This window comes from Bufo gargarizans, chromosome 6, assembly GCF_014858855.1.
Source record: "Bufo gargarizans isolate SCDJY-AF-19 chromosome 6, ASM1485885v1, whole genome shotgun sequence".
NCBI classification, from domain to species: Eukaryota; Metazoa; Chordata; class Amphibia; order Anura; family Bufonidae; genus Bufo; species Bufo gargarizans.
The window spans coordinates 152950166-153072061 of NC_058085.1; the positions used below are offsets into that span (position 1 = coordinate 152950166).

A 121896-nucleotide genomic window follows, 5' to 3' on the forward strand; every position below is an offset into this window, starting at 1 on the left:
TCTTCACTGCTGTAGGAGAACTTTAAAGGAAATCTGTCACTAGGATAATGGCTATTTTGTATTTATTTTTTTTTTGTCGTCATCTCTCCCAGGAGTGGACTAAGCATCAGGGCGGGTTGGTGGGATTTGGTAACATGCAGAGGAAAACTCAAGAAAAGCATAATAAAAGGGGAAAAATTAGTGTTAAATATTTGTATCTGTATGTATGAAATAAGAATTCAATAAAAGACTAAAAAGAAAAAGTAAAGCCATGGCTTAATAGCACTCAGTACCTTATTTCTCCCTGCAGCTCACACTCAGACAGCACAGTGCTGCTGTCTTAGAGTGAGCTGTTCAAAAGGACACGCCCCCGATCCGGTTAGGCCATGCCCCCTCCCACTCCTCAGCCAACAGAGATTGAAAAAATGAAGTTAAAAATCAACTTCTAGGTCACGCTAAGCCACACCCCGATCTGGTTAGGTCAAGCCCCCTCCACTCCTCAGCCGACAGGGATTGAAAAAATGAAGTTAAAAATCAACTTCTGTCAGCTGCAGGGGTGGGAGGGACGGTGACTTTCTTCCGGCAGCTCAAACTCAGACATTTATGTGCTGCTGTCTGAGAGTGAGCTGTTCAAAGGATATCCTTTGTCTGTCCAGGCCCTGCGGCAGACGGAGGACAGGGATTTTGAAAGCCGGACTGTCCGGCCTAAAACTGGACCTCTGGCCACCCTAGGGGCAGGCTGCTGTGGAGGTCACAGTTAAGGGGATGATCTTGCTATGGAGGTCAGTGTTAAGGGGCAGATTGCTGTAAAGGCCACTGTTAAGGGGGTAGGCCCCTGTGGAGGTAACTGTCAAGGGGGTGGTGTGCTGTGAAACTCACTGTGTCCGTCCAGGCTTCTGTAAGGGTCAAAGTTAAGGGGTTGACTGCTGTGGAGGTCCAATTTTAAGGTACGGGGCACTGTGGGGGGAGGGGGGTCAGTGTTAAGGGGTGGGGGCTGTGGCGGTCACTGTTAACCACTTCCCATCTGGGCCATTTGCCCCCTCCCAATTTTTTTTAAAAAAATGAAAAATTAGCAATTCTTCAAATTTTTAAGAAAATTGCCAAAACCCACTTTTTTCAAGTCAGTCACTTGGTGGGGCCTACATAGTGGATACCCCCATAAATGACCCCATTGTAGAAACTACACCCCTTACTTAAAACCTATTTTACTAACTTGGTTAACCCTTTAGGCGTTCCACAAGAATTAAAGGAAAATGGAGATCAAATTTTAAAATCCAATTTTTTCTTTAACACATCGATGGTTAATAGCCAAACAAAATTCAATGTTTATTACCCAGATTCTGCGGTTTACAGAAACACCCCACATGTGGTCATAAACTGCTGTATTGGCACACGGCAGGGCGCAGAAGAAAAGGAACTCCACATGGTTTTTAGATGCCATGTCCCATTTGAAGCCCCCCTGATGCACCCTTACAGTAGAAACTCCCAAGAAGTGACCCCATTTTGGAAACTAGGGGATAAAGTGCCAGTTTTATTGGTACTATTTTTGGGTACATATGATTTTTTTGATCATTCATTATAACACTATGGGGCAAGGTGACCAAAAAATTGGTTGTTTTAGCAGTTTTAATTTATTTATTTTTACAGCCTTCACCTGAGGGGCTCGGTCAAGTGACATTTTGAGCAGATCATTACGGATGTGGCGATACCCATAATGTATACTTTTTCTTATTTATTTAAGTTTTACACAATAATAGCATTTTAGAAACAAAAAAATTATGTTTTAATGTGTCCATGTTCTGAGAGCTATATTTTTTTTTATTTTTTGATAGATTTTCTTATGTAGGGGCTCATTTTTTGCAGGATGAGGTGACGGTTTTATTGGTACTATTTTGTGGGACATACGCCTTTTTGATCACTTGGTGTTGCACGTTTTGTGCTATAAGGTGAAAAATTTTTTTTTTACGGTGTTCATCCAAGGGGTTAGGTCATGTGATATTTTTATAGAGCTGGTTGTTACGGTTGCAGCAATACCTAATATGTATACGTTTTTAAATTTATTTCACTTTAACGCAATAATAGCATTTTTGAAAGTTTTAATGTGTCCATGTTCTGAGAGCTATAGTTTATTTTTTGAGAGATTTTCTTATGTAGGGGCTCATTTTTTGCAGGATGAGGTGACGGTTTTATTGGTGCCATTTTGTGGGACATACGCCTTTTTGATCACTTGGTGTTGCACTTTTTGTGATGTAAGCTGACAAAAATGGCTTTTTTTGACAGTTTTTTATTTTTATGGTGTTTATCGGACTGGGTCAATCATGTGATATATTTATAGAGCCGACTGTCACGGACGCAGCAATACCAAATATGTCAATTTTTTTAGATTTTTTAGATTTTTTCAATTTTTAACATTTTTTATTCCTTACTTTACTTTTTTTTACATGTGAAACCTTTTTTTTTTTTTAACACTTTATTTTAGAATTTTTTTATTTTACACCTTTCGTCCCCCATCATGTCATACAAGACCTCTGGGGGACAATCACTTTTTTTTTCACTGTTGATTTCTCCTGTAACTGGGGCTGACATAGTAGCCCCAGTTACAGGAGAAATACACCCCCACCCCCCCCCCCCCACCCCCCCACCCCAGAGATGCAGTACAGCGCAGTAATAATCAGCTAGTAATAATATAATAAACTTTAATAATTGCCCCCATTGCTTTCAGATAGAACTTTCTAATGGCAGTATTTTAGAACAGAATCTGTAAGCCAAAGCCAAGAGTGGGTTCTCAATATGGAGAGGAGCAAATTTTGGCACTATACCTTTTTTTCTGTAGGTAACTTCCAGCCCTGGTTTTGGTTTACAAATATAAATATAATCCACTGACCAAATACGGCTGTGTGTTTTTTAGTCTTTATACAGAAGAATTGCTCCATCTGGTGGCAAGAAGTATACTTGCAGATTGTTTCCTTTTTTTTAAGAAACTGTATGGCAGGGGTCAGGGAACCTCGGGAACTCCAGCTGTTTGAGCAACTACAACCCCTAGCATGCTCTATTTTCTTCTATGGATGTTTTGAGAACAGCCAGGCAAGTGTGCATGTTGGGAGTTATAATATTCTTTTTTTTCTGCTTGTCAAAGGCAAGACGCTGTTGCATGCAACTTGCACTGTGGTCTATGATGGTAAAGCCACATGCCACTTGTGACCTATGACTAAATACCTGGGCCTACATAGCGACACATTAAAGTGACATTGCATGTAAAGATGTCAATGGGGTCCCAAAGCAACATGCCGCAACTGCGACGTGACCGTTGCAGAAAATCCAACACTGTTGGATTTTTGGTCATGTCGTATTTGGCACGCAAGTTTGTGCTCACAGACCACAATGCAAGTTGTGAGCGACTGCAACTTACCTGCAACTTTTTTTTAGATTTGGTTATGCTTTTACAGCAAAATCACATGCTGGATTTTTTTTTGCGACTGTTGTATCAGTCACAGCATGTTGCATCTTGATCCCATTGACAGTCATTAGGTGTGATCTCATGATGCAAAATAATCCTGCAATTTACATGTAGCCCCAGTCTAAGGTAATAGGGGAGATTTATCAAAGCTGGTGTAAAGTAGAACTGGCTTAGTTGTCCAAAGCAACCAACCACTTTTTATTTTTCACAGCTCCTTTGGAAAATGAAAGGTGCAATCTGATTGGTTGCCATGAGCAACTAAGCCAGTTTTGATAAATCACTCCCTATATGCTCTCATTTGATATAGGTAGGGCAGGCACCATATCATATGTTGGCGGTCATATCCAAACATTGTTACATCAGTTTTTGGCATAAAAATAATCACAGCAACCCTCATTGACACTTAGTAAACATCAATGTGACAAAAAGTTGCGCAACACTTTTTATAATGGTGTCGCACTGCAGCATGCGACATGCTTCAAGTTGGATTTTTGTGCGATTGTCACGTCACAGTGCGACACCATTGATTGTCATTACAAAAAATGTTGCAGTGTAGTTGTTACCTTTTTGTCACGAGATACATGTCGCCCTAACGTTAAACCTAAAAAACAGGCATAAAAGAGGATTAAAAGTCAGGAGCTGCAGTAATTTTTACTCCAGGTTCACGGACTGCCGGGGGTGCGCCAAATTTATTTTAAGAACATTAGGCAAGTGCTCCAGACAAAAACTGCCGTAAAAAGTCAGTCTTTGTTAATCACCCCCCGTTATGGGAGTTCGAAAGTACTGTGGGTAGGGATGAGTGAACTTCTGTTTTTAAGTTTCGACGTACGAGGTTCGGGATATCTAAGAATTCCGTTATGGATTCCGCTACCACAGAACAAGTTATGCTCCTTGGTAGCGGAATCCATAACAGAATTCTTAGATAACCCATACCCGAACCTTGTACGCCGAACTTGAAAACAGAAGTTCGCTCATCCCTAGCTGTGGGTTTATCACTGGCAAGCAAAGTGAGGAGAAGGGGGAGCAAACAAATTGTATAATGTGTCCTTGAAGCGTCCAGCTTATGCTGCTTAAAACTAAAGGATTTAGTAGGCATGCTGAAATGTCTCTTTAAGTGTGTCACGGTGCTCCTACCTGAATACCGCTGGGCCCCAGCCTTTGGCTCCGAAGCAATAAATAGGGGGAATAATTAAGGGATTTGAAAGAACAACTTGAGTCCAGACCTTGAGATGAAGTTCAATGGCAGCACCTCCTTCTGGTAGCAAGCATGACTCGTCCACTTCTGCCCAAAAGGGGGGAGAATGGAATGTGAGTTCCATTCTGTCTAAGATAGCTCTGCCATATTTGCTGCCACCTGCTGGTGAACCAGGCATATTACATGTATAACAGTTACATAACAAGATTATCAATGCACAATATGTAGAGGACCTGGAACATAATACATAAGATGACATACAGGTTAGACCATTAGAGATAGTAAGCAGGGTGCAGGAGTGGTAACACCACTCTGGGGTGTTACACAATCACATGTGACTTTTGTTACACTTTTTTGCAGCAATATTGTCACATCTGTGACAGGTCTCAGAAGGTCTGAAAGATTATCTATGCATTAATGATCTGACAGCCTCTTTCGGTTTCACTTTGTCTGTGTGTTGCTGGTATGTCCACACCTCCTGTTCAGGTGTGGATCATGTGACCTTTACCTCGCCCTATTTAGTCTGACTTTTTCCATCACTCCTTGCTTGGGATAGCTTCATTTGGTCTGGAGTGTGGTTCGTGTTGAAGTCCTGTTAATCCATCATCCTCTGAAGTTAAGTGTTCCGCTTGTTGTCTTTTGTATCCCCCCCCCTTCCCCGGTTGTTTACTAGGCCTTAGTGAGACGCTAGTTCCTTCACCAGGGAAAGAAAGGGAGGTCTCTGCCCTGTCATTATCTTTAGGGCATCTGAGGGTCACCAGGGTTTTCTAGGTTCTTATGTATGGGTACCTCTACCATCGAGAGGTGCCCATACGGATAGGAGTTAGGAGCAGGGTTTTATAGGTGGTGACCCTTTTTCTTCCCTAGCGGTGAGGCCTAGTGTCTTTTGGTGTTCTCCCTTACTACATCCGTGACAGATATTTGCCTAAAGCATCAGTTTTTGAATGTTTGCTTTTTCAGAACTTGGTGGAAAATTTGTTCTAACATCAAGCACATACACTGGGGAGATTTATCGAAAAGTGGTGTAAAAGAAAACTGGCTGAGATGCCCATAGGAACCAATCAGATTCCACCTTTCATTTTTCAGAGCTTCTTTGCAACATGAAAGGTGGCACCTAGTGTTGAGCGAGCACCAGAGTGTCCGTGTGCTCGAGCACCCAAGCACAATGGAAGTCAATGGGAGAACCCTGGCACCCCCTGCTCTGAAGAGGGGAGGGTGTTGGGACTCTAATTCAGCTTAGGAGTCCCGCCAGAAACTTTTCTGAAATACAGGCTAAATTAGATTTAAATACACTGGGGTGTCCCCAAGCACTGACTCCATATATGGACATAGCTATATATGGAGTCAGAGCAAGGACTCCTAAGCCACAGACTCACACTGAGGGACTCCCTCACTGTACAGTGATCTTCTGCATAGAAATAGAGGCTTTTTTTTAATACACTGACTCGGACACACGTGGTGTTCGGCTGAACTCTGTGATGTGCCGAGCATAGCGATGCTCGAGCCGAACTGGTGTTCGGCCCAGCATGCTCGCTCAACACTAGTGGCATCTGATTGGTTGCTATGAACAGCTAAGGCAGCATTCACATTTTCGTTAGAGATGATACGGCAGTATACCTCCAAACTTTTTGGACATTCAAAGAAGAACATTTATCCAAAGATCCATGTTTCCTTCATATCGATACACTTCAATAGTTTTCTCTTATGAAATGTATAAATGCTAACTGCATCAAATTATGAAATAAAATACAAGATGGGCCATTTAATACAGAGAGAAACCAGAGAAACTTTCTGGGTCAATATTATTAATGTAATTCTGCAAATCCTATTTGGTTCCTCCTTTTAATGGCAGGATTGGGTTTTGTAGGGCTGGAATGTGTCAGTGGGAAATTGAGAGGAGGAGATCCGGTGGTGAAAATAAATAGAAAGGAAGTCGAGTGGATATATAGACTTGGTACCTTGCAACCGGATGGATTGAATGTAAAGTTTGACATTATTTGTCATTCTTCAGGTTTTTTTTTGCAGTGTAATTACAAGTATGGCATCCCTATTCACTTCTATGGGATGGCTCCTGTCTGTTGAAGTGAATAGCTACAATTGCTGCAGCGAAAAGGTAAATAGAGCTGATCGGCACAGGGTGCCGGGTGTGAGGATGAGTAATCAACCCCTTTAAGACAGAGTGAATGCTGTTATGTTTCCACCAATGTATAGGGGCATTCTGTTGGACAGAGGTGTATCTTTAGGGGTAGGTAGACTGAGGGAAATTGTACCTCATAAGAAGATAAAACTATTAAAGGGGTTGACTGATTTGCAATATAATTGGTCAAAATAGCACAGTCATGTATGCTCTATGCAAGCACACATAGCTGTATACTGCCCCCTAGCTGTTCTTGTGGAGGCAGCAGAATCCCCTCTATCTGTGCAGTAGCTGCTTCCCCTGCTTCCACTATAGGTACGCTCCTGCCTTTCACAATATTACAGCTATACACACGATACAATGCCAATAAAAGGTCTGTTAACATAATTACAAGAAAAATGCAAAAAAAAGTACTCAAAACAAATATAATTAGGGAGAGTTTACATTTCAGTTTCATTTTCCGTTCTTCTGATGTGTCAGAAGAACGGAAAAAAAACAAAAACTGGATGTATCGTGTAAATAAAAAAAAGATCCTGTAAACAAATGGATCCTGTTGCATCCGTTATGCACATTTGGCATCCGTTTGAGCCATTTCTGAGATCTGTTCTATCAGACGGAAAAAAGTACTGCGTACAGGAGTTTTCTATCTGTCTAAAAAACGGATTTCAGGTAGAAATGGCTCAAACGGATGCCAAATGTGCATAACGGATGCAACAGGATCCATTTGTTTACAGGATCCTTTTTTCTGTTCTTCTGACGGATCAGAAGAACCGAAAATGAAATGGAGATGTGAACTCTTGCTTACTTGAATACACAGAATAAAATAGCATAACCAATTTCAAGCAAGTACAGGAATAGCATCCACTGGGCAGTGCATTTCCCCTAGGCCTCCTCAGTATGGGGCTGACTGTATAAATACACACAGACATTCAGTATATAGTCTTAGGCCTGTTTCTCATTTCACATATGCATTTTATGCATTGAAATTTCCACCAAATGCCTCCACTGGTGAGATAACTAAGTTCTGTTACATATATATATATATATACACAGTATAATAGATAGGAGATAGATAAATAGACACACACACACCTTTCACATACATACACTTGCCTTTTATGCAGGCTAGATGGATTTGTCAGGCTGTGGAGGATCCAGAAGAGTGTCTAACCCCCCGAGCACATGGCTAGGTGTCTCCTCCTCCCCCCCACTCTGTCCCGACACTGACAGCAGAGCAAAGAGCACTACTGCCCTGCCCTAATATGACAGTAAGTGAAGAGGAGCAAAACTGGGGAGGGAGGGGGGGGGGTTCTTAAGGAAGCTCCAGGGATATTTTTTTAAGGTAGCAGCATAAGCTGCTGCTGACAAGAGCTGCTGTTATCGTCAGTGCGGCCCTCCACTATACACTGCCCGCTGCCTGTGAGGCCAGAAGTTTACATCATAGTACATGCAACCCTGCCCTGCTGACACCCCTGCTACTGCTCCCGGGCCCCTTCTAAGCTTGGGGCCCCGAAGCAGCTGCTTCCCCTGCTTCCCTGATAGTTACGCCCCTGGTACCACCCTACCCACCCACGATTCGTAGTCTGAATGCCAGCATTTCTAAATTACTTTCCTTTGAAATGCTGTCATTCCGTCTGGTGGAGACAGATAGTTTTAAAGGCCTTATGGCGGTGGCTGTCCCACAGTACGTCGTGCCCAGCCGCCACAACTTTTCAAGGCGAGCCATCCCTTCCCTTCACAACCAAGTAGGGGACAAAATCAGGTGTGCACTGCGCAACGCCATCTGTGGCAAGGTGCACCTGACTACGGATACGTGGACCAGTAAGCACGGTCAGGGCCGTTATATCTCCATAACAGCACACTGGGTAAATGCAGTGGCGGCTGGGCCTGAGGCGGATAGCAGTTTGGGGCATGTCCTTGCACCACCGAGGATTGCAGGGCGTTTCAGTTTGCCTCCTGTTGCTTCCTCCTCCTACTCTGCTTCCTCATCCTCTACCGCCTCCTCATCCGATCAGCGTAACACCTTCACCACTAACTTCAGCACAGCCAGGGGTAAACATCAGGAAGTTTTAAAACTTATCTGTTTGGGGGACAAACCCCACACCGCGCAGGAGCTGTGGACGGGCATGGAACAACAGACCAGACCGATGAGTGGTTGGTGCCAGTGAGCCTCAAGCCCGGCCTGGTGGTGTGCGATAATGGGCGACATCTCGTAGCAGCTCTGGGACTAGCCGGTTTGACGCACATCCCTTGGCTGGCATATGTGCTGAATTTGGTGGTGCAGAGATTCCTTAAAAATTACCCTGATATGTCAGAGCTGCTGCATAAAGTGCGGGCCGTCTGTGCGCGTGCTTTCGGCATTCTCACCCTGCTGCTGCTCGCCTGTTAGCGCTGCAGCGTAACTTCGGCCTTCCCGCTCACCGCCTTATATGCGACGTGCCCACAAGGTGGAACTCCACCTTGCACAACAGGCGATAGTGGAGTTTCAGCTGCAGCACGCACGGGTGAGTCGCTCGGCAGAACAGCACCACTTCACCACCAATGACTGGGCGTCCATGCGAGACCTGTGTTCCTTGTTACGCTGTTTCGAGTACTCCACCAACATGGCCAGTGCCGATAACGCCGTTCTCAGCGTTACTATGCCACTTCTATGCCTCCTTGAAAAAACGCTCCTGGCGATGAAGGAAGAGGATGTGGCACAGGAGGAGGCGGAGGAAGAGGGATCATTTTGTAGGGTTTCCGGCCAGTCATTCACAAGTGGCTCTGAGGGTGGGTTCCTGCACCCACAAACCCAAGGTACACAATTGTCCAGCCAGGGCACAGTTCTGGAGGATGAGGAGGAGGAGATGGAGGAGGAGGAACCATGTTCACAGCAGGGTGGCACCCAGACCAGCTCATGACCATCATTGGTGCGTTGATGGGGGATACAGAGGACACAGATTATACACCTCCCACAGAGGACAGCTTTTCGTTGCCTCTGGGCAGCCTGGCACACATGAGCGATTACATGCTGCAGTGTCTCCGCAACGACCGCCAAGTTGCCCACATTCTAACTTGTGTTGATTACTGGGTGGCCACACTGCTGGATCCCTGTTACAAGGACAACGTACCGTCCTTAATTCCGTCACTGGAGCGTGATCGTAAGATGCGCGAGTACAAGCGCACCCTGGTAAACGCGCTGCTAGTGGCATTCCCACGTGACAGCGGGGACACAGTGGAAGCACAAGGCGAAGGCAGAGGACGAGGAAGAGGTCGCCAACTTAGCTGGGGCACCGTCAGCACCTCAGAAGGCAGGGTTAGCATGGCCGAAATGTGGAAAAGCTTTGTCAGCACGCCACAACAACCAGCACCACCAGCTGATATGGAAAGTCTTAGCAGGAGGCAGCATTTCACCAACATGGTGGAGCAGTATGTGTGCACATGCCTACACGTACTGAATGACGGGTCTGCCCACTTCAACTTCTGGGTCTCCAAATTGGGCCTGAGCTTGCCCATTACGCCTTGGGCGTGCTGGCCTGCCCTGCAGCCAGTGTATTATTTGAACGTGTGTTTAGCACGGCATGGGGGCGTCATCACAGACAAGCGCAGCCGCCTGTCCACAGCCAATGTGGACAAGCTCACGTTCATTAAAATGAACCAGGCATGGATCCCTCAGGACTTGTCCGTACCTTGTGCAGAATAGACATGTTTACCGGCCTTACCCAGCCATTGTTATACTGCAGCGCATTTGCTCACGTTTGTATTTTGGAGTGTACCTTAATTTTACAAAATTAAATTAAAAACAAAAACCTGTGTTGGCTATCTCGTCCTCCTCCACCGCCGCTTCCACCTACTCTGCTACGTCCACCGCCTCCTCAAACTCCTACTCCATATGGAACTCCACCTCATAAAGCCATATTTTTTTGTATGTGTTTTATTTTATATCATTTCACTACTTTGTCATTAACATTTTCTGGTGAAATTCACCAATTTTGGGGTGTATAGTACCACTGCTATACCTAGTAGACCGGCAAAAAAAAATAAAAAAAATTGTCAGTTATATATTCTGGTGAAATTCACAATTGTGTGGGTGTGATGTACCAATCCTATACCTAGTAGACTGAAATAATATAAAAAAAATTGTCAGTTACATTTTTGGGTGAAATTCACCAATTTTTGGGTGTAACATACCCCTCCTCTACCTAGTTGACAGCCTAATAAATTTCAATAATTTTTCTGTTACATTCTTGGGTTCACATTATACAGTTTTAGACGTGAATAAACACCTGCTAATGCATAGGTGACAGGGAATAACATTTTATAAATTATTCAGTAATTAATGAGCACTACATCCTTACATTCAATGCTTAAACTTTGAAAAGTTGTCACACTTTTATGCTTTAATAATTTCTCCCATATTTCAACTCTAATTTTAAATTTGAAAAAATGACTCCTCCCTCGGATGTGGTCTCTCTTTCTCACACTCCCTCTCCGGCCTGGAACCCTGATTCCCCGCCACCCGTGATCACCATGGTAGGCGCATAAAAGAACATCGAAAGTTGATAGAGCAGATATCAAATTGGATCGTGAACATCACGGGGACGTGCGACATGGTGGGGCAGTATGTGTGCACACGCCTACACGAACTGACTGACAGGGGTCAGCCCCTGCAAATTCTGGGTCTCCAAATTGGGCACATGGCCTGAGCTTGTCCTTTACCCCTTGGAGGTGCTGGCCTCCCCTGCAGCCAGTGTATTGTCTGAACATGTGTTTAGCATGACTGCAGGGGGTTATCACAGGTTATATTTCCCAATGTTTTGGGGTGTAGCCAAATTTTTTCAATAAAATTTAAAACCAAAAACCAGTGTAGGCTACCTCCTCCTTCACCGCTTCCACCTACACCGGCACATCCACCGCCTCCTCAACCTCCTACTCCATATGGACCTGGTCCTCCTAGAACAAGATTATTATTTTATTATGTTATTTAAAGTCATTTCCCTATCCACTAGCCCTTTCCATTACATTTTTACAGCCATTTTAGTGTTTAAAAGTTCGGTCGAACCTGTCTAACCCAAACATCCAGGTGTCCGCTCAACTCTAATGGTAACTTGAGTTGTGACAACCTGCCCAAACTTGCTGTTTTAGGGCTTATGCACACAACTGTGTGCTGCCCGTTTCGTGCATTGGGGACTGCAAATTTCACCATCCGTGTGGCTGGCACAGATGGATGCAGACCCATTCAGCTTGAATGGGTCCATAATCCGTCTGCACCGCAAAAAATAGAACATGTTCTATTTTTTTTGCAGTGCGGAGGCAAGGACCGAAATGCCATGGAAGCACTCAGTAGTGCTTACGTGGCCTTCCGCTCCATGCCTCCGCACTGTATCATCTGGATTGTGGACCAATTTAAGTGATATGTGCACCGGCTGACAACGGTCGTGTGCATGAGCCTTTAGGCTTTATTCACACATCAGTGTTTTAGTCAGTCATTTACATCAGTGACTGTGAGCTAATCCAGAGATAAGGTGTAAGGGTCCATTCACACGTCCGCAATTACGTTCCGCATTTTGCGGAACAGAATTGCCGACCCATTCATTCCTATGGGGCAGCACGATGTGCTGAGGGACACGGAATTGCGGACCAGCACTTCCGGGTCCGCAATTCCGTTCCCCAAAAAATAGAACATGTCCTAATTTTGTCCACAATTGCGGACAAGAATAGGCATATTCTATAATCCCGGCAATGTGCGGTCCGCAAAATGCGGAACGCACATTTCCGCTGTCCGTGTTTTGCAGATCCGAGGCTCCGTAGATCCGCAAAACACGTTGCAGACGTGTGAATGGAGCCTAATGGAGAGAGCTGCACCTGTTCTGTGTTTAGACCAGCACCTGTTTTTTGCCCCTAATCACTGATGGAAATCACTGACCGATCACTGACTGTGTGAATAAGGCGTAATGTGGGGGGTACACCGTGCTCTTGGCCACAACACCCATCTCATGACCAAAGATCACTCTGTACCAGTGCAATCATTGATCTGAATGAGGTTGCAGTGCAACTCACAAGTTGCAGTGACTGACCCCAGAATCATTGATGGATTTTTTGCAATTCAAGGACAACATGGTTATAAGTCATACTTTGCCCTTATTCAGTTCAATGGCTTATTGCTACACAGCAATCTTTGCTTATGTCACGGACAGTAGGTGTAGAACGACTATGCCAACCAACCAGTTTTACTTAGGGCTAGTCCTAAGGGCTTAATCCTGGCACTCCCATGGTTTTCACCCTTAACACCTATGGAGAGATCCGGACTCCAATGCTGGGAAGTCACTAGGCTGCTGCCACTTAAAATAGTCCCAGTGTGGTTGCCCACGAGGGTCAGAAACTCTGGTGCAAATCACTGAGGGGTCAGGCTGTACTCTAGTCTGAAACAAACAGAGGTCAGGGCAGACATAGTACAGTATGTGCGAAACCATGAAACTAGTTTCAGGTCAGGGCAGGTAGCAGAGGGTCAATGCAATAAACAGGCAAAGGTCAGGTCCAGCAGCAGAGGGTCAGAATGGGTAAACAGTCAGAGATCAGTACATGGCAGACAGAACAGCACACCTTTGCAGGGAACTAACAAGCTAGACAACCAAAAGTACAGGCACTCTCCCCTGGGGAAAGGTGCCTAAAATATTCTGAGGTGACCAGCCATTGGCTAGAGAAGACTATGGTACATACTCTGGCCCAGAGAGATATCCGAGGGGGACCTAACAGAAAAATGCAGGCTGTGGCCTGCAGCAGAGAGAGCTGCTATATGTGGGACACTGGCGGTCGAGTCTGCTGCTGGTGGGAAAGTGGATCCGGTCTGCCTGAACAAAAGAAGAAGCTGATGAGTGATGCAAGACCACCATTTAGACCCAGCCTTATATGCCACTAATAATATTTTTTTCTCTTCATATGTAACTGTATAACATGATCATTGCATACAGTATATTGGATAATAGTGCATTTATTAAGATATGACTGATCTGTTAGGTCATGAGTTGTTGTAATTATTGTCTAGTTGGGCTCAATTCACAACTTTTCAGGAAGGTCAGACTTATATGCCAGGAGCAGTAATGGCCAGTTCGCATTGTTCGCCCGTGAACACATGCGGGCTGCCATCTTTTCTCACAAGTCCGGCGAGGCACAGGTAAGCCCTTACCTGTGCCTGTGTTGCAAGCCGGTCTGAAACAAATGCGGTCAGTGGGAGCAGGCAGTTCCGAGAACTGCCGCCGGGGGCCTTTATGAGGCTGTTCTCGGAACTGCCTGCTCCCGCTGACCGCATTTGTTTTAGACCGGCTCGCGACACAGGCACAGGTAAGGGCTTACCTGTGCCTCGCTGGACTTGTGAGAAAAGATGGCAGCCCGCATGTGTTCGCGGGCGAACAATGCGAAATGGCCATCATTGACCAGGAGTATTCCTTGATGTATGCCACTACAAAAGGTATGTTAATGCATACTAGCCCATCATATGCCAAGAGGCAATAATGTGTACCAGCCCATCATATGCCAAGAGGCAAGGAAGCAAACAGATCGTAACTCCCCAGAAAAATGTATTCATTTTTTTAAGCTTAAGAAATTTTTAATTACAGTATATAGCGGGTGTAAATACATTAATAAATCTCTTGCTTTCCTTTACACCATTAGGGAGAGCTCAGCGCATATGAATTTATACAGTTACCATTGATATCAATGAAAGCTGTCTTGTAACCAGGCTAGGATCACGTGCACAATGTACGGCATGTGATCCCAGAAGTGTCAGGAGCATATAATTGGCCCGGTAAGCAACTTTTAATAAGTGCCAATGAAAAAGTTGTTACTCTAATCAAGAAGGGGGAACATGGAGAAAAAAAAAAACTTGGATAACCCCTTTTATTCGGGAGAAAAGGGGAAGGAAAGGAGCCTGATAAGTTAAGAAAGAAACATTTTCCTCAGATATATATGCAGTACTATTCTTACATTTTTCTTTATTATTGGTTTATGCAAACTTAGTTTAAAGTGCAGTGACTAAGCCTTTTCAGACATCCTCTCTTCCTGAGAATCACTGGTAGTTACATATTCAGTAATAATGCTAGACACTATGGGGGTCATTCATGGCCAGATACATGCAACTTTTGTGACTTTTGACTTATTCCTCGCTCACGCCAGGTTTAAAAAAAGAGGGTGTGACATGGGCGGGGAAGGGGACGGCGCGGCAGGCCCATCTTATTCATCATTTTCTATGCCTGGTTTAGGTGTAGAAATTGGTCTAAATGTAAGACAGCAAGGAAGCTGATGTACTTTTGGAATTGGCGGTGGATACACCAAAGTGATGTAGAGGCTGGCACCTCTACATAACTTCGTCGATCCACCACCAGCCATATGGCTTATTAAGACCAGCGGTTATGAGTAAGAAACAAAGACACATTTCAATACGCGTCAACCAGCTCTTCATGCTAAACTGCTGAATTGCTCCCACTGGACTATGCTGCATTTAGATTTTATGCACGTCTTCAAATAAAAAGGATGTTTTTAAAAGGTGACATGGTGCTGAGATCTTCGCTTTTGGAGTAAATCATCCACTAACAGAGATTCAATGATTATATATATCCAGAAAAACGAGTGGCACTCCAATGGATAAAAATAAGTGAACCTTTATTCACCCAGGTGGTGCAACGTTTCGGCTCTACACTTGAGCCTTTTTCAAGCAAAGATACAACTCAAATCACAGCATTATATACAGGTGAATCAATTTGCATATCCAACATGTGATCACACTCCACCCAGTGGGTGTGTTACAGATCGTGACAATCATGTGTTGTAAACATATACTATTAACATGTAATAAAAGTGCAGATCAAACAAGAAGACACATGTACCATACATGTCATATATAATGTGACTATAATAAGTACCAAAGGTGTCGGTCAGAACCGCTGAACTGATCGATCAGTGTGCTTTAATCTAATATACCTTGCAGGGGGAAGGAGCAGAGAGGAGGGGTGATCATGCAGACATACCTAAGAAGCAAGGTGATTCATATCATGCCGCTACTTGGCATTGTTTACTATTCATTGCGCAGGCGTAGCGCAGCACCAGTCAGGGATGTGGATGAAGGAGGCGTCCGGTGTCGTCAGACCAGGCCGGCGCTCAGACGTAGCTTCAGTGTCATCTTACTCAGCCTAGACGTCTCTCTCCATGTACCATGTCACTCAGTGTAGCGCATCCAACCCACGCTAAATCGGCTATGTGCAGCTCAGAAAGGCAAGGGCTCCCTTGGAAACAGGGTGTCCATATGCACTATCCAAGTGAAGTCCTGTCATAACCACGGAAAACCGCGGTCCATGCAGAGACATCACTAGGGTTACTGAGCCGCTATCTCACCCGAGAGGGATCTCCTCTTGTGGGCACCCAGGTGCCACAGAGTGTAGGTAGCATGTTAAAAAACTGTATCACCCAGGCTTTGTAACGTAATCGACCAATCCCACGGTGCTCGCCAGACCAGACCAAATGCAGTATATACAGAAATATAGTAAAAAAATCAAAAATAGAGGACAGAGCATCTAAAACAACCCTCTCCTGTATGGTATGCTGCGATCACTCCAACCAGACTTGCCATTCCTCCAGAAGTAAAGTGTGCGTGATCTGTGTAAAAAACAGAAAAAACAGATAAAAATATTATATTGTTGAAGCAAGAAAAATGAAAAATGGAGTTGTATAACTCTCTTAGTGTATACACGTAACACCGAATTGCATCCATCCTAACACAGGAGGCAAACCATCCTTACAGAACATCCCCGAAATTATATTCTACATTTAACCCATAATGTTTCAAGCTGCCCAACCTGTGAATCCAGTTAAGCTCTCTACGTTTTAGTACCCTCGACCTATCACCACCTCGCCTGGGTTGAGGAATGTGGTCCACTATCCAACATCTCAGATCGCATTCCCTGTGTTTGACTTCCGTAAAATGCTTGGATACCGGTAAATCCAACCATTTTTTCCGGATACTCAAGCAATGATTATTGAGGCGAGTCTTAAAGGGACTCTGTCACCAGTTTCTAACCCCCACTTTTAAAAATATTGTTCTGTCCATGGAGCCCTTGTGATTACTATGGTGTTGTTATAAGCTAAATCTGCTGGCTCGTTTTGTTAAAAAAATGTTTTATCTAACCTGTCAGTCATATTCTTAAGGTGCCCAGGGCGTTGCTCATGGCCTGAAGATGCCGCCCGCCGCCGCCGCCGTTGGTGCCCAGCTCCTCCTCTGCTCTCGTCAGCGCCGCCAGAAAATACTCAGATACGCCTCCGGCTCTCCCTCACTCCCCCCTCCTTCTTTTCTAAGATCCCGCGCGTGCGCACAGGCCTGTGCCTGATGCGCCCGTGCAGACTTTTCGGTTCAGCCTCATTGAGCGAAGTGCGCATGCGCGCGCACTTCGCTCAACCTCCTGATAAGACGAACACTGCCGCACGCGCGGGATCTTAGAAAAGAAGGAGGGGAGAGTGAGGGAGAGCCGGAGGCGTATCTGAGTATTTTCAGGCGGCGCTGATGAGAGCAGAGGAGGAGCTGGGCACCAACGGCGGCGGGCGGCATCTTCAGGCCATGAGCAACACCCTGGGCACCTTAAGAATATGACTGACAGGTTAGATAAAACGTTTTTTTTAACAAAACGAGCCAGCAGATTTAGCTTATAACAACACCATAGTAATCACAAGGGCTCCATGGACAGAACAATATTTTTAAAAGTGGGGGTTAGAAACTGGTGACAGAGTCCCTTTAAGCTCAGTAGTCGTCTCGCCTACATACAATAGATTACATGGGCAGGATAGTACATAGACGACATAACTGGAGTCACAGGTTAGGTGAAATGAAATTCGGAAAGATTCACCAGTACCAGGGTGTAAAAAAAAATCCCTCCCCTTACGAATGTATTTGCAGTTAACGCAATTCAGGCAGGGATAACAACCCAAACCCGATTGCGTTAACGTGGTCTGTCTCAGAGGCCCTTTCGAGCCAATGTCGGCTTTTACTAACTGATCCTTCAAATTTCTGGATCGATGGTAGGAGAGAAGAGGTGGACGTTGAAATTCTGGGATTTCCCTGAAGCATGAGCCTAATAGACCCCAATGTTTTCTCAGGATCCTGTTTACTGAGGAGCTGTGCTCACTGTATACGGAAATAAACTGAATTCTGTCCGCCTTGCGGACAGCTTTCTGTTTTGTCAATAAATCCGCCCTTTCCAGGCTATGCACTCTGTTAATATGTTCTTTTAACAGCCGTTTGGGATAACCCCTATCCTGGAATTTAAGGGCCATAGAATCCAGGGTCTCGTCTAGTTTAGTCTCCTCCGACACTACACATTTCACCCTAAGGAACTGGGAAAAGGGCAATGATTGAATCATTTTCCTTGGGTGAGAGCTATTAAAGCAAAGAAGAGTGTTAGTATCGGTGGGTTTCGTATATAATTCGGTATGTAGCACTCCTTCTTTGAACACTACTTTAGTGTCCAAAAACTGGATCTCAGTCGTGGAATGAATGAGGGTGAACTGCAGATCCGGATCATGGCTATTAAGAAAGCCATGGAAATCAACCAATTCGGCCTCAGAACCTGTCCATATGAGGAAGATGTCGTTGATGTATCTCCACCACCTCAGTACATGTCTGAAGTGGTGGGATAAATAGACGACATCCTCCTCATAACAACGCATAAAAATATTTGCGTAGGTGGGGGCCATGTGAGACCCCATTGCCACACCATGTTGTTGCAGATAAAATTTATCTGTGAACAGGAAATAGTTGTATTGAAGCACAATTTTGAGCAAATCAATGATGAATCCGGAAGCCTGTGAAGTATATGAGGACATCATTATCATTTTTTCCACTGCCTGGATACCCCTCTCGTGCACTATCGAGGTATATAATGACGTGACATCGAATGATGCAAGTAACACTGAAGGCACCTGTGATAAATCAATACCCTGAAGCTTGACAAGAAAATCTGATGTGTCTTGTATGTAAGAAGACCCACCTGTTGAAAAACCTCGCAGGACTTTGTCAAGGAAAATAGCTATACCGCTAAAGATTGAATCGGTGCCCGAGACGATCGGGCGTCCCGGGGGAACGATGAGAGTCTTGTGAATCTTGGGCAGCACATATATCACTGGAGTGACCGGATGTGCTACCTCAAGAAAGTCACACAGACCCCCATCGATAATACCAGCTGCCAAGGCTTCCCTCAGACATCTGCGTATAATATCGATAATCATAAATTTGGGATCCGAGTCAAGGGCCCTATACACCTGTGGGTCCCCCAGTTGTCGCATGATCTCACGTACATACTTCTCAGTATCCATTAACACGACCGCACCCCCCTTGTCTGCCGGTTTCAAAGTGAGGGTGGGGTCGGATCTAAGGGATTTTAGAGCCTCAATCTTAGTGGTAGTCAGATTGGGGTGTCTGAAGTCCAGGTCACCAGTGGAAGATGACCGGAGCTCAGAGATCCCTCGTCGGACAGCACTGATGTAGGCTTCCACTGCCGGTTCATTGATAACTGGTACAAAATTGCTCTTTTGGAATAAGTTGAGAGAACCCATAGTGAACTCACTCATCTGGGGTTTCGCAACTCCATCCTTTTTATGAAACCATATTGTTAATTTAATACGGCGGAAAAAAGAGAATAGATTAGATTCCAACTCAAACCAATCTATACGTGAACTGGGACAGAATGAGAATCCCTTTGAAAGGACACTCACTTGAGCAGGGGTTAATTCTTTGGAGGATAGGTTGACCACAGTCATTTTCTCCTCCCTGCATTCGTCTTGATTGCCATGGGTCGATTCTTGTTGCTCCGTAGTCTGCCTGGCCCTCCTGTGTCTACGACCACCTCTCCTGATACGTCGCCGCTTCTCTCCGGCATTTGTGGAGCATTTGTTTTATCCATTGGAGTGCCGCTCGTTTTTCTGGATTTATACATTGGGGTAAGAAGCCTATTTCCCCTTGGGACGTGCACCCTAACTTCGTTTTTGTTTGCACCAGTGCCGCCATTTTCCTTGAAATATATATATATATATATATATATATACAGTACAGACCAAAAGTTTGGACACACCTTCTCATTCAAAGAGTTTTCTTTATTTTCATGACTATGAAAATTGTAGATTCACACTGAAGGCATCAAAACTATGAATTAACACATGTGGAATTATATACATAACAAAAACGTGTGAAACAACTGAAAATATGTCATATTCTAGGTTCTTCAAAGTAGCCACCTTTTGCTTTGATTACTGCTTTTCACACTCTTGGCATTCTCTTGATGAGCATCAAGAGGTAGTCACCTGAAATGGTCTTCCAACAGTCTTGAAGGAGTTCACAGAGATGCTTAGCACTTGTTGGCCCTTTTGCCTTCACTCTGCGGTCCAGCTCACCCCAAACCATCTCGATTGGGTTCAGGTCCGGTGACTGTGGAGGCCAGGTCATCTGGCGCAGCACCCCATCGCTCTCCTTCATGGTCAAATAGCTCTTACACAGCCTGGAGGTGTGTTTGGGGTCATTGTCCTGTTGAAAAATAAATGATGGTCCAACTAAACGCAAACCGGATGGAATAGCATGCCGCTGCAAGATGCTGTGGTAGCCATGCTGGTTCAGTATGCCTTCAATTTTGAATAAATCCCCAACAGTGTCACCAGCAAAGCACCCCCACACCATCACACCTCCTCCTCCATGCTTCACAATGGGAACCAGGCATGTAGAGTCCATCCGTTCACCTTTTCTGCGTCGCACAAAGACACGGTGGTTGGAACCAAAGATCTCAAATTTGGACTCATCAGACCAAAGCACAGATTTCCACTGGTCTAATGTCCATTCCTTGTGTTCTTTAGCCCAAACAAGTCTCTTCTGCTTGTTGTCTGTCCTTAGCAGTGGTTTCCTAGCAGATATTCTACCATGAATGCCTGATTCACACAGTCTCCTCTTAACAGTTGTTCTAGAGATGTGTCTGCTGCTAGAACTCTGTGTGGCATTGACCTGGTCTCTAATCTGAGCTGCTGTTAACCTGCGATTTCTGAGGCTGGTGACTCGGATGAACTTATCCTCCGCAGCAGAGGTGACTCTTGGTCTTCCTTTCCTGGGGCGGTCCAGTTTCTTTGTAGCACTTGATGGTTTTTGTGACTGCACTTGGGGACACTTTCAAAGTTTTCCCAATTTTTCGGACTGACTGACCTTCATTTCTTAAAATAATGATGGCCACTCGTTTTTCTTTACTTAGCTGTTTTTTTCTTGCCATAATACAAATTCTAACAGTCTATTCAGTAGGACTATCAGCTGTGTATCCACCTGACTTCTCCACAATGCAACTGATGGTCCCAACCACATTTATAAGGCAAGAAATCCCACTTATTAAACCTGACAGAGCACACCTATGAAGAGAATGCCAAGAGTGTGCAAAGCAGTAATCAAAGCAAAAGGTGGCTACTTTGAAGAACCTAGAATATGACATATTTTCAGTTGTTTCACACTTTTTGGTTATGTATATAATTCCACATGTGGAATGTTGCGACTGCGATGCAACAGTCGCAGAAAATCCATTCAAGATGGATTTTTCTGCGACTGTTGCATCGCAGTCGCAGCATGTCGCATGTTGCAGTGCGACACCATAGACTGCCATTATAAAAATTGACGTGCGACATTGGTGCAACAAAATGTTGCGCGACAAATGTCGTCGTGTAGACCTAGCCTAACAGTTCACCAGTTCAACTCAAAAAGGTGTGACCACTGCAGATAAGGGTCAAACGGTAACCCATTGCAACAGGTTTACCTGTAATGGATACATAGAGGGAGATTTATCAACCCTTTCAGCCCCAGATTTTTTTTTTTTTTTTTTTTGCCTTTTCGTTTAGTGCTCCCTGCCTTCCCAGAGCCATAACTTTTTTATTTGTCTGTTCACATAGCCATTTTAGTGCTTGTATTTTGCGGGACAAGTTGTACTTTCCAACACCACCATTTAATATTGCATATGATGTAGTGGGAATTGGAGAAAAATTTCCAAATGGGGTGAAATTGCTAAAATAAAGCTATTCCACCACAGTTTTACAGGTTTTTTTATTTACGACATTCGATGTGTGATAAAACTGACCAGTTACTTTTGTTCTACAGGTCAGTATGAATCGGGCGATACCTTATATGTATCGTTTTTCTTGCGTTTTGATATTGATAAAAAAAAAATAAAAAGTGGGAAAAAAATCTGTTTTATTTTTTTGTCGCCATATTTGGACCCCTATAACTTTTCTTAACCAAATCTCTTTTTATTGAGATAGCAAATAGTTAGAAAATGCAACAGTACGACATGCGCCATACGCAGATGGCATCAGATTAGTGCAATCAGATACAATAGTATTCATCAAAACATTTGAGGGGAAATAAACACATATAGACAGACGAGACTCACGGACAGGGATAAAAAGAATCACACACAAGAAGAAGAGGAGAGGGGAGAGGGGGGGGTAGGTACATTAATGGAGGTGTCACTCAGTATGTGATAGGATTGCTCAGATCGCCGGGTGGCGATAGGCCTTCCAGGGGCCCCAAATGTCCAGGAAACGCGAGCGGGTGTGAGATTCCCAGTGAGACAGCTCTTCAAAACGACATATCTGGTTCACTTTCTCTTGCCACATCAGTAGGGTAGGCGCAGAGTTGTTCTTCCACAGCACAGGGATCAGCAGGCGGGCAGCAGTTAGAAGTAACGTTGGTAGGTTGTTCTTAGAAGGGGTAAGGGACATATTGGGGCACCAAATCAAGACCAATTGTGCACTTAGTCTTATAGGGGAGCCGCAAATTTGGCCAATCAGGCTCTCAATCTGTGTCCAGAAGGGACGGATTAGACTGCAAGACCACCATATGTGAGATAGGGACCCCTTCTCTGTTCCACACCGCCAGCACTGATCGGGTATCTCATGATTAAGATTGTGGAGGAATTCAGGCGTTCTGTACCAACGTGTAAGTAGCTTAAAGGAATTTTCCTGGATTTTGATACAGCGACTAAATCCATGAGAGTTGGAGAGGATAAATGCTTTTTCAGGCTCTGAGAGGCGGTACGAAAGTTCCTTCTCCCAGGCGGGTAGAAAGGATAGTACTGGAGGTGTGGAAGAGAGCAACTCCTTGTAGAGAGTGGACAGGGGCTTCTTCGGGGGGATCGGCATATCTAGTTTCTTTTCCAGCCAGGTGGGTTCTACAGTGCAGATGGGAGGGAGTTTCAAAATCGCAATATCTTTGCGAAAGGCAGCTAGGGCTAGGAAGGATTGCTTTTGAACCACAGGTAAAACCTGAATTGTGTCCCATGCCAAGTCTCCAGCCGTGGACATAATCTCTTGTAGGGTGTGATCAGACAACCTATACCAAACACCTGAAGGGGCAGTGGTCTCAGGATGTACTAAGTTTTGTAAGAGGTGTAAAGGAAGGTGGGGGCTTGGGAATCTAAGATCTTTAGATTTGTAGAGTTTAGCCCATTCAACGAGCATGCCTTTCCAGATGGGAGAGACAAAGGAGTGTGAGGGTGTGCAGTTACGAACCCCCCACAAGACGAGATTGTCCCTATACGTAACCAGGTCACGCTCTAGAGCTGTGCATAAGTTCGGGGGGCTTCGGGAAAGGAGAGAAAAGCACCTATTCAGGTGCGTAGCAGTGTAATACAGGTGGACATCAGGAAGGCCAAAGCCACCGAACCTCTTTTCCCTCGTCAATGTGGAATAAGCTATCCTAGATGGCTTGTTCGTCCAGAGGAAAAGGGAGAATCTCCGCCGCAGCTCCGTAAAGTATGAGCGTGGAAGCCATATGGGTAGCGTCTGCAGCAGGTATAAGAGTTTGGGGACAATGAAGGTCTTGAGATAGTTCTTCCTGCCTATCCAAGAAATGAAGGGAAGTTTGACCGACTGTAAATGGGATTTAATGGAGTTAAGCATAGGGGTGTAGTTGAGGCTGTAAAGATCATTCAGGTTCGCAGAGATATGAATCCCCAGAAATGTGATATCCCGGGTGGCCAAGCGAAGGGGGTGGAGCGTTTAAGCGACGCAACAAGAGTGGGTTTACAGGTAACATTCAAGGCAAGGGATTTGCTATAATTGCTCTTAAAATTGGAGATCCAACCAAATTATTCAAATATAGAGTGTAGTCGGGGGAAGGATTTCTCGGGGTTGGTGGTCATAATAAGGAGGTCGTCCGCAAACGCAGCCGTGAGGTGAGTATGAGATGCTTTCTTAAGACCTTCAATATCGGGATCCTGCCTAATTTTGCACAGGAGAGTTTCCATGACTATCACGAATAGTGAGGGGGAGAGGGGGCAACCTTGCCTAGTGCCATTAGTAATGGCAAAGGCGGGTGAAAGAGTGCCATTGACTTTGACCCTGGCAGAGGGGGCCGAGTACAGAGAGAGAATAGCCGAGATAAGTCGGTCAGGAAAGCCAAATTTCGACAAAGCCAGTGACATATACTGCCAGCTCACTCTGTCAAAAGCTTTCTCTGCATCGGTGCTCAGCAGAGCTGACGGAGTTGAAGTAGACCGTGCCCAGTTCATAAGATGAAGGAGGCGAACGGTATTCTCATTGCCCTGTCTGCCAGAGACAAAGCCAATCTGTTCTTTGGGGATGACGTCCGGGAGAACTTTTTGAATCCGTTGAGCCAAGATCTTATCCCACCATTTAATGTCCGTATTTAGTAGGGAGATAGGGCGGTAACTGCCGCATTGCAACGGGTCTTTGTTCTCTTTATGAATAATGGTGATGTGGGCTGTAAGTGACTGGGGAGGGAGGTGGCCACCGTCCAGGAGATAATTACACAGGGAACTAAATTGAGGAGCGAGGACAGATTTAAAAGTTTTATAATAAGAGATGGTGAAACCGTCAGGGCCAGGGCTACGACCGGAGGGGATGGTGGCTAAGACTCTCAGGGACTCTCAGGACTTCCGGGCCGGTGATGGGCGCTAATAGTTGGGAGGACTGGTCTGGGGATATAGAGGGAAGCTGAAGGGAGCAGAGGAACTTATCCGAGGCCTCCGCGATGGAACAGGGAGAAGAGCCAGGAGGGGCTGGGAGGTTGTAAAGATCTTCGTAAAAGGCACAAAATGCTCTGGCTATGTCAGGGGTGGATTTAAGATGATTGCCCGCGGCGTCCTTGATTGCCGGTATGAAGGAATCGGAAAACTGTTGTTTAGTTAACGCCGCCATAAGTTTGTTCCCCCTGTCCCAGTGGGCGTAGGATTTAAAGCGAGCACGCAGGAGTAGTTTAGCTGAGGTAATGTTTAACATGTTTTTTAGTTGGGATCGCGCGACCGAAAGCTCCTCCGCAAGGCTTATCGCTTGGGATTGCTTATGGCTGAGCTCAAGAGTGGCGATACGGGATAAAAGGGTGGACATGGCCTGCGCTCTTTGTTTTTTAATATGGGAGCCAAGAGTGATCCCACGGATCACGGCCTTGTGGGTTTCCCAGATTACAGCAGGGGAGGGAGGGGAGGGACCCGCGGTGTTATTACTGAAGAACTCCTGGAGGGAGGAGGCTATCTTCTCAGATGACACCTGGTCTTGAATGATAGTTTCATTGAGACGCCAGTTCCATTCTCTGTTAGGGAGAGTGGACAGCGAAACCGTCAGAAAGACAGGGGCGTGGTCCGACAACGTAATATTGCCTATACGGGTGTTTACAATTTGTTTGACATGTTCAGAGGAGAGGAAGACCTAATCTAATCTATGGTGTGAGGACTTGGCATGGGAGTAGAATGAGTAGTCACGACCTGTAGGGTTCAGGGCACGCCAGGTGTCAATAACACCTAGTTTACGCAGAGCCACTCTCAGGCGTCTAAGACGGACATGAGTGATAGCCGATCTCCCCGAGGAGGAGTCCAGGAGTGGGTCCAAGGTCACATTAAAATCACCCCCTAGTATTACCATACCATGTTTGAACGCAGCAAGCGCAGAGAGGGTCTGAACCAGCCATGCAACCTGTCCCCTATTTGGCGCGTAAATATTGGCCAGTGTAACCAGTGTGCCTGCTATAGAGCCCTTCACAAATAAGTACCGGCCATCAGGATCCGAGGAGGAGGCTGTAACCGCAAAGGGCACCTGCTTGTGAATGGCAATACTGACACCCCGGCTAGCGGAGGACTGCGCACTATGGAACCACTGAGTAAACTTTTTGGAAGGAAGATTTGGAATCTTACCTGCCTGAAAATGTGTCTCCTAGAAAAAGGCGACTGAGACTTTATCTTTTTGTAGCAGGGAAATCACCTGGGATCTCTTGCACGGCTCGTTCAGGCCCCGGACATTAAGGGAGGAAACTACAAGAGAAGCCATTTTAAGTCAGTAGGAAAGCATATAGCAATCAGAATCTGAGCGAACCAAATAAGAACATGAGGGTGGGATAAAAGGACACAAGGAGGGAAACACATGAGGGCAAAAGAAGGGAGAAAAAACAGCAAACAATCAGTCAAAATCACATAATGCAGAACTATAAGCTCCACGGAGCGCCTGGAAACCATAGGATCCTTTCTCATCACGGACTGGTGCCGGGATCCAACAGGCAGGGGGTCTCGTAGAGCTGGTAGAGGCCAAGAAAAGGCCATCAGGTAACAAGGGAGTCAATGGGGGAAACATCGGCAAGCAAATCCCCCGTGCAGAGGAGGATGGTAGGGGAGAGATAGGTAACATTCAGGAAGGTAAAGTCCTTAGAGAGGCAAACAAAGGTCTGAAAACATCCAGAAAGGTCTTGTCATAGACTAGATGGCCCTGATGCATGTCCTGAACAGCAAAAAAGGAGAAATCTGTAACCGTCGGAGGTCCACTGCAGGAGAGCACCGGAACTGTGACCAACAAAAAGTGGTGATCATCCCAGCAGGAAGGCGTCAGCGATGAGGAGAGCGACCCGCAGCAGCGGGGGTCTGAGAACTCTGACTGGGTCGGGATTTCTTCCCGGCAGGCACAAGGGACCAGGTGTCTGCAGTCGGCGGCGAGGGTATAGGATCTCCCTGGTTCGCCGGCATCCAGGACGGGATTTCAATCGGAGTTATGCCCAGTGGGATCCAGGCCCCGGATAAGTCCTGAGGCGTGCGTATGGTGATCTGCCTTCCGTTTTTGGAGACTGCCAAGCCAAAGGGGTACAGCCAGCGAAACTGGGTCCCAGAGGATTTAAGAACTTCAAGAAGCGGACGCAAAATACGTCTCTTTGCCAGCGTGGAAGGTGCTAAGTCCTGAAAGAACTGCAGCTGTGAGCCTTCATATTCCAGGCGGTCCGCCTCTCTACTGGCTTTCAATAGAGCCGCAGTGTCCACAAAACTGAGGATACCGCAGACAACATCTCTCGGAGGGTCCAATGCCTTTGGCTTGGGACGAAGAGCGCGGTGTATGCGTTCAATAACAATATTTGCTGCTCTTTCTGGATTTAAAAGATTCTCGAATATTTCTTTCGAGATTTTTTCGAGAACTTCCGATGCGAATATTTCGGGGAGACCGCGGATGCGAATATTACGTCTGCGACTGCGATTTTCCTGATCTTCGATTCGCAGGAGGGCATCAATGATGAGATCTTTATCCAGCGCCGCGACTCTTTGACCAATGGATCGAAGATCGGTCTTTATTTCGGTCAGGTCTTGCTTCAGGGGAGCCAGAGCAGAGTCCAAAATTTCGCGAAGGATCGATTTTGAAAGATTCGATCCCCGCTTGCGATTTTTATATTCGGAAACATCCGAAAAACTGCCCGCTTCCGAAAATTAATCTGCGTCGGAATGGAGAGAAGGAGCCGGCGCCATCTTAGGTGTCCCCGCAGCGGAGCCCTTGGAGGCTTTTCTCAGGAATTGCTCCATGTCAGGTTGTTTGGAGCGGTTCACAGGTGGGTCGGCAGTTTCCCTGGGGCGATCTCTCCCCACTTTGCCCATTTTGAGCGACTGAAAGGTGCTATAAAAGGGGGTTTGTGCCGGTTAGGATGAGGAGCTCAGTCACCAGCAGCCATGCAGCTCAGCGGCCAAACTCCGCCCCCCCCCCCATAACTTTTCTGTAATTATGTGTACGGAGCTGTATGGTGGCTCATTTTTTGCGGGGCAATCTGAACTTTTCATTGATACCGTTCCGGGGTGTGTGACTTTTTGATCACTTTTTATTTAATTTTTTTGTAGAAAATAAAGCGACCAAAAACGGTGATTTTGCTGTTTGCCGTATGGGGAATATCTTTTTATATTTTTATACTCTGTGTGTTTTCCTACATTGACATTTTATTTTTTTAGTTATTTAGTTTTATTTTGGGAAAAGGGGGTGATTAAAATGTTGGGGTTTTTTTTGTTTAGTTTTTTACAATAGGGAACTATGACAATCAATCATCTGATTGCTATTATCATAGACTCCAATGCACTTGCATTGGAATCTATGATGATTTCACTACTTTCCTATGGAGCCCTATTACAGGCAAGGGCTCTATAAGAAATACTATGCAGCAGCCTCCTGTCATTCACAAAGATAAGGACTGCTGCATACATGCTCCGGCTTCTCCGATCGCCACACGGGGGAGCCGGAGCACAACCAAAAGTGGCATTTGAGGGGTTAAATGTCCGCGATCGGCATTACTGCCGGTTGTGGACATTAGCTGCGGGTGTCTGCTATAGGAAGCAGGCAGCCACCCGCGGCTATGGTGCCCGCAGCGGACATACATGTACATCATCGGGCGTGAAGGGGTTAAAATTGGTGTAAATTTAAATTGACTTAGTTGCCCGTGGCAACCAATCAAATTCCACCTTTCATTTTTTAAAAGAACTCTGAAAAATGAAAGGTGGAATCTGATTAGTTTCTATCGGCAACTAAGACAGTTTTTCGTTACACTAGTTAGTTTTGATAATTCTCCCCCCTAGTTTCTTGTAAGAGGGATGCAATTTTTTTCTGCCCACTTGCATGTGTAAATATGCAAATAACCAATGGAGTTAACAAAATTTCTTATTCCTTGGTTCTATCATCAAGGATTACTTAATCAGCAGTACTTATACATAGATAGCTTTTATTGTTGAACAGACATTACGTTTCAAGATTGTACTGATCTCTTTGGGTAGAGTCAACATAGACCAGTACAATCTTAAAACACATCACCTATTTAACAATAAAAGTTACTGTATCTAATTATCTAGGTATAAGTACTGCTGATTAATATCTCGGTGATAGTACCGAGGAATGAGATTCAACTTTTGCTCAACTGATTATTTTGCTGAATTCTTAGTCCAAGTACCTTGTATCAATATGGATCTCTAGCTACAATTGTTCAAGTAGTCTACCACCGATATATTAATATATAATGCTATTACTCATTTTGGTTCAGTAGTTAATTCAAAAAACGGACTTTTATCATATGTAAATTACCTGTCTACTAGCAAGTAGGGCAGCTACTTGTTGGTAGCAGCCGCATCCTCCTTTCATAAAGACACCTCCTCCACATGTTAATTAACAGGGCCAGCGAACACGCTCGTCTTCTGGCTGGCCCTGTCTGCGTTCAAAATCTGGCACCTGCGCCGTACCTGTCTTCAGTCGGCGCAGGCGCACTGAGAGGAGGACGCTCGCTCGGCTGCTCCATCCTCAGTGCGCCTGCGCCGGGTTTAGATGTGACGTCATTTAGTGGCCCTGCCAGTGCCGGTAATTTTTTATTTACCTACAAAGCCTGCTACCAATGACGGGTTCCATTACGGAGCTCTAATTAGTACAGCCTTTACACACTTCTGGTAATAAAAAAAAAAAAAAAAAGCACTCGGCTCCTCCATTTGCTCGCGCTGCTGACTGGAGGACAGGACCCGTGAGACGTCCTCACACTGTGAGCGTTCACAGCGACGTGAGCAAATCGAGGAGGTGAGTGTTTTTTTTTGTTTTTTTTTTTGGCTGAAGCAGAGAAGGGGGCATTAGCACTAATGGTGGGCATTATACTTTGCGGGGGGCACTAATGGGGGCATTATTATTCCTGGGGGGCACTTAGAGGGGCATTAGTTTTACTGGGGTGCAATAATAGGGGCATTATTCTTATTGTGGGCACTAATGGGGGCATTATTATTCCTGGGGGAACAAATGGGGGCATTATTGTTCCTGGGGGGCACTAATGGGGGCATTATTCTTCCTGGGGGGCACTAATGTGGGCATTATTCTTCCTGGGGGGCACTATTTGGGCATTATTTTTACTGGGGCTCACTAATTGGGGCATTATTCCTCCTGGGGGCACAAATGGGGGCATTATTTTTAATGTGGTGCACTAATGGGTGCATTATTTTTCCTGGGGCACACTAATGGGGACATTGTTCCTCCTTGGGGCACAAATGGGTGAATTATTAATGCTGGGGGCATTAATGCTGTCATTATTAATTCTGGGTGGCACTAATGGGGGCATTAATATTATTGAGAGCCACAGTATGACAGCGACTTTACACCCCGTGTTAAGCCACACTAATTTGGCTGGTATTTTTTGTTGGGAAAGGTGGCAACCCTTCTTAGCACACACAGACATCTCTCCGTTGAGCAAAACTCACCAAACTAGGCTCCACAGAGGATTCAGTGCAACCTCTTCAGAATGGAGGGATCTTCCTCTTTTTATCCTCCTCCTCTGTTAGAATCTCTGTCCCTGGATGTCTGCCCTCCATACTGAGGGATGGGCTTTCTTAGATGGGGCAATGGAGCTGGTGCTCAGGGAAATGCTGGAGAGCCTTATTGAGGAGGGCGGGACTCCACTGAGCAAGGAGTATAAGCTGCTGCCCAGCTTCTGCTGTTGTCCTACCCTGTCATTCCTTTATGCAGCCGTATAATAAAAATAGTTTATTATGTCGAGGCATAAATTACTGGGATGGCAGAAGCACTGCAGGGCAGTTAGAGTGCCTGTAGTGGGTATATAGTGATGAGTGGGAAGAGGAACAGAGGGAGCCAGAGGTCAGTTCAACCCTGATTTCCGCCCCCTGCATTAGTAGAAAAGCGCTGGCAGGGGCCACCACCTCACTTTGCCTTATGATCGGTGTACCCCTGAGTAGTAGTAGTAGTGGTGGATGTGTAGCGTTAATAGTGGTCGCAATGGTGACAGCAGCAACCATATGGTACACGTTGGCAGGCAGACAGCGGCAGTGGCATAATGGCAGCAACAGCTGTATGGAAAATGATGGTAGGTAGACAGCATAATTGACAGGCAGACAGGAGCAGTGGTATAATGTGGCACCATCAGCAAAGCTAGATCTCTTCATCAGCCTAATCCCGAGGAGTGTGAAAATCCTCCTGATCCATGCCTCATTCATTTTGACAAAAGTGGTGTTTTGGACACTGGCGGGGGACAACTTGGTCTGTTTGGGTGTCACTACACCCCCTCTGGTGCTGAAAACCGTGCTCTCTATTTCCCATGACTGCCACTGTTGCTACCGCTGTCCCCACAACCAGTACAATGGCTACGTGTGGCACTATTACTACCACCAGAATTGTTTTTTCCTTTCAGCACTCCTAGCCATGGCTTTGATCTGTGAGCCCTAGTCTTGCTGCGGAACCTTAAATAGGACCTAGACACCAAAATGATTGCTCCATCCTTGTTTCAAGAATTTAGCTTTTGTGTTAATAAATAATGCATAAAACACAATTGAAAAGATAATGACAGTTAGATAGAAAGCCATCAGTTTTTGCTAGATTTTAAGCAAACATGGATTTGACATGCAGAAAGCTTAGCACAAAGATGTGTTTGGAGGATTTGGATATACAGGGTCCCTGATCCACCTGCTCCATCCTTAAATGTATATAAGATACTTTTAAGAACCTTTTACAAGTATCCCTGTTTAGTTAAGGCTACTTTCCCACTGGCGTTTGGTGCAAATTCGTCATGGATCTGCACAGACGGATCCGTTCAGATAATTCAACTGTCGGCATCCATTCAGAACGGATCCGTTTGTATTATCTTTAACATAGCCACGACGGATCCTTCTTGAACACCAATGAAAGTCAATAGAAGACAGATCCGTTTTCTATTGTGCCAGATTGTGTCATAGAAAACAGATCCTTCCCTATTGACTTACATTGTGTGTCAGAATGGATCCGTTTGGCTCAGTTTCGTCAGACGGACATCAAAACGCTGCAAGCAGGAAGCGGAATGGAGACAGAACGGAGGCAAACTGATGCATTCTGAGCAGATCCTTTTCTATTCAGAATGCATTAGGGCAAAACTGATCCGTTTTGGACCGCTTGTGAAAGCCCTGAACGGATCTCGCAAACGGAAAGCCAGTGTGAAAGTAGCCTAACTTGTTGTCAGCACTGAATGATGGCAGCCTCCCTCTCCTCTATCTTCAAGGCTTGTCCCAGTGACTAGTTATTTTGTGATCACCAGGAAGATAGAGGAGAGCAGTGCTGCCAGTGATTAGCTCTAATATTATTTGTACGGTAACACAGACAGAAGGCTTTAGCTTTTTAAAGTCTTCTACCTCTGTCCCCGCGTATAAGGCCTCATGCACACGATAGGAAAAAACGGACGCGTACGACAATCTTGTGTGCCTCCGTGTTTTTTCACGGACCCATTGACTTGAATGGGTCCGCGAACCGTTGTCCGTGAAAAAAATAGGACAGGTCCTATTTTTTTCACGGACTGGAAACGCGGATCACGGACGCGGATGACAAACGGTGCATTAGCCGAGTTTTCCACGGAACCATTGAAAGTCAATAGGTCCGCAGAAAATCACGGAAAACTGAACAACGGACACGGGACACAACAACGGTCGTGTGCATGAGGCCTAACATGTATTGTCAGTGCTGATTCCTGACAGTCCCGCTCCCATCTATCTTCCTGGTGCTCACTAATCACCAACAGTGAAGAGATGTGCTGGGAAGATAGAGGAGAGTGGGGCTGCCAGTGATTAGGCAGCAAGTCAAGTAGTCAAGTACACCTATAGGTTCATAGTAAAATATCTTACAGTGCATTTGGAAAGTCTTCAGACTAGAGATGAGCAAATCAATTCTAACCTAATCAAATTTGTTACAAAATTCATCAGCCAAAAGAATTGGAAACTTTTATGATTTGTTTCGAAAGAATTGCATAAAAAATGGTGCCCAGCTACATTTTATTGTTCACATTGGTGGGGAAACCACAAGGGAGAAAGAAGACAGAGGATCACATAACAATGGGAGGAAGTGAGGGGGTCACGGCCATGATTGTGTCACGGATAATGGGGTGGTGATAACACCAGATAACACACAGACGGAATAGACCGGAGTCTAGGCCTCAAAGCTAAGGCCCCTTTCACACGGGCAAGTTTTCCGCGTAGGTGCAATGCGTGAGGTGAACGCATTCCACCCGCACTGAATCCGGACCCATTCATTTCTATGGGGCTGTGCACATGAGCGGTGATTTTCACGCATCACTTGTGCGTTGCGTGAAAATCGCAGCATGCTCTATATTGTGTGTTTTTCACGCAACGCAGGCCCCATAGAAGTGAATGGGTCTGCGTGAAAATCGCAAGCATCCGCAAGCAAGTGCAGATGCGATGTGATTTTCACGCATGGTTTCTAAGTGACGATCGGGATGGGGACTCGATCATTATTATTTTCCCTTATAACATGGCTATAAGGGAAAATAATATCATTCTTAATACAGAATGTTAAGTAAATTAGGGATGGAGGGGTTAAAAAACAAAAAAATTAAAAAATTAAACTCACCTCATCCACTTGTTCGCGCTGCCTGGCTCGTCTTCTTTCTTCTTCTTTGATGACCTGGGAGGAAAAGGAACTTTGGTGACGCCACTGCGCTCATCACATGGTCTATCACGGGCAGCGCGAACAAGTGGATGAGGTGAGTTTAATTATTATTATTTATTTTTTTAACCCCTCCATGCCTAATTTACTTAGCATTCTGTATTAAGAATGCTATTATTTTCCCTTATAACCATAGACTATTCTGCCTTTACAGCTCAGGGAGGGCATGTTTTGCACGGTAAGAGTGGCTGAAGTGCATGCAGTTTCCTGGCCATTTTCCAGAAGCCTTGCAGTTGGGTGGGACACTTCAGGAACTGGTTACAGCCAAATTAAAGACATGCACCATGCAAGGTGCATGGGTCAGCCCTCCTTGATGCAGCGCCGACAGAATGTTCTTCCCGTTATCGGTGACCCCGGTTCCAATCTTCAGTTGGTGAGGAGACAGCCAGGATTCAATTTCTTGGTTGATGACGCAGAGCAGTTCCTCCTTGGTGTGACTCTGTTTGCCCAGGCTGCTCAGGTGCAGAACAGCGTGACACCGCCGTGCTCTGCATAAATAGTATGCTGGAGGACCACTCCGAACTGTGCCTAGACTGGAGGCTGAGGACAAGGTGGAAGATGAGGAGGCAGAGGAGGACATTGGTGCTGGAATCACAGCATGAGAACGTGGAGGCGGCACTGCCATCACCGAGCCAAGTTTCTGGTGTGCCTGGACAGGGACCACATTTACCAAGTGGGCCGTAAAGGACATATATTTTCCTTAACCATAGCTATAGCTCAGTACGTCAGCGCTGCCATGAACTGTTCCAGACACCGACAGGCTTAAGGACCGGCCCACCTTTTGCTGTACGTACATATGCAGAGCTGGTACAGCTTTTTTAGAGAAGTAGTGATGGCTTGGGACTCTCCACCTTGGCTCAGCACAAGCCATCAGTTCTACAGAGTCAACCACAAGTAAAGGGATGGACTGCAGCACCAGCAACTTGCGCAGGAGCACATTCACCTTCTGTGCTGTTGTATTAGTGCAAGCATCCTGTTGTCTTTGCAATCACCTCGGTGATCAATTGATGGCAAAACCCATGACATTGAGTAGGAGGAGCATCAGGACCAGTAGACTATGAGAAGGAAACACAGCTCCCTTCTGCTGAGGTGATGGAGCCCTGACTGCTGGAGAAGGGGTGTGGGCCACTGGGAGAGGGGTCAGAATGTAACACTACATTAGCTCCATAGTTTTCTCAGGCCACTTTATGGTGATGGTCCATGTGCTGACACAGGGATGTGGTGCCAACATTGGCACCCTGGAAACGCTTCACCTTCTCCCCACTGATCCTACATATGGCCATGCTGACGTCCTCTGGTGACTTGATGAAAAATTCTCACACTGGCGAGTATGGCATTTTACCTCCACCACTGCGTGATGACTGCCTGCCACTGCCTCTATGAAGCCATGCACCGCTAGTTGTTTCCAGACAGGTAGGCTCCTGAGTAGCAGATGGTCTACCCTGTGCATGTTTGGTTCCAGATCTCACACTGCTGCCACCCTGCTGGCTCACGGCGATGCTAGCACCCTGCTGGCTTAACCACACGCTGCCAACCTGCCGCTGTCTCATGGGCAAGCTGCCACCCTCACCCCTGATGATGATGAAGCCCCCTCTTCACCCGACTCCCACATGCGATTGGCTACATCCAGGGCAAGTTCCGGGGCCCACTGCTCCTGGGGGGCCCACTGCTTTGGGCTCTGAGGGCAGAAGGGGCAGAAGGGGCCCGGGAGCAGTAACAGGGCCGCAGCATTAGAATGGAGCATGCAGAAGCCGGCTGCTGCTGTCCCCCTACAAGCTCCTGTGCTGCGGAGCTTCCGACACGCCCCCTCTTCACTCTGTTCATCAGAGCAGGACATTTTGCTTTACAAGCTTTAGACACGCCCCCTCTGCACAGGAGGAGGAAAGAGACTGCAGGGGTGGAGCAGCAGTGTGTGAGTGAGTCTGTATTGTGACTGTCTCTTCTCTGTGGCTGTCTCTTCTCCGTGGGACAGGAGGAGGGGGGGTCAGGGAACTCTTCAAGCTGCTGCTGGATGCAGTAGACCAGCAGCTTCATGCTATTTAGTTGTTTTAACATTAAGCAGTTTGCCTCCATGACACCTGCCCCTGCCCCCCATATCCTGTCCTTTCTCATCCTCATTATACTATGGGGGGCGGCCACTAGGGGGTCATTATACTGTGTGGGGGACCACTAGGGGTTATTATACTATGTGTGGGGGCATTGGGGGGGGGGTCATTATACTGTATTGGGGCTACTGGGGGTCTTTATACAGTGTCTGAGCCACAGGGGTACATGTAAATGTAAAAAAATGCCACAAGAGGGTCCACTGCGATTTATCGCCCAAGGGCCCACATGAATCTGAAGCCGGTCCTGGCTACATCATCTACTACTATGTGCTTATCACTTATTTCACTCTCAGCAGTCTCATGGCTGCATCCCTGACCGCTCGCAACACCTGTAACCACGTGGCTGTCATCGTCGCTACTTGCCCGCCTACAGGAGGAAGCAGCAGACCTCTCTTCAAATCTGGGCTGAGCAGTAGCTGCTGACTGTCCTCAATATCTTCTTCGCTGAAAAGCAGAGCAGAGCCAGCAGCATACATCATTTGCCTGGCATAAGGAGCAGCAAAGGACAGAGGCAGGTTCAGGACTAGAGATGGCCTCGTGGTTTACCCGGCGGTCGTTTCGCAGCGAACTTTGATCATTCGCGATTCACCGAACATGTGAACATATGGAGATATTCGCACGCGCCATATTTTTTTGCATAGTGCCGAACTTTGACCTATAACACATCCATCAGGTGGGACAGGACAGCCAATTGAGACGTTTCAGCACATGGACACACCCTCTACCCTATAAATAAAGCCGATCTGGCCGCCATTTTACATTCAGTCTTTTGCCAGTGTAGGGAGAGTTTGCTGTGTGTAGCAGGGACAGACTGTTATGGACAACGAACGCTAGCTAATAGGGCCGCAAAAGTCCTTTTAAGGACTGGTATAGGTGTGCTATTGATAGGTGTGACATACTGAGGGGTGTGATATACTCAGAATATACTTTCTAACCCTTAGATTGTGAGCCCCATTGGGGACAGTTGGATGCTAATGTCTGTAAAGCACTGCGGAATTAGTAGTGCTATATAAGTGTGTATAATAATAATAATAGAAAGTATACCTATAATATAATTTCTATATAGTACATTTGTAATTTGCAGGAGTTGTGTGTGGTTCTGCTGCGATACCCCAGCTTTCCAGAGGGACAAACGCTATTGGAACAAATAATTTCAGCTGGTGTGAAATACCAGTTGCCCCACCCCCCCCAAAAAAAAACTGATTAAGGGGTTTGATATACCTGCTTCCAGTAAATTATCATTAAGCCGTTCTATATTCCTGCTTCCACAAATACTGCTCTTCTATAGGGACTTTGTCACAGGGTCATTTTAAAAATTACAGACAGGAAGAGGCCGGCCATTCTGCAGGGGAGGTAGGGGTCGGGAAGGTGCACCAGGCCAGAGCCTAAGTGTGAAGTTGGAGAAGGTGCGTGCGATTACATCAAAGGATGCACCAGAGTTGGTTGAGTGGCTCACTCAGCCTTCCGCTTCTGCACCCTCCTCATCCTCTGTATCTGCACCCCCAAAGACACCACAACCACTATAGCCCCTCCACTCGAGTCACAGGAATTATATTTCCATCCATTCCCAGACCTTACCGATGCGCAGACATTCTTGGCATCGGATGAGGAAGAGGTGGTAGGAACGGCTTCCAGCCAGCGGTCTGATGACAGTATCCAGATCAGCCCAAGGAGGGTGGTCCCCACTGTTGCTGCCTACTCCAAGATCTCTAATGTCAGTGGTGGTGAAGGTGTCGATGGACGTCATGTGGGTGCCCACAAGAGAGGAAGAGGAGAGAAGTTCAGAGGGAGAGAAGGAGCAGCAGATAGGGAGGAGAAGCAGGCAGAACTCGCAGTGCAAAGGAGGCAAAAAGCAGACTGTAAATGTATCTGGAGCGAGCCATCCACCATGCACGGTCACATCTTGTGCTTCCAGGACGCCGGCACATGGCTCCGCAGTGTGGGATTTTTTTTAACTTGTCAGCTGCTGATAATAGTGTTTCCATCTGCAGCCTGTGCTGTCAACGCATAAGTCGCGGTAAGCCCAACACTCACCTAGGGACGACCGCCTTAAGAAGGCACCTGGACTCCCATCACCGAGCCCAGTGGGAGCAATGCCGTCAGAACCCACAAAGCCACACTCCTGGTACTCCACGTCCTGCCTCTTATCCTTCTCCTCTCTCCTCCCATTTGTCCTCCACTCCACCTTCCACCGTGCCGTCGTCACGTTCATCTGGCACAAGGCAGGCTTCCGTGCAGGGGCGTAGCTGAAAGGTCATGGGCCCTGGTGCAAGAGTTCATCCTGGGCCCCCCCTTCCCTCAGTGCTTTGTGGCCAGGGGCAGGGAAGCACATATCGTTCCTGCTGCCTGAGGCAAAAATTGAAACGGCAACCCTCCCCATACCAAATTCTTGACCTAACCCATTTCTTCCAGCCAGAGGTGTAACTTGACCAGCATGTGCTTTCTATAATACCGGTGTCTTCTTATGTGGCACAAGGGTCTTTGGGGCCCCCTCAGGCTCCTGGGCCCGGTAGCGACTGCTACCTCTGCACCCCCTATAGCTACGCCCCTGCTTCCGTGGCCCAAATGTTCAAGCGTAAAAAAATTATGACGCCAGATAATCCTCTTGCCCAACGGATGACCGCTGGCTTGTCGGAACTGCTAGCCAACCAACTACTGCCATATAAATTGGTGGACTCGGAGGCCTTTAGAAAATTTGTGGCCATTGGTACACCGCAATGGAAGGTCCCTGGAAGGAAATATTTCTCCCAGAAGGGCATCCCAGAGCTATATGGCCACGTTCAGCGGCAAGTGAATGTATCTCTGGCACACAGTGTCGGTGCCAAGATACATCTGACCACAGACACGTGGTCTAGCAAACACCGGCAGGGAAGGTACATAACTTTTACTGCCCACAGTGTGAACCTTCTGACGGCCGTCAAGCATGTAACCCGTGGCACCCGTGTGAATTTGGTTTTACTGCCATGGATTGCATGCAGACCTGCCTCTTCTTCTACTACTCCATCCTCCATCTCCTACTCGGCTAACTCCTCCTTTTCCACTGCTACCGCCTACTGCCTTCCGCTGCACTTCCCCAGCTCCCCAGCACCTATTCGACGTGCTGTGATATACCAGTTGCCCCCCCCCCCCTAAAAACTGATTGAAGCAGGGGTGTTATATACCAATTATATACTTTCTATATAGTGCATTTGGGTAGTGCAGCATTGGTTTGCGGTTTTGCTGCATTACCTCAGCTACAGATAGTGACAAACGCCATTGGAACAAATAATTTCTACTGGTGTGATATACCAGTTGCCCCACAAAAAAACTGATTAAAGCAGGGGTGTTATATACCATTTATATACTTTATATGTAGTGCAGTTGGATAGTGCAGCATTTGTTTGCGGTTTAGCTGCGTTAGCTCAGCTACAGATAGTGACAAACGACATTGGAAAAATAATTTCTACTGGTGTGATATACCAGTTGCCCCCCGAAAAAACTTATTGAAGCAAGGGTGTTATATACAAATTATATACTTTCTATATAGTGCAGTTAGGTAGTGCAGTATTTGTTTGCGATTTTGCTGCGTTGCTTCAGCTACAGATAGTGACAAACGACATTGGAACAAATAATTTCTACTGGTGTGATATACCAGTTGCCCCCCCAAAAAGTGAAAAAAAAAAAAAAAAAACTGTAAAATTGTTATTTAGTGAACACATAATGTACCTTGAGCCACATAATCACAATTTCTTGTCAGGTGAATGCCTAATTTTTAAGGCCCGTAAAATTTCTAGGCTCCAACAGGGCACATTTCAGAGAATTTCCCTTTAAGACGCATAAAGATGTCCCCTGATTAAGATACATATTTTTTGTTGGAATTTTTGTCATTGATCCCCCTCTAGTATGTCACTGTCCATGTTGTGGGACTATTTGTACACTTCTACTAAGTATTTGGTGGCTGCAAATATAAGCTGATGGTTTTTCAGGTTCGCCTGCCATTAAAGTGAAAGGGGCCTGCCGCGAACATTTGATCGCGTTCGTGCGATCGCGTTCTCGAACTGTTTCGGCCGATGTTCGTCCATCTCTGCGGATAAGCGCACTAGCCTAGCTCACGACAGTGTGGACTACCTCACAGTTCTAAAAATAAATGAGGCATGGATCTCGGAGGAATTCAACACCTGTGACGACCACGTTTAATTGAATTTCCCTATGACAGCCCACAAATATCCGCCACCACCCAGAACAAATAATGGTCCCTGTCTTAGGTAAATACAGCGGCATAAAAGGCCTTTTCTGTCCGGTGAATGCCTAATGTATGGGACCTCGGAGGAACTCAACACCTGTGATGACCAGGTGTTATCGAATTTCAACTATTATCATTTGTTTGGGGGGATTTCGTTAGCCATGTTTTTAATCCAATTTTATATTTTTAGTTTTTATAAACATATGTATTTGACATCTATTTGTACTGGCCTGCAGTAAAATTGATATCCAATGGCCGTCTAATAGACCTCCAGCGACATAATCACTTGTTATTTTCTGTACGGTGAATGCCTAATGTTTGGGGCCTGTACTCCACTGGCCTGCAGTAAAACTGATATCTAATGACCGTCTAATATACCTCCAGCCACATAATTACTTGATCATTTATGTACGGTGAATGCATAATTTTTGGGGCCTGTAATCTAACCGGCAAGCAGTAAAATTGTTATCACGGTGACCGCCTAATGTACCTCCAGCCACATTATCAATTGTTCTTTTCTGTCTGGTAAATGCCTAATGTTTGAGGCCTGTACTACACTGGCCTGCAGTAAACTTTATATTAAATGACCTTCTAATATAACTCCAGCAACATAATTACTTGTTCTTTTCTGTCCAGTAAATTCCCAATGTTTGGGACCTCTGAGGAATTCAACACCTGTTGACGATTACCACGTGTTATCAAATTTCAACTATTATCATTTGTTTTTTTTTCAAGAGGGGGGGATTTCGTTAGCCATGTTTTTAATCCAATTTAATATTTTTTGTTCTTTTAAACATATGTATTTGACATCTATTTGTACTATATAACAATAGCAAAGACAGGTGCACTCTTATTAAACGGTCTTATTAAACCCTCAAACTGATTTTAAAATTTAGGTGCGGTCTTATTAAACCCTCAAACAGATTTTAAAATTTAGAGATTAGCCAACATGTCCTACGGTGTAGGACATGTCTGAGCCCTAGCACCGCATCTGGTGAGTTGTTTGTGTGTCGGACCTCATGCTCCTGTAATTTGCCCACTGGCCCATGGTATTGCCCATACGGCACAGGTAGATGAGTGTTAGGTCCCGAGCTACTTGAGAAACCTTGGCGCAGTGCTTGGGCTCAGACATGTCCTACACCATAGGGCATGTTGGCTAAATTCTCAATTTTAAAATCAGTTTGAGGGTTTAGTAAGACCGCAGAGTGCACCTGTCTTTGCTATTGTTATATTGTTATATTGATTATCACATCCACATCATTTCTATCTTGTGTAGGATGTCTATTGTGGTACTTGTGGTTCGCTGCAGGCATCCTCCACTGTATGCATTTTTGCTGGGTATTGCCATTAGCAAAGAGCCACAGGTGTAGATTTGCTCCCCTGTATATATATGCACAACTGCATGTGGGTTTGAGCACTTCCTGCCTGTTTAATACCACGCCATTATTTTTAGTTTGTATCTATTTGTACTGGCCTGCAGTAAAATCACTTGATGTTTTCTGTGAGGTGAATGCCTAATTTTTGGGGCCTGTACTCCCGTGGCCTAAAATAAAAAATTTCTAGGCTTAAGCAGTCCAAATTTTTGACAGTTTCCCTTTAAGACGCATAAAAATGGACCTGATTAAAATACATATTTTTTGTGGGAATTTTTGCCATTGATCCCCCTCTCGTTTGTCACTGTCCATGTTGTGGGACAATTAGTGCACTTCTTGTAAGTATTTGGTGGCTGCAATAATGACCTGAAGGTTTTTCAGGTTCGCCTGCCATTAAAGTGAATGGGGCCCGTTGTGAACTTGCGGTTCCCGAACATTAGATCGCGTTCGCGAATCGTCACGGCCGATGTTCGTCCATCACTATTCAGGACATCTGAAGGCACAGAGCTTGTTCCTGGGCCATGCCAACTGAGTGTGTCAAAGGAACCCGTCGACTGCTGGCTGTGGGTGTCTGCTGTCAGTTGAGATGACATTGAAGACTGAGTCAACCATTCCAGCACAGCAGGATTGGTCGTCAAAACATGATCGCTAGATGACAGTGGCAGCTCTGGCCTGTTGCTGCAACAATTTTGCCACTGCCCAATCCTTTGGAGAGCCCTGGCACCTCTTTGTTGGACATACTGTACAATAAGGCTGGGTTCCCATCACGTTTTTCCTGTCCGTTTAGCATATACAAAAACGTATACGTTAAACAAATGCCTCAGACTGATGCCATACAGTGGTATCCTTTCCATAGTTCCATTGTAAAAAAACGTTATAATTTATTTTTATTCGCAAAGACTGTGCAGGATACAAGAACGTGGTGTGCTGTGTTTTTGTATCCTTTTATTTCTAACGTGTATAGTAAACGGAGGCTTAAAACGTGATGTAAACCCACCCTAACAGTAAATGTATATGTAAAATAAGTTATTCAATGTCAATGTGGACACACCAATAACAGTATTATTAGACAGCTTATTCACCCAGTTTGAGAATCAAGGCCTAATGGAATTGCTTATCTATGAAACAAGGTGGGCACCTCATTAGCAATAATATTAGACAGCTTATTCACCCCAATTTGGGAATTAAGGCCTAATAGAATTGCTTATCTATTTAACAAGGTCGGCGCCCCAATAACAGTAGTATTAGACAGGTTAGTCATCCCAATTTGAGAATCAAGGTGTAATATAATTGCTTATCTATATAACAAGGTGGACACCCCAATAGCAATAATATTAGACAGCTTATCCACCCCAATTTGAGCATGAAGGCCTAATGGAATTGCTTATCTATTTGACAAGGTGGAGACCCCAATAACCCCAAAAACAGTAGCATTAGACAGCTTATTTACCCCAATTTGAGGATCAAGGTGTGATATAAATGCTTATCTATATAACATGGTGGACACACCAATAACAGTATTATTAGACAGCTTATTCAGCCAGTTTAAGAATCAAGGCCTAATGGAATTTCTTATCTATTTAACAAGGTGGACAACCCAATAACAGTTTAGTGAGATTTATTCACCCCAATTTGAGATTCAAGGCCTAATTTAATTGCTTATCTATGAAGCAAGGTGGGCTCCCCAATAGCAGTAATAATAGACAGCTTATTCGTCCCAATTTGAGAGTCAAGGCCTAATAGAATTGCTTATCTACTAAACAAGGTAGACACCCTAATAACAGTTAATTAGACAGGTTATTCATCCCAATTAGATAGTCAAGGCCTAATGGAATTGCTTATCTATGAAACAAGGTGGGCACCTCAATAGCAATAAAATTAGACAGCTTATTCGCCCCAATTTAAGAATCAAGGCCTAATGGAATTGCTTATCTATTTAACAAGGTGGACACCCTAATAACAGTTAAATGAGAAAGCTTATTCACCCAAATTTGAAAATCAAGGCCTAATTGAATTGCTTATCTATGAAACAAGGTGGGCACCCCAATAGCAGTAATAATAGACAGCTTATTCACCCCAATTTGAAAATCAAGGCCTAATTGAATTGCTTATCTATGAAACAAGGTGGGCACCCCAATAGCAGTAATAATAGACAGCTAATTCACCCCAATTTGAAAATCAAGGCCTAACTGAATTGCTTATCTACTAAACAAGGTAGACACCCCAATAACAGTTAAATTAGACAGGTTATTTATCCCAATTTGAGAATCAAGGCCTAATGGAATTGCTTTTCTATTAAACAAGGTGGACACTGTTCAGTTAGATAGCTCTGTGCCCTACACAGTGATTGCTGCAGTGTGGAATGTCTCCTATGGATCCCTTTAGCTTCAGATTACAGAGCTTGCCCTGTCCCTGCAGTCTCCCTATGCTCACCCTACAGTGTGTAAAAACTCTCCCCATGATATTCCACAATTAAAGGATTCTTTAACACTTTCCCTAGCGCTTGTCACGTCTCTCCCTATGCTCAGATCACAGTGAAATGGCTTACACCGCATGGGATGAGGCTTATATAGGGCTGTGACATCACAGGGGCTGGCTAGCTGCTGCTTGGCGGTCTGCATGGCATTATGGGTGATCTTGCATTCCCAGGCTTCTTACTTTCACTTTGTAACACGTGTAGCTGCCATTTTAGGAAAAAAAGCATCTCGTTACCACGAAGCGCAAGGAAATCCGGATTCGTTGTGAATCAAATTTTGCCTAAACTTCGGATCGAACTTATTCTTTGGCACATACATAATAAGAATTAACAACCAGGTAATACAATAATTGCTTAACTATAACATATATCTTATTAGGTACAATAGAAAGTAATACAAGGATAAGTACATCTCATGCAGTTTGTCTACTGGTGGACATGGCTTATGATCCAGACCATAAACACACAGGCAAGCTGATCTGAAAACCTCTGATTCTTAGGATTAAACTTCTTATTGAAGTTTACATTTATAAGTACTAGATGAGTGTTAGTAAGTCCAGATGAATGTAATTCCAGGCACTGTACATATAGGATCCCTTTTACTTGAACTCCCTCCTCCCTTTTAGCTGCTGTCTTCTGTCCTCTGTCTTGGTGTTTGTTTTATTGGAGCCTGGGGTGTTCTTTTGATCAACTCAATCTCTCTCTGGCACTTGAGTTCTGATTGGCTAAAGGGTTTAGAGGGAAAATCTTTAATTAAGTAGATAATCTCTTCTTAGTAGGTTTGCAGCTCCATTTCTCTACCCCCTTGGTTCTCACTTGGGATCCCTTACCGGTCCTGACTTAAACTTGCAGAAGAACAGTCTTTGCTTATAGTGTCTCAGGGTTTTCCAGTGTTGGATTATGTTGTGTATTGGTTCCCTGTTGATCATCTTCCTCCTACTTCAAGTCCATTTTGGGAATTCTTGGTAAGTAGCAATGAGTGTCCACTAACAGTTTTTATCTCTTGTATGAGGATAGGATTCATTAACACTATTACACCCATACTGGCTTCATACTCAGATTAGAAAATAAAGAAGTTAATAAAAGTATTTCATAATTTAGGTTAAAGGACCAGTAATAGTTGATGCGACTAAACTTTCTAAATATTTTGGAATAGATAGACAGACAAATAGATAGCTATATATTTCTTTGAAGCTTGGTGCTTTCTTATGTATAACTCCCCATTCTTATCTTTAAAGTGCAAATCTGCAAATCCAGGATACATTCCTTACATCTCTTTTGCTTCTAGACACATGCTGGGTTCCTAGCATGTGATGTAAGGTCATGAAATGCAGACATCAGATTTTGCTTTAACTAGACTATCCTTTCAGTGATGATTGATTTTTCGCCAGTATTCTATGAGGATCTTATGTGAAGGACAGCCATGATTCTGCAACTTATGTTTAAAACAACCAGTTTTTAAAGTGTTACTTTTATGCATAATTACTTTATCTTTGGAACTGTTATTCAGTTGCAAGAATAATGTGTGTTCTTGAGTTTAACTAAAAGACAAAAATGCCCTTTAGTAAACAATAATAATAATAATGATATATGTATAGTGATACATGAAAATTATCTATTATAATATTGTATGTAAAAAATATAATGCAATAAAATCCTTTACTGATTTATGGCATATTACACCCAGAAAAGATTAGCATAGCTAGATAGGACAGACTGATATTTAATATTAGTTTATTACAATGTTAGTTTCCTCTTGTAATTCTTTTATTATCTTTTATGTTCATAAATTTAGCAGATTTGTATACTGACAAGTATGTTTACAAATTATGAGGAAAAATATTTTAATTGCATAAAAAAAATATTTGAAACAATCCTAAGATGGTTCTGAATAGAAAATAATTTCAAACAAAATCTTGAAACATGTGGTACATCAGTAAGCACGAAGAGGACATAAACCAGAGTAACCATTCATTCTTAAGCTGGGCACATCCTTAAGCGTTTTAAATCATGAGGAAGCTTACACCGATATACAAATTCAAGACATTTTTCAAATGAAATGTTGTATCATATGAAATATAGCGATTTGTATTGTTCACACATAGGTTTCTCTGAATATAGTTAACTAATAATAAGTGGTTTGACCACTGCAGATTTGCATTTGTTGGAACCATTCATTTTTTGCACCAAAGACATAACAATCATCAGAGATTATAAAATGGATTGAATTGTTCAATATACTTGTTTCATCTATGACAGCTTTAGCCACAGAATTTACTTAGGTCTTCCTGAGCATTGCAGCAGGTCTGCCTATCCTTCATAGTCTGAATATAATTATTAATATTGTACATTCTTCAATATTTTTATTTATCACAATTAAAATCAGTACACTTATTATAAATCATTAATATCAAACTCTTACAACCTAATTAAAATCTGACAATGTAGCAGAGCTAGTATTACTGCACTAAATAACAGGCTTTATTTTATGATTTTTTTTTATTTAAATACACGTTAGACTATCTCCTTAGGCACACTGTTGTACAGTTTTTCATTAATGTACAGTTTTCTATTTATTAAAAACCACAAAAGTTTGTCATAATTTTTAATCTGCACTGACTAATAAATAGGATGTAGTTGCAGATATATGTGAATAATCACTCATGCATAAATCCGTGGTTTTACACTAAAGGTTATCTACAAATCTTCTTGTTAAAAGTGATCACATTTTTTATTGGATTCACATTTTGAAGTTTGTCAGCCAGTAGGCTATGATGACTGTGTATTAGATAAAAGGATAGCTACTTGTTCCAGTACCATAGTTGTCATTGACACAAGTCCATATACTTGCTGCTGTTTCCTGAGAGAAGCCTGACCTTTCATTATGTTCATCCTTACAGCAGATATATTCTATCTGAGCCTGGAGACAACCAATAATTAATTAGCCAGGGTGATTCCTTTATCTGTGTGCACAAATGATCATCTTTCTTGTGTATAGGAATTAACATGATATGACCCAGTAATAATAGTAGCCACCCCACACCAAGGTCCTTTAACTTGGAATTCCCACAAAGTAAATCATTACTATTAGGATGGAATGTCTTGGAAATTTATGGAATCTGAGATTCTAATTTGAAGTCACTTTGGTAATTACTAATTGTCCTAAATGATCAGGATTCCACCTCAGGTCTTGGAAGATAGCACATAATAACCAGTAAATAATGGTCTTTACATTCTTAACTCATTCAGTTATGCATAGGCAATGGCATTCCTTTTAAATGCATAAGAATCATTCTTCCATGTTTGTCTGTTTTTTTGTGTTTGTTTTTTGTGCCATCAGGACGTTTGTAAGGAAAAAAAAGTTTGGGTTGTCCAGGATTTAAAAAATATAGCTACAGTATTGTTACCCTTCGCAGCTCATCCTAAATCACTTGAATGAGGATGAGCTGCAATATTAAAGATAACCAATGAACAAATGTTGGGTTGCTTCTGGAAAAAAAAAAATGACATTTCTAATCTTGGAAATTCCTTTTATTAAGGGCTATTTAGTACCTTAAATATATATTATAACGTAAAAATTATTTTTCAGCTGTGACTGATCAATGTTTTAATAAACCAGTTAACATCAAACGGAATACAGAACAATCATTTTTGAGGGTAGTAAAGTGTAATTTAATTATGCATATACTGTATTTCTATTCCAAAAAATGTAATAAACTTAATGTAAATTTATATTCATGGAACAAAGGTGATTGTAATACAATTTTAACAGCTTCTAATGTAAAACTCATATTGATTGCTATAAAAGGCCCATTTTCTTGTGTTTAGGGGGCAGACAATTATAAGGAATGCACTGTTAGTTCCTGATAATTGCCTGCTCATTAGAGGATGTGAGAGTACATATACAGTACAGACCAAAAGTTTGGACACGCCTTCTCATTCAAAGAGTTATCTTTATTTTCATGACTATGAAAATTGTAGATTCACACTGAAGGCATCAAAACTATGAATTAACATATGTGAAATTATATACATAACAAAAAAGTGTGAAACAACTGAAAATATGTCATATTCTAGGTTCTTCAAAGTATCCACCTTTTGTTTTGATTACTGCTTTGCACACTCTTGACACTCTCTTGATGAGCTTCAAGAGGTAGTCACCTGAATTGGTCTTCCAACAGTCTTGAAGGAGTTCCCAGAGATGCTTAGCACTTGTTGGCCCTTTTGCCTTCACTCTGCGGTCCAGCTCACCCCAAACCATCTCGATTGGGTTCAGGTCCGATGACTGTGGAGGCCAGGTCATCTGGCGCAGCACCTCATCACTCTCCTTCATGGTCAAATAGCCCTTACACAGCCTAGAGGTGTGTTTGGGATCATTGTCCTGTTGAAAAATAAATGATGGTCCAACTAAACGCAAACCGGATGGAATAGCATGCCGCTGCAAGATGCTGTGGTAGCCATGCTGGTTCAGTATGCCTTCAATTTTGAATAAATCCCCAACAGTGTCACCAGCAAAGCACCCCCACACCTCCTCCTCCATGCTTCACAGTGGGAACCAGGCATGTAGAGTCCATCCGTTCACCTTTTCTGCATCGCACAAAGACACGGTGGTTGGAACCAAAGATCTCCAATTTGGACTCATCAGACCAAAGCACAGATTTCCACTGGTCTAATGTCCATTCCTTGTGTTCTTTAGCCCAAACAAGTCTCTTCTGCTTGTTGCCTGTCCTTAGTGGTTTCCTAGCAGATATTCTATCATGAAGGCCTGATTCACACAGTCTCCTCTTAACAGTTGTTCTATAGATGTGTCTGCTGCTAGAACTCTGTGTGGCATTGACCTGGTCTCTAATCTGAGCTGCTGTTAACATGTGATTTCTGAGGCTGGTGACTCGGATGAACTTATCCTCCACAGCAGAGGTGACTCTTGGTCTTCCTTTCCTGGGGCGGTCCACATGTGAGCCAGTTTCTTTGTAGCGCTTGATGGTTTTTGTGACTGCACTTGGGGACACTTTCAACGTTTTCCCAATTTTTCGAACTGACTGACCTTCATTTCTTAAAGTAATGATGGCCACTCGTTTTTCTTTACTTAGCTGCTTTTTTCTTGCCATAATACAAATTCTAACAGTCTATTCAGTAGGACTATCAGCTGTGTATCCACCTGACTTCTCCACAAAGCAACTGATTTTCCCAACCCCATTTATAAGGCAAGAAATCCCACTTATTAAACCCGACAGGGCACACCTGTGAAGTGAAAACCATTTCAGGTGACTACCTCTTGAAGCTCATCAAGAGAATGCCAAGAGTGTGCAAAGCAGTAATCAAAGCAAAAGGTGGCTACTTTGAAGAGCCTAGAATATGACATATTTTCAGTTGTTTCACACTTTTTTTGTTATGTATATAATTCCACATGTGTTAATTCATAGTTTTGATGCCTTCAGTGTGAATCTACAATTTTCATAGTCATGAAAATAAAGAAAACTCTTTGAATGAGAAGGTGTGTCCAAACCTTTGGTCTGTACTGTACATACAGAAATCACCTCCGCCGTATTGGGAGGAGTGATTGCTCATCCTTATACAGATTCATTGTTTCTGGGCAGCAGATCCCTGTTTACACAGAATGTTTCAGCATCAAGTGGGTGGTCAGCAGCACCATTACATGGGTCAATTATCGGTAACTAGCATTTGTATGAACATTCGTTTCTGATAATCGTCCCATGTGAAAGGGACCTTTTGGAGCCTATTAGACTTTCAGATATTTAGACAGAACAATTTACGATCATCCATAACCTTATATTAGATTGCCAGATATTTGGGCAGGACAAGCGACAATAGACACATTAATCGGTGCTTGTTTGTATCAGTGTATTAGGGGAGGAACAAATGCTACTGCAATTATTCCTCCCTCATTCAGTTCTAATAATTATTGGCAGCACATTCCTGATTTTGTGCTTCCGGTAATCGTGCATATTTCATTCTGATAATATATGCAAATCATCAGACAATATGCATTTGCTCCTGTATTGGCGGATCAGTAGCACAATCATACAGGCCAATTATTAATAAAGAATGTTCCTATGAACGCTTGTTCCTATTAATTGGCCCAAAAATTGCTTAGTATAATGTTGAAATTACACTATTATTGAGCCGAGTAACTGGAATTAATGTTTGTACGAATGCTCATTTCCGATAATCAAACCACATAGAGGAACAGCCGATCCCCCCACGATGACCAGTCATCAGGTAAATCCATTGTTTATGCAGCACATTAAATCATTATTTATGGGTAGATGATCATGTATGTAAAGTGACAACTGCTGCCCAGAAACAATGAATTGGTATGAAGACGAGCGATGGCTGCGGCCCATACAGTGCAGGTGATTTCTGAATATAAATGAAGCTTTTCACCTCCACTTACAAGCAGGAGGTTATTGGGAAGGAACCATAATTGCCTGCTCAGTTGATTCTAAATGCGTCTTAGGGCTCTTTCACACCTGCGTTATTGTCTTCCGGCATAGAGTTCCGTTGTCGGGGCTCTATGCCGGAAGAATACTGATCAGGATTATCCTAATGCATTCTGAATGGACAGTCCGTCCTTCAGGATGCATCAGGATGTCTTCTGTTCCGGAACGGAACGTTTTTTGGCCGCAGCAAATAGCGCAGCATGCTGCGCTTTTTGCTCCGGCCAAAAATCCGGAACACTTGCCGCAAGGCCGGATCCGGAATGAATGCCCATTGAAAGGCATTGATCCGGATCCGGCCTTAAGCTAAACGTCGTTTCGGCGCATTGCCGGATGCGACGTTTAGCTTTTTCTCAATGGTTACCATGGCTGCCGGGACGCTAAAGTCCTGGCAGCCATGGTAAAGTGTAGTGGGGAGCGGGGAGCAGCATACTTACCATCCGTGCGGCTCCCGGGGCGCTCCAGAGTGACGTCAGGGCGCCCCAAGCGCATGGATGACGTGATCGCATGGATCACATGATCCATGCGCATGGGGCGCTCTGACGTCACTCTGGAGCGCCCCGGGAGCCGCACGGACTGTAAGTATACTGCTCCCCACTACTACTATGGCAACCAGGACTTTAATAGCGTCCTGGGTGCCATAGTAACACTGAAAGCATTTTGAAGACGGATCCGTCTTCAAATGCTTTCAGTACACTTGCGTTTTTCCGGATCCGGCGTGTAATTCCGGCAAGTGGAGTACACGCCGGATCCGGACAACGCAAGTGTGAAAGAGGCCTAAGTAGGGTTTTTATTCCCCTTTCAGCAAAGAATTTCTAGGATGAAAGTGAAGATGTGCACTAGGATGTTTGTTTAGATATAAGTGAATCTGCTTACAGGCATACTAATTACACTAAGCCTTCCACTGATAAAAGATAAGACTTTCTTAACTTTACGACTGTCATAAAAAGAAGGCAATCCTCTGGAAAACCAGATATGTGCCTCCTATGCTGTGAAAACTAAAGATCACAATCAGATGTTTCCAGTGATATATTGTTAAGTGGTTTAAGCCAAATGTTTGTGACCTTTTTCTTTTTGTTGTCCTAGAATCATCAGAACACATCTTGATCAAATCTAAATATATAGGGGGTCATTTATTAAGACCTGCGTTTTAGACACCGGCCTTAATATCCCCTATAGCTGGCGGTGGATCCGTCTGAGTTATGTAGAGGCGCCAGCCACTACATAAATTCGGCTAATCCACTGCCGCTTCTAAATGTAAGACAGCTTCTAAACGTAGAAAATTATAAATGAGATGAGCCTGCCCGTCCGTCCCCTTCCCACCCACTTTTTTAGACCTGGTGTGAGTGGGAAAACTCACAGATTGCAGCGCAAAGGACCGTTGCTCTACAATCTGCACCAGAAATACGCCTAATATAGGGTGACTATTGGGCTATGTATTGATAATACTGTTTGTTATAATGATTAAAAAGAAGATTTGTTGCAAAGTATTCAACTGAAGTCAAGAATATTCTTTTATATGTGTGGTTAAGGACCGGGAGTGATAGCTCTTTGAAGAGGCCACAGCACTGCGGTGAGCGATGCAGCCTCTTACTAGGCCTGTGACATCACCTTCATCAGTCCCATGGCCTATTCGGAGCTCAGTCCCATTCAAGTGAATGGGGCTTAGTTGCAATACCAAACACAGCCGGTATCCAATGGACGGCGCTGTGCTTGGTAAGCTGCAACAAAGCCTCAAACAGCTGATTGTGGGGGGTGACGGAAGTCAGCCTCCCACTGATCACATATTGATGGCCTATCCTGAGGATAGGCCATCAATATGAAAATCTTGGAAAACCTCTTTAATAAAGAAAACAAATACTAAAATGATTTATGCCAAAAATACCTGCATTTCAGTACTAAATGCCTCCAAAGGTGTCCATGGTCTTTAAATGAGTTGTCTAGCCTAGCAGCCAACAACCCCAATAGTGGTAACATGTGGCCAAGTAAAAATAAACAACTCACCTGTCTGCAGTCACGCCATTCCCATTCCAGCCAGGAATGGGGCAGCAGCACAAAAACGGTGGGTCTGCAGCTAGAAAAGTAGTTTTTTTTTTTTTTACCCCACCATTGGGGTTGTTAAATAAGGCTGGACAGCCTCTTTAAGTTTATTTTCAAAAATTATGTTTACAGTAGATATAAAAAGAAAAAAACTTAATGAGGAAAAAATGTAACTGTATAACAATGCTAGAAAATGTCACTAATCCCAGGAAAATAAAATTGGAAAGAGGCCTTTAGTCCTATTCTTTATTATTTTTTTTTACTGTTTTAACATACACCAAAATATGTAAGATCCTGTAAACCAAAATACCATAAACACTTACATATTCTTACATGTGCATAAAAGTGCACATGTAATTATTATTACCTCCATAATATTATTTATTAAATGTTAAATGTAATGTTCTGCACTGTTTGATATTCTGGTTTAATGACACTTTTGCAAAAGCTACTTAAAGAGGTACCCCAACAATAATCTGATCACAGGTTGTTCTGCTGCTGGAACTACCAGCAATCAGATGTAATCTGCTTGGAAACAAGAAATAAAAAATTGCATAGTTATCATTGAAATAAAGTGCTGTCTATGTAATGGATATAGTCCTAAACAGAGAGAGACTCTGCTGTACAAACTTGAAAACAGGATATAAGAAAATGTAAGATGTCGTTTTTTATTTTATTTTGTATGTGTGTATGTATAATTTTTAACGGAACATTTTAGAAGACAATGAAACATGATTATGTATGGTGTCCTTCCTAGGATTTAAAAAATATTCCAATATTATTACTGCAATATTGATAATCGACCTACCATAATAATATACTTATGCTCATTTGGCTTCAAAATAGCATTTATCATAGGCCTATGTACATAGCATGTGGATAGAGCATGCACATTGGCAAATGGAATTTGCTTCTAGGGAAGAATATCAATGTAAAACGGAATGCGTTGGAACATGCCTTGATTTTTTTTTTATCATAGGTTCTCATGGAGAATTCTTGCATGCTTCCATATAAAGTCTAAGAACCATAGAGGTACAGTATGGGCCCATAGTAGGAGCCTTATATGGGTATGTCCAGCTCAATTGTTCCACTAAAAGGGCAGATATCCATTGCATGGTAACCATTTTATCTGTGGTAAAAGACAAAAAGCTAAACATCTGACTTTTATTTATGTCTATATTCAGATCTGGTCTGAAATAAAGATATTAATTGCAATTTGGATTAATTGTATGATAGGGAGGGTTGCTAGATTACTTATACTGGCAGTTTTTTTGCATTTTATAACTATTTTTCTTGGAGAAAGTTGGTGGTGTCAGCTTAACACAGTCCACATTGAGAAATTAACAATTTAGATAAGGCAGCTGCTGATTTTCAAAAAGGCATGAGTGATCACAGACTGTGCTAATGTGTTTGCCCAGACCTGGAAATTTTTATAGTAATTGTGTTAATTGGACATGAGAATGAACATAAAGAGAGACAGAGATAGAGAGTGGAATTTATTTATGAGCAGGAAATTTAGAGGTCCTGTGTGCTACACAGTCATGTCTAGACAAGTGTGCTTTCACAGTATTCTCTCATTGCATTCTAAAACGTATCTCCATTCATCTACAGGCAGAAAATATATATTTTTTTTAAACTACTAACACAAATGTGTCTAAATAGAATATAAAGCTGTGTATAGGCATGCTTTACACAAACCTTTCTGTAGATAATTAGTAGATTAGAAGTCCAACAGTCAATGAATGTTTGTGTATGTGAAGTCTATAACAAGGACATTTGGTCTCTTCAAAGCTATCCATTCACTTTAACATAGTCCAATTGCAGATTAGAGAACACTGGTATTACCACTACTGTTTCTTCACCCTTAGATCCACTTCATACCAGGTGTGACTGGGTTTAGAGTTAATAGGATTATGATAATGTTGACTGGTCACCAGCATCAATGTTTTTCCACATGTTCTTTATCCCTTTTTGTCCTGTGGTATCAGAGGTTACCTCTTCAAATTAATCCCCCTGGTATCCTGTTTGGTCCTAAATGCTTTAAAGAAATACAGCCCTTGGCATTTCCAAACCTAAATACATTTGATTTGAAGAGGTAAAATGAAGTGCTTGGCATAGTCTCTGAATGGAAACTCACACTAGAATTATGCAGTTCTGCAATGGCTGTTCCCCCTTCTTTCAATATCCTGTTTTAGAAAAAGCTCCATAGAAATGGTTACCAAGTAACTTCGAAAATACGTGGTGTGCGAGTTTTAATTTTAAGCCTCTTCATAATTAAATGTTATTTAGAACTGGCTGAAAGACAAGAGTTTGACACAACTGAAAGTGTTGAAGCCCAACCAGAAAGTGGAAGCCTTTGCATCATCTACAGACAGTTTGTATAATTCTGAGCTTTGTGGCCTAAGCTTGAGCATTCTTTCATTGAAATGCTATGTGTAAATCCAGAGGCATCTGTTAGGAGATATTTTTAAAACCACTGAAATAATATCTTTCAAAGCCGAATACTGTGAGAATTTTAGTTACTTATGCTTATAGAAAATTCTTGTACTATTAACTTTTATGTATTGATATAAGTATTTGTTGTGTCTTCAGAGAATCTCGTTTTATGATGTAATATCTTGAAGGTTAATACCTTTTATGAATAAAATTGATTACTACCATTTTACAATGGAAAATGTTTACTACCATTTTCTTTAATGGAAAAGATGGAAGGGTGACTACGTCAAATGGTACATTAAAGGGGTTACCAGCAATACCCACTGATAATTTATCCTCGGGGTCAGATGTCAATGTACCATAGGTAGTGGCTTGACCCCTGATATATCCAATGATATGTAAAACTAAAGGCCTTCAATGTGATTTAGGCACAGCCACAATCAGACAATCCTGTGATCCCCAAGGATGGGTCATCAATGAATATTACTAGAAAACCATTTCAACTGCTTCTCTACCCTATCTAAATTAACAATATTTCAATGGAAAAGAGACACATATTCATGTTTGATCTAGGAATTTCTTCCAATGGCCTGCAAGAATAAACTGTCTGAAATATAACAACATTTATAATTTAGAGAGGAACCTGATTACAGTGATGTTATAGGGAAGTTCAGGAGAAGTTGTGCAGGGTGAAGCAGAGTTAAGGTCCATTTACACTAGCCATTTCACTTACCACTGTATATTCCTGGAAAACCTGGAAAGCCATTTTAGAGATACTGTAGTATGTAGCAATAGATGGCTCTTGCGTTCCTACAACTCTACTTCAACATTGCTGTGGTAGCGCAGCAGTACTGCTCCTACTGCAACTAAAATGCCAACAACAAAAAATCTAAATAATTGGTACCACACTAGCTGTCTAGATCAATATCACCCTAGTGACCCTACTCTTCCTTGTTATCCTGCACCTGTTTGGAACAGTAATAGCCTCAAACTACTCTTAGTTTGCAAACACTCATATGCATATGTATTGCTGCTACCTATACGATAACTGTACGGTTCTTGTCATCTTCAGCTCATAGTGTTAAGATAAAGAAAAGATGATAGGTACTTTTCCATTACAGTCCACCATGCATCTTCAGTCTACACACAGTGAGATGTAATCTGCTCGGAGCGTGCCACAGCCGGTGGATTGCACTCGTATCCATGTTTAAACTGAACACTAAGTGATGTCACTTGTTTGGGTTACGGATACCTTCCAGGACCAAAAAAGGTATCCGTAATTGAAACAAGTGACATCACTGAGTGCTTGGTTTGAGTGAGGCCAGGGCATGCTCCGAGAAGATTATGTCCCACTGTGTGTAGACTGAAGTGGCATGGTGGACTGTAATGGACAAGTATCTATCATCTCTCCTGTATATCTTAACACTATCAGCCGAATAGGAAGAAAACAAGGGTCATCTCTTTACGAATAAACGTAGGAGAAACGCATATGCATACGATTGTTTGCATTAGGGGTATTAATCTACTATACATAGGAGTAGTTTGAGGCTGTTACTGTTCCGAACAGGTGCAGGATAACGAGGAAGAGGATGATTGTATTGATCTAGACAGCTCGCGCAGCAGAAATTATTTACATTTTAGTAATACCTTTTATCGATCAACTGGAAAGGTAGCCTCGGTCACAGATTCCAGCAGAAATAAATGACAAAATATCACTGCATGCAGCTGTATTTTGCCTGGCAAAATGCTGGCACTCATGACAGAACACAGTGGGACCCATTATATTGACGGGCGCTAGCGTCGTCCAGCATATACCAGATCCTGCGATATTAGTATTCTGTTCCTATGCGAGAACAGAATACCGGAATCTAGGCGCATGTGTGTCCTTAGCCTAAGGTGGTAAGGTGGCCATGCTGACAGGTATTTCTTTGACAGCCCCATTGGCCAATGGTGCATATTTATTTTCATAGGGAGAAAGGAATAAGCCACTGCCAAATACCCCTGGCTTATCTCCTATGGGAAGAAAAGATTGGGCATGTTGAAGTCTGGATAGTCAGGTAACATCCATACACATAAGATCATTGGCCGATCCTGATGAAATAGCCCAGGTTGTCCCCCGAATTTCACCTAATGTGTATAGACAGCTTTAATGTTTTAGTAGTTCAAGGCTGATCTGTCACAGCTTGAATTCCATTGTTTTGCTGTTATGACAGAAAGAAAAAAGGGATTCCGAATTTAGATGTGAAATATTCTTCACATAATAAAACCACCTTCTTATTCATATTTTCTTGTGAAATTTTATTGAAATCTTCAGCTATTAAATACTGTGAAAACACACAATTATACATAAGTCTATCCACCTATTCAATGTAATATAAGGGAATGAAAAATTCCTGGAATGGTGTGAATGATGAAGCTGGGGTTTGTTTCTTTCAATTAATGGTTTGCTCTGACTCTTGCAGGTCAGTGAACAATTTTCTGATGACCGGCCCCAAGGTAAGAGACATTCCTTTGATCTACATGTAGACTTTGTAAAATAATTTCTAGTCTGTGCAAGATCTCATTTGTAATCAGCAGCAGGGTTGAAGCTTTGTCTTGTGTTGTAACTACTATCGTACAGTATACAGAGTACTGTAGAATATGAATTTACCTTCATTTCTGCAATTAACAAAAAAGTTATTATTTTTATTTGAGGACCTAAAGAGCAATTCACCAGTTATATATTTATACTCGTCTCTATTGGCATGTGTTTGGAAACTTCTCTTGCTCAGTGTCACTGTGGTTAAAGTGGTTTTACCATCACAGAAATTGATGGAATATTTCTAGAGTCTGCCCTCACTTTCTAATCAGTAGGGGTCTGTCTACACCGATCCTGTGAAAGATGGGGCTCCAGAGCTAGTTTAATGTTTTTTCCCTGCACAGAGTGCAGTGTCCTGGAAGCCCACTGCAAAGTGTTAATGCACTGTATTTTATGCACTGTGAATGCCCCAAAAGACTGTATATGGAGTGGGAGGTTCTTAGCTACTGTTACTAGACAGAGCTGGAACCACCTCTTCCTCTCCAGGAGAAAGTGAGCTAGTCTATTGATAGCTGCAGGCGAGCAAACACTTAAAAATAGTGTGGAGCACAGGTAACAGGGAGTCTTCAGGTCCAACGCATTACAACGCCATAAGCGTGCCAGCCCTTGAGGGAAGAGAATTACTGGATGCATCAGAAAGTTCAGAGACCTTATAAGGAGGATTGTAGAGCATTTGTCAGAGAAAGGTAATGGACCTACATTGAGGCTACAGAAATCTCTGCATACTGGTGGGAGTAAATAACCTTCAGGCCTTCTACTATATCAAAAGACAGAAAGGATCCAGTGTTCAGAGACTGTATTTGACTAAAGATACTACAGAGCTATCATATAACCAGAGTGACAGAGGTCAGTTGCACCCCTTGGTTTATTTTAACAAGATTGTGATGAACATAAGAGAATCATCCCCCTATCTCCCATATACAACCCTGGAAAAAAAAAATCTATGGAAAAAGGTAATTTTTTAACTTTTTTTTTAATTTTATTTAATAAAACTTTTTTATTTTTTTTTAACCATCTAGTCCCAAAAGGGGGCTATAACAGGTGATCTTTTGATCTCTTCTATAATTCATTTTACAACTTATGTTGTACAGTGCATTATACTGTCAGTGCTATACTGACAGTCACCTTCAGGGTGCACCAGAGAAGCGCAGGGAAACACTGCAGGCAGGCCTGGAGCCTTCATTGGGCCCCAGGCTGCCTAGCACAGACATCGCCCCTAACTTTCCCATTCCGATCTCATTCGTGGGGTGCCGATGGGAGACATGAGGAGTCCGTTCCTTGCTGATTAGTGCTGATTGTGCAGTACTTATACTAAACCACTGTAAAAAGGTGGAAGCCCACCCTAAGGCTCCTTAGTGACCTCTGTAAAAAAGACATATTGGTGGTCACTAAGGGGTTAAAGTGTTTTTCAAGAATTAGAAAAAAAAATCTGCCTTTTTTTTCCAGAAATAGCTCAACTCTGGATTTAGTCTGGTACTGCCGATCAGCCCTATTCAGTTTAAGGCCCCTTTCTCACGAGCGATACGGACAGATTGTTTCAGAATCTGTTCAGGAAAAAAATTATGGTTTGCACGCAAGTTCAATCAGTTTTGTCTGGTATTGCAGTCAGTGCATTTTTTCTGCCCAGATTGTATCCGGATAGCATGCATTTTTAAGATGAAAAAAACCCCTGAAGAATAACAATCTACATTTCCTAGCAACCATCAGTGAAAAATACATTGCATCCGGATGCCTTCAGTTCTTCATGCAACCCCATTGACTTCTATGTAGTCAGGGTTTTGCGAAAAATGCACAATATAGACCATTATGCAATATTTCCTGAGACACAGACCCATTAAAATGAATGGGTCAGTATTATGTCGGGATGCTATGTGTTCACCACACACATCACATCCGGACGGAAAACTTGCTGGTGTGAAAGAGGCCTAAGAGAGATAAACTGCAATACCAGACACAGCCAATAAACACGAGTGTCACTTTTTCAGGAACAAGGCAGTCAGGTAAAAAAAGAAAAGAAATGCAAGTTGGGAAATGTTGGCAGATAAGAGTCAGAAGACAGTTGGACAGAATCAACAGGCCAGGGGACTAGCCATTATTAAGATTCAAGGAATGGAGGAGACATCAGGAAGAGTAAAGATAGGTGTAAAGCTAGAGACAGGAAAGACTAAACTTCGGCTGTATAAAATTTTGGAAAAAAGGCTCCGTATGGAGCTGGATGAGCACTTTAAAGAAAAAATAGTCTGAGGTTTATGGATTACTTACCCTATCAGTGGTGATATCATTAGTCTTTGAGGGTTGCCAGAGCAATGTGACTAAGAGGGAAGCTCCTGCTCCGTACAGTATTAGAACAAAGCTTTATGCGAATCGACTTCGGTTTCATCCAAAGTCAATACGCTCATCCCTAATTATCAGAACAGTGGGGGTCCAACTCCCTGCACTTGAGCCAATCAGCTGTTTTAAGAGGGCGGTGTCTCCCTTGAAGTGGCGGTGCAATGCAACTACAACTGCTCATCCCATACAACGGAATGAAAAATAGGAATACAAGAAGGAATACTCCTACACCACTTAGGGGCTTTTGTACTGAATTAGGGCTAATAGACATCTGGAGGAATAAGTATCCCAAAGTTAAGGCTTATTCGTGTTTTAACAGTACATATCAAACTTTATCTAGAATTGATCTGGCCCTGTGTAATGAGGTCCTCTTTAGTAAAATAGGTAGAATAAAATACGAACTTAAGGGGGTTTAAAACCATTGCCCCATAACTGTGGTTTTAAGATTGGGGTTAAGCCAGGGTTTCTCAACTCCGGTCCTCGGGACCCACCTACCGATCAGGATTTGAGAATATCCCACAGAATGAATACCTGTGTTAAGTCCTGATGTATGGACACTAATTATATCACCTGCTCAAAACTGAGGAAATCCTGAAAACATGACTGGTAGGTGGGTCCTGAGGACCGGAGTTGAGAAACCCTGGGTTAAGGAATGCCACCTTGAAGTGCTTTAGGAGAATAAAACTCTCACTCGATGGTAATCTTAAAGGAAGAAGGCAGAATTCAAAATTATATCAGGGAATATTTTGAATCTAATGTCTTTTCTGTTTCGTATCAGGTGTTTTGGGTTTGCTTTAAGGCTTACCTAAGGTGGATACTTATTTATTTATTGGTGAAATATCCCAGCTTAGTAAAAAAAAAACATGGTTTGATGGAGTAAGGGCTCTTTCACACCTGCATTCTTTTCTTCTGGCATAGAGTTCCGTCGTCGGGGCCAAAAAACTGAAGACATCCTGATGCATCCTGAACGGATTTCTCTCCATTCAGAATGCATTAGGATAAAACTGATCAGGATTCCTCCGGAGGAATCCTGATCAGTTTTATCCTAATGCATTCTGAATGGAGAGAAATCCGTTCAGGATGCATCAGGATGTCTTCAGTTTTTTGGCCGGAGAAAATACCGCAGCATGCTGCGCTTTTTGCTCCGGCCAAAAATCCTGAAGACTTGCCGCAAGGCCGGATCCGGAATTAATGCCCATTGAAAGGCATTAATCCGGATCCGGCCTTAAGCTAAACGTCGTTTCGGCACATTGCCGGATCCAACGTTTAGCTTTTTCTGAATGGTTACCATGGCTGCCGGGACGCTAAAGTCCTGGCAGCCATGGTAAAGTGTAGTGGGGAGCGGGGGAGCAGTATACTTACCATCCGTGCGGCTCCCGGGTCGCTCCAGAGTGACGTCAGGGCGTCCCACGAGCATGGATGACGTGATCACATGGCACGTCATCCATGCGCATGGGGCGCTCTGACGTCATTCTGGAGCGCCCCGGGAGCCGCACGGACTGTAAGTATACCGCTCCTCCGCTCCCCACTACTACTATGGCAACCAGGACTTTAATAGCGTCCTGGCTGCCATAGTAACACTGAACGCATTTTGAAGACGTCTTCAAATGCTTTCAGTTCACTTGCGTTTTTCCGGATCCGGCGTGTAATTCCATCAAGTGGAGTACATGCCAGAGCCGGACAACGCAAGTGTGAAAGAGGCCTTAGAATAAAAAAAAGAGTCTCAGGAAAAGGAATGTCTATACATTAGTAACCCCTATAAGGAAAAGTATGAGGAATGGTTCAGGTAGAGGTGAGCACATTTTTCTAAAATTCGATTCGGCCGGTTCGCCAATTTAATTATTATTTTTTTATTCAATCCGAATTTATTTGCGGCGAATCGCATAAAAAAAAGACTATTTCGTGGCTGCAGAGAGCCTTTATACTGGTGTAGAACACTGTGCCTTTCAGTAACACACATAGGGAGTCTGCTCTAGTAGTGAAATAATACTGTGAGTCAGTATGACATGCAGATGATAGGCATCATTCTTAGAATCACTGTATACTTCACTTATTTGGGCAGTCACAGGGCCAAAACTGACCAAATAACTCAAGTATGAACACAGCCTTACAGGTCAATGTTAGTGCCAAGAAGAAGCGCACTCCTTTTACAGCTGATTCCACATAGATGTCTACAGAACCTGTTCTATTAAATGCGTATACAAGTAGAGCCCCCAAAAGAGTGGAGAGGGTGTCAGCAGTAAGTTTGTGTTGACGACACTGATTATTTTGCCCTTCCACTGATCCCTCAAAGCAAAAAAACAAAAAAAAACAAAAACAAACGTCACTTACTCGGTCAGCATTTGGTCAGTAATCCATCAGTATTGCTAATGCAAAAAAAAACCCAGAAGTGGATCCAAAACAGAGATGGCACGTGAATGGAATATTGGCATGTCTTCAGGATCCGTTGTGCATCTCATTTTTCCTTTTTTCTGACAGATCAGAAGGGTCAAACAAAAGATGATGTCAGCAAGGCTGAAAGGCAATATAGTGGCCGTCATGAAGTGGGGAGGGTGGGAACAGCATGAGAAGTCCATAGAGTGGCCCTATGACATAGTTGTGAGGTGGAAACAGCATGAGGAGACCACAGAGTAGCCCAATGTCAGAATCTGGAGGTGGCGGCAGCATCAGGAGGAGGCCATAAAGTGGCAAGGTGATATAGTGTGGAGGTGGCAGCATCATCAGGTGACCACAGAGTGGCAAGGTGACATAGTGTGGAGGTGTTAGCAGCATGAGGAGATCACTGAGTGACCCGGTGACAGAGTGGGGAGGTAGGTGGCAAAACCAGTACCAGCTGAAGATTGTGGGTGAAAGAAGGAGCAGTTGGCATGAGATGTGTGGCATCAGGCGGGTGGCAGCATCAGAATAGTAGCTGAGGCAGGTAGCCAGAAGAAACCGGTCTCTTTTGTCAAAGTGTTGGTGTGGCACCATGGATTATCTAGTATGATGCATCAGGCATTGGTGGGTGGAGATCCTGGCTGATCCATGCCTGATTCATCTTAAAAAAGGTCAGTCTCTCCATATTGAGTGGACAGGCGAGTTCTTATTGGGGTAACTATGGCCCCCGCCGCACTAAACACCCGCTCTGATGCTACACTACTGGCCATGCAGGACAGCTTTTCCATGGCAAACTCTGCCAGTTGCGGCCACAAAACTAGTTTGGCTGCCCAGTAGTCCAGCGGATCTTCAATGTGGGGTGGCCAGGTGCTGTCCACCTCCTGCTGGTTCAGGTTCTGCTCCAGGTCTAGATGCTACTGCTGGTGAGTAGTTTCTTCACTAGGTGGGTGAAGAAAGCTGCTCATCAGCAACTCTAGACTCAGGTTGCTGCTGATGGAGCTGGTACTACTCCTGCCTCCCCACCCCTCCCCAGCAGCCATGGCAGTGGAACGTGAACGCAGAGGGCCCCCCCTGGTCAGACCTGCGAGAGGATGAACGATGGTGCAGATAGGAAGCGACCAACTGACTACATAGGATGTCTCTATAGTTCAGTTTGTCCTCCCTCTTAGCGGGTGTAAAAAAGGCCCCCATTTTGGATCGGTAGCGAGGGTCCAACAAGGTGGAGAGCTAGAAGTCATCCCTCTGCCGAATGGTGACAATTCGGCTGTCACTACACAAGCAAGTGAGCATGCATCGGGCCATTTGTGCAAGTGACTCGGAGAGACTCCCTGCCTCCATCTCCACTACATACTGCCACGGTGTGTCTGGGTCCTCTGCCTCTTCTTCCTCATCGCCCTGTAGCTCCTCTGGATGCTCCTTCTCCTCCTCTCCTGTCACCTGTGTAGAAGTACCACCCATTTAGCTACACATTGCTTCTGCTCCAATGTCTTCAGTCTCCTCCTTCTCCTTCAGTTCAGCACCCACAGGTCTCATGTGGCCGTGAAATCTAGGCACCACGTCTTCAGTCCCCTGACCAGGCAGATTTACCAGCATCTGTTTCAGGCCTTGAAGCAGTGGAATGACGCTGTTCATCCCATAGTCCTGGCGACTGACAAATAGCATGGCGTCCTCAAAAGGCCTGAGCAAACGGTAGGTGTCACGCATGAGCTGCCACTGGCTGACATCGAAGTTACACAGAGGAGTACTCCTGTCTGCTTGGATCATCAAGAAATCGATTATGGCCTTTCTCTGTTTGTATAATCGGCCCAACATATAAAGGGTGGAATTCCAACGGGTGGAAATGTCAGCCTATGTTGGGGGATGCCGTTTTGCCGCTGCAGCTCAAGGAGGGTGTGCTTTGCTGTGTACGAGTGTCTGAAGTGCATGCAAAGTTTTCTGGCCATTTTTAGGATGTCTTGCAGATGGGTAGAAGATTTCAGGAACCGCTTGACAACCAGATTGAACACGTGTGCCGACACCATGTTCCTTCCGTTGTTGGTCACCATGGTTCCGATTTTGAGCTGTCGCGGAGAAAGCCAGGATTAGATTTTTTTATGAAGGACACCGAGCAGTTCCTCCCCTGTGTGAACTCGAACAGCATGATACCGCCGTGTCCTGCACATGTGGTATGCTGGAAGGGCACTGTGAATTGTCCCTGCAGTGGAGTCTGAGGACACGCTGGAGGATGGGAGGCAGAGGCGAACATTGTCGCAGGACCAATGGCGTGACAACGTGGAGGCGGAAGCGGCATCACCTGGCCAAGTTGCTGTTGTGGCTGTGCAGGAACCACATTCACCCAGTGGGCCGTACTGTCCCTGACCGTAGTTACAGCTCCACACGACGGCGCTGCCGTGTACTTTGGCAGACACCAACAGGCTCAAGGACTGGCCCACCTTCTGTTCTACATGTGTGTGCAGAGCTGGTACTGCCTTTTTGTGAAAGAAATGACGGCTTGGGACTCTCCACCTTGGCTGAGCACAAGCCATTAGTTCTCTGAAAGGTGCGGAGTCCAATACTTGGAAAGGGAGGAACTGCAGCATCAGCAATTTGGACAGGAGCACATTCAGCTTCTGCGCTGTTGGATGAGTGCACGCATACTGTTTTTTCTTGGCAATCTCTTTGGTGATCGATTTCTGATGGAATGACTGACGAGGAGGAGGAGCAGGAGCATCAGGACCAGCAGATGATGGGAAGGACAGACAGCTCCCTTCGGCTGAGGTGTTGGAGCCTTGACTGCCTGAAACCGGGTGCCTACCACTGGGATGCAGCGGTTGCTGCGGCAGGCTAGACTACCACATCAGAGCCACAGTCACCTTTATGGTGACGCTGCATATGTTCCTCCTCTGGCGGCTTAACAAAAAACTGCCACATCGCCAAGTAGGTGATTTTACTCCCAACACTACTCACTGACAGACTGCTGCCGCTGCTGCTTCCGTGAGCCCGTGCACCACTACTTTCCGGGCAGGTAAGCTCCTGTGAAGCGGGTGGTCTACCCCGGGCAGGTTTAGCTACTGACCTCCCACTGCTGCCACCCTGCTAACTCCCAGCCACGCTAGTGACTTGCTGGCTCCACTGCTGCCTTATGGGCAAGCTGCCACCCTCTTCTCCCGATGATGATGAAGCCCCTAAATCACCCGGCTCCCAGATGCGATCAGCTACATCATCATTTTCATCGAGTACTGTCCAGCACAACGGTCTCTGGGTCAGGAGCCTCACCGCTCGCAACACCAGCTCCCACACCACTCTCCTCATCGCTACTAGCCCGCCTAGCAGAGGAAGCAACGGATGTCTCCTCCACATCTTGGCTGGCCAGTAGCTGCTGACTGTCTTCTAGTAGCTCGTCCTTGCTGTATAGTGGAGCTGAGCCCACAGCATATAATACTTGTCTGGCTGAGGGTACAGAAAAAAAAAGAGGCAGATTGAGGAGAGGTCAGGGCACAGGGCCTGCTCCCAGCCCATGCCAACTAAGGGTTGTGTCTGACGAACCCACCGACTCTTGGCTAGGGGTGTCTGATGTCACTTGGGACGAAGCGGATGACCAAGTCAACCATTCAAGAACTGCTGGGTTGCTGATCAAGACACGACCGCTAGATGACACCGGGAGCTCAGGCCTTTCGCTGCGACTCCAGCTGCCACGCCCTCTTACTCTGCTGCGACCTGTGGCAGAAACATTTAGGCCTCTGCCACTCCCCTGTGCAGGGCCTGGCACTTCTCTGTCTGACATACTGTTAGATCAAATAAATAAACAAAAAGGAAATTAAAACCCCCCCAAAAGTCTGTAATTTTATCACTTCACCACACAACTGCTAATAATCCCTTTTGTTTTCCTCTAATACACGCCAAAAAGGGCTGTAATTTTCTTACTTCACCACACAACGGCAAATACTTTTTTGTGCCACACAAAAAATGGCTTTAGAACATATAACTGCACCACTGAACGGCAAATAGGCCCTTATTTTTTTCACTTATACATGACACAAAATACTTTAGAATATTTAACTGAACGGCAAATATATTTTTATTTTGCCACTATTACATGACAAAAAGTGCTGTAATGTTAGCACTTCACCACACATTGGCTAATAAGCCCTGTTTTTCCCCACTAATACAAGACAGATTGCTTTAGAATATATAAATGCCCTTGTAATAAACCCTGTTAATGGCTGTAACACCCCAATAATAAGAACGGTTTGCTGGAATTGCAGAGCTTTATCGTGTTGATCGAGCATGATCAGCTGAACACCGCGTATGCTGGAGTGTGATGCTCGAGTCAGTGTAATTAAATGTAATTTAGCATCTTTTTCTGAAAAGTTTCTGCTGGAATTTGAACTCAGAACCACTTGTACATTAGGGGCAAGGACCTTATCCACTCAGCTATAAAGCTAAATGCTAAACTGTGTCAGAAAAGCCTCATAGAAGTTTCTGAGGTAGTGAGTATTCCTATTCAGCAGAAGACTTATTTTATATTTCTGTGCAGGTTAACATGTAGCTCTATAGTGTAGTGGTTAATGTCCTTGCTTCTAATGTTGGGAGTTCGAATCCTGGCAGAAGCATTTATATATATATATATATATATATATAAAACATTTTTTATATATATAAGTTTTTAGCCATATTATATTTAGAATATATAATATATTATAATATATGTAAATATATTATGGCTAAAAATATCAGTAGTAGTTTCCTACATATTATGCATACATATATATCAGAAGTATGATTATATACATATATATATATATATATTTAGTAATTACATATTTATTTTGTGCTATACATTTTTTACAATTACAATTTTTTTTTTTTATAGATTTAATCTCTATTTCTGAAATGTTTCTGCCAGGATTCAAACTCCCAACCTTGTACATTAGAGGCAAGGATGTTAACCACTACACTATTGAGCTACGTGTTAACCTGCACAGAAATATAAAATAAGTCTTCTGCTGAATAGGAATACTCACTACATCAGAAACTACTATGAGGTTTTTCAGACACAGTTTAGCATTCAGCTTTATAGCTGAGTGGATAATTTCCTTGACACTAATGTAGAAGGTTAGGCGTTTGAATCCTGGCAGAAATATTTCAGAAATAGAAATTAAGTTTATATATCGAGACACCAGCACTTTGGTGCTCGATCAACACTAGAGCTTTATATTGGCAAAAAAAATGTGATTCGTTAATACGAATGCCGTGGAAATTCGAATTTGGTGCGAATCGAATAAAACCTGAAATTCGGATCAAATTTAATTTGCTCATCTCTAGTTTCAGGTCCAAAATAAATACAGAGACTTCTTGATTTAAAAGGCTCAACATAAGATTTTTTTTTCGGGCCAGAACTATTTTATAGAAGGGGCTAAACCAGGAAGATTGTTAAGTTTCTCTACTAAAGGTCAAAACCACCAATGGTCATACCGTCTATTAAAGCAAGGGATGGGAAAATGTGTTACAAGATAAAAGGCTTTTAATAAAGGTATTAAGGCTGAGTTTTATGCTTTTTATGCAAGCTCATACAGAGCATTGTTGGATAATACAGTATAGGAAATGAACCTGTTTTTATCTGAGATCTCGGAGGGTCAAAGGAGTATGCTTAACGAATCAGTTTTAGTTATGGAGATTAATGAAGCTCTCGGAAGTATTATCGGGAACTCCTCACCGGGTTCTGATGGTTTTCCTTATGAAATTTATGGGGATATTATAATTCCAAGGTTGGAGGATGTGTTCAACGATGCTCTAAGGACTGGGTACTAGTGTTGATTGAGCACCAAAGTGCTCGGGTGTTCGGATCGAACACCTCGGGATGCTCAGGTGCTCTACCGAGCACCCAAGCACAATAGAAGTCAATGGGAGAACCCGAGCATTAAACCAGGCACACCCTGCTCTGAAGAGGGGAGGGTGTCTGGTTCATAAGAAAAGGTCATACATTGATGGAAACACCACCATAATGGTTTGGGAACAGCATGTGGAGGATGCTTGGATGCATTTTGGACTCCCAGGTTGCTGCTGGGAACGATGTTGTCCGAGTAGTACGTCACTTTTACAGACTGACAATAATACGCACAAAACCGAAGATAAAATCGATTTTAGAGGAAAAATTGTTAGGAAACATTCTTTCCTGTATATTTACTTGTATATAAAGTGAAAGTCCTGCCAAGAATAACAAGAAAGAGGCACTCTGATACAACCTGTATATCACATAAAGGAGGGCCTCATTCACATTGTGGTACAATTGTTCATGTAGTGGGACTCCTACACTCATAAAGCCTATGCACTAAGTGAAAGGGCTTCCAAAAATTACAAGGAACCGACACTCCAAAACACCCTTTATTACACATAAAGGAGGGTATCATACACAGCCTTGAAAAATTATGATTGATGGCCTGCTGGTGACCCTCAAAAACATTTGGAGTAAGGGCCTGCTGATGACCCTCTAAAACATTACGGGTGATGATCTGAGCATCGAAAAAATTATGGGTGAGTGTCTGCTGCTGAGCTGACCATTGAAAAAATTATGAGCGAGTGCCTGCTGCTTAGCTAACCATTGAAAACATTATGGGTGAGGGCCTGTTGGTGAGCTGACCCTGTAAAACATTATGGTTGAGGGCCTGCTGGTGAGCTGACCCTTTAAAACATTACATGTGAGAGCCTGCAGGTGAGCTGGCCCTCTAAAACATTATATGCAAGGGCCAGCAGGTGAGCTGACCCTCTAAAAGATATGTGAGGGCCTGCAGGTAAACTGACTTTCTAAAACATTGTAGGTGAGGGCCTGCTGGTGAGCTGACCCTCTAAAAGATTGTAGGTGAGGGCCTGCAGGTGAGCTAACCCTCTAAAACATTATATGCGAGGGCCTGCTGGTGAGCTGACCCTCTAAAACGTTATATGCGAGGGCCTGCAGGTGAGCTAGCCCACCAAAAGATTGCTGGTGAGAGCCTGCTGGTGAGCTGACCCTCTAAAACATTATATGCGAGGGCCTACAGGTGAGCTGATCCTCTAAAAGATTGTAGGTGAGGGCCTGCTGGTGAGCTGACCCTCTAAAAGATTGTAGGTGAGGGCCTGCAGGTGAGCTGACCCTCTAAAATATTGTAGGTGAGGGCCTGCTTGTCAGCTGACCCTTTAACACATTATGGTAGAGGGCCTGCTGATGAGCTGACCCTCTAAAACATTACAGGCGAGGGCCTGCAGGTGAGCTGGCCCTCTAAACGATTGTAGGCGAGGGCCTCCTGGTGAGCTGACCCTCTAAAACATTATATGCGAGGGCCTGCAGGTGAGCTAACCCTCTAAAAGATTGTAGGTGATGGCCTCCTGGCGAGCTGACCCTCTAAAAGATTATATGCAAGGGCCTGCAGGTGAGCTGATCCTCTAAAAGATTTTAGGTGAGGGTCTGCTGGTGAGCTGACCCTGTAAAACATTATGGTTGAGAGCCTGCTGTGAGCTGACCCTCTAAAACATTACATGCGAGGGCCTGCAAGTGAGCTGGTACTCTAAAAGTTTGTAGGTGAGGGCCTGCTGGTGAGCTGACCCTCTAAAACATTATATGCGAGGGCCTGCAGGTGAGCTGACCCTCTAAAAGGTTGTGGGTGAGGGCCTGCTGGTGAGCTGACCCTGTAAAACATTATGGCTTAGGGCCTGCTGGTGAGTTGACCCTCAAAAACATTATATGAGAGGGCCTGCAGGTGAGCTGACCCTCTACAACATTAGGAGCTAGGGCAGAGTAATAAGCATGTTGATATGATGGAAGAGGAGGAGGAGGATGAGAAAAGGAATATTGAACCATATACCCTTTTTTATGCTGGAAGGGATGCATAAGAATACAGTGTATTCAGTGCATTATAAAAAAAAACAAATTTAAAATGGCTTTATGTTCTGCTGCTTTCCTTTGGTGGAGTAGAGAAGTCAGGGGCAATCCAGGCCTTGTTCATTTTGATAGGAGTCAACCTGTCAGCATTTTCAGTTGACAGGCGGGTGCGCTTATCAGTTATTATACCCCCAGCAGCATTAAATACCCTCTCTGACAAACGCTGGCGGCAGGGCAGGCCAACACCTCCAAGGCATAGAGCGCCAGTTCATGCCACGTGTCCAGCTTGGACACCTAGTAGTTTTAAGGCACAGAGGGATCATTGAGTACGCTGAAACGGTCTGCTATGTACTACTCCATCTTCCAAAATTATTCCCTCCTTTTGACACTAGGCCGCACATCAGGGTGATAGTGCTGGCGGGGTGTCATAAAACTGTCCCAGACTTTGGAGTGTGTTGCCCTGCCTCTGTTAGAACTGCTGTGTGTCTTCCTTGTCTCCCCTCCTCGGTTGCCCAAGGAACTACGTACTCTGCCACCAGCATTGTCAGCTTAAAATTTTTGGAGCAATTTTTCAACAAGGACCTTCTGGTATTGCACCATTTTGCTCATCCTCTCCACCACAGGAATTAGAGATGAGAAGTTCTCTTTTTAGCGCGGGTCGAGAAGGGTGAACAAACAGTAATCGGTGTTGTCCAAAATGCATAAATCGCATGGGTCACGGGAAAGGCAGCCTAACATAAAGTCAGCCATCAGTCCCAACAGGCAAAACTTCACTGTTGTCATCAGGAGGATGACTCTCAATCTCCTCATCCTCTTCCTCCTCTTCTGCCCATCCCCACTGAACAGATGGAATTAAACTTCCATGGGTACTACCCTCTGTCGCGGAGGCAACCGTCTCCTGATCCTCCTCCTCCTTCTTTTCATGATCATCCAATTTGCTCTGAGAAGACAAACTGAGGGTGGTTTGGCTATCACCCTGTGTAATGTGTTCCCCCATTTCCACCTCTTCTACATGCAAAGCAATGTCCTTAATTGTGAGCAGCGAGCGTTTGAGTAGACACAGAAGTGGGATGGTGACGCTGATAATAGCATTATCACCGCTCACCATCTGTGTTGATTCCTCAAAGTTTCTTAAAACCTCACAGAGGTCAGAAATTCATGCCCACTCCTCGCTTGTGAAAAGCGGAAGCTGACTGGAAAGGCGAAGACCATGTTGCAGCTGGTATTCCACTACTGCCCTCTGTTGCTCACAAAGCCTGGCCAACATGTGGAACATGGAGTTCCAGCAAGTGCTCACGTTGCACAACAGTTGGTGAGCTGTCAATTGTAAGCGTTGCTGCAGCGTTTACAGACTGGTGGAAGCTGTCGATGAATTGCGGAAATAGGCACACACGCGGAGCACCTTCACCAGTAGCCCAGGCAAATTGGGGTAGGTTTTTTTACAAACCACTGAACCACTAAGTTGAAGACGTGAGCTAGACATGGGATGTGTGTGAGCTTGCCGAGCTCCAAAGCCGCCACCAAGTTACGGTCATTATCAGACACAACCATTCTTGGTTCTAGGTTGAGTGGCGAGAGCCACAGCTCAATCTGGTCTCTTATCGCCTGCCACAGCTTTGCGGCGGTGTGCTGTTTGTCACCTAAGCAGATCAGCTTAAGCACGGCCTGTTGATGCTTCCCCACTGCAGTGCTACACTGCTTACAGCTCCTGAATGATGGCTGACTGGTGCTGCAAGAGGATAATTTTGAAGTGGAGGAGGAGGTGGAGGAAGAGAAGTGAGGGTTGGAGGCACTAACATAGGTGGTGGCGGAAACCCTGATGGAAGTAGGACCCGCAATCCTTGGTGTTGGTAGCACCCATGGCATCCCAGGGTACGACTCGCTCCTGGCCTCCACAACGTTCACCCAGTGTGCCGTCAAGGAAATGTAGCGTCCCTGGCCAAATGCACTTGTCCATGTGTCAGTGGTTAAGTGGACTATCCCAGTAGCTGCGTTGGTCAGGGCACGTGTGATGTTCTGGGACACATGCTGGTGTAAGGCGGGCACGGCACACCTTGAAAAATAGTGGCGGCTGGGGACTGCGTAATGAGGGGCGGCTGCCGATATCAGGCTGTGGAAGGCCTCAGTGTCCACAAGCCTAAATGGCAACATTTCCAGGGCCAGTAATTTGGAAAGTTGCGCATTTAGTGCTATGGCCTGTGGGTGGGTGGCTGGGTATTTGCGCTTGCATTCAAATGCCTGGGGTAAGGACATTTGTACGCTGCACTGGGACACGGAAGTGGATGTGGTCGCTGATGGTGCTTGCGAAGGTCCAGGTGCAGGGCAGAAGGCATCCGGGCCTGAGCCTTCGACAGGGTAATGGCCAGCACGTAACACAGGGGAAGAGGAGGCAGTGGTGTGACCCACAGTCACAGATTGTGGACCCAGGCGTTCAGCCAACCTATTACAGTGCTTTGATGCCATGTGGCGGATCATGCTGGTGGTGGTGAGGTTGCTAGTGTTCACGCCCCTGCTCATTTTTGTATGGCACTTTTGTCGTCCGCACTTTCCTCAAAAAAGCGCCAGACTGCGGAACACCTACCCCTTGGCAAGGGAGATTTCTGCAAAGGTGTGCACTGGGGAACAGTTGCGGTCCTGTTTAGTGTGGCCCGCCTTCTCCCTTTTGCCACCCCACTGCCTCTACCAGCCTGTTGCGGTGCTGCGGATCCCTCTCCCTCTCCCTCTGTACTGCTGTCCTAGCTCCTTGCCACCTTCCCAGGTTGGGTAAGTGACTTCATCGTCCACCACCTCCTCTTCCACTTCCTCACTCTGCTCATCCTTCTGACTTGTTGACCTACCAACAACCTCAGTTATTGACAACTGTGTCCTCATTATCAACCTCTTGAGACACTAATTGCCATTGAATTATTGACAACTGTGTCTCATAATCATCATCATCCACCTCGCGAAACTGCCGTTCCCCACCGTCATCTTCTTGTGACTGTGGATGCTCAAGAGTTTGGAAAATCAGGGTACAAGATCTCATGTCCCTCTTCAAGCGGGCTTGTCGAGAGGCACAAATGAAGGAATGGCACTGAAAATAGCTCCTCGGAATATCCAAGTGTGGGATCACTTATTTGGCCAGACTCCATAGTGGGAGAAAGGAGGATCAGGGTGAGGATTGTGTTGACCAGACTTGGCTACTGAGACTGGACTTGGTGGAAGACAGGGTGGTGCTTAACCGACTAGAATCATTATCTGCTGCAATCCAACCGACCACCTGGTTGCACTGGTCTGACTTTGAGAGCGTTGTCCTGCGCCGCCCGGCAAACTGGGACATGAAACTAGGTATCGTGGATGATTGTTTTTCTTGTGCTCTGGCAGCAGGCTCAGTTTCAACACATCCAGGGCCACGGCCTCTGCGTGGACCATCAGCATCACGGCTACTTCCCTGTCCCTTACTAGTGATGGACGAACATCTGCCGGGACAATTTATGACCACGCGTTCGCGGCGGGCCATATTCACTTAAATGGCAGACGAACCTGAAAAACCTTCAGGTCATATTTGCAGCCAGCAAACACTTACTAGAAGTACACAAATAGTCCCACAACATGGACAGTGATATACCGGGGGGGGGGGGGGGATCATTGGAAAAAATTTCCACAAATAAATATGTATTTTAATCAGGGGCCATTTTTTTGCGTCTTCTTAGGCCTCATGCACACGGTCGTTGTTTTGGTCCTCTCCGAGCTGCAGTTTTGGCGGCTCGGATGCAGACCCATTCACTTCAATGGGGCCGCAAAAGATGCAGACAGCACTCCGTGTGCTGTCCGCATCCGTTGCTCCGTTCCATGTCCTATTCTTGTCCACGCTTTGCGGACAAGAATAGTCAGTTATATTAAAGGCTGTCCGTGCGTTCCGCAAATTGCGGAAGGCACACGGATGCTATCCGTGTTTTCATACAACGGTCATGTGCATGAGGCCTTAAAGGGAAACTTTCAAAAATAATAATACAATTAGGTGGTCATTTATTATATAGAAATACCTCGATGTTAGGCGTATTTCTAAAACAGATTGTGGCGCAAAGGTCCTTAGCACCACAATCTGCATTTTTCCTCTGCTCATGTCAGGTCTAAAAAAGGATGGAGTGGACAGTGAAATGGATACAGTTATGGCCATCCAGTTATTGGATACCACCTTCATACATTGACTGGATAACACCTCTGTACAGTGACCGGATAACACCGTCATACCGTGACTGGAACAGAGTATAAGGGGGCACAGTACGGGGTGGGGGCACAGTCACATGACCCTGTGACATTCAAAGGTCTTTATGGTGAATGCGGTTTATACGCAATAGGAATTCATCTGACAGCAAAGAACTTTGTATTTTGTGGCTGGAGGTACAGTACATTAGGACATTAGGCGATCACATGATAAATATATAACTGTCAGCCAGTACAGACCCCAAAACTTAGCCAACAGGCATTCACCTGACAGCAAAGAACTTTGGATTCTGTGGCTGGAGGTACATTAGGCGGTCTCAGGATAAATATGTAACTGTCGGACAGTACAGGCCCCAAAAATTTGCCAATAGGCATTCACCTGACAGTAAACAACTTTGGATTCTGTGGCTGGAGGTGCATTAGGCGGTCACAGGATAAATATGTAACTGTCAGCCCCAAAAATTAGCTAATAGGTATTCATTCACCTGACAGCAAATAACTTTGGATTCTGTGGCTCGAGGTACCTTAGGCGGTCACAGGATAAAAATGTACCTGTCGGTCGTACAGGTGCTGTGTCCCACTCGTGTACGTGGGTACTGCAAAGTTGTTATATTATATGATTATATCATGCTGTATTCCACCCTTATGTAAAATCCCTGTTAACAGGCTGATAGGTGTAATTCACACATTCCACCACTACATGGGGATAGCACCATAGTATATATAGTTCAGATCAGGCCTAGTTAGGCCTCATGCACACAACCGTTGTTTCATTCCGTGTCCGTTGTTCCGTTTTTCGTGATTTTCTGCGGACCCATTGACTTTCAATGGGTCTGTTGAAAACTCTGCTAATGCACCATTTGTCATCCGCGTCCGTGATCCATGGTTCCAGTCCGTCCAAAAAATATAACCTGTCCTATTTTTTTCACGGAAAACGGTTCGCGGACCCATTCAAGTCAATGGGACCGTGAAAAAACGCAGAGGCACACAAGAATGTCATCCGCGCGTCCGCGTCCTTTTTTGCATGGCAAACTTGACTTAGACTTTTACTTTCCTTCATGTCTGGTGATCCTCCAAAAATAAAGGAAGACACACGGAAACAAAAACGGAAACGGATCACGGAACAACGGAACCCCACTTTGCGGAACACAACAACAGTCGTGTGCATGAGGCCTTAGAGAGAGAGAAAGTTGGGAGTGAGGAGCAGGGGGAGAGAGGGTTCCCTCTCCTCTCAGCTCTCTCTTGGGCTCCACAGTCCAGAGAGGAGCCAAGACCCATCTCAGTTATCAAGCCAAGAATAAGCAGAGGTGAGACCTAATTCTACAGTACATCCTTCCGGGGTGACCAGTGAAAGAATATTAATATTTTGGAAGCAAAGTCACAAAGGAGGACATTAGCCATTTTCCTAGGCTTTCAGGCACCTTTGTATACAGGTGAAGGATGTATAGCTTCCGGCAGCCTCACCGTTATTTACTACAGGTACAGAGAGTTCATCTGTTTGTTACACTGAAGTAGAACAGTAGGGTCAGAAGCCACCGTTTACTGAGATCCGGATCAGGCAAGGAGCTGCATATCGGAAAAGCACATATCTCTCTACACAGCCTGAAGTTCTAGCCACCCATACAGCCCGTTACCTGGATTTACAGCATACCACCTTCAACCTGCAAATAAGACTGTTTATTGTTGGATGTCAATTGCTGTAAAAAAAAAACCTGCGTACAGTAAAGTTCCTGGTTGGAGTTCACTCTTGTCTTCTTCCTCATTTCCACACCAACTACCCTCATCATTTTGCACCATCAAGCTGCTGGTGTCACAATTTTACTCACTTCAGGGCCCCAGCCGCACAAGCACGCTGAAATCCAGTCACCATATCAAGGGCACCTCAATCACCACCTGGCCAGTGTCCCCTGTAGAAGAGTGTGCCCTCTGAGAATTGGGTCCTGTTCTCCCCTTTACTGCAGCCCGGCCCAGGGAGCGTCAAAACTGTTAGTAAGGAACTAGCTGCCACTATTCCTCGGTCCACCGTCACCTCACAAGTTTTACCCCTGTGGCCTGTGTGTCGCACAGGCCCCAAAAATTAGGCAATAGGCATTCACCTGACAGCAAAGAACTTTGGATTCTGTGGCTGGAGGTACATTAGACGGTCACAGGATAAAAATGTAACTGTCAGCCAGTACAGTCCCCAAAAATTAGGCAATAGGAATTCATCTGACAGCAAAGAACTTGGGATTCTGTGGCTGAAGGTACATTAGGTGGTCACAGGATAAATATGTAACTGTCAGCCAGTACAGGCCCCAAAACTTAGACAATAGGCATTCACCTGACAGCAAAGAACTTTGGATTCTGTGGCTGGAGTTACATTAGGCGGTCACAGGATAAATATTTAATTGTCGGCCAGTACAGGCCCCAAAAATAACGCAATAGGCACTCACCTAACAGAAAAGAACCTTGGATTCTGTGGCTGGAGTTACTTTAGGGTTAGGCGGTCTCAGGATAAATATATAACTGTCGGCCAGTTACAGGCCCCAAAAATTAGCCAATAGGCATTCACCTGACAGCAAAGAACTTTGGATTCTGTGGCTGGAGGTACATTAGGTGGTCACAGGATAAAAATGTAACTGTCGGTCAGTACAGGCCCCAAAAATTTGCCAATAGACATTCGCCTGACAGCACATAACTTTGGCCCCAAAAATTTGTCATTCACCTGACATAAAAGGCCTTTTATGCCGCTTTATATACATAAGGCAAGGACCATTCTTTGTTCTGGGTGGTGTCGGATATGTGTGGGCTGGCATGAGGAAATTCAATCATTACGCTGGTTTCAGACCTGAGCGTACTGAACGTACGCTCTGTATGCACGATTGTACGGGCGTTTGCAATCGAGCATACAGAGACAAGCGAACGCCCATTGTCGCGCGTTCCCGCTGAAGTCTATGTACGGGAACACGCGACAAGACGCCCCAAAGAAGCTCCTGTACTTCTTGGGGCGTCGGGCGTTTTACAGCGCGATCGTACGCTCAGGTCTGAGCCCAGCCTTAGTAAGGCTGGAGTCAGAAATTGAATATCTGGGGATCCGTGTCACTAGAAAACATTCTGACTTTATTTCGCTTAACATTTGATTTATTTTTATGCACATATATAGTGCTACTATATTCCGCAGCGCTTTACAGACATTAGCATCCAACTGTCCCCAATGGAGCTCACAATCTAAGTTCCCTATCAGTATGTCTTTGGAGTGTAGGAGGAAACCAGAGTACCCAGAGGAAAGCCGCACAAACATGGGGAGAACATATAAACTTCATGCAGATGTTGTCCTTGGTCAGATTCAAACCTAGGACCCCAGAGTTGCAAGGCACCAGTGCTAACTGGTGAGCCACCATGCTACCCATAATGCCATTTATTTATAAAAGTAGGGAGGAAAAAAGAATTTATGACTCAAGCTCCCCATAGCCAAAGTTCAGAGAATAGCTCTAGTTGATATGGTGATCCTACCTAAATGTTTATACTACTTTAGTGCCTGCCCAGTTTGGATTCAAGGTAAAATCTTCAAGACAATAGAGGCTTTAATGAATGAGTTAATTTGGGCAGAATAGAGTAAGACTGAAATTAACTTATCTTAATATACCAAAAGTTAAGGGGGGCTGTCTATTCCCAAGCCCTACATGAAATACTATTTTGTGGCCTCTCAGCTGCAATTTTTTGTTAAATGGAATGACACCTCATTTATACATTATTGGGTGTCCGTTAGTAATGATCGAGCATGCTCGGCCGAGTACCGCATGTGCTCAAGCGCCATGCACAAGTCTTTTCCCTGCACGTTTCTTGGCTGCTACGCAGCCAATAAACATGCAGGTAAGTACTGCCCTCACTGTAATGCCAGTAGCCATGTTGGTTACTGGCATTACAGTTATTGTCTGTGCAGTGTCCCAGGGGGTCAGTAGTGTATGCTGGGCTTTGTAGTGCAGATTGACCACTAACCTGGGATCCACTGTCGTCTTCAATTGGGGCAAATACAGGAACAGGCAGATGTTAAAAGTTCGTGACGCCAGTGTCAATTAAACGGTGACACGCCGTGTAAAGTATGGTGGAAGAATGAAGCAAGCACAGGATAGCCAACAAAAACTGGAACTTTTACTGAATATCAGTCAGGATAATACATGGACACAGGTACAGCACAGTTCCATGAAAGACGGTTGGTTTCTTGTAGCAATACAGGTGGTTCTTGGGAATTACAGAATGGCCGGTCTTAGCAATGTATAATACAGAGTGTTGCTTGCAGGAGATGCAGTACAGGCGGCTTGCACACTATTCCTGACTGGTCCCGCTACACGTGACTTTCCCTCCAAGGTCTAATGCCCTTTATCTGGCGTACCCTTGAAGCTGTCCTTATCTAGTACCTCCTCTGTTGTCTTGAGTACCTCTTGCTTATCTGATCGGCCTCTGTGGTAATCTGTGTCTTGGCTGGTGTCTGGCTTATGCTGCTTCAGCTAAACGGATGATGACTCAGGAGGGGAACCTTTTCCTTGGATCCGGAACCCGGTTACAGGGCCTTTACTACCCTCTCCTAGCCGGCAGGCTTGGGGCCTGCTTTGCTCTCACAGGCCCATAGCCTGGCTTCCACTCAGACACAGGATCATCTCTGACCTCTGCTCCCACTGTCTGTCTCTCCTGCTACTACTTCCTGACTGGGCCTTATATAACCTAGGGTTCCCTAGCTCCCTCTAGTGACTCAGAGCTGGAACTACACCCTAGCCGGCCTGCAAATGCACGTTTCACAGTAACAGGAAAATACATAGCATGACATTATAAGATATTCTATACCAACCTCCCCTTAAATACAGGGGGAACGACAATACCCAAGTGACCCTTCAGTAGTGACGGGGTATTACTCTCCCGTACACTACATACCCCGCTGCTTTAAGCTGAGTACGACCTCGTACTCCATCAGGGCCCGCCCAACTGGAATCATGACCTGAAATAGAGGAAGACACATGCATACATACATATATGTCAATTACACTCTTATCAGACCCAATTGGAAATGGTGAAGTCTGGTGACAAGGGGCGTCGTTCTCTTTTTCACAGGATAGTGAGTGGAACGGGGGCGCTGACCTGGCACAGCGGATGTTGAAAGAACCAGGATAGTCCATGACAATAAATAAGTCCATAATAAATTAACCTCTCAGAGGCTTGCACATAGGAAGTCCATCTCTGGGCACATATACTTGAATAGAAAAACCGGTTATTAAATACTGTCAGCAGCACATATATAAAATGACAATACAGGACTCTGACAATACCAGGGCCTTGTTATCCTGGCAAGTCCTGCTTACCCTTTAAAATAGTGCTGACATAAAAATGTCTTTTCAACCTGAAATGGGGGTAAAAGGGGTAAAATTTGTGCAAAAACTTCAAGGCACAACCGGGAATTCAGCAGCAAACCGGATGTCCCAAACAAAACAAAGGCAGCTGGAAGCATTGATACACAGTGGCACATCATTCAACTAGGAGGCCACCGGCCGTGGGTAACTGGCAGCGAGCTTCACCAGCTCTGCCAACTGGAGGGACAAAAACGGCCATTAAGGAGATGGACAAGAGGGCAGAAGTACTCACAGACGAGTATCATGTTCTTCCTCAGATGACGAGTCGACATAGGGAACCTGCAGCAGCTGTTCTGGCAAGGCCGGCCACATTTGGAACCCGTCTCCCCTGACAATTTTTAGAGGGGGAGGTTTGTCTTTCACGGCCTCCATTTCAGCCTCCGTCCTCGGGAATGGAAACCACTGCACGCCTCCAGCGCAGCCGAGGTCCGCCACCCAATACACCCTCTTTCGTAGGGTCTCTAGTTCTGCTTTGCTACAGGTGGTCGGATCTACCGGAGGTCCAGGGGGTCCGGCCGCTGGGGGAACAATGGCAGCTGTTGCTTGGCGCCGGGCCTCAGCACTTTCCTCGGCTCTCCGGCAGCTGTCCTGCCGCTCCTTCTCCTCCTCTCGTCTCACTGCATCCGGAGGGGGATACCGCTCCTCCAGCCCCTGCAGCACGATAGGCTCCCAGAAGACGTCTGGACTGAGGTAGGCCTGACTTTGAAGATGGGTGGTTTGGCCCTTTTCCACGTGCGCTCTAGCTGTTTCAACCGGTTCTGACCTCTCTTTTCCAGAGTCCCAGTTCTCAGCCGGCGCCTTCGGGTGAGTCACTGCGGTGGCGTAGGGGCCCCTTAGACTTTCGGCTGGGGTGTACTCTATGATCTCCCCCATAGTCAGATTGTGGAGATGCTCCGGGAGGTAGTTTTTTTTTTTACCGATCGCCGGTTGACATAGAAGTCCCGGCCAGTCCCCAACTCCTGGATAAACCCATAGCCTTTTTCCTTATCAAAGGACACCACGATCCCGCGGCGCCTTTCTAGCTGGGGCTTACCCGGAAAGGAGTCTCCCTGTATGGACTTAGCCATCTCCTCGAACCGCTTCTTCCGGCTGGTGTTCTTTTTCGCCACCGCGGCTCTCAACTCCTCCATAATAGCCAGCCATTCTGCATGCCGGCGACGGATCGGTGGGGACTCAGGTCGGGTGATGCTTAGGTCCATGGCCTGGGCCCAGGGGGTGGCCGTCCAGGCTAGAGGATCCCACGGCCCCAACTCCGGAAAGTCCGGTGGAGTGGCGCCCCACTCGCACGGGGTCTCATCCTCGCTCTCTGCAGCGCACGCCATCTCTTCTCTTCCTGGTTGCTGCATCGACTCTGACTCCTCCCACGCACTGGGCCAGTCTATCTCCATCTGAGCCCCGCCTCCCAGGCGTAACTCTTCAAGGTAGTCAGTCGCGTCGTCACTCCTCAAGGTGGGTGGCGCTCCAGGGCAATCGTCTCCTCCTTCTTCTTGGAAGGTTTCGGCGCCAAATATTCGCGCCTCTGCACATCCTGATGGCGCAGTAAAAAGCCTCATGGCGTCGGCGGCCATTTTAAGTGTCCGGATGCCGCAATTCAATGACAGCAAGCAGGATAATGAAAAGTCCAATAAATCACAGTCCACAAATACGATTCTCTCTCTGGGGGTAGCGCAACACAGTACAGCGTCTCTGATTCCTCCCAGGCACAATTGTAATCCACAAGTTAGGAATAAAGGTTACAGTCTTCGCAATACGGTGGTGGAATAGTTAAAGCACACAGTTCACACTTCTCTGCACTGTAGAAGTATGCGGATCCTGTTCGTGACGCCAAAAAGAGCGATGCAGTGTCCCAGGGGGTCAGTAGTGTATGCTGGGCTTTGTAGTGCAGATTGACCACTAACCTGGGATCCACTGTCGTCTTCAATTGGGGCAAATACAGGAACAGGCAGATGTTAAAAGTTCGTGACGCCAGTGTCAATTAAACGGTGACACGCCGTGTAAAGTATGGTGGAAGAATGAAGCAAGCACAGGATAGCCAACAAAAACTGGAACTTTTACTGAATATCAGTCAGGATAATACATGGACACAGGTACAGCACAGTTCCATGAAAGACGGTTGGTTTCTTGTAGCAATACAGGTGGTTCTTGGGAATTACAGAATGGCCGGTCTTAGCAATGTATAATACAGAGTGTTGCTTGCAGGAGATGCAGTACAGGCGGCTTGCACACTATTCCTGACTGGTCCCGCTACACGTGACTTTCCCTCCAAGGTCTAATGCCCTTTATCTGGCGTACCCTTGAAGCTGTCCTTATCTAGTACCTCCTCTGTTGTCTTGAGTACCTCTTGCTTATCTGATCGGCCTCTGTGGTAATCTGTGTCTTGGCTGGTGTCTGGCTTATGCTGCTTCAGCTAAACGGATGATGACTCAGGAGGGGAACCTTTTCCTTGGATCCGGAACCCGGTTACAGGGCCTTTACTACCCTCTCCTAGCCGGCAGGCTTGGGGCCTGCTTTGCTCTCACAGGCCCATAGCCTGGCTTCCACTCAGACACAGGATCATCTCTGACCTCTGCTCCCACTGTCTGTCTCTCCTGCTACTACTTCCTGACTGGGCCTTATATAACCTAGGGTTCCCTAGCTCCCTCTAGTGACTCAGAGCTGGAACTACACCCTAGCCGGCCTGCAAATGCACGTTTCACAGTAACAGGAAAATACATAGCATGACATTATAAGATATTCTATACCAACCTCCCCTTAAATACAGGGGGAACGACAATACCCAAGTGACCCTTCAGTAGTGACGGGGTATTACTCTCCCGTACACTACATCTGGCCGCAACACGTCATTGGGTGCTATATATCACCTGATGCCGCATGTTCGGCTCATTCGTAGTCAGGGTGAGCTGAGCATAGGAAGGGACAGAGAGAGTAGGGAGTGTACTTGAATATTTTTTGTACAAAAACGTTTCAGAGACCCAAAAGTCCTTGTAAGGAATATTGTGTGTGAAAGCAGCAATATATGTTTGTAGCGCAACCTGCGCTAAATTGGCCAGTATTAGGAAATGCTGTGCATAGGAAGGGACAGACAGTGTAGGGAGTATTAACTTATCCGCGCCACATCTTCTGTTTAAAGTGTGCACATCCCTAAAATATCAGTGACATCCAGTGTACTTTTCCGTAGACGGTGTTCGCTGCGGACAGTTAAATTATCTGCGCCACATCTCCTGTTTAAAGTGTGCGCATCCCTAAAATATCAGTGACATCCAGTGCCCCTTTTCCGTAGATGGTGTCTGCTGCGGACAGTATAATTATCCGAGCAACATCTCCTGTTTAAAGTGTGCGCATCCCTAAATTATCAGCGACATCCAGTGTACCTTTTTCCATAGACACTTCGAACAGTGACATTATCTGTGGTACCTGTCCTGTATAACGTTTCCTAATCACAAATACCTTTGTAAATTTTTTTGCGCGTACACTTCCAAATCCTATGCTACTGTACGTGTAACATACTTTCAAGCATATATCACATTAAAAATTAAGAAGGCGAGCAGTAAGGGACGGCGAAGTGGCCGTAATGCTGATGGTGCACACAGAGGCCATGGCCCTGGGCGCGGAGAAACTGTGCCTGCTGCCAGAGCACAATAAAATCAATCATTCACGATACCTAGCTTCATGTCCCAGTTTGCAGGGCAGCGCAGGACACTACTCTTAAAGTCAGAACAGTGCGACCAGGTGGTTGGTTGGATTGCAGCAGATAATGCTTTCAGTCAGTTAAGCACCACCCTGTCTTCCACCAAGTCCAGTCTCAGTAGCCAGGAGTCTGGTCAACACAATCCTCACCCTGATCCTTCCACCATGTACAGTCTGGCCAAACAAGTGGTCCCACACTAGGATATTCCAAGGACTTCTTTTCATCGCCATTACTTGATTTGGCCCTCTCGCCAAGAACTCTTGAAGAGGGACATGAGATCTTGTGCCCTGATTCCCAACCTCTTAATGAGGTGGATGATGATGAGACACAGTTGCCAATGAGCTAACCGCAATTACTGTCTCAAGAGGTTGATGAAGAGGATGAGACACAGTTGTCACTGAGGTTGTGGTTAGGTCAACAAATCAGGAGGATGATTAGAGTGAGGAAGTGGAAGAGGAGGTGGTGGACGATGAGGTCACTGACCCAACCTGTGAAGGTCGAAAGCCGAGCAAGGACAGCAGTACAGAGGGGGAGGGATCTTCAGCACCCCAACAGGCTGGAAGAGGCAGTGGGGTGCCAAAAGGGAGAAGACAGGCCACAACAAACAGGCCCGCAACTGTTCCACAGAGCACCCCCTTGCGGAAATCTCCCTTGCCAAGGGGTAGATGTTCCGCATTATGGCGCTTTTTTTAGGAAAGTGCGGACGACAGAACAATAGTAGTTTGCAACCTGTGCCGTACGAAACTGAGCCGGGGCGTGAACACTAGCAACCTTACCACCACCTAACCCCACTTCTCCCTCCGATTTATCCGTTTGAAGCACCAGTCAGTCATCAGTCGGTAGCTGGAAGCAGTGTAGCACTGCAGTGGGGAAGCGGCAATGCTTAGGGGACAAACAGCACACCGCCGAAGAGCTGTGGCAGGGGATAAATGTCATGGAATGTGTACAGGAAACAAGACAACACAAAATGAATATACGACTCACTGGATCCAAAACTAAGGAACAAAAAGGGAGACCCCTGCATAAGACCTGGCTCTCTCCCTTACTGCTCAGCCTATGCGAAAATCCCAATGGTAGATGATCGCATATCCTTGTACCGCGACTGTTTAACACCTGAACACCCTACAATAGTGAGGGGACACGACCACTGGCTCCCTACACTGGATACGGAGGGAGTCAGGGTCACCTGGGATCCAGCAAACAGAAAAACACAAATGAATGCACAACACTTATCTTGTAGAAGACTGGGAAGTAGCATGCACACACACTCCAGGAAGTAATATAAACCGCACACTGATGCACTATGGGGAGGAATTTAAAGGGATGCAATCAGTACAACTACATGACAGCTGAGCGAGGCTAACGAGATGAGGAACTGAAAGCAAAACAAAGGAAGCTCAAGGAGGAGGTTCTGGAAGGCATCTGTCAGAGCTTCTCAGATGTCTGGTGGTGACAGTACCCCTCCTTCTACGAGTGGACTCCGGACACTCAGAGCCCACCTTCTCAGGATGGTACCTATAGAAAGCCCTGATGAGACGAGTGGCCTTAATGTCCGTCACTGGGACCCACATCCTCTCCTCAGAACCATAACCCTCCCAATGAACGAGGTACTGGAGAGAACCGCGGACAACACGAGAATCCACAATCCTAGAGACCTGAAATTCAAGATTACCATCAACCATAATCGGAGGAGGAGGCAAAGACGAGGGTACAATGGGTTGGACATAAGGTTTTAATAAGGACTTATGAAAAACATTATGGATCTTCCAAGTCTGAGGAAGATCAAGACGATAGGCAACAGGATTGATGACAGACAAGATTTTGTAAGGCCCAATAAACTTAGGACCCAACTTCCAGGAGGAAACCTTCAATTTGATATTCTTAGTAGACAACCACAGCAGATCACCAACATTCAGGTCCGGACCAGGCACACGTCTCTTATCTGCCACACGCTTATATCTCTCACTCATGCTCTTTAGATTATCCTGAATCTTTTGACAAATAGATGACAAAGACGAGGAGAATCTGTCCTCATCAGGTAAACCAGAAGACCCCTCTCCAGAGAATGTCCCAAACTGCGGATAAAACCCATATGCACCAAAAAATGGTGACTTATCAGAGGACTCCTGACGACGGTTATTTAAAGCAAACTCAGCAAGGGACAAAAAAGAACACCAATCCTCCTGATTCTCCGCCACAAAACAGTGCAGATATGTCTCCAGATTCTGATTGACGCGCTCTGTCTGACCATTCGACTGCGGGTGGAAAGCAGAAGAGAATGACAACCAAACCCCCAAGCGAGAACAGAAAGCCTTCCAGAATCTGGAAACAAACTGCGTGCCCCTATCAGAGACTATGTCCGAAGGAATACCATGCAATTTTACAATGTGATCAATAAATGCCTGCGCCAGCGTCTTAGCATTGGGCAAGCCAGGAAAAGGGATGAAATGCACCATTTTGCTAAAACGGTCCACCGCCACCAGAATCACAGTCTTCCCCGAGGAACGAGGCAGGTCCGTTATGAAGTCCATGGACAGATGTGTCCAAGGACGGGAAGGAATAGGTAAGGGAAGGAGAGGACCTGATGGCCGTGAATGAGGGACTTTGGCACGAGCGCAGGTCTCGCAGGCTGCCACAAACCCCTCAACCGACTTAGGAAGCGCCGGCCACCAGAATCTCAGAGCGATGAGATCCACTGTGGCTCTTGCCCCCGGGTGCCCAGCAAGGACCGTATCGTGGTGTTCCTTAAAAATTGTGTCTTAAAGCGAGAGGCACAAACAACCTCCCAGGAGGACAAAGATCAGGAGCCTCTGACTGGGCTACCTGCACCTCTGCCTCCAATTCAGGAAAAAGAGCAGAGACCACCACACCTTCAGCCAAAATGGGACCCGGGTCTTCAAAATTCCCACCTCCCGGAAAACAATGTGACAGGGCATCTGCCTTCACATTCTTAACCCCAGGGCGGAACGTGACAACAAAATGAAACCTTGAAAAGAACAAAGACCATCTGGCCTGTCTTGGGTTCAGACGCTTGGCTGACTCCAAGTAGGCCAGATTTTTATGGTCAGTAAACACAGTAAAAGGGTGTCTGGCTCCCTCTAGTCAATGGCGCCATTCCTCAAAAGCCAACTTGATGGCCAACAACTCCCTATCTCTCACATCGTAATTTCTCTCTGCGGAGGAGAGTTTCTTCGAGAAAAAGGCACACGGTAGCCATTTGGCAGGAGAGGAACCCTGAGACAAGACCGCACCCACACCCACCTCAGAAGCATCAACCTCAACTATGAAGGGTAGAGAAATATCAGGTTGTACCAAGATGAAAGCAGAAGCAAAACTCTCCTTGATATTAGAAAAGGCCTTACGCGCCTCTACCGACCAGGAAGAAAAATCTACCCCCTTTCTGGTCATATCAGTGAGTGGTTTAACAACAGAGGAATAATTCAAAATAAACTTCCTGTAATAATTGGCAAAGCCCAAAAAACGCATCAGCGCTTTCTGATTCTCAGGAAACTCCCACTCAAGCACAGCGCGGACCTTCTCGGGGTCCATGCGAAAAACAGAAGTGGAGAGAAGAAACCCCAGAAATTGAATTTCTGGAACCGCAAACACACATTTTTCCAGTTTTGCGTATAATTTATTCTCCCGCAGGATGAGCAAGACCTGACGTAAGTGTTCCTTATGAGTTTTGAAATCAGGAGAAAAAAATCAAAATGTCATCCAAATACACTAATACAAATTTCCCCATTAAATGATAAAAAATGCTGTTCACGAAATGCTGAAAAACGGCTGGAGCATTCATCAAACCAAAAGGCATAACCAAATTCTCAAAATGGCCCTCAGGGGTATTGAAGGCCGTCTTCCATTCGTCTCCTTCTCTGACCCTGACCAGGTTATATGCCCCTCTTAGATCTAATTTGGAAAAAACTTTAGCCCCAACAATCTGGTTAAACAGGTCTGGGATCAGAGGAAGCGGATAAGGGTCACGAATTGTGATACTGTTCAGCTCCCTGAAATCCAGACAAGGTCTTAAAGAACCATCTTTTTTCTTAACAAAGAAAAAAACAGCGGCAACAGGTGACTTCGAGGGTCATATGTGTCCTTTTCTCAGACTCTCAGAGATATAAGCACGCATAGCGACCCTTTCAGGTTGGGAGAGATTGTATAAACGAGATTTAGGCAGCTTGGCGCCTGGGATGAGATTAATAGGGCAATCGTACTCCCTGTGCGGGGGCAAATCCTGAACTCCACTCTCAGAGAAGACATCCGAAAATTCAGAGAGAAAAGATGGTACAGTCTAAGTAGAAACCTCAGAAACAGATGTCGTGAGGCAATTCTCTCTGCAAAAGTCACTCCAACCATTTATTTGCCTCGCTTGCCAATCAATGGTGGGGTTATGTTTAGTGAGCCAGGGTAGCCCCAACACTAGAGGAGTAGGCAATCCGCTAAGGACGAAACATGACACATCCTCAACATGAGCATCACTCACAATTAAACGGATATTGTGAACTATGCCCTTTAATGATTTCTGAGAAAGTGGAGCGGAATCAATAGCAAAAACAGGAATATCCTTTCCCAAAGTGCATACCTGGAAACCATGAGTTATCGCAAATTGATTATCAATGAGATTGACAGCTGCTCCACTATCTACAAAAATCTCACAAAAAAATGTTCTTGCTCTCTAGCGCCACCCTGGCAGGCAGGACAAAATGGGAACTACAAGCAAACGGAAAACCTCCAATTTCCGCCTCAACCCTGCCAATGTTAACAGATGGAACATTTTTAAAGGATTTTTTCCTTTTTGTTTCTTTATTATTCTCAAAAGACTGTCTGAATCTCCTAGAGGGACAAACATTTGCCAAATGATTTATACCTCCACAACAAAAACAAACCTTCCCATGCAGGCTGAATCTTCTATTGTCAGAGGCAATCAACCCCAGCTGCATGGGCTCCTGCTCAGAAGGGGTTGACAGCGACTGAGACCCCTGCGCACTGAATGAGACCACTGCACTGTCCTGGGATTGAGTATGACAGGAAGGAGTGATCTCTCCTCTCTCTCTAAGACGCCTGTCAATACGAACGGCCCGAAACATGGCAGAGTCCTAAGAGGTAGGCCTCTCATGAAAGGCAAATGCATCTTTCAATCCCTCTGAAAGACCATGGCAAAATTGACTTCGGAGTGCAGCATCATTCCAACCAGTATCAGCTGCCCATCTCCGAAACTCTGAGCAGTATATTTCTGCGGATTGTTTACCCTGGCATAACAGACGTAGTCATCATATATCTGACCCAGGGCTAAAAAGAATTCATCCACTGAAAGGAGGGGCCGTGCCCCCACCGGCAGCGAAAAGGCCCACGACTGAGCGTTACCCCTGGGCAGCGATATAATGATCCCCACCCTATGTTCCTCATCACCAGAGGAATGGGGAAGAAGGCGAAAATGGAGTTTGCAAGCCTTTCTAAAACGCACAAAATTCTCACTACCCCCGGAGAACGTATCCGGGAGCGAGATCTTAGGCTCAGGACAAACTCCATAAACGCAAGCTGAACCAGTCACTTGAAACTGAGAAAAAGTCTTACGGAGATCTGCTACCTCCAATGAAACAGGATCATGACTAAGAACCTAACAGTTCGAAACGCGTAGATCCGGGGCTCCTGGGATCACTAGTGTTTGTCATTTATTGCTGTACTCACCTGGATTTCATGGTGTCAATAAAGACCGGGATTTTCATACCATACATTGCGGTGCTGGAGCAATCTTTTCAACTTTCTTCTACTGACCAGGGACCGGCTTGAGTCCGCCCCGTGCACTGCTGCAGGACGATGAGGTGAGCTGGCTACAACCCCCCCTTTTTTTTCAAACTCCAATGAAACACCCTGGAAGCGTTCAGTCAAAAGTGAAACCGGATCCATGCTTGAGACGGTTTTGGCGGTTTATAATGTCACGGAATGTGTACAGGAAACAAGACAACACAAAATGAATATACGACTCACTGGATCCAAAACTAAGGAACAAAAAGGGAGACCCCTGCATAAGACCTGGCTCTCTCCCTTACTGCTCAGCCTATGCGAAAATCCCAAAGGTAGATGATCGCATATCCTCGTAACTCGACTGTATAACACCTGAACACCCTACAATAGTGAGGGGACACGACCACCGGCTCCCTACACTGGATACAGAGGGAGTCAGGGTCACCTGGGATCCAGCAAACAGAAAAACACAAATGAATGCACAACACTTATCTTGTAGAAGACTGGGAAGTAGGATCAGCATGCACACACACTCCAGGAAGTAATATAAACCGCACACTGATGCACTATGGGGAGGAATTTAAAGGGATGCAATCAGTACAACTACATGACAGCTGAGCGAGGCTAACGAGATGAGGAACTGAAAGCAAAACAAAGGAAGCTCAAGGAGGAGGTTCTGGAAGGCATCTGTCAGAGCTTCTCAGATGTCTGGTGGTGACAATAAGAGACCAGACTGAGCTGTGGCTCTCGCCACTCAACCTAGAACCAGGCATGGTGGTGTCTGATAATGTCTGTAACTTGGTGGTGGCTTTGGAGCTCGGCAAGCTCAGACACATCCCATGCCTAGCCCACGTGTTCAATCTTGTGGTTCAGCGGTTTCTCAAAACCTACCCCAATTTGCCTGAGCTACTGGTGAAGGTGCGCTGCGTGTGTGCACATTTCCGCAAGTCATCGACAGCTTCAGCCGGTCTGTCAACGCTGCAGCAGTGCTTGAAATTGCCAGCTCACCGGCTGTTGTGCGACGTGAGCACACGCTGGAACTCCACATTCCACATATTGGCCAGGCTTTGTGAGCAGCAGAGGGCAGTAGTGGAACACCAGCTGCAACATGGTCATCGCTTTTCCAGTCAGCTTCCGCTATTCACAAGCGAGGCATGGGCATGGATGTCTGACCTCTGTGAGGTTTTAAGAAACTTTGAAGAATCAACACAGATGGTGAGGGGCGATAATGCTATTATCAGCGTAACCATCCCACTTCTGTGTCTACTCAAACGCTCGCTGCTCACAATTAAGGCCGACGCTTTGCATGTGGAAGAGGTGAAAATGGAGGAAGACATTACACAGGGTGATAGCCAGACCACCCTCAGTTCATCTTCTCAGCGCAAATTGGACGATAAAGAGGAGGAGGAGCAGGAGACGGTTGCCTCCGCTACAGAGGGTAGTACCCATGGAAGGTTCAGCGTGGATGGGCCGAAGAGGAGGGAGGGTATGAGGAGATTGAGAGTGATCCTCCTGATGATGACAGCGAAGTCTTGCCTGTTGGTACTCTGGCACACATGGCTGACTTCATGTTAGGTTGACTTTCCTGTGACACGTGCGTTATACGCATTTTAGACAACACGGATTACTGGTTGTTCACCCTTCTCAACCCCTGATACAAAGAGAACTTCTGATCTCTCATTCCTGTGGTGGAGAGGACAAGCACAACGGTGCAATACCAGAAGATCCTTGTTGAAAAATTGCTCCAAAAATTTCCATCTGACAAAGCTGGCGGCAGAGTCTGTAGTTCCTTGGGCAACCGAGACAAGAGGAGCACACAGGAGTTCCAACAGAGGCAGGGCAACACTCTCCAAAGCCTGGGACAGTTTCATGACACCCCGTCAGCACCCTCACCCTGATGTGCGGCCTAGTGTCACAAGTAGGGAAAAATTTGGGAAGATGGTGAAGGAGTACATAGCAGACCGTGTCAGTGTCCTCAATGATTCTTTAGTGCCTTACAACTACTGGGTGCCCAAACTGGACACATGGCACGAACTGGCGCTCTACGTCTCGGAGGTGCTGGCCTTCCCTGCCGCCAGCATTTTGTCTGAGCGGGTATTTAGTGCTGCTGGTGGCATTATAACAGATAAGCGTATCCGCCTGTCAACTGAAATGCTAAAAATGAACAAGGCCTGGATTGACCATGACTTCTCAACTCCATCAGAGGAAAGCTGATGAACATAAAGGCACTTTAAATGTGTTTTTTATAATGTACTGAATACACTGTATTCCCATGCACCTCTTTTACCACAAACAAGGGTATATGGTTGAATCTTCCTTTTCTCATCCTCCTTCTCCTCTTCCATCATATCAACACATGCTTATTCGTCGCATATAATGTTTTACAGGGTCAGCTCACCAGCAGGCCCTCGCATATAATGTTTTACAAGGTCAGCTCACCAGCATGCCTTCGCCTACAGTCTTTTACAGGGTCAGCTCACCTGAAGGCCCTCGCATATAATGTTTTAGAGGGTAGCTCACCTGCAGGCCCTCACCTACAACCTTTTAGAGGGTCAGCTCACCAGCAGGCCCGCACCTAAAATCTTTACAGGGTCAGCTCACCAGCAGGCCCTTGCATATAAAGTTTTACAGGGTCAGCACACAAGCAGGCCTTCGCATATAATTTTTTAGAGGGTCAGCTCACCTGCAGGCCCTCGCATATAATGTTTTTACTGGGTCAGCTCACCTGCAGGCCTTCACCTACAGTCTTTTACAGGGTCAGCTCACCTGAAGGCACTCGCATATAATGTTTTAGGGGTCAGCTCACCTGCAGGCCCTCACCTACAACCTTTTACAGGGTCAGCTCACCAGCAGGCCCGCATCAAAAATCTTTTACAGGGTCAGCTCACCAGCAGGTCTGCACGTCAAATCTTTTACAAGGTCAGTTCACCTGAAGGCCCTCGCATATAATGTTTTAGAGGGTCAGCTCACCTGCAGGCCCTCACCTACAACCTTTTAGAGGGTAAGCTCACCAGCAGGCCCGCACCTAAAATCTTTTACAGGGTCGGCTCACCAGCAAGCCCGCACCTAAAATATTTTACAGGGTCAGCTCACCAGCAGGCCCTCGCATATAATTTTTTACAGGGTCAGCTCACCAGCAGGCCTTCACCTACAATCTTTTACAGTCAACTCACCTGCAGGCCCACACCTAAAATCTTATACAGGGTCAGATCACCTGCAGGCCCTCACCTAATTATACCTAATAGGTAATTTGTGCACATGCTGCCTTGATTGGATGTGGTAGCCGTAGCTGTTTCTCAGGCTCCCTCTCCGGAATCGAACCATGATTTTCCCGTTACCCATGGTCTACATGGTTTGGGCTGAAAATAAAATCGAAAGTTGATAGGACAGTTATCCGAATAGATCGTCACTGTCACGAGGACGTGCAATCGGCCCCAGGTTATCTAGAGTCACCAAAGCGGCAGCAGGCCCTTGCGCACAATGTTTTAGATATTCAGATCAGCAGACCCTTGCTCCAAATGTTTTTGAGGGTCACCAGCAGGCCATCAATCATAATTTTTCAAGGCTGTGTATGATGCCGTCCTTTTTGGGTAATAAGGAGTGTATTGGAGTGCCGGTTCCTTGTAATTTTTGGCAGCCCTTTCACTTAGTGCATAGGCTTTATGAGTGTAGTAGTCCCACTACATGAACAATTGTACCACAATGTGAATGAGGCCCTCCTTTATGTGATATACAGGTTGTATCGGAGTGCCTCTTCCTTGTAATTTTTTTGCAGCACTTGCACTTTATATACAAGTAAATATACAGGAAAGAATGTTTCCTAACATTTTTTTCTCTAAAATCTATTTTATCTTCGGTTTTGTGCGTACTATTGTCAGCCTGTAAAGTGGCGTACTACTCGGACAACATGGTTCCCAGCAGCGACCTGGGAGTCCAAGATGCATCCAGACATCCTCCCCATGCTGTTCCCGAACCATTTCAGTGGTGTTTTCCATTAATTTCTGACCTTTTCCTATGAACCAGGCACCCTCCCCTCTTCAGAGCAGGGTGTGCCTAGTTTAATGCTTGGGTTCTCCCATTGACTTTCATTATACTCGGGTGCTCGATAGAGAACCCGAACATCCCGATGTATTCGGCCCGAGATATTTCACGGGTCTCTAGGACCTTATAAGATGGTGCAGTTAATATAGTTCACTGACTTTACTATTCCTCTATGATGTTGGGAAACATTGGAAAATGGCAGGACTCAAATTGCCCAAAGTGTCCTTTTAAGACGGCATAATTTTTCACGTTATATGGGTATGTGCTGTCATTAATAGTTACTGGTGTCAGGTCTTTGACCTTATTAATGAGAAATTCTCTGTTTGCCTAGCTTGTGTATGGTTATCTGATAGAGCACTTGATGTCAGACACCTTATATCTCTTAATTACCTTCCTCTATTGAATTAGGAAGATAACAACATAGATTAAGGCAGAGGAGGCCTGAGTGTTTCCCCTTTTTTTTTTTTTGTCTTTTTCTGCCTTTTCTCCCTCTCTCTCCATGCCAACCCCACTCCATACGCTCCCCCACCCCCTGTACACTCTTTTTTTTCCCCTAAGGTAGGGGGATTTCTCCCATGGGGTCCCTTCATCCACACTCGGGGTAGTTTAGCTTGGGTATAGAATAATATTGTATTGATGATAACATATGTATCTTATATTTTTGGAAAATAAAAATAAATAAAAAAAACACAGCTGTTCATCGAGTCATATATTATAAATGCCAGTATGGCAACCAGGCTTGAGGAACCCATGGAAAATACCATATAGCAAATAACTGTAGCATTAAGAGAGGTGGTATTAACACTTTAGGAGATTATTTTCTGTTCCAGCCTACAGTAAAGTCAATTTATATTCAGTCCCCCCCCCCCCCCAGTTTGCATGAGTTTCCAAAAATATTTACTTCCCACACCCAACAAATCAAAAAACTGTCACTAGGTAGGATATGAAAAAGTTAACCCTCAGCACATTAAAATTTTTGCTATGCAAAAGCTGTTATTTTTCAAAGATGCATTCTCTCTTATATGTGTTAAGGAATATGATGTAATTTATATTTCTTACAGGCTTACCTTATCTACTCAAGCAGTGTGGCAGCTGGGGCACAAAGTGGTATTGAAGAGTGTAAATTCCAGTTTGCTTGGGATCGGTGGAACTGTCCTGAGAGAACATTGCAACTTTCCAGTCATAGTGGACTACGAAGTGGTAAGAAACTTCAAAGCTTAACATATCTAACACCTCAAAATAATCCTTTTTGCTTGGCTAGTCTCCCACACATATTTTTCTATATCAGATTTTGTTTAGCAAAACGTGTTGCCTTTAAATTTGAAAATTTTGTTGAAGCATGACTGACATATATAGTTAATGAAGTATGCTCTTGAGCTATAGTTAACCATAGTAACTTGGAAAGTGACCTTAAAGGGTGCTTGAAGGTTATACATTGATTACTAAAACTGACTGAACCTGAAGAGCAATTTCTTGGATTCAGCAATTGTATCTGGGCAGTTTGGCAATCTTAGTGGTTTCTTCCTGGTGGTGGAGTCTATTCTCACTTAAGAGTTTCTATCTTCTAAACAAATGAATTTTTTTCCATTTTAATGGATTTTTTATTTTATTTTTTGGTACTCTTCAAATAAACCAAGTCTTCAATAGCAAATTTCAAAATAGGTTCAACATAAAATGACTGGGGTTAAGAAACCCTCAATTTCCCAAGTATCCTCTCTTCCAGACTGGAACCCTCATTCTACTGGATCTTCTACAACAGGCAGCAGCCACTATGAAATTGGTCCTTCTTCTCCAGTCTGGAGCCTTCATTTCAACAGGATCCTCTTTTCCAGACTGGAATCTCAATACAACCGGACTCTCTTATCACGTCTCCAGATTCCATTACCACCGAATTATCCACCATCTGGCTCTCTTTCAGCAGGATTCATTTCCCCAGGTTAGAGTTTTCATATTTTTCAAAGGACCATTTCTCCAACTTGTCATTTCTCCATGGTGCTTTGGCAGATCCTTTCTGATGTAATTTTCTCAAGTGATTCTGGGCGTTTTCACAGGTTTTTATTTTTAGAGACAAAAAAGTGCACAACAGACCAATACTTATACTGTATAAAGATAAAGATAATATTAATGTACAGACCAGTCAAAAAATTAATGCCTTTGCATCTTCTTTTCATTTACTCAAACCTATTATAAATACATCTCTGGATCATTATTATTATTATTTTTTTTTTTTTTTGGGGGGGGGGGGGGCGTTTATTCAGTATGTAGGAAAACTATGGTGCATTGAACAGAACTGTATCATAATCACAAACAGTCTGGAAAACAGAACAATCCTCCATAATAACAAGAATACCCTACTCAAACAAAAGAAAATAAAGAGAACCACAGCAAATCCAGGAACTTTGGAAAGATATGGAGTCTACTATGCAACAATTCATATAGACTGTCGTGTTGACCAGTTGCAAATTAAGAAGTTGATGCTAACCAAATGTGTCTACAACTTCTTTTATTCAGTTAAAACTCATATGAAATTCCGGCATAAAAGATGTTTATGGTGGCCTGCCTGACATCCAAAGGACTATGGTATCAAGGAACCAAAATGGAAACAAGCCGCATTGAAGACAATCTTTATTAAATATTCAGTTTGGCAGTATAGACATTAAATATAGGGGAACATAAGGAAGTTGTCCTGTTCGGTAACAAATAAGTAAAATGATCAACAGCAAGACCCAAAGCAAATTGGAGACATACAAAAATATTTCACAATTTTGTATTGTATATGTCAGTATGATGATAGTTCTCCTTGTGGATTTCAGAACACAATATTGAAAAGCTATACTAGGACTACTTAAAAAAAAACTTTTACAACTCACCATCGTATCCACATGTACCATATTTTTTACCCCATAAGACGCATTTTTCCCTCTAAAAAGTGGGGGGAAAATGACCCAGTATTATAAGGGGGGAATACTAATGAGCGATTCCATTATGGAAGCACTCATTAGTACCGGCAGACCGGGAAGCGGTGAAGGATTTGTTCTCACCGATTCTTGGTCCTCCGCTGTTGGCTGTGCAGTGGCTGTGCACAGCGTGAGGGTGCTCTGTGACCCCATGCTGTGCGCGCCGGTTGACAGCACCAGTGGCAGGAAGAAGACAGACCATGGGCGGTGAGGAGCGACAGCATGCGGAGAAGGAGAGGTAAGTGGTTTATTTATTTAATCTGGCATAAGGCAATGGGGGCTGATCTGAGACAATGGGGGTGATGAGAGGCATAAGGGATGATTATGGGGGCTGATGAGAGGCATAAGGGATGATTATGGGGCTGATGAGAGGCAAAGGGGCTGATATGGGGGTGACAAGAGGCATAGGGGCTGATATGGGGGATGATGAGAGGCATGGGGGCTGATATGGAGGTGATGAGAGGCATGGGGGCTGATGAGAGGCATAGGGCTGATATGGCGCTGATAGGCATTGTGCTTATGAGAGTCATGGGGCTGATATAGGGGCTGATGAGAGACAACGGGGCTGATGAGAGGCATAAGGGCTGATGAGAGGCATATGGGGGCCGATGAGAGGCATGAGGCTCTTATCTGAGGTCTGATTGGGGGTCATTAACATTGGGGTCTGAGCTGAGATCTGATTAGGGGTCTGATCTGAGGTCATATTGGGGCCTTATTAACATTGGGGGTCTGATTGGGGCTGTCAGCTGAGGTCTGATTACCATTGGGGGTCTGGTTGGGGGTCTGACCTGAGGTGTAATAAAAAATATTTTTTTCTTACTGTCCTCCTCTAAAACCTAGGTGCGTCTTATGGGCTGGTGCGTCTTATAGGGCGAAAAATATGGTACTATAAATGGCTTGATACAGTAGAGTTTACAGTATTAAGAATTCCCGAAATACTTGGAAATAATTGGAAAGTAAGTTTGAGATTACATATAATTGGCTAAAATAATGTAATGCTGTAAAAAGAAAAAGTATAAAAAAAAAATATAGTTTAAAGTTATATGTTTTATTTACAGTTTACATTGGGCCCTGTTTCATTCTTTGGCCAAACATATGTATATGGTGTTTTAGAAGCTTTTCCCACTGCAATCTTTTTGTAATTCTAATTTATTTCTGAGTTAGCTGGTGGGAACTAGTTGGAAACATGGATACACAGGAGATTCTGTCCTCTCTCTGTAGTCTCTGTGTCTATGCCTGTCTCCACCAACCCCTCCCTGCTCTTCTCCTCCTCCTCTCTTCAGAAACTTCTAGGTAATATGATCCTTCAGTGAGTAAAGGTGCATTTACACGGCCTGAGAATAGGGCAGATTATCTGGAATAACCTTTCCTGTGTTCCCGACAATCTGGCCATTCAAATGTGCCGCTAATCACCCAATGAACAAGTGTTTTGCTCGTTCATCAGGTGATCGATGCAGGCATCACTGATCATGGCTTCTGGGCAGCAACCATGATTCTGTATTAGGACAAGGGTTCGCAATAGCGATCCATTGTCCTCATACAGTGAAGTAGATCGCTGCAATGTAAATGTAGCGGTCACCTTCACTGAATGAGCAGCTGACTGTCAGGAAGGATCGCTTTCTTCCCAACAATCGGCCACTCAGTTGGCCCCTGTAAATCCAGCATTAGCAGCCCATCTTCAGTGACAACGGTTGTGAGCAGTAACTTCAGTGTTACTGAAGAGGAGGAGGGAGAAGGGAGAAGGAGAGGAGCCTGATATTAGAAGCAAGCATTTTTCTCTAAGATATATTACATATAAGTTTCTTATATTCAACTTTACTATTCATTTATGAAAACAGTTACTGTTTATAAAACAGACACCAAGAGACAAACCTGTTCAATACAAACTGCTAATATGTTCGACATTCTTTTTTTTAATATGCAAACATATAGACATCAAATGTAATGTAAAGAGAGCTTGATATATAACATAAAAATATAACATCTATTTTATAGTGTATACATTTATTTAAACAAATGTCATCACTTAAAGAGTGTTATCCTATGATTAATGTAAAAAAAAATGCAGACATTATGTAGTACATGGCAACCACTTTCCAACAAGCTATGTTCCTCACATCCAGGTCTAAAACTGCTCCATTACTTGATTAATTTGCTCTTTTAGATATTCATTAGGCTAGCACCCCGTAGTGTATGCTTATTCCACAGCAGCACTCTCCAGGTCATAGCTTGCAGAGGCAGATTATACTGTATGCCTTCTTTTGTTCCCCATATCCAATCACTTTCACACTCTTGTCACCTCAAGAACATCTCCAGAATCCGCCCTTTTCTTACTGTAGAAACCGCCCAAACTCTTGTTGTTCCTTTCATTCATTCCCGTCTTGACTACTGTAATACTAAACTCTCCCCCCTTTAGTCTGTCCTAAATGTCACAGTCGGGCTCATCTATCTGTCCACCCACTACACTGATGCCTCCAACCTGTGCCAGTCATTTCACTGGTTGCCCATCCACCACAGAATTCAGTTCAAACTTCTCACCCTCACCCACAAAGCTCTCCACAGTGCTGCACCTCCATACAGCTCCTCCCTCATATCCATCTACCACCCTACTCGTGCTCTTCATCCAGTGACCTAAGATTAACATCATCCATAATTCGAACCTCTTACTCCCGTCATCAATACTTTTCTCGAGCTGCACCTACTCTCTAGACTGCTGTGCCCCGGAATACAAGGCCAATTTCCAACTTTCCTACCTTCAAACGTGCCTTAAAAACAATTTTTTTTTCATGCAGGCTTATCATGCTTACTAAACTGACTCTTACCCTAGTAACCTTTTGTTTCACCTCCACTTGCTCATACTGTAGATTGTAAGCTCTTGCAAGCAGGGCGCGCACTCCTAGTGTTTCAGTTGTATAGATGTCTTTTGTTTTGTACATGTTCCCTCTGAATTGTAAAGCACTGCAGAATATGGTGGCGCTATATAAATAAAGATTACTATTATTATTATTAGGGAGAGTCTGGAGCGTCTTCACAGGAGAGGCTAAGCAGAGAGAAGAGAGCTCAGGGCTGTATTGTTGAGCATCCACTACTGTGGGAGACTTCTTACACTGCACACGCTGTTCTCTCCATAAAGAAGAATGGAACAGAAAAGAGGGCATTTTTTATTGCATGTCAGTAACATCATTCAGCCCTTCTAAAAAAAATATTTCACTGGTGGCAGTTGAAAGATGAAACTGAGCATGTGTGACCATGCTCATTCAGCTTAGTAGGAGAGTGTGCACATTTCTATGTAAATTGAATACAAGGGAGGCACCATGATTATTTTGTAAAAGGCCTATTTTGCAACTGAAGCATTTTTGTAACAGAAAGTAAGTAAATTACAAACCTATCCATGATACATTATGATAAAATAACATTTATTGTTAGGACAACCCCTGTTTAGAATTATGAAGCAGAATTTATCATGAGGGAAAAGTCAGTTTTTTTTGAGTCTGCGTTACAATGATATTCAAATGTTAAATGTTTGCTTAATTTGGTGCATTTTTACAAGCGACTCCTTTATCTACACCAGGGATAAGCAGCCTTCGACACTCCAGCTGTGGTGAAACTACGACTCATGGGAGTTGTAGTTTTACCATATCTGGAGTGCCGAAGATGCCTGATAAGCCACTTCCCAATTGGAGTGAGATTGCAACTTTTTTTTTGTCACTTTTAAAGAAAGTTGCAGTTAACATGCCCACTTTCCTACCCCCTGTTGAACAGTGGCAAGAGCAACGTAATTACAAAAAAAATCCCAAATTTTAGTCCAAAATAGTGTGAGCAAAAACTTGAAACTTCTTTTATGCCAGAATTCTGGTGCAAATTGAATTATAAACCCCCACTCATAACTTTTCTTTCTGATGGAATTACAGACCTCAAACATATGTATGATAATAGGAGAATAATAAAATAAAAATTCAAATTTTGCTTTTTATTTTTGTGTTACAGCAAACCGAGAAACTGCCTTTGTGCATGCTATCAGCTCGGCAGGAGTAATGTACACACTGACACGGAACTGCAGCCTAGGCGACTTTGATAACTGTGGCTGTGATGATTCCAGAAATGGACAGCTGGGTAAGACACTAATATAATGAAAAAAATTATGACAAACCTGCTGGCTTAATGCATTAGAATTCCTACTTTTATACTGATTGACCTTTTTTGAACTAAATGATGCTGCTGGTATTAAAATCACAAGGTATATAAATCATCAATCCCTATGAAAAATGCAGGCATTATTATAAAAGATTATTCAATAGATTGGATGGTTACCATCTAAACATTTTTTGTTTATTAATTTCTCCCTCATTTTACCATAAATTGAAAGATGAAACTATTATGCAATTAAAATTACTTTTGGAAGGCATCTTGATCCAGGGATTAAAGGGCCTATTAAACAAACCAATTCTCATTTGAATTTTCATATCATCATTCAAATTTGAGAAATTATCTAGAAATAAGCGACCTTCTAGAAATTTGTTTCATATCTGATTTCTAAATGTTTTTGTGCCCAAATCGATTCTACATGAATCAAATGTGCCCCAATTAGCCAGACATTTGGTATATAACACTCTGAGGTCTCCTAAGGGTGGGTTCACACTAGCGTTAGGGATTCCGTTATGGCTTTCCGTTATAACATGGTTATAAAGGAAAATAACGGAATCCATAAGACGGAAGGACGGATCCGTTCTTCTGCCCATAGACTTGTATTTTGCCGGAATGCAAAACGGAAGCCTTTAAAAGGCATTCAGTTTGCTCTCCGTCCTAATAGAAGTCTTTGCCTTTTAAAGGCTTCTGTTTTTTTTTCCCGTTATAACCATGTTATAACGGAAAGCCATAACGGAATCCCTAACGCTAGTGTGAACCCACCCTAAGACTCTTTTTAATATTTTTTTTCCAAAATTTTTGCTTTTTCTCTCTTTTCCCCGACCCTACTTTTAAGCTCTTTAATGCAATGACAGCAATATCAAATAATGTCAGAGTGACACATATATATATAGTTATGAGTAAATGCATGGTTGACAATGTTAATAAACAACCTGTTTAAAAATGGACTGCGCCGTCACATTTGTCATTCTTTTTCATATTCAAAACCTTCCAAAAATTGTCCCTTATTGGGGGTAGATGGTGTTTATAGACACACAGGATTATGGGGGAAAAAACAATGGCTTGGACCAAGAGTCCAAAAATTATACCTTAAGGGTGTAAGATCTATGTTTGTTTATACAGACACACATGTTTATGTCAAAAGAAACAGTGGCTTGTTCTGGACAGGTGTTCAAAAATTGTGTATTATGGGGACAGAATGCCTGCCTGTATTTACACTCATAAGTGTTAATTGTCAGAGGAAACAGTGGCTTGTTCTGAAGTTGAGCAAGCCTGGAAAAATTGCCTTTTTATTTGGGAACAGCAGCAGTACAGTGTGATCGTGGAAAGGTTAAGGTGTGTAGGGGTAATAATGAAAGCAGTAGCAGCAGCAGTAGTAGCTGCATAGCATGGAACACACAAGGCAATAAGTAGATGTGTGTGCAGCTGTATTGGGGTAGCAGTAGTGGTGGCTGTGTAGGGGTAATGGTAGTAGCAGTAGGGGTAATCAAAGTAGCAGCAAGGAGTAGCAGCTGTGGGGGAGGCAGCAGCAGCCATATGGTTTGTGACCTGATGGGGCACCATCAGCAATGGCAGATCTATTCATCAGCCTCAGTCAGAGGTATATGAAAAACTTTACGCATGTATGCCTAATTTATTTTGACAAAAGTGATGTTTTGTGTACACTGGCAGTGGACAACTTTGCCCATCTGGGTGTGACAAAGCCACCTGCCAAGCTTAAAACCCTCTCTGAAAAAACACTAGTGGCTGGACAGGACAGTACAGACAGAGCAAACTGGGCCTGTTATGATCAGTGCTCCAATCCTCTGGCTCAGAAGTCCATTCGTTTAGGGAACACTGTATGTGCTGGAGAAAGGCCATAGTCCAGGTAGGACTGAACCTGTTTGTTCAAACAGTACGTCTCTTTGCTGATTTGCGTCAGCTTGGTGCAGCACATGGAAAAACTGCTCCATTATGTTGATGATACTCAAATGATGAAGCAGCTTCTGCTGTTTGTGATGAGCTGCAACTGAATGGCCTCGAAACAACACATGCTCCCTGATGAGGTGGTCTGGTGCATGATAAAATAATCAGTGTGGCCACAATGTTCCTGCCATTGTATGTTTGCTGCTAGATGCACTTTAGCAAGTGACTGGCTGCGTGGCTACTCTCACATAGGCGATCAGCTCTAACACAGCATAGCAACGTTTCACTTTACATACATGTCTGATAAGAAGGAGGGGGAGTGGGATCAATGATCTGCACTGCTTCTGTTGGGGATGGAAGGATGTCCATGAAGGACGACATGGGAACCAGACCAACACAAACGTGGAGGTGTCAGTTGGGCCTGGCCTCATTGCTGCCACAAAAACATTGACCCAGTGGGCCATGAAAGACATGTATTTTCCCTGCCTACAACAGCTGTTCGAAGTTTATCCCAGTGCCATAGCTTTCTGCACAGCGAGAATTGCAAGGAGCGGCCAAGTTCTCCACCACATGAGGCATGGATTGTGCCGGCATACATACATAATTCCTCTGGGTAGCCATTTTATATGCTTCTAGCATATGTAAAAAAAACTGTGAACTCTCATCTTCCTGAAGCCTGGGTCGCCTATGATATAGATGGACACTTTTATTACCACTACTCTTTGAGGCCAGCTATAAAAAGGTCATAAAGGCTATACCAGGCCCAGCTCATCCTGTCCTGTAAGATAAGATCAGCTCGCTGTCAAGCCTGGCTGGAGCGTGACGTCATTAATTTCCAGGTCTGGTTTGAGGAGAGCTAATAGCCCTTAATTAGCTCTGGGCATAAAACCAGTCCACTTTCATATTTCATTTATGAATCAACTTATGCCCTTTCTGACACCAGATCCAGGCTCTACAGAGTATTGTGGTTAATTGGGTATCAAATATGACTAGAGGATGTGATTCTGTAGCTGACCTATGGGTGGTAGAAGAACTACAGGTCCCAGCATTACCGTGTGTGGTCTCATTCTGTAGGTAAATAAATAAGGATCGCAAATATGTATTCTGTATAAAAATATGCCAATGTATCAAGGAGATACGGGCTTAAGTATAACCCTCATTGTAGGAACTGAACTTTGATGGGGTCATAAAACACTTGGGGGCCATCCCTAGGCTTCACAGTCACTCTGCTGCCATTGGCTGACAGGAGTAAGTCTCCTGCCCATGGGAGAGTTCATAAAAATCCATGCACAAGGACAGAGGAGAGAGACCCATGGAACATCACCAGACACTTAATTTGACATTGACGGCATATCCCTGTATCAGAAGAACTTTGAGGGTCTCCCCTGATACATACTGAAAAGGGGTTTGCAAGGATTCAAAAAGGACATATGAACAACCATCTGAAACCCTCCAGAGAAACTAAGTATTCTTTCATCTTTTTCCCTTTCATTTGAACTGTCGTGATTATTTATATTGTTATTATTATTCTGTAGTTTTATAGTCATTTTCATTAGACTTGTATGCACTGCTTTTTACCGCTTATTAAAGATTATAAAATCTAAATAGCCAAGTCTTCCATATTCTAAGCTGCTGAACAACGTACCTTGCCTTTGAAGAGATGTTACCAGGTAGTTAGTTAAATTGCATTTAGGACTTGTAGCTGGGGGTGATTGACTGCGGTTGGTCAGTAAGTGATATCCGGTTCATCCACTGATCTGTGTGATAGTGAATGACCCGGATAGTCGGCTCGTGGACCGGGAACCCACGTGGTGGCAGTTACCGAAGTGTAGTGGGGGGTGTTAGCCGAATGGTAATACCCCGGTCACGTGAGGTCTCTGTGTGTGCGCAGACTCCGTCACAGACCACTACGTCACAGCTGTGGGATCCGGAGCGCTCGGATCCATAGTTCGTGACATTTTCTGGTGGCAGCTTACGGGATTCTGTATGCTTAGAATATTAGTGCATGAAGTTATGTCCATAACTCTGTACTAAATGATTGAAAAATTCTGGAAGACGAAGCACAGTGCATTAGTTTTGATAGAATAATAATTCACGACAGTACCCTCCCCTCTCTCTTTTTTTTTTCTGTCCTATCTTTTATTTGGCAATAATGTCCGAATCCGTGAATTATGACGTCCTGAGCGTGGCTGATATAACAGCTCTGTGTGAGCACAAAGGCATCCAAGTATATGGGAAAAATAAGACTGTCCTTATCCAGGAGTTATGTGCACGGAGGAGTCAAGAGTCATCCCTGCAGGATTCAGAGAATGGAGGAGACTCTGGGGCCCCTGAGCCAGGTGACCCCTTCCAGAATGAGGATGATGAACTGGGAGGAGCCTGCTGGGGCTTGCAGTCCTCTAGCTGGACATAACTCGGTCTCTATGCCATCCCAAAATGGTCTGGACCAACTAATGCTCAGTAACCCGGACTTATATTTTCGGCTGCTGGAGGCACGTCAGGCAGAGCGCCAGGCTGAGCGCGAGGCTGCAGAACGAGAACGGGAAGCTGTCCGCAGGCATGAACTGGACATGGCCCGAGTACAGCTACAGGGGTCCCACCGGCATGCCACAGCCACAGGCCCATCCCTGATGGTCAAGCCAAAACTGCCTGTGATGGAGTCTGAGAACTGTGACATTGATCTTTTCCTGCATGCTTTTGAAACCTCATGCCAGCAGTACCAGGTACCAGAGCCACAGTGGGCGGGACATCTAATGTCCGCACTGAAGGGCAAAGCTATGGAGGCCCTGGTCGGACTACCATTAGCAGAGCTTACCAGTTACGCGGTCATCAAAAAGGCTATTCTGGTCAAGTACCAGCTGACCCCAGAGACTTACCGTTTACGGTTCCGGTCCCTGCGGAGAGGGCCCGGAGATACTTTTATGGACTATCTGGGCAAGTTGCAGACCACCTTCCAACAGTGGTCTGATCCCCTCACAGAGGACACCAAGCAGTCCCTGGCGGATCTGATGGTCCGAGAACAGTTTGTCTCCAATTGCCCCACAGATGTGCAAAAATATGTATGTGAGCACAAGCCGAAGAGTGCGCGAGAGGCTGCCGAGCTAGCCGATGAATATGTCGCCATGCCCAGCACTCGGGCATTCAAAGACACTCTGTCCCGTCTGGGAGGAACCTCTTCATCTGCTTCTTCCTCCCGGCCAGCTTTGTCGATTCCTGTCCAGCGACCCTTTCACAGGCCTGCACAAAGACCTGAAGGAGTCAAGCCAGCACCGACAGACGTGCGCAAGTGCTATGCGTGCGGCAAGCCAGGACACCTCAGCCACTCGTGCCCGGAGAAGAAGACAGCACCCCCTGGCAAGCTTGCCCGCAACCCATCATCTGTGCTGTTAGTGAATGGAGCTGCAAGACACACCGCAGACAACCTACAGTCGGTTACTGTGGGCAACCGGTGCACCACAGGCTTCCGCGATACAGGAGCCGAAGTCACACTAGTTCGGCCTGAACTAGTGGATGACGCAGACCTTATTCCCGGCAAAAGCCTCACCATCACGGGAGTTGGGGGGGTGAGCCCTAATGTTCCCCTAGCTCGTGTTTTCCTTGATTGGGGTGCTGGGAGTGGAGTAAGGGAGGTGGGAGTCTCTGCGGAGATCCCCACAAATGTTTTATTAGGCACTGACCTAGGACGATTGGTCTCGTGCTACGTGCCCCCTGGAAGCACACAGGACTCACCCGTCCCTATGGAGGTCCCTGCACATACCGAGGTACTGTGCAAGGATGTTTGCGTAACATCAGATAACCTTGGGGATGGACCTCGGGAGGTGGGAGGTGGGGTGTGTGGGAGCAGTTCTCCTATGACAGGAGATGTAGAGGGGATGGCGGGTGTATGTACGCAGGTAGCGGACATGTGTTTATCTGATTCAAGTTGTGCAAATGTTAAATGTGATGACATTATTGTGCCTGTGTTGCCCGTCACTCGCAGGGCTGCAAAAGCCGCAGCGGAACGCTCCATTGGGGAAGAGCAAGTGGAAGTGTCCCCTTCCACCGGTTCGGACCCCGTGGACTTAACCGCGTCAGAGCCTCAGCCACTGTCCCTGTTCGCCACAGGACAGCTGGCTGGGACTTGTAGTGCCGCCTTTGAGCAGGCCCTGCGAGATGACCCTACCTTGGAGCAGCTAAGAGGGTTAGCTGCCAGCCCTCCCACTGAGGGAGACAAATACCGAGTGTGTTGGGACAATGGGAAACTGTATAAGGAGGACATCTCCCACAGTGACAGTAAGGTGGGGCCACTCGAGAGGCAGCTCATTGTACCTGTGCAGTTCAGGGAACAATTACTGCAAGTGGCTCATGAGATCCCCTTAGCTGGTCACCTGGGAATAACCAAAACAAAGTCCCGGGTGATGCAGAATTTTTTCTGGCCTGGCCTCGGGGCAGATGTCGCCAAGTACTGCAGGTCCTGCGACACCTGTCAGCGAGTTGGCAAAGCAGGAGACCGTCACCAAGCTCCATTGAATCCCTTACCGATAATTGATGAACCCTTCAGGAGAGTGGCCGTGGACATCATTGGTCCACTGGCCATCCCCAGCAGTTCGGGTAAACGATTCATATTAACCCTGGTGGATTACGCGACGCGCTACCCGGAAGCAGTGGCGTTATCCTCCATTAGGGCGGACAAGGTTGCAGACGCCCTGCTGGGGATCTTTTTTTTTATATTTATTAATTTTTTTTATTTTATTGTCTTTATTAAATAGTATAGCAAAACATTACAGATTAGAAAAAGGAGATACAGTTCCCCCCCCATTCCCCCCTACCTGTGGTGCGTCAAAAAAGAACCCCCAAAAAAAATAAAAAAAATAAATAAATAAATAAAATAAAACAATTTGACCTCAACTAATCAGTCCTCCAGCCACCCCATATCTTAATCCACTTGTCCTCAGCTTCCCTCTGTTTGTACATAATTTTCTCATAATTTTTTACCTTAACAACTAAATTTATCCATGTATTTATATCTGGAGTAAATCGAGCAAACCAGGTCCGACTGACCAAGACTCTAGCCAGCATCAATATTCTGCTCAAGAAAATCTTTTGATACTTGTGATTATTTAATTTGGAAAAATCATTAAGCACAAATACTTGTGGTTCAAAAGGGATTCGAACTTTTAGTTTATACATAATACAGCTATTAATAGTGTTCCAATAGTTTATAAGTTCTGGACAAGTCCATATCATATGGAGAAAGTCCGCTCCTACAGTGTCACATTTGGGGCAATTTGACGTGTCTCTTAATCCCCATTTATTCATCCAGAATGGAGTAATATATAATCTATGGCAAATGTAGAATTGTACTAGAACATGGTTGAAGTTGTGTGACAGTGAACCTAAGTTCCCAAAAATATTCTCCCAACCTTCTATTTGTAAGTTCGGACAATCCAGCTCCCACGCTCTTTGTCCTGGTGAATATGTATTATTAAACCGTGCCTTAAGTAATAACTTATATATATTTGAAATTTTTATTCTAGACATTGTACCCCCTACCCATTCATTCAAAAAAGATGAATTATCTATATCCAACACCAGTTTGTCATCCAGACTAGATAGTACCGAACGCAGTTGAAGATACCTAAACCATGAAAAAATTTTTATATTATGTGTAATCTCTATAAATGGTTTAATATCTCTATCCTTAACTACCTGTGAAATATATAAAATTTTATTCTTCTGCCAAAATGTGTCAGCTGCAATATCATCCAGCCTTTGTAAATGCACATTATGCCAAAGAGGTGTAAATGTAAGTGAACCCTTAATCTTCAACCATGTCCTAGTTGTAGCCCACACTTTCAGGAGTAATTTTATAGTCTCTCTATAGCCTCGCTCATAGCCCTTCAATAGCCCGGATTCCAACAAGGTAAAAATATTATTATGGGCGTGGCTAATTACCAACTTCCCCAACAGTGCACTGTTCTCTGATTCGTAACACCTCAATAGCTGGGCTGCAATAAAGTACCCTTTAAAGTAAGGGAGATTTAAACCCCCGCACTCCACTGATTTATACAAATATTCCAGCTTTATTCGAACTCGCTTTCTTCCCCATATTAAATAATTAATTATTCTTTCCATAAGTTTGAAATACTTATCTTGTATCCAAATAGGTGTATTCCTAAGGACATATAAAAATTGTGGTAGTATCACCATTTTGACTAATGAGACTCGATCGGCTCTAGATAAAGGAAGTCTCAGCCAGATCCCTATTTTAGCTCTACTGCTTACCATTATGGGGATCAAATTAAGTTGTATAAAGTTTTCAACCCGAGGTGATATAATCAAACCCAAGTATTGAAAGGTATCAACGATATTCAACTGTGTCACAGAAACCTCCTCCCGCGGCAGGGGGTCCACTGGCATCAAACTGGTCTTAGCCCAGTTTATAAGAAAACCAGACACCTCACCAAATGCTTTCACCATTTGAATAATCCTAGGGAGAGTAATTTCCGTATGATCTATAAAAAAGAGAACATCATCCGCATATAATGAAATACGGTCTTGTGTTCCTAGCGTACCAAATCCTTTAAGCTGATCATCCTGTCTAATGGCCATAGCAAGGGGTTCGATATAAATATCAAATAGCAATGGGGATAATGGACAGCCCTGCCGCGTGCCCCTATTTAAATCAATACTGCTGCTCAAGATTCCATTGAGACTCAATTTTGCCCTCGGAGATCCGTATAGTAACTTAAGAGTACCTATGAACCTTTCTCCAAAGCCCATCCTTGCCAGAACCTTCCAGAGGAAGCGCCACTCCACCCTGTCGAAGGCCTTAGAGGCATCCAGTGACAGGATGGAGCGAGCAGTCCCCCCAGGGGCCTGAATATTAGAAAAGAGCCGATGTAAATTATAATGTGTACCCTTGTTCTGAATAAAGCCTGCTGGGGATCTTCACGAGAGTGGGGTTCCCAGCTGAGCTTCTCAGCGACCAAGGACCTCAGTTCATGTCTGAACTAATGCAGGGGCTCTGTAGGAAAATACGGGTGAACCATATCGTAGCCAGCCCTTACCACCCACAAACAAACGGCCTCTGTGAGCGCTTCAACGGGACGTTGAAGCAGATGCTGAAGACGTTCATGGAGGCGCAAGGGAAGGACTGGGAACGATATCTACCACACCTGCTATTTGCCTACAGAGAGGTTCCCCAGGAGTCAACCGGGTTTTCGCCCTTCGAACTCCTGTATGGTCGACGAGTAAGAGGTCCCCTAGACCTAATCAGAGAGTCTTGGGAAGGCAAGGTTGCCGGAACTGAAGTCTCTGTAGTAGACTATGTCCTCAGGTTCCGAGACAAAATGGAGTCGCTGGTAGGTCTGGTACAGGAGAATATGGTGCAGGCCCAAAGCAAACAGAAGCAGTTGTATAACCGCACTGCCCGAGAGAGAATCTACCAGGAGGGGCAGAAGGTCTATGTCCTGCTGCCAATGCGGCAAAACAAACTGCAAGCTGCATGGGAAGGGCCGTACCCCATTGTCAAATGTCTGAGTAAGGTAAATTATGTGGTGGGCCTTGGAGAGGGAGGTAGGAGACAGAAGACGTTTCACGTCAACATGCTCAAGGAGCATCACGAGAGAACGCCACATGTTATGCCAGTTTGCAGCCTGCCCGAAAGGGAGGAGGCCGACCCCCTACTAGATCTGCTAGCTGACACTCGAGAGTTGGAGGTGGATTTAACCCTCAACCCTCAACTCTCGTCCCAGCAGAGATCTCAGCTCTTAGAAGTGTTGACGGCTCACCGTGACACTTTTACAGGGAAACCCGGGAGAACTCACCTTGCAGTCCATCATGTGGACACAGGTACACATGCTCCCACAAAGCAGTCCGCCTACCGTGTCTCACTGGAGGTCCAGGCAGACCTCAGGAGGGAGATCGAGGAGATGAAGCAGCTCGGGGTCATTCAGAAATCCCACAGCGCTTGGGCCTCACCGGTGGTTCTGGTCCCGAAGAAAGATCAGACAACCAGGTTCTGTGTGGATTATCGGAAACTGAATGCCATCACAACCTTGGATGCTTACCCCATGCCCAGGATTGATAAAATGTTAGATAAGTTGGCAGGAGCCAGCTACCTGACAATCATGGACCTGAGCAGGGGGTATTGGCAGATTCCCCTGACCTCGGAGGCTCAGGAGAAGTCGGCCTTCATCACCCCTTTCAGCTTATACGAATATACTGTAATGCCGTTTGGGATGAAGAATGCGCCAGCCACCTTTCAAAGGCTTGTGAATGACTTGCTGGAAGGACTAGAAGAATGTGCTGTCGCCTATTTAGACGACATTGCCGTGTATAGCCCCACGTGGAAGGAGCATCTGGTGCACCTGTCGCAAGTACTGGACAAACTTGCTGTGGCTGGACTAACTGAATGCATGAATGAGGTCACTTACTTAGGCCACAGAGTAGGAGGAGGCACACTGAGGCCTGAAATAGAGAAGGTGAAAGCCATTACGAGATGGCCAACACCTCTCACCAAGAAGCAGGTCATGTCTTTCTTGGGAACGGCCGGGTACTATAGGAAGTTCATCCCGAACTATAGCGCCCTGGCCAAGCCTCTGACAGACTTGACCAAGAAGAAGCTGCCCAGGATGGTGTCATGGACGCCGGAATGCGAGCAAGGCTTCCAGGCCCTGAAGGATGCACTAGCCAGTGCTCCTGTGCTTCAGGCCCCAGATTTCACTCGGAAGTTTGTGGTCCACACGGATGCTTCCGCCTTTGGTCTGGGTGCAGTCCTGAGTCAGGTGAACCAGGCCGGGGAGGAGCATCCTGTACTATACCTGAGCCGTAAGTTACTGGCCAGGGAGACCAGCTACTCCACAATAGAGAAGGAGTGTTTAGCTATTGTGTGGTCCCTGCAAAAGCTACAACACTACCTGTATGGACGCAATTTCACAGTGATCACTGATCACAATCCCCTCAGCTGGTTGGCACGTCTCGCAGGAGACAATGCGAAACTGCTGAGATGGATCCTGATTTTGCAGCAGTACAACTTCACCGTGCAGCACAGAAAAGGTAGCTTACATGGAAATGCCGACGGGTTGTCGCGGCAGGGAGAATCGGCCGGAGACGGCTGGGTTGCTGTGGAATAGGCTTGTGGCCATTTCCCCAGGCAACCTTTTAAAAGAGGGAGGTGTGCCGGCATACATACATAATTCCTCTGGGTAGCCATCTTATATGCTTCTGGCATATGTAAAAAAAACTGTGAACTCTCATCTTCCTGAAGCCTGGGTCGCTTATGATATAGATGGACACTTTTATTACCACTACTCTTTGAGGCCAGCTATAAAAAGGTCATAAAGGCTATACCAGGCCCAGCTCATCCTGTCCTGTAAGATAAGATCAGCTCGCTGTCAAGCCTGGCTGGAGCGTGACGTCATTAATTTCCAGGTCTGGTTTGAGGAGAGCTAATAGCCCTTAATTAGCTCTGGGCATAAAACCAGTCCACTTTCATATTTCATTTATGAATCAACTTATGCCCTTTCTGACACCAGATCCAGGCTCTACAGAGTATTGTGGTTAATTGGGTATCAAATATGACTAGAGGATGTGATTCTGTAGCTGACCTATGGGTGGTAGAAGAACTACAGGTCCCAGCATTACCGTGTGTGGTCTCATTCTGTAGGTAAATAAATAAGGATCGCAAATATGTATTCTGTATAAAAATATGCCGATGTATCAAGGAGATACGGGCTTAAGTATAACCCTCATTGTAGGAACTGAACTTTGATGGGGTCATAAAACACTTGGGGGCCATCCCTAGGCTTCACAGTCACTCTGCTGCCATTGGCTGACAGGAGTAAGTCTCCTGCCCATGGGAGAGTTCATAAAAATCCATGCACAAGGACAGAGGAGAGAGACCCATGGAACATCACCAGACACTTAATTGGACATTGACGGCATATCCCTGTATCAGAAGAACTTTGAGGGTCTCCCCTGATACATACTGAAAAGGGGTTTGCTATAATCCAAAAAGGACATATGAACAACCATCTGAAACCCTCCAGAGAAACTAAGTATTCTTTCATCTTTTTCCCTTTCATTTGAACTGTCGTGATTATTTATATTGTTATTATTATTCTGTAGTTTTATAGTCATTTTCATTAGACTTGTATGCACTGCTTTTTACCGCTTATTAAAGATTATAAAATCTAAATAGCCAAGTCTTCCATAATCTAAGCTGCTGAACAACGTACCTTGCCTTTGAAGAGACGTTACCAGGTAGTTAGTTAAATTGCATTTAGGACTTGTAGCTGGGGGTGATTGACTGCGGTTGGTCAGTAAGTGATATCCGGTTCATCCACTGATCTGTGTGATAGTGAATGACCCGGATAGTCGGCTCGTGGACCGGGAACCCACGTGGTGGCAGTTACCGAAGTGTAGTGGGGGGTGTTAGCCGAATGGTAATACCCCGGTCACCTGAGGTCTCTGTGTGTGCGCAGACTCCGTCACAGACCACTACGTCACAGCTGTGGGATCCGGAGCGCTCGGATCCATAGTTCGTGACATGGATGGCTTTTTTTTTGAGAAATAATGGTGGCTAGGTATCTTCCAGTGAGGCTATGCACACACCATCAGTTCCCTAAAGGCAACAGAATCAATTAAATGGTGTGGCAGTGACTGCACCACTGCAGCTTGGCCAGGTGAGCGTTAAACTTGTGCACCAGTAGATTGTTGGGCATGTAGAGTGTTTTTCTGGTCACACTTTCCATTATTGATGGCTGTTGATGGAGCAGAGTAGAAGTATGAGGAGTAGCCTGAGTGAGAGAAGTAACTGATGATGACAATGAGAAGGACACAATACTGCACATGGATGCGGCCTGGCTGCTTTAAAGGAGGCCAGTATAAGGACACCCACAGTATCAGCTGCATCACCAGTTCCCGAACTGAAAAGAATAGAAACAGATCTGGCCCTGGAATTTTTTGGGAGGTTCTGGTTCTACGTTGCCTCTGCTCTTTATAGCCCACACTGCAGCCACCGCCATCCTCTTACTCTGATGTCACCTCTCCCTCCTCAGCACAACGATCTGGCTCCTAGATCCTGTCACAATCATTGTCATTGTTCTCACAATCCCTACCATTTTTATTAGATTGTGATATGTCATTGTGGGCTCCATGGCCCCCCTCCTGATTCCCTGCTCTATATTTGCCCGGGTGCCACTGTCGCTACTGCTTTCTTTTCCTACTGCCACCACCATGGCTTCAAGTGCCATTACTACCACCAGCACAACTATGCATTGAGTCCCCCAGCTCTGCCTGAACTTCCTCCTCATGGTAGTCCAAACGCTGACTGTTCTTACACAAGTCATCAGAAGGGAGATTATCTGCCCCTCTAATAGGACCTTTACTGTTTCAAAATTGGTCTAACAGGCCTATATTCTGCTTATCTTTAAAGTGGCAATGTAATTTCAGTAAACGTTTGATATGTCATAGGGACATATCAAAAGCTTAGATCGATGAGGGTCTGAGCTCTGACACCACCATCAATCTCTAGAACAAGAGAAGAGAATCACTAGCTTAGAGTGCTCTCTCTCTCTCCTCGCTACAGGACAGGAAGCAAGACAGACTCAATAGAAAGTCTATAGGCCCGTCTCGCTCTTGCAGTATCCCAGACCTGGGGGGTATCTGCAAAGTTTAAATTATGATGTAATGTTTGCAATGCTAATGTAATATACTGGACACTCAGCATGAGGAAGGCATGGCTCAGCCCTTTCTGGAGCTTAGGGTAAGAGCTGACTCCACTTTTGGTTCCAGAAGATTATAGAGTCTTGCTGTAGAGAGGTCAGAGGTAAGGAGCAGTCTCTATGTGCTCCTCTCTGCCAGACTTCAGCACCAAACCCTGGAGACCTCTAGAAGCTCCAGGAGATGGAAAATAGCAAGAACTAAAGGGAGAGGATTTGCATGGCTACTGGTAGAGAAAGAGAGAGACAGCAAGGTAACTCAGCCTATAGCATTCCATACTGCTGCTGCAAAGAGGAGACTAGTTAAAGGGGTTATTCCATGACTAAACAAAAAAAAATGAAAATCAGATATCATATAGTACATGACAATCTCTTTCTAACAAAGCTATTACCAGCCCTTTATCTCACATGGATCCAGATATCTCCTCATCCATTGCTCTGCTAGATTTATAGCAAGCTGACAGCTCAAAAGAGAGTGTTTTTTCTGCTGCAGCTAAGGGGGCGTGTCCATTCTGTTGCAGCTCTGAGTTATGATAGGGAGTATCATAACTCAGGAGGCAGATAAAGGAGGCAACTGAGCATGTGCAGCCATCTCAGTGAGCTGGACAAAGAAATAAGAAAAAGCAGGTGGCACTATACAGATACATTTTATTAAATAACTCATTAAAACTTTAATTACATGCAATTACTAAATTATTTACATCCAGGTGCTGGTTTGAAAACTGTACAATATTTTTCGTGGGACAACCACTTTAAGACACCATATGCACACCAAGCTAAGTGGACACTACAGCCACAGATGCAAGATTGTAGTTGCTAGCCAGAGATCTCAATAACAGGAACTTTAGCAAGAGAAGGAGTAACTAGAGGGCAAATGTTGCAACAAACTACCTTGCTCATTCTTGGACATCTCAGAGGATTTTGCACTGTGTATAGATAACTGCTGGATGTACTACAACTCCTATTGTGCACACTGCACACAGTAAAGACAGACTTTTGTTAAGTTGAATCTGGCCCATGCCCTGCCTAGCACTCACATGTTAACACTATGGGCACCCCCAAACTGCCAGATACTAATACATCCATTAAATCATTATGAACTGTAAATATATCTAGCGAATCTTTGTTGTTATGAAATATTATACTGTTTCATTTTAATCCTGCAGTGGTTCCATTCACACCTTCATGTTCACTGAACTGATGCTTATTTTATGTAAATCTAACCATGAATGCTTCCGGATAGCTTCCAACTACTTGTTCCCAGCAGGAGGCAGTGTTCTCTGTTGTCAATCAAACCTGGCACAAAACCGAATCAGTGTTCTTTCATTCTTTCATTATCTGATTAGGTAGACCCAGTTATATTATCCACAATACAAGGAACAATAGAAAAGCCCCATGAATAACTTACTCTACATACCACCTGTGCAATATCCAAATGTAACATACCAGTTATCAAAATGGTTGTACATTTTGGTCAAGTGATTTTAAAATCATAAAATATATATATATATATATATATATATATATATATATACACACACACACTACTCACAAAAAGGGATATTTTGCTTGTGGGTAAAACTTCAGGATGAACCTAAAATGCATTTTAACCTTTACAGGTGAACTTAATGTGAATTTATCTAAACTTTTGAATGCACATGTCCAACTTTTCAATGTTTCAGTAATTTTTGCAAAACTTGTTCTCTAACAAGGAGCTCAACGGCAAAATAAGTGTTTGATCCATGAATCACCCAATAAATTACCTGGTTCAATTAGAATCAGCATTTAAACAGTCCTCATCATGCTGTTCACATTTTGACATCATAAGACCAAGAAGACACCTAACAATTGATCAATAATATCTCGCCATTGCGAGGCTTCAAGCAGGATGTTCTCTGACAGAAGTGGCCACTGAGCTTAGAGTGCCACAGAGTGTCATAAGCAGGTTGCAACAAAGATACTGACAGACTGGAAGAGTCACAGAAAGGCATAGAGGTGGACGTCCTTTGGCCACATCCCACACTGATGACAGCTTCATTGTGAACAATGCTCTGCAGAACCGGATGCTGAATGCCACAAAACTCCAGGCAGATTTGTGGGAGGTGAGAGGCACCCAAGCGTCGCATCAGACCATTTGAAACCATTTACATCAGCATGGTCTACGTGCTAGACGGCCTGCAAGGGTATCTGACCACAGGCGTCATCATCTTGCATGGTCCAGGGAGCAGCTATGCTGGACAAGGGACCAGTGGGCTTCAGTGCTGTTCACTGATGAAAGTCAATTAACACTGAGCAGAAATGATGGCCACCAATGATGTTGGAGACATCAAGGAGAGCGCTATGCATTAGTCACTGCCCTACACTTTGTGAATGGTACAGTGACAAGCCCATGCTACTTGAATAACATCATCAATCCAGTCATTCTGCCTCTGCATGAACAACACAGGCTTAATTTTATTCTCATGGGCTACAATGCTCCAGCTCATTGAGGTTGCATCATTAGGGAGAGGCTGTTGGAGACTGGGGTACCTCAAATGGAATGGTCTGTACTTTCTCTAGACCTGAATTCCATTGAAAACCTATGGGAGTCGCCATGTAGATGCTTTTTATTCTGTACCCTAGAACCTCAATGACCTGAAGGCCGCCCTTCAAGAAGAGTGGGATGCCATGCCTCAGCAGACAATAATTTAAATTGTGAACAGTATGAGACATTGTTGTCAAGCTGTAATTGATGCTAAAGGCCACATGACAAGTATTTGATACATTGACATTTTTTGTGGGGGTATACCGACCACTGTTGATGGCTTTTGTTTCAATTAATTGTTTGAGATGAGGAAATATCTATTGCATGCTTCTACTTTCATGATACAATATTACTGTAGCGTGAAGTTTTTACGTTTTCCATAAACTTCATCTGAAAGCCAAATATCCATAACTATATATGTATGTATATATATATATATATATATATATATATATATTCATATATATATATATATATTTATTTAATAATGATCTTCCTGAATCCCATATTGTAATACGTTTTGCAAAAATGCAAACATTAAGTCTGCAGGTCCAGATAAATATATTACTTACGTTACTTGTTGACATTTATTTTTTTCACTTACAGGAGGACAAGGGTGGCTGTGGGGTGGCTGCAGTGATAATGTAGGATTTGGAGAAGCTATTTCCAAGCAGTTTGTGGATGCGCTAGAGACTGGACAAGATGCTAGAGCAGCCATGAATCTTCATAATAATGAAGCAGGAAGGAAGGTAGGAAGGTACCATTATAAACTAAATGTAATAAACTTTCCTAAAGCCCTGACATGGTAGAAAAAAATGCAACAACTGTAACACAGAAGGCAAAAAAACATAGTATACTAAAGAATATTGCTAAAAAATTATACACGGCAATAGGTACTATAGAGAAAAGGTTTATGTGTATTTGCCGGTGTGTCAAGCTTCCATCACATTTCTATATTTTTAGTGTTTAAATGTAATTATTAGAGTAGGTTCATGTGACTGTTTCGTTTTCTGTTCTTCTGACGGATCAGTAGAACGGAAAACTAAGAAAAAACGGATCCTTTATTTTCAGCCCTAATTATGCTCATTTTGCATCCGTTTTAGACAGTTCCATTTCATAGACTACTTTTTTCCGTCTAACATAACGGATCTCAGATGAAAATGGGTAAAACGTATGCAAAATGAGCATAACTTAGCATAACGGGATGCTCAAATTAAAGGATCTATTTTTTTGTTTTGTTTTCTGTTCTTCTGATGGATCAGAAGAACGGAAAACAATATGGGGATGTGAACCTACCCTTACTCTTCAGCAAGGTGATATAGCAACATGAACATCAAAGAAATCCCAAGACACGAGGCCAAGCACAGTACAAAATCCATAATAACAAATCAAAAGGTCAAGAACTAGTGAAAGTCGAAAAACACATGTATACAAATAGTTTCCTGCCCTGTTTTCTGACATTGTGTTATCTAAGATGGTCTTTAGACCTTTAGAAACCAGGTCCACTATACATCTCAAAGCTTAGAAACTAATGAACAGGTCCACTGGATAAGATGGTGGTGACCTATGGCTATGAGTTTCTACATGTTTACCATGGTCGACATTCAGGCTGAGAATACTGAATTCTGTACATCTCTTGAGTCTTGTTTTGTGCTATCTACAGTGCATAAAGTGGCAAATGTGTATATTCAAATTATAATTTAAAAGTTTGACTCTATGTCATTGGAGATGTCTTCAAATAAGTAGCAAGGTAAGCAGCAATTGGAACCATGTATTACAGTAGGAATACAGGTTTATGGACATGTCAGAGGCCATGAAGGCAAGTACTAGGAAACAGTAGACACTCTGTGTGTCATAATACAGATTCTGTATGTATAAGGACTACTTAAACCATTTACTAGGGAAATGCAGATTCAAATTGAAGTTTCAGTAGCTTCAAGTGAAGTTTGCCTTTATAGCAATGGCATATATTGTATTACAGGTCATTGGTGGTTTGAGTGGAAGTCCTGGAAGTAAATCCTTATTTTAAATAAAATGAAACTAGTTCTGCAAGGCCATTAGATTTCACGAGACCGCTAATCGTCAAAGAAGGTAGTGAAACAAGGTAGTGAACAAAATCAGGCGCATCACAGGTATACTGTGGGAACATAATTGTTTACCTGTATTTCTCTGTTCTGTGCAGGCAGTGAAAACCACCATGAAGAGGACATGTAAGTGCCATGGGGTCTCAGGAAGTTGCACTACCCAAACTTGCTGGCTTCAGCTGCCAGAATTTAGAGAGGTGGGCTACTATTTAAAGGAAAAATATCACAAAGCTATAAAGGTGGATCTGCTGCAGGGAGCTGGTAACAGTGCGGCCAGCAGAGGTGCCATAGCTGAAACGTTTAGTTCTATCTCTAAGAAAGAGCTTGTTCATCTGGAAGATTCCCCAGATTATTGCTTGGAGAACAAAACTCTGGGTCTTCTGGGGACAGAAGGCAGGGAATGTCTTAAAAGAGGCAAGTCGCTCAATAAGTGGGAAAAGAGAAGCTGCAAGCGCCTATGTGGAGACTGTGGCCTGGATGTGGAGGAGAGAAGAGCAGATATGGTTTCCAGCTGTAACTGCAAGTTCCACTGGTGCTGTGCTGTTAAATGTGAGCAGTGCAGGAAAAGTGTGACCAAATACTTCTGTGTCAAGAAGGAGAAGCGCGAGAGGAGCGGAGGTGGCATTACACGGAAGAAAGAAACTAAACCAAAAAAGAAGTTTTAGACACCATTAACAGATCAATAACTGTATTGTTTATAAAAACTGGTTTGCTAGAACAAAGAATGGATCCGGTCACCTTGTGACACAACATGGTGATATGGTTTCTAGCTACATTTACTAACTGGACTAATACAATGTACGCTGAATACTGAAAGCATGCAATTTTTGATCAGTATTGCTTCCCACACAATGCATGCTCATGTTCTCAGCATCAAAAAAATATATAAGTACCTTCATCAATTTTACTTACACAGCTCTTAAATCTCCTTTTTTTAATTTTATTAAAATGTGGTAATAGTTTTTATAAAAATGTTATTATGTCACTGCCTTTAATGCTCTGTAGAAACCGGTTACTTATAAATTTCAAATTATAGTCGAATCACAAGAGCTGTTAGGATGTTTTCTGAGGTTTTAGTATTTTTAAAACCTCTATAGGCTGCAGTTTTAAATATGTGCATTATGCTTAATAATATATAGGTGCCTTTGTTGCAGATATGTTTTTTAATACAGAGCGGACAATCAGTTTTTTGATACATAGAGGACAATTCACTTTCTAGGCCTATGTAGATACTGTACTTCTTGGTCCTATATTTTGCAGGGAACATGAATCTGATAATTCTTGCATTTATATCATATATTCCAATTTTTATGTTTTATAAAATTGTGTTTCCTTGTTAATTTTTGTCTGACACTGTACACAGGTAAATGTCATCAAATGGAAAGCATACGCTACAATCATTTCTGGAAACTTTTGTTTTTGATTGTAAATTTCACAAAAAATTTCAGGCAGTGAGGAATACAGCATATATACACACGTGGACAAAAGTGTAGGAACCCTTTCGGTAAAGCAAGAAAAATCCACAATGGTCACTGAAATAACATGAAACTGACAAAAGTAATAATAAATAAACCTTTACTTAAAATCAGCTAATGAAAATCAGATATTATTTTTGAATTGTGGGTCAAGAGAATAATTTATAAAACAAACTAATTATTCTGGCCTGGACAAAAATTATGGTACCCTTAATTTGATATTTTGTTGTACAAGCTTTTGAGACAATTACTGCAATGAAGCGATTCCTGTAATTCTCAATGAGACTTCGGTACCTGTCCACAGGTATTTTGGTGCATTCTTCATGAGCAAACTGCTCCAGCTTTCAGATATTCAATAGGATTTAGATTAGGGCCCATTGAAAGCTACTTCAGAATATTCCAGTTCTTCTCACTCTCTCTCTTTTAGCATGTGTTTTGTGGCATTATACTGTTTGAGGACCCATGACCTGCTACTGAGACCAAGTTTTCTGACACTGGGCAGCACATTTTGCTCCAGAATGCCTTAATAGTCTTGAGATTTCATTGTACCTTACACAGATTCAAGACACCCTATGCCACATGGAGTAATGCAGCCCCAAAACATAACCTCCTCCCAAGAGTGTAGCTATAGGGGAAGTAACTAAGAAGGGGCCCATCCAGGAGAACTAAAATATTTTATTTCCAGGCTCCCTCAGCAGTTTTATAAAATGACATTATATACAGACACGGACTGAGCTGCTGCCTGGCCTGGCCTGAGAGAGCGATCTTGACTAGCCACAGGAGTGGGGGTTGCATGGGAGGAGGGTGTTGTGAAGAATTTGCTGTGGGGCCCAGTAATTTCTACTTTACTCCACTGCCTCCTCCATGTTTTACACTACGTACAATGTTCTTTTCTTTGTATGCTTTATTTTAGCATCTGTGAACATAGAGCTGATGTGACCAAAAAGCTACCGTTTTGTTTCATCTGTCCAAGAAAAGAAGCTTTGTGGCTTTTTCAAAATCAATTTTTTATTTTATTTGCTATCAACCATGGTTTTCTCCTTGGTCGTCTTCCATTAAGTCCACTTTAGCTAAGACAGCGACGGATGGTGGGATCTGACACTGATGGACTAACCATGGCGTTCACCTCTAATCTCTTTGGAAGTTGTTCTGGGCTCCATGGTTACCATTCATGTTATCTTTCTCTTCAATTTGTTATCAATTTTCCTCTTGTGGCCAGGAAGGTTGGCTACAGTTTCGCAGACCTTAAACTTCTGAATAATGTGTGCAACTGTAGTAACACAACAGCTGGAGTGCCAAAGGTTGCTGACCCCTGGTCTATAGATTTTACCTTTAACATGCTTGTCTATAGTTTTCTTTCTAATCTCCTGAGACAACTCTCTCCTTGGATTTCTTTCGTCCGTGTTCAGTGTGGTACACACGATGATGTAAAACAGAACAGTGACTACTTTTTACCCTCTAAATAAGACTGATTACAAGTTTGAAGACACTTGTGATGCTAATTACAGGACATGCCTTAGTTTAACATGTCCCTGTGATCAAATTATTTTCAATCTTTTCTAGAGGTACCATTATTTCTGTCCAGGTCAGTTTCATTAGAGCAATGTGTGATTTTCATTAGCTGATTTTCAGTAAATTTTGATAACTTTTGTCAGTTTCAAGTTATTTCAGTGATCATTGTGGGTTTTTCTTTTTTTAACGGAGTACCAACAATTTTGTCCATGTGTGTATTAGGAACTGTTCTTACGCCTTCTCAATGGTGGTTCCCACAAAATACTGTTGAGGTGCATTTAAAGGAGTTATTAACCCCCAGGGACCTTTTTGGCAGACCCCCCAATGTGGCCTGACCTGTTGAGGAAATCATACTTACCTGACCTCTGCCACTGGGTTCCAGCTTCTTCGCTCCCCCACCACCACTGCAGTTCTACCGTCTCTCTGAGTCAACTTCCAGGGGGGACATGGGGACATCACCCCTGTGGCTGGTCATTGGCTGCAGCTGTCATGTGACCAGAGCTGCAGCGGGGAAGAGCAGGAGCCTGAACCGAGTGTTGGGAATCAGGCAAGTATGGTTTCCTCTGCACGTCTGGCCACAGTGAGGATCTGCCCGAAAGGCCCCTGAGGGTAAACAACACCTTTAAAAACATGTCTTATGGGAAAATTGTGTTGTAACTCTGGAATACTGTGTCGTTAGTCACCGTTTTTGAAATCTGATTGTGAAAACTATCCCTGTTTTCTGATGACTACTGTTACCAAGGGAATTTTATTTTTGTACTTTGAAATACTAACAGAGGATATAC

The 121896-nt window shown here is 44.4% G+C and overlaps 1 protein-coding gene across 1 annotated transcript; it reads left to right on the forward strand.

The window, feature by feature from the left end:
* Positions 1-35245: 35245 nt before the first annotated feature.
* On the forward strand, positions 35246-118789 carry LOC122942064 (protein Wnt-8b-like). The gene is made up of 8 exons (XM_044299556.1): positions 35246-35426; positions 54474-54558; positions 57083-57116; positions 93865-94003; positions 94527-94739; positions 99748-99873; positions 116647-116789; positions 118223-118789. The coding sequence occupies exons 1-8, from the start codon at positions 35246-35248 to the stop codon at positions 118787-118789; spliced, it is 1488 nt and encodes a 495-aa protein (XP_044155491.1).
* The last annotated feature ends 3107 nt before the right edge of the window (positions 118790-121896 follow it).

What these genes read in the sequence shown, in the direction of transcription:
- LOC122942064 (XM_044299556.1), top strand. Translation starts at nt 35,246, where the DNA reads ATGGAGCATGCAGAAGCCGGCTGCTGCTGTCCCCCTACAAGCTCCTGT. An exon ending in GGTGGAGCAGCAGTGTGTGA is followed by an intron (nt 35,427 to 54,473) that starts GTGAGTCTGTAT and finishes AATGTTATTTAG; the next exon opens with AACTGGCTGAAAGACAAGAG. An exon ending in CTTTGCATCATCTACAGACA is followed by an intron (nt 54,559 to 57,082) that starts GTTTGTATAATT and finishes TGACTCTTGCAG; the next exon opens with GTCAGTGAACAATTTTCTGA.